Here is a 144,179-nt window from a genome sequence, read left to right as displayed (position 1 = left end):
CCACTCTGTGCAATTATGCATGTTTATTCATTTTGATTAACGCCGATGAAAAGTCATGTCGGCCGGGCTCGTGATATACGAACATTTGTGCCACTGAGCGAGTGACAGTCCATCAGAAACAGATGAAAGACAAACTTTCTACTTTTCTCTGCTTTATACCTACTCAAACAGCAGGTAACTGAAATAGTTTAAATATTTTACGGGTCTCGCAGGACAACATTCAAAGGCGACGGATGAATATCTACGGGCTTCAAGAAAAGTTGATTTAAGCTGGTGTGACACAAGTAATACGTTGATTAGTTGCTTTGGGCCCTGAATCCTCTCGGCTTCTAACAACTGCTCGCCTTCCTTCTTCTCAAGAACCCTCCTTCTGAATCTACCGGCCACTGGAGGAATACAAAAGGAAGATACGGAATAAAGAAAGATGGAGCAATTGAAAATATCACTGCTGTCAGGTTAAAGCTATCAAAAATACTGAAAAAGCCAAAGACTATAATGACCTTAGAGTAAAAAAGAAAGAGTTCTCTCAGTTTTGTTGTTCACACTGCAGTGCTTATTTTGTCTTTTATGTCTATAATTGAGAATATTTAAACCTGTTTCCACAACTTGTTTCAAGCATGTTCCAGATATGAGTTTTTATATCTCCAAACACAAAAAAATAAGACCTTAAGAATACTTACATTTAAAATGAAGCTAATGCCCAAAATGTCATGAGACTGAGCTCCAACATATAGGGTGCATTTTAAAAACTGAACAAAGGTCTGGATTTAAGTGGCCATATTAACAACCGTGCAAACCTCCTCCACCACCAGAAGAAGAGTTATGTAACACGACTGCTCAGCGACAGCAAAGAAAACATAATTCTTGCAATAATTGCAGTGACAAGGTTTCTCCAAAACAGAAACGGTATGTGGAGAGACAAAATAAAGGTGAGAAAAAGCTCATGGGTTCCAGAAAGAAAGCAAACATTTCCAGTGATGTAACCCGGCAGCAGCGTGCAGTGTGGGAGCTGAGACTGGGAGGTGGGTGGGGGGTGGTTGTTGGAGGAGACCACGGCAGCTTTGGAGTATAATAATAAAAAAAAAAAAAAGAAAAGAAACACCAATTTCGCTCCAACAGCTGAGCACCTACAGGTCATTATTTTCTCTGCTGGGCTGTAATATGAAAGTCTCGAGCCTTGGTTGGGAAAACTTCCCCGTGTTGAATCAACAGTAAATAATGACTTGGTCAGAAACAGACTTATTCCTCTACCTTGACCTCTAGCAATAAGGCAACAGCAATCTGTAAACAGAGACCTTTAATCACCACAGACTTCTTCCATGCAGTCAATTATATAAGTATATTTTGGTCAGATGTGTGTCACAGCAGCCACAAAAGAATCCATAAACTGGGGTCATTATTGCCACTGTTTCTTCTTTTTTCCTAATCCAGATGTACAATAAATACTTCCTCTACTCAGATAAACATGAAAGTATCAGTTGAAGGTCTTGCTGATGCTTTCCCATGTTCAAATACAGCCGAATTCAAAGTGATGCTGCTGATGTTAAAACTATTTTGGTTGTTAATTTATTTCATATTCTTAATATGTGTGTGTATTTATATTTGTCTTTCTTTTATATTTGTTTTTGATTATATGATTATAACGCATAACTGTCATTGGTGCATTTTTTCATTGAAAGATTTATGTTTTTAGGGATTGACAGACACATATTATGGGGCAGACATATACACGCTTTTATGTACACATTCACAACTGATAACAAACGCAAAGTGTTGTTCCTTTTCTGAACAAACTAGGAGCTGTGACAAGATGGCAACAAAGAAGACCATGGAATACGCTTGAAACAATAGATAAGCAAGTGGACCATGCGTTTAGAATATTCATTTTATATTAAAGGGAGTCTTCGTACTTCAAAAACCCCCTAACCATCTCCTCTTGCCTTCAGCAGTGAACTGCTGTGATCCCGCGAACGTGTGAACCAAATTTCCTTTGAGATAATAACGGTAATAATAAAGTAGACGTAAATAACAAAATCTTTTAAAAGATTTACTCTACTAAAAATCAACAGGACTCTTTGCTCTACTGATGCAGACACAGCCAACTTGCACAGCTCAAACAGAACAAATGTACAGCACATATTGTGTAGTCATGGACATTCACTGCTTCCAAACTATGTGCTGTTGTTTTTTTTTTGCAGGTTTTTTTTAAAGATTCTTTCCAACTTTCTCACCAGGGTAAACATATGTATATTTAATCTACTTGGTGATTATAGTATTTCTAATGTGACATACATGAATTTATCACAGCAGATGACCCCACCTAGAAAAAACATCCCTCAGCGGAGGGAAAAAGAGAGCAAAAACAGGGAAGAAAAATGATAGGAGAGGAATGATAACAACATGTAAACACTCTGACTCTCGAGGCCGGGCTAATGAACGTGCGAGGACAGGAATAGAGAGTGAAAGAGCCAGGGCCGTCTTCCAAAATATCCACTCCCACATAGGTCAGTGGACTTTTGGCTACATCCTGAGCAGCGTAGGGGAGGGAGAGAGCAGTTTAAATGCTTGGGATCTGAGGAAAGAATTCGGCAGGGCATGGGAATGGCAGTGTCACGGCAGTCGCCAGAGAACACTCTTAAAACGCCGCCACGACAGACAGGCCTGCTTAGAAACACTGTCACTCCTGCACAGTCTCAGATTCTTCTGTTTTTATGACTTTGTTTTCCAAGGACAAGAACCCTGTTTTCTCAAGATGTTCTCTAAACAAATGAAGTGTGAATAACAAGGATTATTTACTGGTGTCAGTTAGGACTCTTTTCAGTCATTCCTCAACTAGGGGAGACAGTTAGGGCAAAGACCAGCTTTGATTCATTTTCTGGAATATTGTTATTACCTTTATTTTATCAGGCATGTACTTAAGACACAAGACAGACACATCAAAAACGGTCCCAAAACCACCCAGTGGGATGAGATGTTCAAGTTTTTAAATCTTTCGTATTTCACACCATTTGTATTTGGAAACATACAGCAGAGTTAGCCAGTCTTTAGACCTGGTCAATGATGAACCACCGACCTGGCATTGCTGCCCTCGGCCCTAAACTCTGGTTGTATACATTTGATTCATTGCACATTTGTTTAGGAATCTGCAACACTAAAGCACAATATCAGGACTCCATTTCTCAATCTTGTGATCCTGGCCTAGAGAGGCCCCGTGTCAAAATGTAGTTTTAATTATTTTCGTTTATTTGGTGCTCCAATATTCATGCTACTGCCAAATCCTCTTGTATCAAATAGCTTTAAAAGTAACTGACGCACAGAAAATTTGGCAAAGTAGAACTGGTAGGTTGGAAAATAATGAAGCTGCCAAGTACAGTGAGGGTCAATAGGGGCCCTCAACAATTTTCTGCCCTTTGGCCCTAGAGCAGGTGTATCCAGCCATAGATCCAGTCTTGTGAACTGTAGTTTAGAGATATTTAATATATTGAGGCAGCTTCATATCATAAGGCAAAATCAGTATGTAGTTCTAAAGGGTCAAAATGTAAAGTCAATACATTTTCAAACTGTTGTACACTGTGTGGTGCCAGCAAAATATTAATTCCTGCAAAAGGGATGTCTTCACAGACTGGTAGCTCTCTACTCTTTGATTTCTACTCTAGTGGCAGTGATTCATTTTATTTGTTTTTTATTTGTCACATACTGTGTCCAGAAATTGTGATCTCCCAGCATCCAAGGTGACTTGGATTTCTTAAGAAATTCAGTTTGTAATGATGTAAAAACAGATACATGCAGTAAATATGTGCATGTTTGTATCAGGAATGTAAGTAAATCTCCATTTCACCATGATTAAATTCCATTTACCACTTTAAAGGTACACCCTGTACATGGAGGAAAGTGTGTGTGTTGTTCTAGCCAGTGTATGCGTGTGTGTGTGAGAAGAAGGGGGAGTGATAATTTATTTATGTTTTGAGACTAAATCTGGGTCACTGGAACCTCGTTGTCGTCGTCCTCCTCCTCCCTGAATCCCTTCGTTCCCTGAGAGAGAGGGAGGTGCTGTTAACTAACCACAGATAACAACAACGCTGCGCTCTTGTAATTTATTTCAATTACAGCCAGGTCTAAAGAGGACTGCGCTCCTTTCTCTATCAGTGAGAGGGGGATACACCCGACTCCCACTGAGAGGAGTGCTGGTCAGATTACAAACTAAACAACACAAAGACTCAGACTACAACATATCTGGACAAACTTCCTGATATTAGTGTGATCACAGTCGGGTTTTATACACACCAATACTCAGCTGGCAGAAGTAGTAAACTGGGAAATAATATTTTCCCTTTCTTTCCTTTTTCATTCCGGGGTTCCTGTAGGTGGTCGTCTTTGCTTGTCAGTAGCGACTCATTTAAACTACTCAGTTCTTCTTCTTTCTAAATGAACCATAAGCGTAAATGACATCACTTCTTGTGTGGCAGGAAAGGACACGGGAGAGCAGCAGAAACCAGTGTCCGTCCTGAGCCCCAAGTCTTGACTTTAACTGACGTTTTCAGTTTAATGATGTAAGAAAATAATTTGATTGTTGTAAGATGGCTTTGTTGATTGAATATGGCAAAGTATTTCTTGGAGACTTTTTAGTTTATTTGTGTATTTATGTAGTTCAGCTTCATATAGCACATACATTTCTAATGTGGACCTTTCAGAGATAGATTACAGGATTCAGATTTGGGCATTTGTCATATTCACAGCAAACATGTTGATCGTTAGGTCCTGTCTTATTATGCATTTAATCTCCTTCACAAACTATAATGGTGAGCAATTCAGGCAGGTCGTGTCAATATATAAGACAGAATCTGTAAGTGTGGACCTTTGGCTGTACAACAACAAATGGGAAACTTTTAATTGACTGGATGCAGCCATCAGAGAGAAATGAAATGAAGTGAAATCCATAAAAGATTGTTGCTTTCATCTGAATTAATCTAATTCAGTCAAACTGTTAATTGTTGCCTATTTGTTGCTCAGGTTTTACACCAGGAAGTTTGAGGAATATAAAGGTATCTAGGTAAATCCAGCAGTAATTTTTCCTAATTTGTTAAATTTTACCTTCCTGTATTGAGAGCTGAGATTTCAGTGTTCTCAGGTATTTTTGCAGCTGTGATTAATAACTGCACGTCTGTTTTTCAGGAAGAGGAGGATGCATTAAAGCCCGTCAGACAGAAAGTACAAGCTCAAAAGCTCATACAGGATGTTGTAGTACACAGATCACACGCTGTGACAGTAAAGATACCGTGACTCTGGTTAATAGTCATTTCAATGGGATATTTCCTGATAAACCCTCTTTTAACCTGCTGTAGCTGTCACTCATATTAGGTGCTGTTGGGAAAAAAAAAACTCAATATCTTGGGAGTTCACAAATAATTTTGCAGTCATTAGTTTGCAATTATAGCACAACTATCTGCCAGCTTTGCAATTATCACTGTGAATATGCAAATTCAGATTGATTTCATGGCCCGATTTAAGAAAAACAATACAGCAAAGAATCCTCATGTGTGTCAAGTTGAAAAGTGAAAGCCGAAAATAGAGAAAAAAGGAGGAAAAATAATGCTTTTCAAAATGAAAAGGAGTCATGATATGAGCTGTGTATGAAAAAATAAGTTAATCAACAAAGTGTTAATTGAATACAAGTTCCATAATTGTTGTATTACAAGCACAAACAGTACTTTCCTTAAATATTGTTAATGCGTTTTTTTTGTTGCACCTATTAGAGATTCTTGTCTCTAAGTTAATTTCATTATGCTAATCAGCCCCTCATCCGTACAGAACCTCGGCTTTGATCCATGTTAGTTGTCGTGATCTTCAAAGACAACGTCACCACTTACTTTAAATGAATTTTACATATTTTTAAAGGAATCTTATGGAAATGAGTAGAAGGGGGGGGGTTGGAGGAGTAATTAATTTTTTATGATGTGTCTTGGTGTTTTCAACATGGGGAGAGTCAACGGCACAAGCTGGATATCATTTCACTGTTTTAGCAGGAGGAAATGTGCAGGCGGGAGAGGTGGGGGGGAGGAAATGGTTTCAGATGCGAAAAGATTAAAGAAGCTGTGAATTCAAGACTTAATTTGGAATGATAAACTTTAGTGTTTAATATGCTCTTTTGTGTTCCCAGCGTGAAAAAAAAAGCAGAAACTTTTTCTCTTTTTCTCCTCCTTTTCACTTCCTCTTTCTCATACCCCCACTGCTCCCAGTCTTCCCATCTTAACTTTCTCTCACGGTGAGCGTTTCCTGTCTGGTCGTTTCGACATCGCCGTGAGGAAGCGGCCTTCTTCAGGAGGAGGGGTGAGGGAGACGGACCCCGAGGCGGGGGGCAAACCACCCGCGAACACGCCTGCATTATTAAAACCGGACAGCACTGTGAATCAAAGGCCTGGAATCTGAAAAAAAAAACAGGCCTTAGGCAGTACGACTGATCAAAAATTTTCAAAAAGAGTGAGGCTCCTGTCGATTTGTTTGTTTATTACCCGTGTAATGTTTCTGTGTAGAGTTTACTCTGATGCCAACATTACGGAAAAGTATCTGCGCAAAGTTTGAAATGCCACAGTCTTGACTGAAAGGTGAAAAACTTGACACTAATACAAGGGAATGTCAGAAATATGTACCAAGAACTTTTTGCCTTTGTTTTTTTAAACAATAGGCCAGTTCCTAATTTCTTTTATATTTAACTATTTTGATTGATCATTCATCTATTAACAAGCACACCAAACATTCACTGATTACAGCCTCTCAAATGTGATGATTGGTTGCTTTTCTCTGTTTAATAACGAATATCTTTGGGTTTTGGTCAGACAAGACCTGCAAAAGACATGAGCTTGGGCTCTGAATTTCTTTTTTATTATTTTCTGACATTTTATAGAATAAACAAGAAATAGATTATTCTACAAAATAAATGACAGAGTAGTCAATCATGGGAATTCTTGTTATAGTCCTGAAAGAATCAACACAACAGCTAAAATTTCAATATGAAGCAGGAAAACACCGTAAGCTCAGTAAACATCCACTGGGTAAATAAGAGAACAAAATAAGGAAAAAGGAAAATCTAAACAAATACGTTCTAATACCTGAGATTATTTAGCCTGTTTTCATATTCCAGATGCTCGAGCACCATCGTAAACATTTTCTCGTGTCTTTCTCCCATAAAACCTTAACAAGGAGGTGAACCTCCTGATTCATTTCCTGAACAATAACAATAAAACAACAATACAATCCTGCAAACTAAACACTGGTTTTCCTCTGCTGTTTGTGTGTCACGGTGTCCTTGTTGGATAATATCACGTAGGTGAACACGACAGATTGTGCTTACCTACTAAATCCGGCATTAGAAACATTTTTTAAAAAGCCTCTTACACGCCAAAAATCAAATCTGTCCCGTCCTGTCTGAGTGCTCAGGCATTCTGCCAGATCTACTCAGGTAATGCAGGCTGGAAGCTGACTGCACAAATCTACCGCCGGCTGTGCCTGGGATACCGCAGCTATAATTTTCCGTCGTCTATCATTTGAAAAACATACTGTGGCATGTGAAGTAATTAATTAGGAAGACAAATACAGGCAGAGAGGGAGGTTTTATGTCGATGGGAGTCATGTTTTGATGGATTGGACGGCAGGTTTCTGGGGTTGAAATGGAGCATTGGGCTTATACATGTTGATACTGACGCAGGGATAAGCTCTCTCTCTAATTCCTCTGGTCACAGCGGTCAAACTCTCACTCTAACTCTCTCTATCTCTTTTTCTCAGTCTCTCTGTCCGTCTTTGTTTCTGCAAAGAGCGCTAATGTGTTTTTGTGATGGGTATTTTTTTTCTTTTTAAATGCTTGAGATTTTGAGGTTTTAAAATGCTGTCAATATTCTACTATTTTAAATGCACGAATTGGGATTCAAGTGTAACAACAAAGACAAGAAAGTTTCAGTGTTTTTTTTTATCTAATAGAGAAACTAAAATCTATGGTATTAAAAAGATGAAAAATACAAGCCTAAATTTTCAATTGTGATCACAATAACACAACTCAAATTTATCTGGTCAAATAATAACTTACACTAGTTGTTCGAGCACTAGAACACACTAGTCTGTATTGCATATTCACACTGAGAAATCGACAAAAATAAGTTTACACAAAGACCCATTTTCAGACTAAATGAACCTGATTGTTGAGCGTAATGTTGGCCAAATTTTTCCCACAATGCAATACACAGACAGCTGGAAATAATTAAAACTAATTGTGGATGGTGGTGAGAGTTCATGGAACATCACAGTGAAAAAGAGACTTAAAATTCTGTTGCTTACTCTTGGTTAAGTGTTTATCTTTAAAATTACAGCTTCGTCATCTATAAGCACACGCAAGTCATTTGCTGTTAGTACACCAACTCCTACTGCTACTGTGTATTTAGTGGCGTCTAGCGGTGAGGTTGCAGATTGCAACTAACTGAATACCGCTCACCCTCCAAGCCTGTAGGAGAAACTGTGTCCAGAAATCTAAAAAAAAACAAAAAAACATAGCAGTTCCACGTGGCGGATTCAGTAGAAGAGGACTCGCCCCTGCTGTAAAAACTGCTTATTATAAGGTAAAGAAAGCACAATGATTCCTATTTTCAGGTTATTATACACTAATGAAAACATACCTATGAATATTATATTATATTTCTGCCACTAGATCCTCCTCAATGTTACACACCGGACCTTTAAAACACTATAGAATGAACACTAGTACACAGTGACTGTGTAGAGAACATAACATCTCTGACATCACTGACTGGAGCATGGCCAGAAGTGCAACATGCTTGCACATTACAACCCATAACTAATGAATGAGGTGCCGTACACTTGATCGTTGTAGACTGATCTTTGTAATGTGAAGTTATCATACAAGAGCCTTGAAAGAAACTAAACTGCATTGCAGGAAAGTGTTATTATCCTTTGCACTTGGCAGATTTTTCTCATCTTTTCAGGAAAATAAGCTTGTATGCCTCCATATGAAACGATGCTTTGTGAGGTTGTCTATTTTTTGCAGTGTGCTGCACCTTGCAGACTCCCAACAGGTGCCTGCTGGACTTGGTGGGTGTTGATCCAACGCCAGCTGGCTGTGTTGACGGATGACCAACCATCAGCCTCTTTCTTTTTTTTTTCTTTTTTTTTCCAAGCTTGCAATGCGAGCTGCCGATCTAGGAGGAGAGAGGCGAGGAGAGACTAAGGAGCGGATAGTGATCTGAGAACCGAGAACTGATTGGGTTTCAAAGAGCTTGGCACCGGCCTTGCTGCAGGAGGCAACCTGCCAAGAAAAGGTTCCTGTGTACTTTCAGAACGGTAAATGGGAAGTTTAATCAGAGCTATATTGAAATGGTGATTTCCTCCGCGGACACGCACGTGCACGCATATAGACACATACTGATCCACATTCACACACATATTCGTCCATGCACATATTATATAACTCTACACACACGTTATATTCATGCAGGTGCACTGTGTCAATGAGGTCTTTTCACACCCAGAGATTTATGCACACGCATGCAGACAGTCATGTATAGACAGATATGCACATGTTCAAACACATACAATGCAGACACACACACACACACACACACACACACACACAGAAACACAGTACAGTGGGGTTAAAGAGAGCTTAAATCTTGGACTTCTGGGAAATTTATTTTCTTCAAAGCCACTAAAAATAGAAATATCAAATAAACAACGTTACATTGTTTAGTTTTTATTTATCATCCCTGTCTAAACAAATGGATTGAACTACACCCATACACTTGAGCAAAGTCACGTCGTAGGGCTGTTTTATAGTGGTCTGTATTATCACAAAAGTGATTTTTCATGGCGTTTTCTTATTTCTGGTACACTTTGGCTCCCTGAGGACCATTTAAGTCTTGAAACTAAGTTTCAAACATAAAAATCCCGACAAAAGGATATATGAGGTTTTCCCACAACAACGACAATCATGCAGATGTGGATGCTTTACATACTACTGTATGCTATAGGTAGAGTTTACATAGATATAGATGAGCTGAGAAGCGCCTATCAAAACTCTCAGGAAGCCCTTTAAAATGTTTTTTAAAAATTGCATTAACTCAAATGTATTTATTTTATTGTGATCAATGTGAAAACATGTTTATCCTTTATATAATTTCTATTCAAGAGATACAAGGTCTGTACATCAACTACAAAGCAAGGACGTTTATAAGTAAACAAGAATGTACTGAATGATGGCAGCTATATAATTATATTATATATATTATTAGAGGTCAAAGGTCAAAGCTGCAAGAGTGGATGTGATAAACACTTCTGTATGCATGACAAGGAGGTTTTAAGGGAAAAAATAACCAGTCTGTGTCACTGCCTATTTTCCCATATGTGCATTTATAAGGGCTGTACATTGCTTTATCTTTTACCAGCCGTGAGGATTAACAAGCCTCAGCTTCGTGCTGCACCTGACTGAACCTGCCACTCGCCCCTCAGCTGGAGGATAATGCCTCTCCGGCCAACGCTCTGTCCGCCCTCGCCCTCAATTTGCTCGGATTTGAACTCTTGAGTTATGGCTTACTAACAGCTGGTACAAGGAGGGCTTCTGCTGCATATTTAATCGCATGAATTAAAGATGACCAGGAGGCTGCTTCCCTGGGCCCTTTTTCCTCGTCACACCGACACAATGAGCGAGCAGGAGTCAAGTGTAGAGGTGATCTGCGTTACAACAGGGTCGAGGCCTTCCACTGTCCCTAACATCAATTTATGTAATCTAGTTTTTTATATTGGGTGGGAATGCGCACAACTACTCACCGGGCTCTACCGTAATGTCAGAGCTTGTGGTTAATAATTCATTGTTCACTGTAGGAATTTGCAGTAGCTGATATTCTATTCTAAGTTACAAATACTTCAGTTCAATTCTACAATAGTGTTTGAGGTTCAAGTCTTTATGTGGGCATTTCATGTACCCTGTATGTGCAAAAAAACCAACAAATATTCCTATAACCAAAAAGGGTTAAAGTTATCAAAAATGTTTAAACAAGACTACAAGCCAATAGCTGGTGCTATGCTAACATGCAGTGTTATCTGTTATGTCACAAGCTACGCTGTTTATTTTTTGATTTTATTTTACTTTTTTACCCTTACCTACAACATTATATTTCATGTATTACAGGCCCATGTGGGCTGGAAACTTTTGTCTGTGAATAACAAACAAAACAGACAGAGGTAAAATGAATTCACGTGAGCTTTGTGATTAGAAGGCATCAGATCTGTCAGCCTTGGGACACTCAGTTGCATTGTGGATGCAGCCTCACTCAACTAAAATTGGAATTCAAACCACAACACACACACACACACACACACACACTTCACTTGTGCCAGCAGTGGCGCCATGCTGCATCCGTCGAGCTTCAAAGCCTACAGGGGAGCGCGACCACAGCCAAGCCTCTGAGTCTCAGGTGCGGTGGGTCTTAGCCAGACGGCAGATGTATAGAGAGCTCCCACAGCACTGATCCCCATTAGATCTCCACAATTACCCCACCCGAAACCCTCCCACCTCCCCCAACTGCAAACTCTGCTTCAAATTAGCATCTGGCTCCTCGGGGCAGCAAGGGCCTCCTGTTAGTTCAGACTGGGGTTAATGTCAGGTAAGCAGGTTGACTGGCGATCGCTGCCGTCCTCGGTGATAATTACATTTTGACCGTTTGACCCTAGTCATTCAACACTGGGGGGTAGGGGTGGAGGAAACCACCACTTCCTTTCACTGCCACGACCACACACACACACACATTCTTTATATTCTCAGATCTCCATTATGATGAGAGGAGCCACTTATGTCCTCTTGTTAAGTACACCAATGACAAGTGGAGAGGAAAAATGTGAGGACGGGTGGAGGAGGGCGAGAGAAAGAAATCCTCTTTGACGAGATATCATCACATTCCCTTCAAACTATCACCGTTTTGTTGTTAATACTGGCAATTAGAGGAGCATGAGGATCAACTTTTTAGTACAAGAACAAACTGCCATTTTCTCCCATTTCCTAACTAAAGTGATCCAGTCTTGTTCTCCCACTGGATATGACTCCACTAATAGACCCTGGTGCATCCGGTGTCAGGTCGGGATCTAAATAATCTCTGTGTAAAGTAATGTCCTCTGTTTACAAGCCATTATCTGTTCAGAGTCCCTCTCTTGTCTCTCTCTTTGTTACTCTCCTCTCTCAGTGGTAGCCTAATTGCGTTATCCAATATGCACTCCCCTCTTTGATCACTTAGTGGCACTTAAGGTGTCTGCTAGAGTTGCTGGAAATTGTTGGAATAAAGCAAAAAAAAAAAAAGGGGGGGACAAAAAAAAAGGAGGGGAGCTGTCGGCGGTGAGAAAAGGCCTCCTTAATTGCGGGGAGCCTTTGTTTTGTTGAGGAGATAGGTGCCACGGGCGGCTCTGACATGGTTTATGTGAACGGTTGACAGTGCTATTCTCTCAAGTTAAAAACACGGGAGACAGATGTCACAGAGAAGCTGCAGCGAGAGGCTCAAGAGCCTTTTCAAGACCATTAGGAGGCAAGGCCAAGAAGGAGGTAATTAATACATAGACACTGATAAAGTTGACAGGTAAAATGTATACATCTTGACTTCAGTGCAAAGAAAAATCTCCAATCTTCAAGTCAGGGGTTGTGCTTAAACATGGCTTTCATGAAATCTGATTTCTAATCTCAACAGAACAAAAGGTCAAAAATGCATCAGAAAAAGTTCATTAAAGCAAGTATTTACAAGTAATTAGCAAGTAAGTATTTACATGCTGGAATAAAAAAAATGTACCAGAGTTGGTTTGTACAGAAAGTGAATCAAGGACAAGCAACCTGATCTCCCACAAAGTATATTCATATATTATTATACTTTCATAGGGAGGAGGTCAGGGTAGCTTAGCTTAGCATAAAGACTGGGAACAGGATTAAACAAAGGAAATAAAATTGACCTACCAGCACTTCTAAAGCTTAACAAGTTGTATCTTGTTTGTTTAGTCTGTACAAAAACAAAGTGTAAAAACTTCCTTAAAAATCTGCGCTTGTTGGCTGACAACCTCACGGTGACAACGGAGGGTGACAAAGAGAGTCACATAGTGTCATTCCAGTTAAATGTGAGATGTTACAGTTAATCCCTCAGTCAAAAATCAAATCCAATATCTTGCTCACTTTTTTAATGACAAACTAAAAGGCAGAAACCATACTTTTCACACAAGATGAGTGAGTTGTGAGGAGGTGCTGGTGAGGCAGATTTATGTAGTTTTATTCTCAAGCGACCATGATAACCAAAAACAAAAGATAATAAATTGCAGTTGAGTTTTTACTTTTGAGATTAAGCAGATTTGCATGGGTTACCCTACTATCTCTGCAGTTTTTACAAATGACTGAACATCCCCAGGTAATATTAGTCCTGTGTAAACAAGGCTTTAGACTTTAATGTCCGGATCTGCTGACACTCCTCTCCCACCTTGGTCTCTGTCTCCCTCATTTTCATTCCAGTTAGTCTATAATTGCATTGTGCATCCACTTTTCTCTCTCTGTTTCTTCCTCTCTCTCTGTCTCTCTGTTGACATTGTGTTGCAAAATAAATGCCAGCAAACACACTGTACATACTCGCAGTACTGGCTGTAAAAGAAACCAACAACTGAAAGGTAAATACCACTTTATCTGGCCTGTCACAGCAACAAGCAGCCAAGCACTTTGTTTACCTCGGTGCTGAGTGAAAGTGGCTCAGGCCCTGCTGCTGTTGTGATATGGCCTCTAATTAGCTTCCAGGCAGCCTTTACCTGCTTCTCCCTCAGTGGAAACCGTCAACACCCTTGTGTTTTTAAATGTCTATATATAAAAAAGAAACCCTTCGCTCCTCTGTTAGTCATTTTCCTCTTGTCTTTACTAACGTCCTGTGTTCTCCACCTCACTTTCTCCTGAATTTCCTTTCTACATTGTTTTGTGGAAGATGCAGCTGTTTTTTGTCGTATCACTCTCTGACATTTTCGTGTAAACACAAAGCCTGTTCTGTCAATGTGATGCTGATTACACAAAAACTCTTGTGTTTGCTCTTCTAAACTTTTTGTGTCTGATGTGTGATGTGTTTAACCGTATGCTTATGAGATCTTTTAACAAACACAAGGAAAACTAGGCTGTAAGAATGAACAGCAATAGCTTGTCTAGGCTAAAGAGACCAAAACTACATTAACAGTTGAGTTCTCATTGCCAACAAACTCAGTGAAAAAAACCACAATATACTGATCCTACTAACAAGTATTGTATGTGTATCCAAAGTCTGATATATCTTATTCCTCTGCGCCATAGTTGTACAAAAACACACCAATGAGCCACACTGTTGCACTGGCTGACATGTTCCCTCATTACAATGATCGCACACTGTAGTTTATTTTGATACCATATACACTACAAGCTGCTGCCATCAATACTCACTAGAGCACGGAATATGTCTTAATCTGCGGCTGCAAATAGTCCCCAATAAATGCTCTTTTTCCCCGTTTGAGTAACATTTGCTGAGAACTAAAGGGTCAGAGAGACATAATATTTGTGATTGTCTTTAGTCTTCAGTAAGAACTAATGAACACAGGATTGAGTGCCACAGACAGGAAAGTTGTGCCTTGCTCAAAGGCAACTTGCTGAAAGAGGATTGATATTTTTCCTGTGGGTGTTGGGAAACAAACCAGCAACCTTTAGGTCTGCCTCTAAGAAAATGTTTGACTAAACCTTTAATCTGCTTCTCCTCCCCTCCCCTCTTTTTCTTTCTCCTCCTCTTCTTTCTCCATTTCCTTCAATGCTGCCGGTGTGGTTAGCCGCCACGCTCCGCTGAGCCGCTCTCGCTCCCCTAGGAGAAAATTTGTGCATGCATACTGTACATGAACTTTGGATAAATAAATAAACACCGAAAGAGCTGCTAGATAATTGAGCACAAGTGAGAAAGAGAGAAACAGAGAGAGGCGGGCAGGCGAAACAATTTCTCCAGGGATGGTGGCAAAGAGACGGCGAGACAGGTATGATTAAAACCACAGTGATTTATAGGAAGGTGCGCCGCGCCCGCCGTCACGCTCGCTGCGTGTATTAACGTTTTTGTTTTGCATAGAACTCATCTGGAGTCACATGACCCCCACATCCCACCCACATATGAACACACACACACACACACACACACACACACACACTGCTGAAACAACCTTTTTACCTTATTTATGCAAAAACCTGCTGGGATTTTAGAGGTTAAAGCGGGAGCATCTCAGGGCGTCAGTTGTTGTTGTTGACCCCTGTGTCGGTGTTTGGATGGCCTTCTACAATATGAGATATATTGTGGGACAGTAACACACTAAAACCTGATTGGCCTCTGACTGCACTACAGGAACGTACACTGATTGAAATCTAAGATGCTGTGTGGGAATGCACTACTCTTCATCTCCAACGGTCAATTTGTTGCACATCAGTACTGCATTAATTACATTAGTTGCTATACAGAGACAGGTTGTGACTTTAAATAAAGAATCTACACAAAATGTATATACTGATATATAGGATTTTCTTGGCCCCATAAAATGCTACTTAAAATGCCTTTAATGCTAATATATAAAGGAATCACAATGCATGAAACAGTTGAAGAATGTAAACTATTGTTATGTCAACTTAAAAATCTTGAAGACAGGTCGATAACTTTAACATTGCTTCCTTTTAAAAACAAAATCTAAATATTTAAAAACACTATAAACTGACATAAAACACTGAATGTATTCAAATAGATATTTCTCTAATGTTCTACTGCACAAGAACCAAATGAGTTACAGCAGTTGTTTCAGCTATGTAACAGTCAGCAGGTACATAAAAAATGTATATCTTACGAGAAATTAAAACTGGTATACTGCCCGTACTTACTTACTACGTACGTACTCTGTAGGATTCTTTCCACAATGTATACACACAAAATAACAATCTGAGCCAGTCAGTGACAAGAACAAGCAGTTTTAGTGAACGTACTTTGACGGGCGCACTTATCCTCAAGGGTTACATTGCAGCCATTGCAGCCCGTTTCATGGCTGCCAGCTGAGGCAATCTACTGGACCGATTCTTAAACTTTTTGTACCTATAGTCTTTAAGAGACCAAAATATGTAAAAATGGGGCCCAGGATTAGGACAAAAAGCAATTATGTTTTAACAGCTCAAAAGATTACTAAAATACATTGTGATTGACATGTAAGAAGTATCTTAAGTCATCTTTAGACAAATGAACACTTAATCTTTTAGATAAAAAAAAAGAAGAAAAATGCCTTTCCATTTATTTGTTCAAACTCATCCTCAATCTAATATGTGTCATCTCCAGAGACCACTGGTACAGGAGCTTCCTTTTCATGGCTCTAGGTTTGGTACTTTCTGTGATATTGATGTCCATCTCTGCAAAAAGCAGCCATGCAAATAATTAAAGTGGAAATACAGTGTATTGTCAACCAGAAATCAATCAGGATGAAAATATTTGTCAATATCCAATAGTGTTCATTCCAAAAGACAGAGTCAGCTTATTGTGCAGGCAAACTGACTGAAGAGCCATCATTACCGATAACAAAGCCTTCATCATATAAAGGAACAACTACAGAGTGAGATGTTTTGATCACTTAATAGCGGTTTCCATCGCAGTTGAAAAGCACAGTAAAGATGACCTCTCACACTCCTCACAACTCTATTGGCAATAAATTAGCACGCCTAGGATGTTGGGGGTGTTGTGTTGTTTGTGTATCACTTCCTGTGGGCACGCATTGTGGGTGTGACTGGGATAAGCCGAAGCCAGTGGCCACAAAGCAATTGGTCGCAGCAACAACAGCAGAAAGCAAAAGGAAAAGTTAAAAAGTTAAGTAATGAGTTTGGCTTCAGGGTAGAAGACAGCTTGTCAACACAAGTGTTGGGACTGGAAATGAGGGGCAGAAGTTACTATAACTTAATGTTACTTTAAACTCTAATTCAATGTATTATCATTTATTAATTCATATAGTGAACTGTATAGAGAAGATGTAGTCATGATTTCAACAAACTTGAACACTGAACCTTTTGTTTTACACGTGTCAAGAATTTTGTGTGATTTAATGCAAAATAATGGAAAATAAGTTTATTCATTTAACTTATCTTAATTTTAAATTCAACATTTACCTTACAATCACTGGATGCAAACTGAGTATCATAATCAAATATATCATACCACATCCTGTTGGATTGATGTGAATGTGCTCTGTTTTCATGGCTTTCTAGCTTTAAATGGACCGCTCTATTCTGTTCCTTTTCTTCACCAGTTATACTGAATTTGTAAATTGGGGAATCGATAACATTACATACTGATATGCATCTCCAAAATGCAGGTACAACACATATTTGCAGAGTAAACTATGCATATCACTCACTCATCATCAGATGTCGGTGAGAAGTGTGCAATCATTCATTTTCTGCGGAATGCAAACCGTTATTTGAGCCGTAATTGAAGACGCTTTGAGGGCCACTAATGACAAAAACTAAAGCAAAACCAGGAGCCTGCATGTGTTATGACAATATCTCCATGCTGGTTAAATGATGATAAGGCTCAGGTGGCTCATATTAACCTGAGAAAATATAAGCTGCATATTTCCTCCTGTTAAAGCGTTGATGCACGCCGGCGATGGTGGCAGCGATGGGTGGGTGGGGGGGTAATTGAATTCCGGGCCGTCATACCTACCTCAGCTATGGGTTTCATTGAGATTAATTACTCGCAGAGACCCCACACATACTGCTCAGAGATAGCAGCCATTTTAGCTCAATGGCGTCCAGGACAGCAACCTCAGCAACCTGAAGAAAGAGCGGGTGGCCAGACAAAAGAGGGAACCACACGGGCACTGATGCTATCGCCAGCGTTGTTGTGTTACGATTAATTAATTTCAAGGTGATTATACATCACTAAGCAGACTGTGGCGTTTCCCTCCAGAAAAAAGAGGGACATAGGCGGGTTGTGGTGGTGGTGGGGTAGATAAGCAAAACAATGCTTGAGGTGATATTCAAATGTTTCCAGGACAGACTAATAATAAAGGGTAGTAATCTAAATATTCATTTAGGAGCATATGTGTGTTTAATACACCTTGTACTGAGGCATAAAGAACAATAGTATATTGCCCTTAGCTGTGTTTGCAGCTGTGACCTACAAATCCCATATCTGAACACACTGCCATGTAGGCATTAGCTTTACAGTGCACAGGGAGGGAGGGGGCATTACAAGGGGCAATAATCAGTGGTTTTAAAACCCTGTAGGACTAAATAACCATAATAGATGCAAAAGGGGGACAATAGACTCTTTATCAAAACCAATGTGTCAACAATTTTCTTGTATAGGTGATTAATGAGTTTAAAAAATGGTGAGTTTGTAGCCTATTATTAAACAAAAAAATAAATGTTTATTATTATTATTATTATTTATTCCAGTACATACAGTAGCATGTAGACGTTTCAACCTTTCTCCTACAAATTTCATTCGTATACTTCTACTATATTTTACCAAACATGTTTTATAAATAATATGACCTGCTAATTGCAATTTCCAGTAAAGCAGGAACTATATGGGATGTGGTCGGGGTGGAGTACAAAAGGCAGGACATGTGTTATTGGGTTTAGGAAACCAAAGCACAAAATTGTGGTTTCTTAACCAAGACAACAATCTCTCTGTGCCTAAAAATAAAATCATGCTTTAGTTGCATTCAGTTTGAACATGTTGCAGCTTGGCCGACTTGGGCATTCTATAATATACCTTGGATACGTTGTTTATATTGAGGTAGTTTTTCTTTTAATATGTATGCCTGTAATAGGCCATGCAGTAAAAGCAAATCAATGAGCAGGACTGATTGACAGGATTTGTTTTATCAGTGTAATAAAGTACTTCATTTTTTCCTTGAACGCTGTCCCAATTGAATTTCTGGAAAATGGTCAATGCTCTGTAGAGACCCGGCCCTACCTAACACAGAAATATTCTACATGTAAAGGTATTTAAAAAGTAATTTATTTATTCAGTAAGAGAATGTATGCAAAATCCCAATTTAAATAATTAAATATAATAATAATTATGAGGTTTAATCTCACTGTCAGTGTCAATTACAACCAAGCAGGGGATGACAAAGAGACTACGAAATGCTCCTCCACAAAAAACAATAAGAATGTTTTGGTCTGATGGTTGCTAGTTTGAATCCCAAGAAGAGTGAAAGTTGAAGGCACCAAGTTATTATTATCCATCTATTCTGTAACACATCTGAAGCTGTACACCTATATGAATATGAAGCAGGATATTGTAGGAACAAAATGTCATCTGCCAGCCTTTCCCCTGGTAGATAAAAGGTGCAAATAAAACGAGGGAAAAAGACAGACTGATTGTCCTGAGTTTTTCCCCAGAGGTCCACAAACAGGTCTGAACTCGGTTCAGGTTTTAGCAGCACTGTCACACCCCCTTTCCACAGCAACGCTTGTAGTGATAAAACAATACACACCTTTCAGCATCAAACCACACTGCAGCCACAAGGACACATCAGCACAGTCCCACAGGAGCCAGTGGGCTTCAATTATCACCACACACACACTTAAACGTTTTCACACAGCACTCACTTCTCATAGCTACTGACACCAATGAGCATGAACAAAAATATTCCACAGATTTTGTCTCTCACATGACGTTTAGATTTGAATTCTAATCAGAGCAAACAGTCACATTTTTCAGTTCTTATCTGGACCACATGGATATTTGGAACAAAACTGGATCGCATGGCACGCATCACACAGTGTGTGACTGGAATATGAGCGCTCATTCACCGGAGAATGTTGTCATGAATGTTGGCATCTTGAGCCCATGTTAGCATGGAGGAAAACAAGAGACAACAAAGGAAAGAAAGCCAAATAGCTGTCTCTGTCTACTGGTATTTAAGGAGATCCCTCAATTAAGTAAAACCTTGAAGAAACATACTGCAGCTGATGATGGAACAACAAGTAAAAAACAGAAACAGAAAAAATGGGATTACATACTCAATCCCAAAGAGAATACGGCCTCAGGTGAATAACATATGTAGTATGCAGGTTAGGGGTTCTGTCAGCTGTATTTTGTAACTATATGTGAGGTATCGAAGGCAAACACGAATGCTAGGCATGATAAGATAGGCTTGTTGCTTTATCACGTGTACTGAGTTCAAGATGACATATTTGGTGTTCAGGATAACCCCTAAAGAAGGGCTCGCATGTCAGAATATATGTTTGCTTTCTCTCGTCTTGTAAGTCTGGCCCTTCCTGCCCGATCATCTTGGCACACCATGCAGCTTGTGAGAGATTGCAAGCTATGATTGGTCAGGTTTCAATATGTAGTCTGACATTGCCCTCGGCAGGAATTAAGGGCACCGTGATCACATAATCTCACATAGTCACCATCTGGAGCAACAACACATCTATAGGTACAGAGACAGATGTGTGCATGTTGTATTCCCTCAACAGTTCAAATTGGTGAACTTTGACGTGAGTTACATGAAAAAGATGTAAACAGCCTTCCAAGAAAAAGAAATCTGAGGTGGTGAGTATGATGGCCTTATTTGGCACTAACCCTAACTATCAATGTGGTACACAGCCTACATCTGGTGCATGTATCCATACTTTTATGGATCTACAGTATACAATCTTTACGTGCCTACGCAGCTCACACAAAAATCCCTTCATGCCTAAGGTGTCTGCACCAGAGAAGCACAAACATGTAAACAGTAGCTCATTAGGCTCATTAGCACAACACAGGAGTCGGTACACAAAAACAACAAACGTGTATTCCTCTCCCAAAGAACACAAAGAGGTCCACCTTGTCAGTCAATAGTCTTTGTGGTGCGTGGGTGTCCAGTTACAGATACCTCCCTGCTCCGGTCCCTCGCTGAAGGGGATCTGTTTCATAGCTAATCGACAATATTGACAAATATCATATGCTACGAGATCCAAATACGCTGGGCTGCAGTTAACTCTTTGTGAGCTCCTCATGCTTTATTTGTGCATGGAATTCTAAGTGAATTTATTAAGCTTCAAATCATTTAATAGTCAATGTGCCTAACCTGTGCGCAGCTGCAATTTGTCCCAGAACCATCTGGGAAGTTGGAAACTGTTTGGAAAAGTGCATGCACTTTCAAAATTGACTTTACCACTTTGTAGGTGATTGGATGAACCATCTGTCAATCACAGATTAACTTCAGACCTTTCAAATTAATGAACAATATAATGTAAACCTTTACCAAAGCCACTCATAAAAAGATATTTTCCATCGAGAAAAGCACGCCCATAGTTCACGCACCACTGTTGTTTGGACAAGCCTGGCAAGATGGATTCTTACGTTATCTCATAATATTGTAATATCACAAATCCAGCTGCCTCACAAGATAACAATGTGCCTACTTTGGGGAAAACAATAACCTGAAATGTTAATCTACCATCTTGTACTTGTACTAATGGACTTATAACAGCATCTGTTCTTTAAAGAATTACTTCAATTTTTACATTTATTCACATTTAATATTCCACCGATCAATGTTGGACCTAAAGGTTATTCAAGAACTTCAAAAATATCAAAAATATTGAAACATTCTTGTTTGTTTATTGACAAACCACCTATTTTTCCCCCACACAAATGTCACAGTTTATTGTGTCAAACTCCTCAGATCTCCAATATTTTGTCTTTCTAAACTGTGTATGATTTGCCTTAAATTATTCATATTATGCAGCAATGACAGTATGTTCAGTCAGTTATACTGCCTATTGTCATGTAATGTAGGGAATATAATTGACTGGGTGGTGAAGCTATATGCGTTAGCACATTGACAGTAGATAGACAGTATCACAAAAACTGTACTAATGGGCATACAAAAAGGGCTCCACTCCAAGGGGTGCATACATATTTATACCCATGTCCCCTTTCATGTGTTTCTACAAATCTTATCTTGCACATCTCCTCTCGGCTGCTCACTAGCTGAGAAGCTCTTTGTATTAACAGAGACCTGCACTGTTCAGGCTCTGTTTGGTTTCAGGGAGCCGATACCGTCTCATATCAGCGCACAATTTGACCGCGAAGAAAAGGGGATTAGACCTGCAAAAGTGTGACCCGTTTTACATCAGACCTGCTAAATCAGACGACTTATATTCATATCTCGCCCTTGCTCCCCACTTCCTCGCACATCCCCAGCTCACTTCCCCTCAGGGTCGGCGCAGATAACCTGAGATGAGGATGAAAAAGAAAAAAGGAAGGAGGACACGAGCAGCCATGCAGGTCTTGTACGGTACAGTTGGTTGCTCGCCGGGGCCCAAAGCAAAGCCAGGTTCTCTGTTTTCCCTCCTAAATCAATAAGAGGGGGTCCTCTGGGGTGCCCTGGCCAGCCATCTGGACTGAAATCCAGGGGCTCAGGTTGTCCCCTGGGCTCCCCCGCCTTCCAACCCCATACGCACAAGGACCTGGCACTAAGTTAATCGTCCTGCCTTCCCCTTCCCTTCCATTCCTCCCCTAGTCTCCCCCCCCTTCATCATCCTCCTGCCTTCTGTCCCTCTTCGTACACCTTCCATCTAATCTGGCCGGCTGCGACTCAAATGTCAGGCCACCTGGGAAAGGCAGCTGTTGGCCTGCAACGGGAGCCGCCGCGGTGGGCCTGGACCGGTCCCAGGATGCACTGCCCTACCGTGTTCCTGACATGCTACCTCCAGGAAATAAAGCAGTTTCCCATCAAACAGTAAGAAAAATAATGGTAGTTGTAGTAGGGTATGGGATTAATGGATATCTCTAAAACTTTGCCAGACAACAGAAGATTGAGTGTAGCGTGGTGGAGCTGTGGTGGGTCTAGTAGTAGACTGAAACACCTGTCAATCAAACAATTCAATCATGGGTCCCAAATTTACCACAAAAACACTTTATAAGACGAGAAAGTACCCACTGAGAAAAACATAGTGACTTGGTATTTCCACATGTAATAGGACTTTTTGTTTTTACATCAGTACAGACAGAGTTTTCTTAAAGTCAGAACATTGTGACCATTAAAAGAACTACTAATTGAGGTATTTATGCAACAGGAAATTACCACTGCTGCTTCATATTATATAATATATATTCAAATTTAAAATTATCGCATAAATTGTGTACTTTGAGGCCACAATGTTTTGTTGTTTTTGTTTAAATTATAAAACAAATAAAAGAAATTGGACAAGTCATTATACAAAAACTATAAATAATGAATTATTAAATGTCATAAAAATATAAAGCATGCACATTTACGACTTTAATAATGTTTATATATATATATATATATATATATATACACACACACAATTACTGTACATAACTATTATCTACTAAAGATTTTATCAGTTCGAGAAGAAATATTTTCTTCCAGACGTCTTGATCATCTTCATTTATAAGGCCTTTTAAATAATATAAGTCACATGACCAACACATAACCTAACTGTCACAGAGGGAGAGGAGGGAGGTTGGGTAATTGGGGGTGTTGCCGTTGGTAACAGAGTTATCCTGGATATGACAAGTTTCACCAATCAATGGCTTTGATATAAAAGACGATTCTTTCTCTTTGTCTCACACACACGCAGAGCATATAGGTGTCCAGCTAACAGTAAAAGCACATACACATTACCCTACACATAATTATTGAGATTCATCAGCTATCATTAGTGTCACCACAATCTTCATCCTCTCCATCATCATCCTCCTGCTCATTCACAATCTGCAGCACAGCAGGTTATAAATCTCAAAGTGAAGTACAAATTACAGCAGGTACATGACTCTATCATTTGCCTGTGGAGGAAGGAAGGAGGGCCAGCAAATGAGAGGAGCGATTTTCATCAATACATCGCCAGATAAAGATCCATCTGGATCCACTGAAAGGAGAAGGAGGGGGAGGGGGGCAGCTTTTGGCATCAATGCGCGGCCATTGATTGTGCGTCCCATTACCAGTATATGATCCAATCTAAAAAGAAAGAAGAGGAGCGACGCTGCAAGCGGGCCTTTCTGCTGCCCTGCCATCAAATAACGAAGACATCCCCCCTTTAATCACTCAGGAATGATTTGGGAAGGAATCCAAACATGAACACAGAGCAACGCTCGGGAGAAAAGCCGAGATTTGTTTGGGGGCATTAAAAAAAAAGAAAAGAGAAAGAGAGAAGAAAGGAAAGAAAACACACTGACAAGGCCTCCCTACAAATACTCGGTCCGCTCCGTGGGGAAATAGGAGCAGAAAGGTAGCAATCAATATTGAAACACAGAAATTAAGCATTTAAATCGGTAATTAGGGAGCAGGCACGTTTTTTCACACCTGTACGCCGCTGAGGCTGCCAACCCCGGCGCATCTGTTTCCCTCCACCTGCCAGGCACCTGGTATCATTTCAATGGCGCTTGATTGCATTCAAACGCCGAAGACTCTTTTAAGCTTCTTAGTGATTTTTTCTCCCCCTTTCTCCCCTCTCCCCCCCCTTGCATTATTTTGTATTTATTTGTATCTGTTCATTCCAATGCAGGTGCCTCGCAGTAATACTCAAGTGTGCCATACATGAGTGATTCTTTTATGCCTCAGTTCCTGCATTTGTCATTTTGGCGAAAGCAAGAGGATTAGGGGTTTGGATGTGTACCTCCCTTTTTTCTCTCTCTCTCTCTCTCTCTCTCGCTCTCTCTGTCTCTTTCTCTCTAACACTTTTAACAACATCCTTCCCGAATAATTTGCATACCAAATTCTTTAACCCTACGGTGGTCAGAGAGGACTGTCAAATCCTCTCCACTTGGCTTGCTCTGTGTGTGCATCAGACCTGTGACCGCTGACTTAGTTCCATAACAGCAGATATATTAAAAAAAAAGTCAAACATGAAAGAGGTTAATACTAAACTCGCTTTTCTCCCTGTTTCTTGTTCTTTTTTCTGTCACTTTATTTTCATATACAGTATAATTATTCACAGGGTCACAAATATTTGTTACTGCCCGCAGGGTTTTGTGGCACTAACCTCTGTATTCTTCACCCTTGGTAGCTTATAATGTTGATGATCCAAGCCTATTCAATTGCTGTGCTGACTCTAAGTCTGTCTTGTGTCATGTTCCTACATTTTTGTAATGGAAAAGAAGAACACATAACCGTCTCATAGAAGAAAGACACATACCACTGTCTAATGCGGATAAAATACAGGCAACCTTGCTAAGCAGCTGGACTCGCAAGATCACAAAATCACATGAGACTCAAGCTATGTGTTTGTGTCCAACCACGGGGGTTCAGACTAAGGTCTGCTAGGTGTGTAGCGACATGTGAGAAGTGACAGTTTTGATTGCAGCTAAAAAGGTTAGCGTAGATACTGCTAGCATCACTTATATCAGAAATGGAGAGCATTTCTTTTACTGAGGAAGAGCAAAGAATGGCACTTGTTTTAAGTTGGGGACAATGCTGTAGCACACAGCTAGAATAATGACTCCAATTAAAGTTAATGGCAAACAAAGGCAATAATCAATGTGACCATATGTTAAGGAGTTATATCATTAATAAATTCAGGAAATCTCTGACTCTCAGAATTACTTAAACATATTCAATTGGGGTTTCTTTTACAAAATGCATCCAATTCTGTCAGGTTAGAGGGATACTGAAGTTCTTATTTGACACCACATTTACATGTAGGGACATTTTAGGGACAAAATATTGCTTCATGAACTTCAGGTAATGATATTACTTCCCCCAAATGGATGAAAAGCGTTACAAATTAGATTTTCATTTGTACAGCAATTCCATTTAGATTTTAAGGCCCGAAATGAACCCTGGCCACCTGAGTCACCCCTGACCCCCCCTTCCCCAACCACAGAAAAATCACAAAGTCAACCAGGGACCTCAGATGAAACTTGGCCGCCGACGGCAGCATGTGCAAGTGTAGCAAATTTCCAGAATTCCCTCACTTTTCTCCCCCACCCCAACGCTGGAAACTAATGGGATCATTCTGATTCGGTTACGGAGATTCAACAGTTAGAGAGCCACCATCTGGGTTTCTGTTAACCTGAGTCAGATGTGAGCCTGTCGCTACTGCAAGGTAGAGCAGCTTGGTTAATGATTCTTAATCTTTTCTTTAATTAAATTGTGCAGCCAACCTGAAAAATCTATCTTAATGCAAATGAGGAACTCCTTTTTTTGGCATTTGCTTACCGTAATGCACTAATAAGGTTAATTTAATAAAAATTTGTTCCAGTTTTTAGAGATAATTGTGTGTTTTCTTGATCTATTTTGTACAGAGCGGGGAAAAATGTTTGTTTGTGGAAATTGCTATGGGAGGGAGAAAGGGCTCACAGGATGAGCCAGGGAAGAGGAACCTGCCATGAATAATAGTATTTGTGTGAACCGAAAATCTATTTTGCTCCACAGTGGTGTGCCACTTCAATCCATGGTGACAGTTCCTGTTAGAGAATTAAAAAAAAGTAAAAGTGTGTTCACTACAACGGTCTATGGTCGGGATGGAAACTCTTTCCTTCTTTACAAAGTCAAAACTTGCTTTCACTGTATCACAAAAGCTTGTAAAATACAATTACTTTGAACTGTTGTTCACATGAATATGTTTGCTGATGGTTAATTTAAGAAACAATGTTAGCAATTTAATGTTAATGTATCATGTGAATAAGGAAATCACTAAACTGATATTCACGAGGTACAAAAGAAAAAGAAATTCCTCCAAAGGGTTTAAGATTTCCGTTTGACATTAAAATCACCTTCAGGAGGAGGTTAACAATCATTGGAAACAATCATTAATATACGCCAGATGCTCAACTGCAAAATACTTGACATCGGTTTAATTAGTTAAGGTTTATTTCTGTGGGAAGACTCATTAGGATCAACATCGGAGAACTAAGATCCCAACGAGACATGTTGATAACCCAAAGCAGTCAAAGGTTATGATTGAGTATAAACACACACAGCAGCAATTAACGCAATGATATATAATAATATTCAGTTCTTAAAGGGGTTTTAAACATGCTTATATCTACTTTCTTCTGTTTTTCTGTTAAAGGACCAGTGTGTTAAGTGTCATTTAGCGTTGAAGTTGCAGATTGCAACTAACTGAACATCGTTCACATCTTTGTTTGACGATTTAAGAATAATCAGTGGCCTACACTTTCTAGAAGTGAACACAGCTAATTCTAAGTTCAATAAGTCTAGTTTGGAATCACTTTACTCATACAATGCTAAACAGAAGCACTCAATTAAAAGACATAAGATTTAATAACAGGAATATTTTAAAGAGAGAGGGTATTTCTTGTGCTTCTGACCAAAGCTAACCAAGAGATGTGCTTCAGTGAAACATCATGTAGCAACTCAGCCACTAGAACAATACAAGAAACATACTCTACATGTGTGATGCAGAAATAACTAGTATCATCCAAGCAATATTCCTAAATCAAGAAACTAATGTAGCAAAAGAAGGTAAATAAGGTAGTAAACTGGAATGACCTGGTGTTGCTTTATGACATACAATATATAAAATGCACGTTTTAATGAAATATTCAGAGACCTCATACTTAAGGTACATAACCTAATCTGAATGTGTTGAATTATTTATATTTACTGCACAACTGATGCCTGGTACTTGCAGCACGAGGAGCCCCTCTGGCTCTGTGGCTCTAAATTAACACTGCTTACTAGTATTACTAATATGTTGGAAATAACCAGCACACCAACCAAAATCTGTGTTTGCTATAGATTGATGTTTGCCTGCATTGCAAGTGCTATTTTGCAGAAAGACAGAGACTGTTCCAACTTTAATTATAATGTCAGTCTCCTGATGCTGACATCGAAGCCTTGTTGAGGTATGGCATGGTTAGAAAATGTGTCTAATGGGAAATTATGAGAGGAAACCTGAAGAAAAAAGGTAAAGGGTTATGTATCCTGTTTTAATAGATTTGGGATCCAGGTTCATTTCTTTGCTTGTTTCTGGGTACATTCCAGGAGTTGTTGAAGATTATAGCCACAAGGAAACAGCATTTATGATGATATTTAATGATGTTTCTTATTGGAAGGAAAAAAAATGTGAATCTGAATACTTCTGGCATTGTTCAGTAGAAACCATTTTCAAAAGGACAATAAAAATGAAGAAAGGGGCTGTAAAAACATGGGGTTGGGACCAAGAAAAATATAGAACATTTATAAGTTTTAACTTTAACACAAATTACATATTCTTTGACATTTCTGAATTGGAGCAACCACAGTACAACCATGCTGTCTTAAGAAAAAGGAAATGGTACATGTTGTGGGATATAATGTTTCTACTTGGACAAGAGGAAATCTATTGCTACAGAAAGAAGTGACTTGAGAGTATCTGGTATTTCAGGTATTTTAATACCAATACACAAGATTATCATATTGTTTTGTTGGCATTTGTTGGTAAATAGGTTAATGATTAACTAGCATGTAATAGCAATCCTAGTTTTTGTGCTTTAGTGGGCAGACGCCTCAGTTATATGGACGGAAACATGGATACATAGTCTGTGAAGTTCAAGTTTGCAGCAGGCTCAGAAAAAAAAGTCATTAATTAGATTACATTAGCTGCAAAGGCTTAGGAGGGATTAATGTCGAGAAACGTGTGCACTCAAAAGCAAAAGATAGTGTACCTGGGTGTGCTTCAAACCTGATTAGCTCTTGCGGCAGTGAGCTACAAGGGGTTTGACGGCTCACGTCTTGTTGTCTACCTGGCAGTTTGCAAGTAATCTCTCTATTGTGCTTGTGGGAGGAAGGTAGATTTAGACATCGGTGTGTATTTCTCAGCTGTCTGCAGAATAACACACACTTGCGGTCTCTTTTTTTCCCCTTTTTTTATTTCTTTCCTCCTGTCTCGTACATCTGCTCTGTGCACACGAGGCCTGCCCCCTCTGCTGCTCCTGGCAGCAGCTTATCCAGGAGGTGTGTGTATGTGTGTACGCCACAGTCAAGGTGTGTGTGTGTGTGTGTGACACATTTCTAAAGCCAGTTGTAATAGGTGAATCACTGCAGCGTATCCCAGCATCCTCCCTGGTGGCGGCCCGCGCTGGCAATGGCGGCAGGAGGCTCGTGTCAAGAGACGGGAGCTGGAGTAGAGCGTGTCAGAGGCTCCTCGTCATCGTCGGCGTTGTCCGGGGCGACAGCTCTCCGGCGTATGGAAGAAGACATCCGTCAACGTCTCCTTGGCGCGTGATTCCTGTGCAGCTGGGAATAAGGATGGCGCTGCGAGGCGAGAGTAAATTCTCAAGTCAAATAAAAAAATCTCCAGTAGAGGTAAAGAGGGGATGGGGGGAGGCTCGGGGCTGAGGGGAATTACAGATAGAAGAGCAACCCCCTCTTCGCTCAGTGAAAAGGTAAAAATATTATCATACCACACGTCATAAAGTGCAATCCAGCCGATAACTTGACGGCCCCGATGTCAGACAGGCTCACTAACAAGTCTGACAATTGAAAGTCGAGGTGAGCCTTCTGGGAGATGGAGGGGGAAAAGAAAAGGGCCTGTTGGCTAAGTGTGCTCCCTCCCACACACACACACACACAGCAGTGCACACACACACACACACACACACACACACACACACACACACACACACACACACACACACACACAGCAACACTCTTCCTCCTACTCCTCCTCCTTTAACAGTGAATAAAATTGACTCACTTGCGTTGTGGCAAGCAAAGGTGCGGAAGCCGGTAGCATCACCTAAACGGAGGCGTGCTGATCACACCTTCCCTTAATGAGCTCCTTAGAAGGTCTAAAATAGCAGATACCCACTCCCCCCATCCTGCCCCACCCTCCTCCAATACTGCTGTACCTATACCCGTGTCCTCACCCCCCTCGGTGGCTTGTCAGGTGAAGCCTCACTCATTTGCGGCTCCGGCTGTCATCCAGGGGGAGTCAAGGCGGAAGGAGGGAGAGGGTGAGGTGGAGTGAAGGTGGTGGTGGTGGTGGTGGAGTCGATGCAGAAAAGTTTAGATTCTTAAGAAGAAGGAAGGTAATTTACTAACGTTGGCAATGTATCAGGCTCACAATTAGGAAAAGGCAAACGCAAACTCAGATGCAAAGTACATCATCAGAAAAAGAACATCTGCAAAGTTATGTGTCTACATGCGTATGTTTCAGACTTGTCAAGCTAACTACAATAAATAGCAACATTTATGTTTATTAATGCCCTTGCAAAAATCAGTCTTACAACTGTGATACACAATTCAATAACAACGTAATGTTGGATACTCCACAGGTATGTATATGACAGGACTGAATTACTTTAAAGTTTATTCCATTCAAATGTTGCAAACAGCTGTCAAGATGGATCTTTTAGCTCCTTTAGAGACTTTGTAACTCATTTAATGTAATATTTGGGCAACTAAAAGTACAAAAAAATCATAACTGAACTGGGTTAAGGTTAGCGAATGATCATGGTTGATAGAAAAACAACTGCTGGTAGGAGATGGGATGCAACCTGAGGTCTGCCGTGTCAAACTCAGATGCTTTTACGCCAAAACATTCACCCCAACATCCTCAGTAAAAGGTTTTGTGCCTTTATAACACTGTGCTACTTCTTGAGACATGCCATTACTCACAGAACAAAAACGTAAGAGGTCCTTGTCAGGAATAAGTAAACACATGTCGTTGCAAGAACCGAGGTTCAACAAACAACCAATGCTTTTGTTTTTCTGGTAAGGACAGTCTTTACTGTTGTGTTTTTATCGATTAATACTCATTTGGTAGTTATGTTTTTGCTAAACTGTCACCATGGGTTCTTGTTGACTGGTTGTGTGGTTATATTTTGGGTCATGTAAAACTACAGTAAAATATAGATACAATTAGACAATAGATGCATTGTTGCATTATCTACACATGCTCAGTATTTCCAATCAGTTCTGCTACTTTTTTGCTCAACAAACTGTAAAGTTAAGTACAGGTTTTGATCAGAATTAATCATAAAGCCTTGCAGTGTGTAAGGTATGAGCAGCCTTATCACAACTGGGCTCATATTTGTAAATTAAAGTCAAATGAGGTGAGTCTGCTATCTTCCAAGCAAGCTATAATGGGTGAGGATAAAATTAAGTAAGACTAGAACCGCAGGCATACAGTATACAAACACATTACCAAAATACATTTGGGTATAACACATAATTCACTGTCTGTCAATAATTAATCCAGGAATACCTGCTCCCAACACATGTAATCTTCTTAGGATTATATTGGGGGAAAAATGCTGTCGTGGCTATGACAGGTGTTCCTGCATTAGCATCTATTAAAAACAGATTATATGGCAGTTGCTCTCATTTTGGCGGCTCACATGCAGGGAAATGTTGTTGTTGGCGGTGTAGCAGTTGCACAACACATATGCGCCCATCGGAGGACTGCACTGCAAACTGCCTCTGTAATCATGGACGGCTATTATCTGGATGTTTTTTAAAACCTTTATTTACCCGGGGAAGGTTTGCTGAGTATGCACATCCTTCTGCAGCAGTGTCCTGCTTTGCTTTCAGACAATTACACATGTTTTGACTTGCAAGCTGCCCAGTGCAATTGGCCTATTTGTGTTGGACATTGAGCCTTGGCAGGTGCTATAACAGTGCAGTAACAAAACTCCATCAGGTACAATGATAGTGTATGTGCATTCTTAGTTATTTCATGGTTAAGTTCAGCCATTTACCTTTATGGCAAGCTGACTCAACTGCTTCTAGTTCAAACAATGATTTACAAAAATTCTTCATGCATTTGGAAAACATCCTCAGAAGGGCCTCTGTAATATTGATTTCAATAAAATATGGGTCCATGAGCATATAAATTAAGATAGAGGGATACTTTTTAACCCAGTGCCCATCTAACTGTATAACTTCTGCAGGAAGGACAGCTAATAATTGTACAATATTATTTTTCAATATCATGTGCAAAACTACTTTTCTATTTTAGCTTACTTGAGTTCACTTATTGGACTAAATGCATCTTGCTTTTATTGTTTTTGTATTAGGCACTGGTGTTAGTATTTACTCCCTATACACTTTATATTATTCATTACTGTATTGTTTAAATTCTTATGTCACTGTAATTCTTGATAAAGTTGTATCTTATCTTATTTTAAAATCGGATGTTTAGCTTTGCAGACTGCTGGAACATTTCACTATATTGTATGTTAGACATCACGCCATGTATATATGTCTGGGTAAATATACACAAGAAGGAAAATATAAAAAAATGATGTGACCCAGTGTGAACTTTACTTGTGAAGTCCTAAAACCTGTAAGCTGTATTTCATTTTCTGCTCATTTTAAGCCTTTTTTCTTTGTGACCTGCTCAGGATACGAGTTTTGGATAAATGCATAAAATATAAGCATGGTTTAAAGTCAAACCATTGAGACTGAATCTAACTGCCTACAAAAGACCAAACCACATGAATCCTGATCAGCCCTCTACCCCCCACCTCTTCCTCCAGCTGCAGTAATGGCTGGCAGGTCACACATGCACACTGGCAAAAAGGAAGTGCTAACGTTCAGTCACAGATGCGAGTCTATATAATGAGGCCCAGTAAGAAGACGCCATAATATCCCTGCTAATAAGGTATAATCGTCTCATTGTAATCAAGTTACGTGCAATTTATGGGGGTTAGGGAATGGGCCTTTTGACTCGTGATGCTTTTTTTCCCCTCCGGATGCTGGTCTGCAGTGCTGAGAGTGAGCATTGTTAAAGGGTTGAAGGAAGACACATATGTTTGAGTGTATGACTGTGTGTGCTGAAGCTCCCTAACAGGATAAATTGTTAGTATGAAAAAAGAGTAATACATGTAAACTGTCTTTTGCACTTTGTCATCTCCTAAGTTCTGTTTCAGAAATTAAAGTCTGAGTATGTTTCATTTCTACAAAGAAAATTAGGGACATTAGGGTGACACATGCATCAGTGCAGTAGGTTTTCTTTAAAACAAATTGACAAATCTGTTCTGGTGTTCTGGCATGAAGCCAGAGCATGTATGTTAACTGTTAGTTACCCTATAAAGGACACACCGTGCAATCAGCAATCAGCAGGAAAACAATTACATCTGAGATGGAGAGGATGTTTCCACGAACAACAAAATCCACAATTTCACATAGTCCTATAAACCCAAAGTAAGATTTAAGGCTAATAATGACAAATAATAGATACAAAACACTTAATACTAAAATAATTAAGCCAAAGAAATGTGTCACTTTGTACCTAGTAACAGCAGAGACACATAACAATAGAAGTTTTGCTCCTGTAACAAGATCACTGTGATGATTTATGATCAGTGCAGTCTGATTGTAGCTAGTGCAAACTCCAATGAAGACAAATTACAGAAAAAAAGACACAAATCTGCCAAGCTTTGCTAAATTGTATATGATAACATTTCTGAATTGTACCAAGACACATGAAATCTATCACACATCTATTGTCTGCTACAAAGTTTCCATGGCCCTTTTAACTGTGCTGTAACCTTATACTGTAAACAGTTTATGTGTGTTTGGGCTGATACAGTTACACTTGGTCATTTTCTCCTTCGCAGATACATCAGGCATCTGCTACAGAAGAAGCATTGCTGTGCCACCTTGGAAGACCTACAGCAAAGTAAACTAGCTCACCTTATTGCACCAAATGTGTCTCATGTATGCAGCTCTCCTCATACCACAGTAATTGCGTTCCTGTGCCAAACACCCACCCATCTGTGATTTGAAACTGTCTGTTTGATGCACCGTGTGCTAGCGTGTGTATGCACATAAATGTGTGTTTGTGGTGCCTGGAACATATTACTGTCGGTAAGCCGAACCTGTCTGCGATTGTACTAATAAAGGCCATGTTCCTTCGGCTCAGCCTCGACGGAAGACAGCACCAATTACATAAAACGACTGGAACGCGAAGGGGTCGTCTTCCACAGCCTCACTGACACCCACTTTGAACTCCCCCTGACTTCAAAAGGTATTCGCTGAGTGATTACGGAGTAACAGACTGGTTAAAAAAAAGAGGAAAAGAGAAAGTATATCTTTCAAATCACCTATATCCATACACTGACATTCTGATGTCTTTGAAACATGCACTGGTGCCTGAAAAGAAGCAGATACAGTATGACAAACAAACAGATGTGGTATGATAGACAAGGTAAGCCTCAGAAAATCATCAATATCTAAAATGGACCCTTGGTACAGGTGGAAATGATGAGCTGCTATATGTTTCCACTGATGGAGGAGCTGTGGATCAGGAGAGTCTTGCACAAAGAGGGAGTTGGCAGTCTGGTGGAGGCTGAGTGGGTGAGCGCCGTGCTGAGACAGCCCATCAATCAGCCCTTCGAACACCTTTCCCCCCCACTTCCTGTAAGTGCTCTGCGATCCACAGCGGCCGCCAGCAGTCCGCAGGAAGCCACCGGGTGAGGATTCAGCAAACCTATTTTTTCCTTTTAATTTGAGCAATTGCTGCAAGTATTGATTGAGCGAAAGCACAATGCAGTTACAGGAGAGGTGGGGAGAGGAGTGCTGAAGGGGGAGGGCCCGGGCGCCGTTAATGTAGCTCCGACAGGGGAATCAAACGCTCCCTCTTGTTTTAAGCACTCCTCCACCCCGGCTGCACAAGGCAACGGTGTCGAGCGGGTCGATAGTGCTGATTAAACGGCACATATCCCAGTCATCAATATTATACACACTCTATTTGTGGGACACCAATGTTCAAGTCACACTGCATAGTGAAGTAGATAGATACAGCAGAAATATAGACAGTGTAGTGCAGCTGTGCAGGGGCCTGAGAGTACCTGTGATCCCATCGCAACAAACCAGAAGAGACACGCTCAGGAAATGTTTTACAGCGGAAATCTCTGAACAATCCTCAGTCTCCTACTTATTGTTGATCATCGCTCAATATCCATCCAATCAAATGGAATAAACTGCAATGACTGGAAATGGGACCACCAAATTCTTCGGTTGATTTGAAAGTTTTAATTGAGCCCATTATTAACCATCCACCTATATCTGTAATGGTTGGATATGTTAATGTAGTGTAAAGTAGGCTTTTATCCCATATTCCTGTATTTGCAGAGAGAGTCTGTTTATCCGTTCCATCATGTACGGAAAGAAATCCAGACTTCACTCAACTTTCAACTAGAGAGGCTTAGGAGAGATTAGCTTCACAAGCAATGTATCACTGCAGAGTAGTTTCCAAGTTATAACTAAGGGCATTGAAGATTTTGGACTATGCCAAGCTCATCAGATACACAGTGCTTTTTGAAGGGGATTAACTGTTAAGATAACTTGTTGAAGACAAATTCTCAGATTGGTCACTGCCCACGTTTCTTTGATCAAATCTGACATTTTGTCCTTTTGATCATGTTACTGACAAATTATTAACATGATCAACACGAAAAACCTGAAAAGGCTCTATTTAGACCCAGTGTTTGGTTTGTCTGTTCTGGGCTACTGTAGAAACATGAGGATTTAACATGTTGGCCTCCAGCAAAGGTGGCCCGCGGCATCTGTAGATATAAACAGCTCATTCTAAGGTAACGAAAACACAACGATTCATATTTTTATGATTCACTAATAAAAACATACCTATGAGTAGCATATTCCATTTATGCCAATAGATCCTCCTAAATGTTACACAATGGTCCTTTAACTGACAATACACATCAAATGCAATAGTATAGAAAGTACTATTCAGTTGGAGTGTTTACAGTTCAGCGGACATATTTAAAATATTGGATTAATTTATGACTGCGTCTATGATGTGTAACAGCAAAAGATGAATCTGCAGTTGCAGAAGGCACTGCTACACTTCAGCAACTACAAACACAAACCCAGCCCCTGCCACACACACACAAACACATACGAGTGTTGGACAGTCGATAGCACTACCGCATGATAATCGATTGCCATTTGTAACAGCAGGGTAGGCAGAGGGGTCCGATCAGTGCAAATTATTGTCACCACATGCTGTCGTGCTGTGCAGTCAGCCGGCCGGCATAGCGGAGCAAGATAAATGACAAAAGAGTCGCAGGAGCAAGATAGCAGTTAGTCATACCTGGTAGTGCAGGGGACTCTACATGGGGGCAAACATCAATACGACAGGGGAGGGCAGAGGGGTGTGAGGAGAGGGGGAGAGGAGGAGGATGACGGGAAGAACCAGGGATGAATTAAAATACACTAAACGACAGATTTCTGGACATTCAAAGCATGTTACGCTTTGCCTGTGTGTGTGTCTTGTAGTTTTTTTCCTCCTTTTCTCTCTATATGTATGAAGGTTATGTGTGCCAAAATTGTATCTGTTACACATTTTACTGATACTTGTACTGTAGATTGTACATTTCAACTAACAATACAACACTTTTTTCACTTTTTAGTCATTTATATTTGATTTTGTTGCCACATTTTAATAAAACAAGTCTGTCTAAACTATCAACTGTTCTTATATTGGAAAACAGACATTAAGAGATTATTCGTCTCTATTTGCATTTTTTATATTGTTGTTAATTTTTAAAAAAACACATCTGTTACACACAATTTCTAGTACTGATGATCTCAGTTCAACCAAGTGTTCTCAATGCCCCTTCCTTTCCTTTGCTCAACGCCTAGACTGTAAATTCTGTATGACACAGATGTATTTGTGTTCCTACACTATACCTCAAGAAAGAAAAAAAAACAGACAAAATCAAAACCCAAGTAAAGTGCAACAATTGCTCTGCAGTGCAGCGATGAAGACACCTCTCAAGAAGTCAGCGGTGTTGGATCAAGCAGTTCCATTGATTTCAAAACGTGGAAATGGAAGGTTCTCATTGATTGGAGATGCTCGGGGTCTTATTAAACAACTGTGACTGTCCCTAAAGCAAACGTTGGGGACAACTTACCTAACATCTGACTAGACTCCATTGATTTTTTTTCCTTCCTAGGTTGTGTTTGCATGTCCCCCGCACTGCTCGCTGATGCCTCGGCAGCATCGGCGCAAAGCGTCGTCGACACAGCAGCTGTAATTTGTGATAGCCGATCAGACGTTCTTCTGGGTCAATACTGTATCTTGTGTGGAAGCTGGCTAATAGGAATAAACATTTCACCTTTGTCTAAACAATCGAGTCATGCGAATTCCCCATAGCACTGCAGGGTCAATGGGTGATGCAGTCGGGTAACAGGGCTCCTGTTTTAAATGGCTCTCATACAGAAAAGACCATTATAAATCAATGGGGAGTCATTTTTACGGGCGATGCGGTGTCAGACGAGGTAACTCAGGTGCATCTTTAATTGTTGCAGTTGGAATACTCCTAAACAAGAGCCACAGTAATCTATGAAGTGTGTGTATCTGTAGCTGCGCTCTATGATGTGTGTGCTACAGTAGAAGGCAATGGAAAAGTGAAGTCATGGCAGAGAAAACTGGTGCCTATGAAAATAAGCTACTGCCAGGTTTAATGTTTAATGTACTTTCAAGACTCTGAACTGAGGTTTTGTTTTTACACATTTTTTGGGGGGTAAATGAAGCATTTTTTGTCGCCTTAATGTCTCTTTAGATCTTGCAAATTTATCTTATTTTCATATTTTGAGAATTTAGAATCATATCTTGCATCTGCTGTAACCCAATTTTAAAATTCTTATAATTAGATTGTGTCACATAAAAGACAAAAGTTCCTTAGGCACAAATATGGCCATTACAGCTCCATGTGACTGGACCATGTGAGATAAAATAAGATAGACTTTATTGATCCCATATTGAAGAAATTCAGCTCCAGATACAACAGATAATAAAATACACATTAAATTGAAAAAATCGAGTTGTTTAAGTTGTCATTTAAACCAAAACTACGATGTTTGGTAAAAACTTAACAAAGCACTTCCTTTAAGCCAGACCACAATCTGACCCTAAACATAAGCGAGCCTAACCAAACCCAGCCACAGGGCTGTCACATGTTTTGGAAGTTTTGGACTGCGTAGAAAAATGATGTCCTGCTGAAAAGAATGTGAGAGAACTCTTGTATGTGACATTTTACAGGAGGACTTGTTGGGCTTGTGCTTCCACCCAACCATCTAATGACAACATCTTTATGCTTTTCACTTTGGTATACAACTTCTTGCTATGGAGCAAAATTTTGCAGGTAAATGTAATCTTAAGGTTGTATTACATAAACTCCAAAACACATGCAGGTGCAAATTAGTTGGATTATGAATTAACTTTGCAGGAAAAAGGATTGCAAGGGTGCTTGCCTCCCTCACTGCTGATAAATTTACACCTATGCCTGAGTGAGGGCATGTGGTTTTAAAAGGGAGGGGAGATCATATAATATCCCCACTTTACTGTACAGAGTTTCCTAGACTGGGATTTAAACAGGCAATGTTAATGGCCTTTAAGGAAACTCTAGATCGAATCATATAATTAGAACCAGGCCTATCTGTGTGCCGGCCTCCCTACTTCTACATTTTCTTTCATTATCCCAAACACGGAGGAACCACAGAACTTTTCTCAAAGTGTGAGTGATGCAGAGAAAGTGGGCTGGAAACGAAAAGAGCCAGCTCTACTGAAGGAGCACATTTCATCCGAGGGCCAGAGAGTCAGCGGAGAGTGAAATGACTGTTTGACTCTATTCCATCCTTCCCTCTTAAGTCACACAAAGCACAGTGACTCCCAGCCAACTGTGAGGTATTGTATAATCGCCATGTAGCTCTTAAGAGGCCAGGGAAGGAAATCGTTGTGGAAGGAAGTGCAGAGAGTTAGTGTACGTTCAGGGGCACAGTGGGAGTCAAATTGAGTAGGGGTGGACTGTAGCTGTCGTTTAACCAGCACTGTACGCTGAGCAGAAAAAACTCAAAGTCTCATGTCTCTATAACACAATGTTAAAAAGTTACTTTGTACAGCGTTTTAAAATAGCAGCAATATAGATGAAAAACAGAGGAAAAGAAGAGGTTTTAGCCTCTGATTTGAAGATTGTTATGAAGGTAGATCCTGTGACTAAACAATGCTTATTTAATTTTGATAAATCAGTTATAAGATGTTAGTACTGATTCATATTTTAACAGGTTCTGCAAGAACAACATTTAGATGATAATGGCTTGTAAATATTACATTGATTACTACATGTTTGAGAGTGCATGTAGGTATCCATGTTGGAACCCTACAAGGCAGGGTGAACAAGTAAAGCTGAAAACAAATGCCTGACAGGAAGTAAATGAGTTTGATATGTTAGGGTAGGTGGATTTAGGCACATTAAGAAAACTGTTATTTCTCAGTTAATGAGTTGTGTACTGTAAGTTTATTCAAATGGTCAAAATGGTCTATAAATTTTACAACATGTGCTCAGGAAACTTCATCATCTATGTTACTGATGATCACCAAACGGCATTTACGAGCCTTCTGTATGGCAGTTTCAAGGATGAGAGCTTGTAACATTTTCGGCATTTTCACCTGCATCAAAGAAGCTGAGAGGAAATTTCCATCTGTACACCCTCACCATGAAGTCAGGACTCATCTATGTTGGAAAAGGTCACACAAACATTTTACAACCTAGACAATTAAAGTTCAACTCTTCCCTCTGCTCTACCACCTGTATAAAACCCGTTGTTAGCCTTGATGCCGATGGCGTCAGATCATTTTGTAGCTGTGATAACTCTATGCATGGATGAAATGCTGATTTTAACTAAGTCGTCTGGTCAAACGTGCCCTCGAGGGTGATCAAAGGTCAGACTGAAGGCTGTTTGATGTCCAACTCGTGGTCTGTTAAGGTCTCGTGGCCACAAGTGATTCGTAAAACAGGGGCCAACTCAAAGGGCAAAGCGAGGGACATGAATACATTTTATGAGTGACAAATACATTTTAATCTCTGTTTTCACAAGAGCAAATGTCGACGGCGATGCATCCCCAATTAGCAGATAAAAATTCATCAGCAAGGGCTGCTGAGCAGGACAGTGGTCAGACACTGTTTAATGCATAGTGAAACTGCATCTTGAAAAGAGCGGATTAAGGAAAACAATAATGGATCCACTGAAAATGATTTGACCAATCATGAAGGTTCCTTTATAAAATGTCATGAAATGATTGTGAGTGTATTCCACTGTACTGCACAATACTTTAAGTCCAAAATAGCTGAATCTGTGTATTGTGTGTATTATTTTACATTTTGACTGTTAGAAAGTCCAAGTCTGATGTGCCTCTGATTTACATATTACATGCACCAGCAAATATGTATTTCAATATTATACTGTTAACAAGTGTGTTGTGTTTACTTTATTGTCAGTATGTTGGCTTCTTGGAACAAGCACAATGCAGTGACTAAGTATATGTATCACTTTATGTTCCAGACTACTGTCTTTTTTTCATAATTTACTGCACCATTGCAATTCACTACACTGAAGGAAAACAACATTCTTTAGAAAGTTCATTCTCCCTTGGTGACTCGGTCTATAAACTTTCACTGGAAACCACATAAGGAGGTTCCTTCGTAATTTGAGTTTGGACAACCACACCGTCTTTTCTTTTTGAAAGAGATCAAGTATTTTTGCCAAGATTGAATCCATGTTTTGAAAATTACAAAAATGTGTTTCAAAATAATGAAAAATGAACTCTGAGCTCTTTTCTCCAACATGCCTTATATACGAGCAGATTTCTAAACTTCACTGCATTTCCTGTCCAGCACCTGTGCCTAGCGTGAGGCAGATGACACCATATTGGATTGATGCACTTGACTTGTTTCGATGCGGCTAAGGTACTGTGAGGACAAACAGTTAAACACACTGATTCATCTCCAGCCGAGCGCGCTGGCACACACAGCTGTGCCGTCCGGCGAGCTTATGGCGTCGTCATCATACTTCAATTATGAAAAGAAACATATTAGAAAATGTAAATTGTGTTAAATTGAAAAAGTGCCTGAGGATGTAAACCAGGAGGCCGGTAGTATTTACACATTCTTTGATAAACCTAATCTGTAAATATGGTTTGGTTTAGCAATTGGTCGGTAGATACAGTAAACCTAGTTGATGTAGCAGCACCTAACTGTTTCACTAAGGCTGAAGTCATTTTCAGGTCTTTTTTCTGCATGGATTTGTTTGTTTTCTGCATTTTTTTCATTCTCTTATGGGTCAAGAATTATTGCTGCTGGATATATTAGAACATTTTGGGCACAAATTCAGGAAGTTCATCATACTCGGCATGGGAGAGTATGAGAGGAGGACAGGAGAGGAAAAAGAGTGAGATACTAACTGCCTTTCTGTCTTGTTCAGAATCAAAATCAGAATCAGAATAAGGTTTATTGCCAAATAAGTTTTTACACATACAAGGAATTTGTCTTGGTGCATTGGTGCATAAAATCTAAAAATCACACAAAGTTCCAGTCCCACTCGGACCAAACCGTGATTCTGAGCATACACCATCACCCTCCACCTTACTAATCACCTCATTGTTTGGGCATCGTGCCTAAGGTGAGCAAGAAGATTGGGACTCCAGATACAGCGCGGCAAGGGTTCATAAATCAAGCGCTCCCACAGATTCTCATGCACGTATCGCTCCGTCTGGCTGCTCGCTACAAGCTGTAATTACACACCGGCTAGCTGTTGTATGGAGCTGAGGAATGAGCTACAACATAATGCACAATAAAGCCTGTCATATAAAAAATGGTGTAAAATAACTGGATCAACACTGCATTTTATGGTCTCCTAGTAAAATGACACTCAAATGTACAAAGAGAAGGATAAAAACACAGTTGTAAATGAATGGATGATAGACAGGGTTTCCCCAAATCCCTGGGTGTTTTTTAATGTGCTCTCTGACAAAACATGTTATCATCTATGCTTTCTTCATGCACCGACCCATCATTACAACTGCTGGTAATTTCTTACAGAATGCAACAGAGAAAAAAATGAAGCTGAATATTGTACCAGAAGACTCAAACAGGGTCTAATCAAGCTGGTTACAGTAGACCAGCATGTGAAAGTAGAACGTTTTTAATTTTAAAAAACATTCATGCTATCATGCTAATTCTGCAACATTCATCAAGATTTCACCACTTTTTCAGACATTTTCTAGTATATTCCAACCAAAATGTTTTAGTTGTGACAGTAGGAAAGATGCGTTTACTGACTGAGTAAATGAGAACACAGTGGATAGCAGACTATAATTAGAATTGCACTGTTGGGCAACTCCAAAGATCTTCAAGGAACACAACTTCTTGAGTGTCCCCACCCCAAAACAGAAATAATATCCATTTTAAACAGTTTACTTGGTAAGTTATGCTGCAATTTGCACAGACAGGAAAGAGAAAAGGAGTACGGTTTTGAGACTGAAACAAGCATTAAGTAAAGAAAATAGGGCCTGTGTTGGTGAGAGATTGTTGCTTAAAGTGCTGAAGGGATGATGACATGCAATCCAGGATCAGAGGATTAATAACACAACACAGTCTATTTGATCTCCCAGCTGTAACCAACTGGTCTTGGAGACTTAGTCCAACTTAGTCCAATCATTGGGATGTAAGATTATAACTGTGATCGTCCCAAAATTCACAAAAACATGGCAGTTCAAAGTGGCCCCCATGGAAGGCAACCTGCAGCGTCTGCAGATATAAAAGGTCCATCCAAAGGTAACAAAAACAGAACGATTCTATTATATTCCATTTCTGCCAGTGGATCCTCCTAAATGTAACAAATTGGACCTTTAACTTTGAGAAACTGAGAATCTCTAAGAGCACAAAAGTCTTAGTTTTAAATGTTATGCAGTTCAATCTTGCAGTTTATTACAACCATTATAATAATGACAGTACAGCTACTCTATTTTATTCATTACTCTTCTCGATAAAACCAGCAATATATATATATAAAAAAAACAGCCCAAAAGAAGCAGGACATGGATCTGGAGCGTCTACAAGCAGAGTGGTTGTAGAGGTTGGACCCAGGCTGTTTAGCCTACGAGCTGCAAACGGCAGGAAGCAGGGTTAAAGTCAGATCTCAACAGGGGCTTGTGGGGAAACAGCACACTTAAACCTGACTGGGCACTTCCTCCTTTAAAAACAACAGAGGCCACACATGGTAATGCTATAACTCCTCCGGTGACACAGCTCTTAATGGACCAGGGGAAAGCCTGAGGAGAGCTGGGTCAGGGGATCAATCGGTATCGTGGGAAGCTTTTAAAGACTCAACTCTTATTTGAGATTTAAAAATAGAGCCAGCCTCGCTTCTCCCATAGCGGGGAGTGCTCTGTAGGATGCATCTGGACTGACGCAATGGGCAGCAGTAGCCCTGTAGCTCCAAAGACATTTCCACTCACTGATGTTCTTGTGCCATTACATGTCATTTAACTGTGATGTTCAATGCACTGCTGGTGGGATTTTGTAAAAGCTCCGTAATTTAGTTTTGTAATTAACTTTATTGGTACATACACTTTACCTCATCTGCTTCTACTTCGCTGTAATTTCCTACATTTCAAGGGGTGTAAACTTTTTATTTGTAAGTGGAGACAACAATTGTGATAGTGGACAGATATTATCCAGTTGCTTATGTGAGGCTGGTACAGTTTCAGGCTGCTGAAAAAGTAGAATAAAATGTGTTTGCAGCTACACTGAAAATTTCTAGGCACAACCTTGCATTATCTAACCCTGACCAGAATAAGAAAAGCTTTAAAGGGTTCATGTTAAAATGATCAGTGGGTATCATCAGTAAAGCTTGATTGATTTTACAACAACTTGTTCTGAGAAGTCTGTGAAAAAAGAAGCACTTAAATTAGAGGCACTTTGCTTCCCCTTTCTCCGTTTGAAAGATCTCTTGACGAGTAGAAACACTGTTGTCAGACTGAACATCCCGTCCCAGAGCCCCTCCTTTCTTCTAAATACACAATGGGAATGTCAGAGTCTATGAAGCAGCGAGCCGGTACCTGAATAAATCAGAGAGTGCATGTGGAATTCATTCTCCTTACCCATGTGTGAACAGCGGCTGAGGGCTTTATGAGCATAATAAGGGAAAGTTGTACTGGCTTAAAACAATGTCAGCTGCTAAATATACACACAACAATAACAATATTTTATATGTTTAAAGACCTAATTTAATCACTGTTTCACCTCACTGTAACAAACAGCAATCCTTGCCTCAGTGTTGTTCATGAAGCAAAATAGATCTTGTTATCCCTTTAAGGGCCTTTCCTTGAATTCAAAAGTCAAACTTATTTCTCTAAATGAAAGCATTGTCTTCTTCTGGCTTCCAATATGTAAAATACAGTAAATGTAATAAATATTGAACCACGTACATGCACAACCTCCTTTACAGTTGCCAAAGTTAGTTTGTTCTTCCCTCTGTATCCACTTAAGCATGATTATGATTGTCAAGAGTATTTGCCATCAGTAGCTATGAGACACATTGTGGCTCTTTCTCTTTCACAAAGGTACACTTGTTCGGCTGCCTGCTCCAGCCCACCGCCCTCCTCTTGTTCTGGGCTTGCCCTATTATGTTTCCGAGCTTGGAAGTGCGCTCCCTTGACAAACCAGGGGTAAATGAAGATATTTGTTTCCACTCAGGTAGCGCTGGCACATGCCCGCCGCTGCCTCAGCTCTCGGAGACAATTAGTCGACACCTGCTCGCAAGCAGATTGCTCTGGCAGATTTCTGCTTCTCCTGTCGCCTTCGACACCGCCATCTGGCCTGTGGAAGGTGTTGCACAGGTCGCCTTGCTGTGTGGCAAACCTGCCAGCCAGGAGTGACTTGGAAAGGGAGAAAATAGACACAGAGAGGAAGTCAGGAGAGCAGGATTTGTCTGTTTTCTTGTTTAAGCCGGATTCTTTGTTTTAGGGAGGAATATGATCAATAGGCGATGATGGATTTTGTTTTTTTAATTAAGAATGAGACAATACATATTTCAAACTGCAAAATAACTGAGGTCCTCTTTATCCTTAACTGGTTTTTATCTGTTCAATATCAAATGGTAAACAAGGGAAATCATTTTGAAGAGATGTAGGCATATTTAACTCAAGCCTTTCAGGGGGCCAGTCTATAAAACCCACAATGAAACCTGCTTTACTGTGTCTGCAAAACTCACAAAGAAGAATTTTACTATCCTCAGTTTCAAGATAAAATTTTAAATATTGCAACAGGTCTCTGTTGCCTTCAAAAACCCATACCAGCATAATATTTATCCCTGTCTACTTTCTTCGTGATCTCAGGTTTTGATTCTCTATTTTTGTAGGGCCGTAGAAATCAGAGTGGTTTGAGGGAAACATGGATTCATGCTAATGAGTGCTGCACGCCAGCATGCTGCCGCCTTTCTTGGCCTCACCTTTCTCCTCTCACTGTCTCTGCACTTCACACCTACAACACTGACCCATCTGTGCAGTTCAAAATTCACGTGTATGCAAAGACAAACTAATTATAGAAATCAAGTTTGGACTTTTTTTAAGGAACAGGGTAAGAGATTTATAATAAAATTTGCAAATGTATCGTTAATGTTTTCTGATACGGGAGTTGTTTCACATTTCTTAGATTGTGGAGATGTACTTTTGGATTTCAGGATTGTGTTGTTTTATGTTGAATTTTCTTATTCTTCTTATTTTGTTTTCTAATATCTTACGTGTGTTTTCATTTTAACATGTTGTCCTTTGGATTTATGTTCTTATTTTCCTGAGTCTGATAATCCATAAATAGAATCAATCAATCGATCAATAACACAGCAGTGCGCAGGGATAACACAATCAGGGATAGAAAAGAATGCAGAGGCAAAGAGTCAAAGCCAATTGTGGTTTATTTTTAATGTTAAAGACGCAGGTTTTAAGCATAGACTGTATAATTAAAAATGGACGTAGTCTCTGTTAAGGCCCTCCTAGGATTCTGAACAGTTGTTGTGAAGCTCAGTGTGGCCAGTCCTGACTCGCCGGCTCCCAGCTAATTCAGCCTGATAACTGAAACCAGCCTCCTATGATTGCACCCACCTGTAACTCAAAGCGGCCATGTCCTTAATTATGCATAACTTTAAGCCTTGATATCATTTAAATCAGTGAGTTATATAAAAATTCACCCTTGTAAAGTTATCTTGAATGGGGAAATTAGCTATAGAGACCAGAACTGTTTTGGTATTAGGCTGTAAAGAAACAAATAAATAAAGCTGGGCATTTTAATATGGGACCGTATGGAGACTGACTCACTTCTGGAGCCAGCCTCAAATGGCTGTTCAAGGAACTGCAGTTTTTATTACTTCGACGTTGGATTCATTTGCCAGATATGGAGGTTGCCGCTTGGTTTTGAGGCAGCCCATTTCAGGTTCAATCAATTAATTTATACATTAATTCATCAGCCAATACATTCAAGCATTCATGCATTTGTTAATTTATCTGTTTTATTTCAAACACTTGTGATTAGATTTCGACGAAATGATGCATTCTGGTTTTTCCACAATCTTATTATTTGTCACAAGGGAGTACTACAATTACACATCAGCACAAACTGACATATTTGTTACTGATTGGCCCAGAGGGAGACTGCATCATGGGCCAGAAGACGTGTGGGGGTTGGGTACCGTTGCCTTTTTTTACTGTTACAATCACTGAGTCACTCTGGATGAGAGCGTCACCTAAATGCCTCACATGTTCGAGTAAATACTCCACGTCTCTCCTGCAACACAAACCCAAACTGACCAGCAGATCACTGGGGATTACGGCCGTGACATATTTACTTCCCCCCATGATCCTAATGTGCTTAATATTCATGTTTCAGACAGAGAAGACAAATTCAGTTGATTTATTTGATCATCTCACTTGTATACACTCCACTTCCCTTTCCAAAAGGATTCAGGTTGCATGGAAGCAGGGAACAGCTTCAGGCGTGGCACACCACCCCCCCAACCCTGAACCACACTCGCACACACACCATATGCAAGCACATGTACATACTGTAATTGCAAACGCAATGCAAGATGTAAAAAACATGGACAGGAAATAAAAACAACACACATACACATGTTTCAGTGTGCTTGTCAGAGGCTAGACATGCAAGCAAACACATTATTATTCATTAAATATACATATATAATTAGCTAAATGTACTTCAAGTCTGAAAAAAAAACTTGAATAAAAGTTACAAGTTTCACTACTGAAGGAATTAAAACTGTAGCCCCCCCCCCCCCCACACACACACAACAAACCACACACACAAACTACACATATTCCAGCAGACAAAAACACAGAAATAAGGTTGTGTTTAAGACAAAAACAAATTGCAATCTGGACTCAAAACATAGAATCATTGTCCACTTTTACACAATTTACCACAGTACCACACAAAATTTTAAAGCCACACACACACACACACACACACACACACATCTCTCAGAAAGCCTCTGTAATAGACACACAGATTCACTTTAAACCCGTAGAAATACTCCTCACACACAATCTGACACACACACACACACACACACACACACAGTGCAGGCCTCCTGATGCTCGTCTTTCATCCACGGCACTGCACAGCTGCTCACCTTATTGCCAGCAGTGTTCACTTCAACCCCCAACCTTGCCTCCAAGGTACACAGTGGATGTGTGTGGGCTTTGTTTGCCAGTGTGTGTGTGTGTGCTTTTTACGTGTGTGTGATGAGTCCCTACTGCATGTTTGTGTTACTTTGTGTATCTAAATGCACATGCGTCTATGGGTGTACATTAGATGTCAGTGCTTGTGTGTGCGTTCATGTGAGGTTTATATGTGTGTGTGTGTGTGTGTGTGTGTGCCAAACTTGCGCAGGGTCAGGCCTCAGAGGCCAGGCTTGCTGGCTGCTTTCCTACGTCGACTGTGTGTGTGTTTTCATGTGTGTGTGAGCTCGGCCTGCGCAACCCGACATATACACATAGAAACAGGTAGCGGGGGCGCCATGTATTATTCATACAAGGGAAGGAGATGGGAGGTGAGTGGAGGGAGGAGGGGGGGTCAGAGGAGTACAGCGGCTCCTGTTGAGTCGTACAAGTGGGTTTGGATGTGGGCAGGGTGGTCAATGTCGACTTTCATTTCCTGGCGGTGCAGCTTGGGGAAAACGGAGATACTGTACTTCAAGGGCACTTGCAGAGTGAGTTTGAAACTGGAAGAATGAAACTGAATCCTCCAATGCACTTCGATACTCAAGTTATAGTGAGCGATGGAACTGAAAAATGTATGTATAATACTGAATATATGCAACTATACAGTATCTACAGCAAGTGTGTTTAAGAGGTTTTTCCATTCTGATATTAAATTGTAAAAAATTCCTTCTTAAATCTTTTTTGTGCTAACATTACACAGGATCTTTAGTCAGATGGAAAAACATGCACCGTTCACTAATTAATTTGACATTTTTTAGATGAAACAAATAACAAATTAAGACAAAGATGTTTGACAGAAAATGAAAATAATGAAAATAATCATTAGCTGCAGCCCTGTATTAGAGTCAAGTCAAGTCAAATGCACAAATCACAAATGGCTTTAAGGAGCTTTACAAACTGCAGCATGCAACAACCTCTGTCCTTAGACCCTCGATTTGGATAAGGAAAAACACCCCCAAAAACACCATTAAAAAGGGAAAAATGGAACCCTCAGGAAGAGCAACAGAGGAGGGATCCCTCTCCCAGAGCCATGAACTCCTGGTGTATCGCACGGTATACAGTTGAGATTCTCAACTTTTCCCAAATACAACAACTTTGTTCAAGCGCATCAACATGAGAATTGTCACTGCACAGAGTGGGTCACTTATACTCGCTTTGTTGATATATTTAATTTATTTTATAATATTTTAATTTCATGACAACATTTTAAGGGATCAAAGAAAACAACAAATATTTCAGTTATAATCCTTAAAGTTGGTTGCAGATATTACAAAATAAAAAGGTTGATGGAAAAAAGCAACAAGATTTTATGTCTGAATTTTGTTGAACACCACACCAGTAACACTTCCATGGTTTGAGATAAAACACACATCTCCACCTTGGTCTCATTTCTCAGATGGTGTAATAACACCAAGGTATCACAATTAATCTGACAATGATATATTGATCATTACAAATGCAAGGCTCCATGTAGCACCTTTACTCTAGCAGTTCCATCTCTGCAAACAAAAAAAAACAAGCAGCAGCATCGCCCACACAGCGTGTAATGGATGTCTGGATCACACAACCACTTTTCTTTTCTTTTCGAACATGCCTGTATGGCCTAAGGGGGCGGAGAAGAAGTTAGGCACCTCTTAGCCTTACACCTGGCACAAGATACACAGAGGCAGCCAAAGTTCAATTCCCTGTGCGTATGTGTGGTTCTGTGTGTGTCAAAGATTGTGTGTGTGTGTGTCTCGACGGGCAAAAATGCAATATGAGGTGCGAAGAGGCGGCAACAGACAGCACAGGAACAGACCTGCATAATGGAGCACAGATCCCCCGTTGGTTCCTTTTTAACACCTCACAGTAGTCTGAGAGGAGAGTGAGACAGTGAGAGATAGACAGAGAGGGCGACAGCCAGACAGAGAGAGAGAAACAACAACTTGTAATTGAGCAGACAGCAGAAGACTGGATGTAACAGCAACTCGAGACTTCTGTGAACACTTTTCTGAAGTTGTTGCGCTGTTGTTTGGCCTGGCTTGGAGAAAGTTGTCTGGCGAAGAATCTGTGAAGAAGAGGCCTTTGATTTTAGGTCTGGAAATACCTTGTCTTTGGCTGTACAAACACATACTTTTCAGGCTTAAGGGGGGTATCGTATCGATTCCAAGTCGGACACAACTATCAGAACTTCACACACCTAGATGGGGGGGATTTCATGTGCTACCTTTAGTACCTTCAGAAGTTTTCGTCTCTCCCTCGCCCTCACCAGATGAGACAGGGGATCGTAACTACAAAGAAGGAATGGTGCTTTAAAAGGCAAGAATATCAAGCTTGCTTTGGGCAAATGGGGGTCTTTGAAGCATACACTCCTCTATTAAAAGGAGAGTGGGGTGGAGGGGGGAGGGAAAAATCAATGTTGACACAAAAAAGCGTGCTATCTATTGCTGGAAATCCACATGGATGTGAGATTGTAACTTAAAGCGTAGAAACAACGTTGTGAACTTCATCTCTGTTGTGAGGAGAAGGGGACCTTAGGTTTTGACTTTGATGTTTTTGTGATCAAGTTTAACCGCACCCGGTCACTGAGTTTTTGCTCAACTGTGACTGAAATTATTTACTACAATCTCTGCATTTACCTTTAACAACTGCAGTGTTAAGAGTTAATTGCATCCCAGACATGATCTTATACAGGGTTATACATTTTAAATATTATTCAAAAAGCTTTAAATTCAGTTGTTAATTGTTACTAATGATTTGATGATACACAGGTAGCTATGCTTTTTAATAGGTATTTAAAACACAGTTCAGGTTCATGACAATTATTCTTGTTTTCTTGCTTTTTCTTGTATAAACTACTTTAAAAAATACATTTAAATCTGTAAATAGTATAAGAAGTCAGTTTCAGAAGAAGTAAAAACACACAATGACCATTCTTCTCACAAACTGATATAAATAGAAAGTGGTAAAGTAAAAGTCATGTTGCTTTGCAAAGATGCTGTAGAACTGATGTGTTGTTTGGAGAAAAAGGCACATCTTCAAGATATCTTTGCTTTGCCATGCTTTGCTGCATTTATATATAGATGCTGAAATTCAACAGAGCTTTTCGATTTTCACCAAATCATCACATCATCAGCTGAGCCTCGAAATGCATCAGGGCCAATAAGATCGCTTCCAAAATGCGAGCCACACCCACATGAGGCTTTCCAGCAAGAAATTACCAAAGGCTGAAAGACATGAAACGATAGAAAATACTCTCTAAAATCTCTTCTACATAGGAATTTAGTCTATTTATCTCTTTAGCATGGGAAGTACTGGAAGTCTGGGGGTGCAACTGCATCTTTAGACACATTTTGGCCTAATTAAAGTATCTCAAATCGTTAGCCATGTGGGGTTGTGCCAAGCCCCGAGTTAGGGGATGATCTCTGATGGTAAATGGACAAGGATTTGTGACTCCAGTCTTCTCACATCAAAGCTTCAACTCAGGGGGAAGATGGAAAAAAAACATTGCCCTGAACCCTTCCAAGTCCGGGAAAACTCTGTCGTGGGTGTACCAACCTCCAAGAGAGCGATCGACACAGAGGAAGAAAGAGATGCAGACAAAGAGAGAAAGAGGAGATAGAGAGAAGGAGTTTGACTTCACAGTATCACGGTGTCCTTTTCGTCGCTGCAAATTAACTAACAGGTGGTAGCTAGGAGGTTTGGAAGTATGGATCTGAGGAGAGGGAAGGTTGGCCAAGAGGTAGAGCCCAGACTGCAGCATCTCCAGCCCTGTGATCTGACTCCAAGCTGGCAGCAACGCTATCAACAACGGAGACTGCAGATGTTGCCGGGTTCCCCTTTTTCCTCCAACATGGCCCTCAGCTTTTTTACCCCCCCTCCCTCCCAGATCTAGTGTGTGTTTGTGTGTGTGCTAAGTAGGAGGTCCTCTGAGCAAATCCTGATCAAGGCCTCTGACTGTGACAAGCAATGTCAGGGCTCATTTCTAAGTAGTTGCTGTTCCTTTCTTGTTTGTGTGTGTGAAAAACAGAGAGAGAGTGTGTGTAGGTGCGTTTGTGTGGGTGTGTGATTGCAAGTGTGTTGTTTTGTGTGTTTGCATGTGCTTGTGTGCTTACTGGCATCTTTCTATACCGATTCTCTCTGTCTCTTTATAGCTTTGTTTCAAAGAAACCATTGTTCCCTACTTATGTATAAGTGTGTGTACCTTGTGTCTGTTTACAAGGTGTGCGAATCACGAATGCATCTAATTTTACTCTACATTGTCTTTCTTCTCTCTCTATAACTATTCCTCCTCCTTCAGTCAATGTTCAGGTGGTTCCTATTTTCATAGTTTTGTCCGTCATCACTGTCACTCTCTAGACTTGCATCATCAAATTAGTCTAGAACCTCTCACTTAATTTTTGATTTCTAAGGAGCATTATCAACGGGCGATGAAATTGGATAGACCTACAACCAATCCGAGCAACGAAGAGTGTGATGAAGAGTAATTGTTAAACTAATCTTACCAGATCTTTTGGGAAGTACGACAAACATATCTTCTAAACAGCTCTATTATTTTTATGGGGTTTTTTAAACCTTTATTTGACAGAGAAGCCATCTTGGTTGTTTATGAAAATAGCCATTATCGTTGTGTTCCTCTGTACTGTCGTCTTATAAACCTGGGACCATATTAGATAAACTCTTGTGATTGGCCCGATCAGATCCAGGACTGGTGGAAATCTCTCTCAATGGGACGCATCTGACAGAACAAATAAAACATGAGCTTGCAGAGCTCATCTGGTTCCCAGGCTAGTAACTCCCTCCTTCCTGGCATAAACCAAGAGTTACTCTCACGCCTCTAACTAGTTCAGAATGCAACAGAGAGGCTTCTTCCTGGTTTTAACAGACGGCATCACATCACCCCAATCATGGATTCACACTATTGTCTCCCTTTTCTTAAAACCCATTTTTACAGACTTGCTTTCTCTGATGTCGTCTCCACTATGTTTTTGTGTCTTTTGTCTTCTTCTTTTACTTTATCTTAACTCTGTCTTGCTTTTGATTGGCTTTCAGTTATTATATTGCCTGCTTTTGCTTTGTCTGTCAAGCACTTTGTAAAGGCTGCTTTTAAAGGTGCTAAATAAACAACAATATTAAACTTTTTATAGAAATAAGAAGCTATTAGTATTTGTTCATGTGTACATTTATATTTTCTCATCAAGTATCCATACAGTATTTATAAACCAGTTGCTGATCCTTCACAGGAGCTGTTGAAATACATTAATAATGCATTAATAGCCCTGTAATTATACTTGTTCATAGATACATTATATATATATATATGTTTTTGGCAGGTTTAAATAAAGTTTGTTACAACCTGATGTCAGGAGCTGCTGTCTGGCTCTTGTTCATGTTTTATATCTGTGAATGTGTGTGTGTATATGTTACACTTGAAAACATTATGTGAACCAATTTTTCTTTCTTCAAATACCCTAAATAGTGTGCATTACTTTCTTCTCTGTATTTGCATGTGTGCATCAGTGTGTGTGTGTTCTTGCAGCTTTGATTCCTCTACCCATTCTCCCCCTCTTCCTCTTCTCTCTTTTCTCTCCTGCGTGTCTGCGAATGCAGAACAATTGGATGCACAGGTGGTCCGTCCACTTCTCCTCTTCCAAGTGTTAGATTTCATTACAAACAGTGTTGGAGGTGGGTCGAATGTGTGTGTGCGCGGTGGTGTTGGTGGGGGAGTCCTCTCGACATCTGTGGGCTTATTTGAACGGGTGGATGAGACACGAGTCCCTGCCGAGTTCCTCCACGGAGCAGCAAGGCTTCGCCAAGAGACCGACAGAGAGTAGGCTATCAGTTTGAAATCATTTTTTAAAATGATTTATTTATTTGTTTGTTTTGTGGGAAAGAAGAAGGGATGATGGATTGTTATGTCAATGATTTGGAGAGTCACCAGAAGTATTTTAGTAGTATTCCCAACATCAACAAATTACTTTACATCACCTTGTTAGCTAAGTTTCCACATTATAATGTCATGCATGACCCTTTAACAATATATAGCAAAACATAAAGTAGATTTTTGTATTCTCTCATGTTTTTTCCCATTAATGTCTCCTCATAAGAAAGAAAATCTATATTGGTGATGTCATGCTGTACGCGTAAGCAGAAATAGTCCCATCTCTACAACCTTCCCATCAAATCCAACTTTAAAATTCATCACTGATACCTCAATGGTTTGCAGACACAAACATCTTTTTTTTTTTTTTTTACCAGGAAATGTACCAAATTGCAAAAGTACGGTCTTCTCAGAGAACTACCACTTTCTGCGAATGAAATTTCATTATGAAACTTTTTTGTTGGCTTTTCATTTGTCCAACAAAACATGGCCTCATATTCTTTATGTAGACTTTACCTGTTTTGCATTTATTCTGTTTTCTAAATTACTGTTTCACTACTCTTTGGCATTGCTGCAAGGGATCATTTGCAGTTTACAGTTACTAAAAAGCTTATTAGAATTCAGCAAACAAACTCGATAGTTAAAAGGTGATTTATGATCCCACACTGTGCATTTAGAGACATCCCCCTTTCCTCTTTCTCTTTGTAGAAAAGGTATGTGCTACAGCCTGCTGCTCCTCTTTGGCTCCTGGCAAAATTGTTCTTGGCAGTCCTGCGAGGCTTCTCCCTGTTATGTGCCATTTGAAAGCATTATGAAATCTGCCATCTTGACTGCGCGAACCAAATAACAACAAGAGTGCATTGTGCGCCACCTGCTCCACACTTTTAGGTGGCTTTAAATACGCAGGCGTAATGGCACCTATCCCCTCAGTCTGATGCAACACGGCTTGGAAGCAAGGATGGGGGTGATGGGGTGGTGATGTATACTAGGGCAAACATTCTTAAAGTGAGGCACTTGTCTTCCTTTTCTCCTCTTGTTAAAGAGCAAACATGTCAATGACAAACTCTAGCTTCTCTGAGGCATCCAGGAGGTGTGTTTCTTTCTCTGTGTGTAGTTATGGCTGCGATGAGGCTTTGTCTGGCTCTCCGGCGGTGAGAGAGACATAGCCAGAATGGCAAAGAGAAAGAAACAGAGAGAATAAAAAAGAGTTAAAGGAGAAAAGGCTAGATATATGGTTTAGAAAGATACAGATATTATGAGAATCGTGTTGGCCTTTTAATAAAAATCAGGTATTACCCAAATCTGAGTTATCCATTTATATGATGGAGGTATCTGATTTTATTTAACAATAACCAGAAGTGCCAACCTGCAAATGCATGTGCCAAATACTGCTTTACGGTGCTAAAGGGGGTGGTGCCAACTTCAATCTGCAAGAAGTGGACTTCAAAAATCTATATCAGTCAAATCCTATTATTGACTGAGGGAGAAGGAAAGTCAAAGGGAGTAGAGGTAGCCAAATAGACAGAGGGAGGGTAGAAAAAGAAAGTCTGCTATCTGTGAATATGAAACCATCTGTCTGTCGCTGAGAGTGTATGTGGCAAATTACTAACCTCACACACAAGATATGGATGGCTGTGGACACTAACAGATGTTGACAATGTAGAATTCACCTGGAAAACGTGACTACTACTTAGTTTTTAGTGTAATTTATGCAGGATTTAAACATACCTAAACTCACGTTACCAATACAGGATCAATTTCACAAATGTTATGGCTTATGATGGAAATATCTTATAAAAAAGGTTAATAAGGAGCCAAACTGATAATGAGCTATCTAAACAATGAAGTCTGAACACTGACAGCTCTCAAATCTTTAAAACAAACAATTTTATAGTTATTATTTTAAACCACAGCACTCTTTATCAGACTGATCACAACTAGACCTGCTTTGATAGTCTACTTTTTATGAACAACGGGCATCTTCAATTCATGTGTTTTGGTTTTGGGAAAACATAATAAAGAAACTAAAATGGCCAAATGAATGTGCCTGATGAATGTAAGATCTGATGAGTATGTCCTCATTCACTCGCTCTCTCAGTACTCATACAGAAAAAGTGTATACAACGGGACATGATGTGGGGTCAAAATATAACCATTACAGCCTAAAAATATATGTTGCACACCTACAAATTGTTTGAAACACATCATAATAATACACGTCACTGTCTATAGTAAGGTCAACCTGAAGGATCACACTGTTAATCAAAAGCAGCAGTTTTCCCCCAAAACTCCACACAAACAAACAGTACGGTGCCTTATTAAACTCGTACGTCAGGTCTTGCGTTGCCGTCTCAGGGCGTAAAAGAGAGCAGAGCTGGTAAATTAATGAGAAAATAACTCTGGCTTTTGTGATTTCCCACCTCATGTTAGGGGAGGGGATATTTTTGTCAGTTGTTAATTACTGTCATATGGCTACAGCACCTTTTTCCCTGAAATGACAGCGAATGGAGGGAGGGTAAGGATGGAGGTGGGGGCACGAAAATTAACTCGACTCTGGGAGTGTGATCTTGTCATGTACCTGATGTACAAGGGAACATGTCTTACCCTGCTTTGGATGAATCTCATTTATTTACGTTTTTTCATGCTTTGCAGTTATTTAATTTCCGTAGTAACTGCATAGCAAGATCACAGCTTCCAGTCACATGAGAAGTGACTGAAGCAAAACAGTAATGCTACAAATGCTTATAGTCTACCTAAACTTGTTCTGCTCTACCTTTGAAATGTACTGGTACCTTCTGATAATGAACCAACTGTGGCCTACACTCCAAATGCACAATTATGAAATCAGTTCAATTCAAATAGTGTCAACAGTCCTGGGATTACAAACGCTGAATACATCTTACCTACTCACTAATACCACTATTACTGGTATTACAAACCATTACTACTTTATTTTGGTTTTTGGACATTATGCAACTCTAAAGCACTGCTGTTTCTTGAACGTTCTACCTAAATATTAGAATGTTTCACGCTGGGAATAAGGATAATTATGTCTTAATGCTTTCCTATCTGTACACATATACAAAAAAACTACAGACACTATTCAATAAATATCAATAGAGAGATGGTGTCCACAGTCGATATGAAAGTACACTAATTGTGATCAGAAGCAAATAAACATGATCTGGTCGTCTTTATTTTGAACAAGCCCTTTGACTCTCCACCGAAAAATGTTAATATTAGTCACTTTAACAAGGCTGTGACTCAGATCAGATCGTTCCATGCAACCTGTAAGATGCAGGCCTGTTCATCGATGGTACTTCAATATAACTGATTCATGTTTTTGACAGCAGGGCTGACACAGAAACTTTTGGATTGGCTCTGCCACAAGGCAATGTTTCAAACATCCACCAGATATTACAAATAGTCAGCAGTCCTCACAGAATTAGCTTCTGAAATAAAAACGCTGTTTGTGCTATTAATATGACCAATTGTACAATTGCTCCTACTGCCACATGAGTTCACTCAAATCCCTGGGTTCAGTCAGTGAGGTTGAAAGTGGGTCCTTGGTAAAAACCCACAGCAATTTTCTTCTACATTCTCCACTTCTCTGTCTTGCCATTTTGTCCATTTAAAACTTATAATGGCTGTTAGGTGTAGGAGTATGTGGCACTCAATAGCCGGTGAATGTCCACTTCACACATATCGGCAGTGTAAAGGACAGAACGTCGCTCTGCGCCTGGCTGGGGATTGTCTCCATTTCCTGGTTGACCGCTTCGATAGCTCCTACTGAGGAGGGAGGGGTCATTACTTCCCCTATCACAGGCCGGTGACCTCAAACCATGGCCTGCAAATGCTAACCTTTTCTCGCCCTTCCAAAATCAAATCAATAACACTTTGGCCAAGAACAGGGAAACACTGTGTTGGCATTAATCACCTGCCCTTCCATGCTTGACTCTGCAGTTTGTTCCTCGATGTCTGGCTCTCTGTTTGGTTTAGAGGTAATGGATGGCTGGCTGTGTGGGAGACTGACTGACTGGTTTCCCTGCTGAATAACTGGCTGCATTTCAACTTGAGTTGAAGCAGACAGTCATCAGTCAGGGCTGAATGGCTATCTAGAATGAGAGGTTAACTATTACGTCAAGTCCGGTAGCCCAAAATCACAAGTTTACAAGTTTGATCCAGACGGTTTTACAATCTGTATCACATATGAGACCCATTATATAGACATATGATCCAGATGAGAAAAAAGATAGGAGAGACCTCAGGAGGATTAATGGAAGAGGGATCCCTGTCCTGGTACAGACAGACATGCAATAGATGCCATATGTAAAATAAATGCAGTGCTGGAAGAGGGGAATTAGATTAAAGAGACACATATGTCTAGAAAACCACAAAATACAAAGTATAGAAGTACCAGAAAAGGACAACAACATTACTTCACTTCACCAAGAACTGCAAAAAACAGTAACGTAACAACAATCTAGCATATTTGTCCACAATGAATGAACCAGACAATAACAGATGTTGTGACAATGGGATGAAATCAGATTCATTTCAAGTATTCACAAAAAGGAGCTTCAATTAAAGATGCATCAGTAACTCAGTCTTACAGGTTTAGCCTGTCTCACATTGTGGTGCATTGTGGGGATTCTGGGTAGTAGTGACGATGGAGCAACATTGGTTAGGGGTGTACGTGTTACAACAATAAAACAACAGCCAGACGGAAATGGTTTCATGCACAAAGAAAAGCAAATATTAGGTCTACTATTCCCTGGGCCATCTCGACTATGGTCAGGAGGAAGGCGGAGAAAGCAACAACAGGTTTTGCATCACTGAGATAAAACTGCTTTTTTGGTCTGCAACATCTTAAAAAAATTTCAAAACAGCAGAAAACGCCTTTAGGTGAGTTGTATGGAGCAGGAATTGGTTTTGAATCTGAGCATTGAAAAATAAACATCCCTGGACAAATACTCATTCTAACGTTCCCTTTAAAACTGATTTTCCTCTAAGATTAGCCTACATGCACACCAATCATTTTAATCATCTGAATAGTCATTTCAGGGTCAAAAGATTTCCCGTTGGAGCTTCTTTTGAAAATCCACATCCTGATTTGATTTGAGTGAATTCAGCCCACCGTTGGCTTGCTTCACACTTGTCAAGTGTTCCCTGTCCTTCCTGTGATTGCATTAGCGGAGCCTGATATCAGCCCTGCAGTCCCATCCACATAAATACTCCTCTCGAGGCTCTTGTGTAAGCACATACAGGTGCAGCCATAGAGGGCCTAGCTTGCGTTGACAGGAAACAGGTGTCTGGCTATTGATAGCGTCCTGATGAGGGTGGGGGAAGGGGGGAAGAAATGCAGGGTATGAAAATCAGGTGGGTTGTTGTGTGGTCCCTGGCTATAGCGACTACTAATTGTTACCAACGATTTTGAGTCTATTTTTGTGGCCCGATGCCAGATGGTTGCGGTTATCAAGGGAAAGAAAGGGAAGGTAGTTGGTGTCGATAACAGGTTGTTGATTCTTGATGGAATACGACCTCAGGGACGCCTTAACACCTGCTTAAAAGATATGTGAATTTATTAACAGTATGTAAATGTGTGTACGATCTGTAGGTGTATGTTTGTATGCTTCCGCACAGTTTCAATTTGCAAATATTGGCCCAAGTGTGACTTCCAGGAAAGTGGTAACACTTAACCTACTCGTGGTCTAAACTGTATGTCAAAATGGTTTCCTGTGTTGAATACTAATTATCACTGCACAAAGCAATCCCTGCACACAAAGTACATTCAGGGTCCAACCGAGTCCAAATAATCTTTCCATGTACCAATGGATTATTTTCAACCACCAGTCAACCTGAGCTGCTTGTATTTCTACTATGAAACACGGGCAGAACATTCTAACACACAGGACTAAATCTGTGAATCGATCCTGGCGCTTTCTTAGTAAGACGTGACAGTGATAAACACTGGGTCACCTTATAACCTTCCTTCACAAAGACACTTACATTATATCCAAATGACTCCAAATATTTGAATTATAAAAACAAAAGCTAATTTAAATATTACTATCAACAGCGAGAGAATAAAACCAAATATGTAAAGTACAAAAATACCTTTTTTGTGAGAAAAGAAAAAAATAAATTAATACTAGTAGTATTACATTGAATACCATGCCTTTGCCCTCAAATAGTTCAACTCTGAAGTGTAGCCTTACAGAATAACATTGCTTCACACTTAACACAGTATAGCGACTCCAGTGGTGGGAAAGTGCCTCTGCACCCAGGAGAGGGGGAAAAGTAAACAGAGTCGACATGAAATCGATGCCTAAAACACCTTAATCTTCCAATTAAATCTCTTCAGTGGCTGCGGTGAGATGGTAACTGTGATAAGTGCAGGTTGGAGTGAGGCAAGAAGGAGGAGGAGGGAGGAAGAGGAGAAGGAGGAGGTGAAACCTACACAGGTACGTCTGTCACGGGTAATTACCTTCTCAGTGCCCTCGGCTCTCCAAGCTGCCAGTCGTCTGTCTGTCAGAGAGATCAGCTTACCTCTTGTCTAGGAGTGTGTGTGTTAGGGTGTGCACTGAGTGAGTGTTTCTGATAGAGATAAAATGAGCGAGTGTGTCTGGCAACAAGGAGATAATTTGTATAAGTGTGTCAAGAAAGTGGGTGTATGAGCAGTGTGTGTGCATACAGGTGTGATGACATGATGAGCGTTTGCACAAATGAGTGTGTGTGTGCAGAAGGGAGCTGTTTGCATGCCTGTGTGTGTGTGCAGTATGTGCTGAGTGTGTGTATATGTCTGTGCTAGTCTACAAAAAAATTCATCTTTAATTGAAAAGTGTGTGTGTGTCTCTTGACTCTACAGAAAGATTGTGTGACAAGAGTGGGTAGGTGAATGAGTGTGTGTGTAGTGTAGTTCAGAGAGAGAGAAAGTGTGTGTGAGAGACTAGGAAAGAACATTTGTGTGTTTGTAAAAACTGTGAGCGTGAAAATGCGCTAAGTAAGACAGCATGTACCTGGAGAGAGAAGTGAGTGGGAGTGAAAGTGTGTGCTTCTTTGCCAGCCCCTTCTCCACACACACATATACACACACCTTTCTCAACCCCACAAAGCGGCCATTGAGAAGTGAAAAGGTAGCAGGCCGATGGGAGGGATTGTTGTGCAAACAGGCGAACACAAAGGAGGCTGGTGTGTGTTAAGAGGCGGCGGGCAGGTAATAGAGCAGACATAATGGGAGCTAAGTACCTGTAATCCTTGGAGATATCACTCCAGACAAGAGCGGGACTCTGGATAATTCCCTCCGGTTGGTGTAATTGGTCCCTTGCCAGGTTGGAGTGTGTGTGTTGTGGGGGGGTTGTAGGGTGTTTGGGCGCAGTATCAGGTGTGAGAGGGCGTCAGCTGCACTGAGTGCCTCCTATTGATCCAGGAGGGAAAGTGTGCATGTGTTTTTTGTGTGTGTTCCTGACCCAAATTCAGTTGGAGGCATCTGGCAGGGAAAAGGCACCTACCTGATTCACCAGCAGTCGGGGTGGCAGGTGCAGGAGGGGTGGATGGAAAGATGATGATGATGAAAATGATGGTGATACTCTGTGGTTAACTCAGACACCACTCTTGTCCTGCCAACACAACAAGGTAAAAAACCATCAGTATATTGTTCAATTACTCATGATATCCTACAGCTGCCTTGGGAACATTATTATATATATGCTCGAATTATATACATATGCTCCTTTTTTTTCAAATCAGCAAATTACTTGGCAAAAACTGTTAAAAAAACAAAGACAATGATCCTTATTCATGTGCAATGCTGTATCACATATCACATTTTCTACTGTTTCTGTTTGGCTGCTCTTTGACACTGGGAGCATGCATGTCATGGGAATGTACACCAGACAACACGCGTCAAACCAAGCTTAAGATTTCACCCAAACTCTTAAGATGTCACAACCCTGCCCTCATTGAATGACAGGTGAGCAGCGCACAGATAACAAAAATGAAGTTGAAAAGATAGCATTGATGTCTCACTTTTTTATTGCTTTAAAAAACATTTGTCCCTGTAAGCTGCTGAAGCATGAGTCAGTGTCAATGAGAGGACATGATTAAATTAAGGCTATGTGAAAAAATGTGTGTGTGCAATGCTTACACATGCATGCATTCCTTGCACATGTGCGTGTGTCCCATTTCTTCTGGATATCTGCTAATTGTGCATTTCATTTCTGCTCAAGTGACTCTTTTAAAGCCAAAACAGATACTGAGAGTTTGAACGCCGAGAGCGACGGCGAGGAGCAAGGACGAGAAGAAGAGACAGAGAGGATGGGGGGGAAGCAGAGATAAGAAACAGGAAAGACAGCTGCTCTTTTCCCTCTCATTTCATCCAGTTATTGGTTAACTCGGTGGAAAGAAAGTAAATGTTCAAGGGATTTCAGGTCGGCCCCTGCCTCCGCCAAGGTAGACGTGCACTCCACTTGAGGTCTAATTCAACTCTTGTGTAGTATTGATCGCGGCGGCTGCCACGAGGGAGCCCGCCAGTCTTTCCTTGGACCAAGGTAGACAACGGTGAGAGAAAAACGTGTTGTAAAATGCCTCCCTCCCTCATCCACTCCCCTGTTGATATCAAACTGCTGCTTTTTTTCTTATTCTTCTTCTACCCACTTTTGAGTGCATTCGTTGTTTTTTCCCCTTCCGATTTTGCTGCAGAGTGATGGAATACCTTTGGAAAACAGCCGCAGGGACCAGCAGCGTTCACCACTCAGACAATGTAAATTGAACAAGAACAGGAAGACAGTTGTGTGTTTGTTAATGCAAGTGTATGTGCGGGCAGGCATGTGTGGTGGTATGGGTCTTCTCCAGGGTTTTTACATGAATTTATGTAAGTACATAGGAGTACAGTGTGTGTGTGTGTGTGACCGTGTGTGTGTGTGTGTGTGTGTGTGTGTGTGTGTGTGTGTGTGTGTGTGTGTGTGTGTGTGTGTGTGTTAGTTAGTTTGTTGTCCATGCAGCAAGGGCTGAGAGCTGATTCAGCTGCACGTGGATAGGGGATCAGAGGGCGGGGAGGTGGATGGACGGTTGCAAAGAGGTGATGGTGAGGGGTGGACCGGGGGCGGGATGCGAATAGGGGGTGGGGGGTCCAGGAAGAAGCAGTACCTGCGATGAGAAAAATATGGATTCCTGTCGGCAAGACAAATTGATCTCCAGTGTGTGGGAGGAGCAGGGAGGCTCCTGAAGGGAAATCTGCTGAGAGGGAGGGCAGGAAAACAAGAAGAAGACTGGACTTCAGGTTTTCTGTGTGTGTGTGTGAAGTGGTAGCCAGTGAACAAACACAATCTCGCAATCTTTCCCAGTCAGCAGCTGTCTACAACAAATGTATGCAGAAGCAAACAACTCTGAGTCGTAATAATTCCCTCATAATCTAATATCACCCGTCATGCTCTTTTTTCACCTTGTTTAGCGACCATATCACAATTACTGGGCTTTCTAAAGAAGCCGCAGACATTTTGTGACAGCTAGGCTATGAATGACGAAGAAAACTCCACATCCCAACTCTGTAACACAGGTTTAACCTTGTAGTGTCTGAGCAGAAGACAAGATGACTATGGTACAATCGATCAGGTTATTTTGTTAGACTTTGACAGAATTCTCCAGTCACAGAAGATACAACTGTTCTTGAAGGCAAAGTAGTACCTGTTGTTATTAGTAAACAGACCTTCTTAACCAAGATAAGAATTGTTTAACCCACAAAATTTTACTTTTACTAAAAGATACTAAAAGTGCCAAAGGCAAAGGGTTATAGAATGATTTGCATTTGATGTAATGCCAATGTGTTGTGCAGGCATAAAAATTTGGATTTTGGGTTTGAACACTGGGTGTGATTCGGCTTTGATGAAGTGCTGTCACAAACAGATGTAGAATATACAGTATATGATGTAAGTAAATATGTTATAGATCAGACAGCACTTTCATATTTTCAAAAGAAAACATCTAAGGCCAAATTGCCTAACGCACACTTAAAACTGAATATTTGATATATTAAATATATTAAAGCTATTTTAAGGTGTTTACATGATCTTTTAATCCACCTGTATATGTGTGTTTAGAGTCTCTGCATTATCTACACTTTCTACTCACCTGCATTACCTGTATCTGTGCAAAATTACTACTATTATTACTAATATGCGTGTGTGTTGGTGTGTGTGTCATTACTTCAGACACCTGTTACTACCATCGGCATATAAATATATACATACACACACACACACACACACACACGCCATATAAACAGGAAGTGGGTTATGTGAGTAGAAATGCCAACTCTCTCCTTTGGGAAACAGTGCCGGTTTCTGTTTTTTTCCACCTGACATACAGTTCACTGCATCGCATTTAACTGATAATTCAGTACATTTTCATACCAGTTGATGTTCTTAGAATCTTTTTCAGCATTTGTTGTGACACATTAGAGGTCCAACTTATATCCAGGGAATGAAAACTGACATTTGCTGCTTTAAAAAACATCTACGAGGTCAAACAAATGCACAAACAAATTTCGCTAACAGAAAATAAACAGAACAGAAAGTAAACAAAAAAAACAACAGCAATACATAACATTACTACATTACTATCGATTTGAAAAAGAGATTTGATAATCATGTACATATGATGACTGCAGCACACAGGAGCTTCATGCATAAAGCATATGACAGCAAAGGTAAATGTCACACAAACACAAAAAAATCCTACCAAGCATTAAACAGGTTATCACTTCATCTCAGAACCCATAAATCAACCACAAAGAATGTAGGAGACACATTTCAGGATCCACCAAAATGCAATAACACCATTGTTATTCCTAAACTATCCGACAACTTCAGATGTTTGCATCTGTTAAGGCGGCTGCTAAGGTTGCCTCCGAGCGCTGGCTGGGCGACACGGTTATCGGCAGGCGCCGCAGATTGGCACCTGTCACGGTGCATTCAAGCCCCTGCGAGTAACACTGACAGACAGGTCGGCGTGCCAGACCTGAGGTAGCACCCGTGGGTCCCCTGGCCTCCCTGGGTGGGTAGGCGGAAGTGAGATAAAAGTAAAAATAAAACAACTGTTGTTGTTGTTCTTTCACATGCCACAGAGGTCTCTCTTAGCACATTGTTTCATCAGTCAGATAATCTATTACCTAATTTTAAACCTAAATTGTATCTTATGTAGAAAAAGTGAAAATCTTCACCAATAATTAGAATCTTTACAACATTTAATTAAAAGAATAATAATCATTTTTCTGATATGATAATAACAATGAAAGGACCATTTTATAGTATGAAATCCTCCTCAATTACACACACACACACACACACACACACACACACCTAATATGATCAAAGAAATGTACTTAAGATATTTTGATATTGAACTGAAGAAGGTAACATTTCTGCATTTCATTCTGTAATTTTATTTTGGGCAGTTTCACAAAAGTTCTCCCAGCAGGACTCCCTCATCTGTCTCTTCACAGTCGAGAAGCTGTTTGATATCCATCCAATCAGGCCAGATTATTCCTTTATTTGAATCTGAGAAGCTGCTGCTCAGGCAATCCGAGTCCAAAGTATAGTTAATGTTCATTGAATATAATTTTATCTAACCTTTAAGTGAACCACATTAGTTAAAAAACTTCATGGAGAACAGAAATCTAAATCTGAGGCAGATATATACCATCGTATAAATAGAAAAATAACTAAAATGAAAACACAGAATGAAATGATTTGTTAAGGAGTGGAGTCTTTTCTTATGGGTAAGAATGTCATCATTAAAGGAATTAGAGGTTCTTCAAACTAAAGTCCTGGCCATTCATTCTATTTTATTTATTTCTGGTTCGGACGTCGGGGTCAAAGCAGTGGAATAAGCACCTCCTTATTGAAGCAGACAAGAGCAATGATCGATGCCAATCGCGTAATCAGGCTTTATTTGAAGGGGGTCGTTGATTCTCAGTCCATCAAGGTTAAGAGTGCTGCACTTGTCACGGCGTGATTTATTATTGCCAGGCAGCAGACGAACAACGTCGCATGCCAAGGGGGGGCATGGAGACGAAGTCCTGCCGTTTGTATTAATAAGTCCAGACGTTACGTGTGAGGCGCATTTTGGAAATTACCCTTGAAAAATTAGCATGTCATGATCAATCGTCATCAAATGATTCAAGGGGCGTGGCCTGAGCTTATTTAAATGGTATTCATCATCACATGCACAGAGGGTAAACTGGTGGATTGCTATTCAGATGTCTTTAGTACTAAAGAGTTATTTCACCCTCTCTTTGTTTTTGACCATTCAAGTGTGTTAGTGTGTGGGTGTGTGTGTGTGTGGGTGTGCATGTGACTGCTCTAAGTAACTCTGATAGGTATTTCCATGCATTTACATAAGAATATAGATCACTGTCCCCTGTTTTTGTTGAGAAATTGATCAATTCTTCTGAAAATAAAACATAAAAATAAGCTAAAAATGTGAGTAATTCTTGACACACGGTCAAAACGGGACACTGAACAGCAAGGTGTGCACTTAATAATGGTGATATTTCTTTTTCTTGTGATTCCAAGAACTGAAGATCATTTTTAGCAGCTTCATCATACTCACTATGAATGAAAGTGACGTCTAAAAGCTCCAAATGTAGAATGTAAATCTTTCAGTTTGGCTGCTGTTGTGAAAGAAACGCCGCTATGAGTGATGCCTATTTACAAACAAAAGTACGCCGGGACACTCCCGCCTGTCCGTGAGAACACAGTGGTATATGGGAGACGAATGGAGCGGAAACTGCATTTTTCATCCCGTTCCCCTCTGTTTGTGCTCCCCTTACACACACTACACAACAGGGAACACATGTAATGCATCACGCCGTGATTTCTGACAGTGAGGTGGAGGTAATAACTTCAGGACGCCCGCTCCCCTTCTTTTCTTCCTCCCTCCTCCCTTCCTCCATCTGCCAAACTCAGCAGCTAGACGCTCTTATGTCAGCCATCGATCTGGTGGCTGGAGACAACTCATTTCATCGCCGTGACACGCCATGATGGAGCGGCGCGCCCTGAACCCCTCGACTTATTCCCGGCCCTGTGCTCCAGCACGCCTCCGTCAGAGAGGCAGTGTGTCCGACGCTTGGCAAGTCTATTGATCTGCCACGGGTGGACAGCCAGAGAGGCGCTGACGCCATTCTCTTCTGGCGGTTTCTTCATTTCTGTGGGCCTCGACATGCAGCCACAGCTCCCTGTCGCCATATTTCAGATCCTGACACACTTCCTGTGTGACTTTATGTGTATTAAGCTTTCTTTGATGTGACATCTAATTTCGATTTAGCTTTCAGTCTTTTGACAAACTTATATTAGTTATATAATTTGATTATTGTCCTTTTCTGTCAAACTAAACTTACAACAGGGAGTTTTTAACTGGTTATTAAACTCACAATTTAATACCGATGCCTCTATATGACCTACGTAAGCACGCATAAACATCCGTGAGAAGATTGACTATTTCTATACAGCTACTCTTAATACGATTCCCCTTGAAATCAGATGAAGAGGTGGTGGAAACAGGGACCACCAGAATCAAAATGAAACTGAAAAATTATTTTTTAGATTTAATGTCGTGCATTTTTGTGCAAGTTGTGCAATTTTAAAGTCTTTTGATCAAGTTTGCACGTTGCACTGTGCAACAGGACACCTTTTTCGTCTTCTCATTATAGCTACATGTTTTACTATGTGTTTAGCTTAAGATTTGATAGACAAAGGGTTTGTACAAAAAGCCTGTATAAGTGCTCCAGAGTCCTCAGTCACTTATCTTACAACTCTAATTAGGAATATAAGGAAAAAGATGAATGAGTTTGTAATGGCGGATAGGCAACTAAACAAGTTCTTACAATTTTTTGTCAATAAAATTACCACTTCTAATAAGGAAATAAGAAGGAACAGTTAACTACATTCGGTGGAGAAGGGCTTTGTTTTTTGAGGACTTGAACCCATTACTCTGGGAATAACACACCGAGCCCAGATAGGATTAATGCCTAGCTTTACCCATGATTCTACCCTGGCAGTGTTAGTGCCCTGCCTCCGTCAGTTTGTTGTGTTTGGTGTTGCAGCCCCGGGGCCGTCCAGGTCATCCTGATTTCTGCACAAGTGTTGAACCTAACACCTGACCCCGAGGCTTTACCAAGGAGATCCAAACCCGACATGACACATGACTACAAACACTAACGCACACTCCCCCACCCCTTTTTTTGCTTAATATTGCTTGTCTTAAAAACCCACAGCTCCATATTCATGGTGTCAGACAGAGAATAAAGTGTAAGGTAAAATAAAAAGACTGATTGTGTGCTCATTATGATGAATGTGTGCAAGTGTGATTGTATAATTGTGTGGGTCTGTGTGTATGTGTGTGCGTGCATGTGTGTGTGAATGCTAGACTCAAGTCAGGGGCAGTAATGCAAATTGTCCTGTCACTTCATTTATTGTGGGATGGGTAGATGTGTTTGTGTGTGTGTGTGTGCGTGCGTGAGTGTGTGTGAGGTGAGAGAAGAGGGGAGAGGGAATCAGACCGATCTCCTCACAACCACACACACACACACACACACACACACACACACACACACACACACACTCACACACACTTTCCTTGGTAGAACCTCGGGGCTAAGCTGAGCCTCAACCTGAACTTGGGAGTTCATTTTGTTTCTCTACGTCTGGAGCAAAAAGAAATAGCCTAGGGATATTTCAAGCATTTTTTTTTTGTCTTCTTCCCTGCCTGCCTGTTCACTTAATGTTTCAGTAAAATCTCTGGAATTACAGGCGGAAAGGTAATTCGCCAGCGAGGAAGCTTTATTTTCCAGCGCTCCCAATTGTTCTGACAGCCAACCTTGTTCGTGAGATCTTTCCTTTTGGCGTACATGTGTTTTTTTTTGTGGTGTGTGCAGTTAGGGGTGGAAGTGTGGAAGGGCGCTAATAAATCAGACGAGGCAAAAGATGAAAATCATGAAAATAAGACCACAAGAAAAGGTTAGGGGAAGCTCAAATATCTCCAGCACTGGAGGCATCACAGAAAGTACATATCTACTGGATTTCCCAAAACGGTTTAGCAATCCACCTCTCAATAATAATAATAATAACAACACACTGTTTACATTTGAGTGTTTTTCCGCACAAAAAAGCAGACAAGCCCGAGGATGAAGAGAGCTGCAAATTTAAATCATTCCTTTTGCAAATAGAGGACCTACCCCTTAAAACCTCTATTACAGGTATAAAAAAACCTTATCGTCGTCTTTGTGGCTTCCAGTGCTCTTGCTACGTGTAAGAGCACGGCCTCTGAGTATTAGCAGAGGCGGTTTAAGAGAAAAAGTTCATTAAATACCTCGGGGATTAGCTGCCAGAGTTGGCCTGGCGTCTCGGCTGGCAACGGTTAAACCTTTTGCACCTGCTTCACCCTGTACTGACATCCCACTGCTGCCCCTCTCTCTCTCTCTCTCTCTCTCTCTCTCTTTCTTTAAAAAGGAGGTTTTGAGAAAGTGCATTAAGAAGAAATCCAAAAGAAGAACCTCAAGCCCCCCCCCGCCCTCCCCACAATCTTCACCTGAATGGTAATGAAATCAGCCAATTTAGCCTGAAACATAAAGTTTGGGGGCTCGGATGGATGGCATCGAAGCATGCACTCAAAAGTGGACTTCAAAGGGGGAGAGAGACGGAGAGCTGCAACCAAGCACGGCGGCGGCAGCGGCGGCGGCGTGAGGGGAGAAAGTTCCAGAGAGGTGGGCAAATCTGTAAGGCGCTGAAGCTGAGAGGCAGAGCTAGTCACCTCATCAGGCGTAGATTTTACAGCCCCCGTTGCCCTAATCCTGACAAGCCGTCCGCCATTAGGGAAGCTGCACCTCCCTCCCCACACCTCCAACCTCCTCCCTCCTCTTCAACTTCTCTCCCTGTGTGCGTTATCCTCACTCTGGAGAGGGAATTTCATCTCGCTGCTGAAGACGTCATGCAGAGGATGAGGAGATGTGAGCGTATTTATTTGATTAACGATGATGATGACGATGAGAGGGCCAACGAGGGCTCTGTGTAGGCTAGATGATTAGGACTCTCTCTAAAAACACACACACACACACACACACACACACACACACACACCCACACACAAACACTGTTTCTGTTTGTTTTCTAAGTGGGATCCAAATCAATATTCCAACTCCAGGAGCCTTCAAAGGCATCCAAAAGTAGCCAAGTGAAAATAGTTGTTTGGGAAACAGCAATCGAAGCACAGGAGCACTGAATTTTGTTTGGTTCAAAACAAAAAAATATGATCATGGAAGCACGGACAAAACACAAACACACAAACAATGCAACGCAACAAACCACATTTGGGTTTAATTAATTGCTTAATGCCAATAGTATTGCTGTAATGTGATGCTAATTACAGGGTAATTATGTAAACGATGGTTAACTATGATGATCAACGCTCAAATTAGCATTCAAATCATTTCAGCGAAGGGCCCACCTCTCATAATTGCATTAAAAGATGTACACAACTTTGAAATGTAAACAGAAGAACCTTTTTTTTGTGCAGATGATGTGCTAATGCCCTCCTCCCCCTACTCCAACACTATACACACATCACCACACACACACACACACACACACACACACACACACACACACACACCCTTTCCTCCACCTCTGTACTTTTTTACAGGCAGAATCCACAGAAACATCTGTTAAGTAGGAGCAAATGTCAGCTAATTATTTCACCAAAGCATGTTTTTAATTGATCAACAGGGGAACAGCTGTAGAGTGGGTTCGCGCGTCACGGCTCTCAGCGAATGCAGACAGAGGCGGGGGGGGGCTAGGGCTAGGAGGAGGAGGAGGAGGATGGGGGGGGGTGGTTATCTGAGACGAGAGAGCACCGTACCCTCCAACCTCATCCTCCAAACTGTTGAGAAAGGGTCTGACCCACTGCTGTAATTACTTATTTCAGCTGAACCAAAGTGCCAACCTGTGAACGATGCAAGGAGCGCTCATGTTAAACCTTGATCAAACAGATATTAACAGGTTCATATTAAATGCACAGACCTTTTTTTCTACATTTGAATATGCTGTGAACAAAGGTCTAATGCTGCTCAGTTCAAATAGAATATTTCTGTTAAAGCAGACGACTGTTTCTTCTTTTCCTAATCTGTGTCCTCTGACGTAAGGCAAGGCACTCACACTGTAATGGTTAGCTGTTCGATTCCCTGTTTAATTTGTCCACATCTGTGCACGACCTGTACTTCAACACACCAAGAGAAATTGTTCCAGATGTATCAGACACTTTGATCAGTGTATGATTGCCTCTGAATGTTCAAGCAGGAGAAGAGTAATGATTAAGGGTGTTTCTATTCATAGCATCTCTCTGAAGGGGGGGGTTGATAAGGCTGTTAATCAATACCAATGACTCAATGATGACTTGGCTGGATCCTGAGATTTATTTCAAAGCTCACTTTCAAGCCTCTATGTTGGCACTCGGTAAGGTTTCATGTTAACTGGTTACCTATAAAGGTTTCTTACTAGATTAAATGTTTGAAAATTTTTACTGAAGGATGACAGACGCAGCTGTTTTAAGAAAATTGGGCTCATGAAAAGTTAAAACCAAATACAAAAGTAGTCAAACTCATGAGTGTAAAGCTTAAAGAAATCCTGTTTTTTTTTGTTTTTTTTGTCATTTGTCTGATAGAACGTGATCACATTTAAAGGTTTCATTCCCTCAACAGGTGAAGCAGGAGCTCCATTCTTATATAAGCAAATAAATAAATAAACAAACACCCTCACAGCACCATGAGGCACTCTGGATAAAGGTGTTGACTGTTTTACATGTGTTTTGTAACTCGCTGAGTTTTCATTCAGTGAAAACACAAACAAAGATTACGCTGACCACTTCCAGGTAAGTCTGTCTCATCGGTGAAAAATGCCTGCCAGGTTAGGAAGATGTGATTTGTTGTGAGATGAGCTGTTTTTCAGAGGGCAAACAGAGTGTTGTTTTTCTGCTCCTATTTCTGTCACATCCAGGTAGGGGATCATGGAGAGGTGGCGGCCCAGAGAGACACACAAATCTGGGTTAACCGCTGTAGATGCTGTCCCTTGAGGGTGTCTGTGAACTGCGGAGCTCGAAAAAAAGGAGTCTGTTACATGCCTACCTACCCTTTATCACCCACGTAACTGTGAGACTACCCTCACAAACAAACAGCAGGAACCTAACAAGCAGCGATTTACATTGTGAGAAACCTCTGACTTAACAGTGCACGCTGTCATAGGTGAGCTCCGGTACTACAAAACACCTCTGGGTTTCACACCACTAAAGGACATGGTGATTATAAGATGATTTCAGTATGTCCTACAGTCTGCATTTGAAAAGCCTGCGTACATGATTCTAGTCTACAGTCTGAGGCAAAAGTCTTTTATCATCTAAATATTGAGGAAAAAGCAGAATATCTTGGTTTTTGGCATTCAGAACAAGCTGTAAACACTGACATAATATCACACTAAAATGTATAACAGTACAATCAATGTATAATCAATCACTGTCCCCTTAGCTATGCTCAGCAACTTGTTGCTGTTTGGTGCTGGGCAGGTAGTGCACAGCGGGTTTATCAGTGCTCAGCTGCCGGCTGTGTCTGGAAACAGGATCGACAAAAAACAATAAAAACCTATTATATTTAATTAAAGTATTTTTCCTCTATTTTTTTTCACCTTCTATATGCTACACCAAACTACTATGAGCATTTCCTAAGTGGGATGTTCGCTTTCTAGTTGTCCTGTGGTCAACTCCGCGTTCCTTCACAGCCATGGTGAAAAAAGTAGAGAAGAAGAAAGATGAAGAGCGAGAGGAGGGAAAGAAAAGAGAGAAATCTTCCAACTGGCAGCAGTATGGACTAGGGGAAGCTCAAGCATGACTAAAAAGTACATTCACTGCTAGTCAGTGAATTTTGCTCCCTATTTGTCACTGCCACCTTGGAGAGCAGTAAGCATTAATAATACATGGGAGCTGGGGGAATCTATTAGAGGCTACCCTTGCGGAGAGGAATCAGACGGAGGCTGGGCGCTGGAGCTGTTAGGAAGGGAGAGTGTGAGTGTTGGGGTGGGAAGACAGAGAGATAGAGAGGAACAGAAAGCCTGGCTGCTCCAACCATGCCCCTCTTATTTATTGAAGAGATTTTTAGGGGGCCGGTGGAGGTGTCAGGTGTGGCTCATGTGATGCATCATCGGAGGGAGAAGGAAGCAGAGGAAGAGAGAGTGCCGTGGTGAGAGGAACCTCAGGACGTGGCTGTAATTGAGTTCATTGATCAAATAGAGAAGGAAGAGGGACGTGGAAATAAAAAAAAAATACTGGACACGCTGTTATCTAACAGTGCGTTCAAGCAACTCAAACCCAAAGAAGTCTGCTCATGTTGTTCGACCTAGGAAGTGCAGGCTGATTTTAACGTCCGGCACCTTATTTTAACCAATCAACTTTAGGTGGTTTGAGATGCCGTGCTCAAGGCCAAAAGCAGCTGTTATTCTTGCATTTTGTACTTTTTTTTTTTACATCACTTTGTAGTGAATTAACACAGATGACAGAACTGAAATAAAATGAATTATTTCTAAGCAAGAAAGTCCGTCACTGCTGAAGCACCCACCATGGGGAAAATGGTTATTCTGAGCTAAAACAGCTCAATTTAACAAGGGTTTTAATAAGTGATATACAATATTAAAGGAGCAAAATGAAAGACGTATTGGAGTTAGGTAATATTGATTGCCATTTCCCCAATATACCAAATAAAAAATCTTATCATTTATAATCACATTTATAATAAATTAGTAGCAAGATTATCTTTTTTTTAACATTTGAATGATTATATTTGGACATTTTTTACAACACGGACAAGGAGACCCTGGTGCCTCCCTGTGTTGCCACACTCTCTTACCCCCCTCCACTATTTTGGCCAGGTCTAAGCACTTTGTGGAGGTGGGAGGGCGCAAAAAGAAAAAAAAAGAAGGAGAAGGGAAAAAAACGTGGACCATTTGTTGCTTCAGATGTGCTGCTAATCCTTTGATCGAACCTCTTATGCTCTTCAAACTTGCGACCGGGGCCAAGCTACTAATGAAATTCTGAGGCCGGCAGATAGGCCTCGAGCCGGAGCGTGACAGAGTCCATCTGGTGTGCTAAAGTCCCCCTCTGCTCTCAAACACACTGCTCAATGCAACTCTATGGGAACACTTTGAAGTGTTTCTGCAATGTTTAAGCTGCTGCACTGGAGCCAGATCTCTCTGCTTCTACCTGAAATTAATGCCACATTATCCATGATTACTTGAATATTAATAAGTCATTACCGAATACATTTTGGAACATTGCAATAAAAATAAGGACATTAGAATAAAACTGTCAGCCGGTCCAACAGTCCCTACACTAATTTTTCATCATGAGCCACCTGTTCAGATTCGGAGGGAAACCTGCTGGACTGCTTTTTCCGCACAAAACAGGAGGAGGGCGCTGTTCTTCCAGAGCAAACGGAGATAAAGATTTTAAAGCTTTTGGTGACAACAGACGGTAACAGTAGTGAAAGACTACCAACATGGCTGTCCTGTTCAGGAAAAGGAAAAACATTTGACTTATGGGAAATGTCCTAAAGTGAATGAACTGTCTTTTGAGAATCAAACATTCACATTCCTTTGTGCTTTATCTGATTGTGTTGTGCTTAGAGCTAAAATTACTAATTAATCAATTAGTCGATTGACAGAAAATCAATTTACAAACAAGAATTCCTCAAATTCTCTGCATTCTCAAATCTGTGATAGCAAACTGAATGCCTTTAGGTTTTGGATTGATCTGGAAGACATCGCCTCGGGCTTCGGGAAATTGTGATGGGCATTTTTTAACTATTTTTTAAGATTTTATAGACCAATCAATGAATCAAATTACAGTAAAAGTAAAGTATTTTTTGCCCAGACAGTACCGAAATAAACTTTTTTTTTTTCTACAAAGCCCTTTTTTTCATTTAAGAAACGAAGCCAAACTTTTTGCATGTTAAATGTTAAATCCTACGCACAAGCAGCCTTTCAAGAACCTTACAGCCTGAAATGACAAAACTATGATTTAAATCAGAAACTAAGTCCAAATCCGAGCAAGCATTTGATGTCAGCTTTCAGTGTACTTCTTGCTTTTGATACTTGGTCCTGTGAGCACAATGTGGTTGGCACCAAAAAAATATTGAGTTTCGATATATCACATCCTACCTGTGATGTGTTGGCAGCTTGTTAAGCAAACCTGAACAACCTGGATGCAGCAGTGTCACTGCCTCAAAGAAAGACTCTTTTCTCACGCCAAAATTAAGAATAACTTCCAGAGATCACAACTTGTATGACCTATGAACCCTGTTCTAAAGAGCACATCACAACAAACCGCTGAATAGGTTTTTTCCCTTCATACCCATCAAGTCCTGGACATAACCAATACATATTTGTTTTCTTTTTCATACATTTCCACACTTGACAGACCTGTGTAGGAACCCTGATCTGACTGGTAGCCTGTGTTTGAAATCATGCCTGGTTGCACTGACCCAATCCATACAACACAAACACACACACACACATACACACACACACACACACACACACACACACATAACTCTCCTCAGTGCCTGAGAGGATGAAATATACACACACACAAAGTCATACATGCAAGGATGCGTGTCGATGCGATTGCTAACACAAATGCAGTAAAAGGGTAAGGAACACACACTCCCACACACACACACACACACACACACACACACACACACACACACACAGACACACACACACACACACACTTAACCATACAGTTTCTTATGCCTGTAGGAAAAAGAAAAGAAACAACAAACCACCTGCTGTGAACTACACACTCGTTCTGTTTGTATTTTCTTCAGTTTGCTGAACTTGCTCTATTGATGTTCTGTTTGTCTGCTTTTTCACTTTTCAAACTTACTTCAAAAGCAACACTCTGTCTGCTCTCTCTCTGTTTGGTTTCCATTAAAAAGCGGTTCTCAACATGAGGATTCAAACAGGAATGAAGGGCCGCAGCATGAGTTTTGCGATGTTAAATTATATATATTCATTATCTATCCATTTATAATGTTTTTAGTCTTGGTGCTTTCATTTCATTATTCTTGTACAGCAATGAATGTCCGCAGCCTCTAGCTAAGTGGTATAGACATTGCTTGAAAAAAGGTTAAAAAAAAACATGAATTGTATAAGTTCAAAGGTCACAAGTTCGAACATGCCTCCTATATCTCAGCTCGGGTTATTTGTTTCTTGCACAGTCCAAAGGTTAAAAAAGGCTTTGTGGTGAAAAGGTCACATATTCATCTTAACTGCTCTTTACAGGGTCACAGGTTTTTTTTTAATATACATAAGTTCAGTTACTACAACTCCTGACTATGATAACACCTACTACTGTACAAATGGTTTATGTTGTTTATTGTTAGCTTGAGTAAAAAGGAGTACTCCCCTGATTTAATATTGCACTCATGTAACATTGTCAGACTTATTAGAAACTTAAGATAAAAACATTTGGATCAAAATTGATGCAGCAACGTATTTGTTTTATTCTATACATTGTCAAAATAGATAATAGAGAGTTCAGTTAATGTATTCTTGAGCCGGTCGTTTCAAGCGGAGATCAAGCAAGGCCTCTAAATAGACTCTGATGTGTATGATCGGTTAAGTTCCCCTTTTAAATAATATTTATTTTACTTTTTCATTGGACTGACCTCATATTTTTTCTTTGTTTTTCTTTTTGCATGCTAGCAACGTGGCTCTAGGGATTGCAATGGACTGCAATTGCTCAATTGGTCCTCAACTGGTCTGGTCTTTTTGCCGAGCGTAACGTGGCATCGCCTCACCTGCCACATGGGTAAGAGCAATGACTAAATACCAATATTCAGTCAGGAAAGATATCGGATTTCATTTTACTCTAATTATAGGAAAAGAAACATAAATGTTTGAGTTGTAAAGTTTTGAACCGAATACTTCCATTTTCCTCTATTGTCCCATACATTTTTAGTGTGAAACAAAGCAGTCTTACTTCAATGCAGAACCAAAACAACCATTTTCCTGTCGACAGTTCTAACAAAAGGAAGCTATCAATGGCTACACATTATGTGGGTACAATCACATCAACTGGACTGAAGATGATGCAGTATGTGCCTGTCTCCCAGAAGTGTGTAGCGATATAGAGCCCTGAGGCTCACACTAAATCTGGTCTCTCACTGTTGGAAATTACAGCAATAGTGTCACAGCTTGGCGGCTTCAGATATCATCTTAGTGACCTGCGAGTGGTTTGTGTGTCTGTGTGTGTCCTAAACAACAGCCCCACTGTTTAGGAAACCATTTAGGAGGGGTGTTACATCATTTGAAAGCCATCAGGCCATAAAGACGCATGGTGCAGCATCTGAACACTGATGTTCTGTTTGTCTGCAAGCCTTGACACCTTCAAAATAAAGCAACAAAAACACATCAATGCTGAAGTGTACAAACTGCACTAGGTTAATTGCTCATTTTGCATTTGTTACTTTAGATTGTCTAAAGCAATGTTTCCTCCCAAAGTACCTAGGACTTTTAGTTCCAGGAACAGCTTTTCAAGCGACTTAAAAGATCCTTTAGCCTGTCTAAAGACCTGCGAAGAGAAAAAGCGCTAGCTGCTTCTATACGTTGTTTGTGTGACATTACAACACCTGGACTTTGTTGTTGGATGCTTTTTTCTGTAACTCTATCATGTTGATGTGTCAATATACAAATAACTAGTTTTGTGACTGCAAATCTTAAAAATACTGCAAGTACTCGACCGATTGGAAATGTTCAGCACTGTAAGTCCCACCTTAAGGTGCCTAATCCCTGGGAAATGCTCCTGCGTGGAAACGCAGCTAAAGATTCCCACATGTTTTTGTTGATGACTTTACAATATATTCTTGTATTAAAACTCTGACTGGTATTGTTTTAGGTGTGCAGGGAAAATGAATGAAACAATAAGGGAGGCAGATACCCCCCACATTCACCTCCTCCCTCCCTGTTTCTCTCTGTGCGGCTGCTGAAGGAGGCGGCAGTGGCCTGAGCCAAGAAGGAGTTCACCTAGGGCTGGGATTTAATGAAGGGGGGTAACTGTGTGCAGTCGGATGGTTATGGGGGTTTAGGGAAGTAACGATAGGGCTGTGTTGTTTGTGTGTGTCTGTGTGGAAGAGGATTGGGGGGGTTTGTCTGGCTCAAACAACCTGGATTGGCCTAATTCTATGTCCCTTCTGTCTAGATGATGAATGAATTTGAGGGGTTCAGAAGTGCCAGAAGTAGTCACAGAGACCGGACGTGAGGACATTTTGGCTTCTTCAAAGGATCCTACTTTTTGTTTTTGGCACAGGTTTTGGGTTAAGATTAGAATTAAGATTACATTTGCTCTGAGGAAAAATAGGGCAATGTAGGTTTAAGATGACACAAATGTTTATGACCTGAGTGTACTGACAGGTCTTCCTGTTATCTACTTAGTAAGTACATGCAGGGAATATATGTTAAATTGTGTGAAATTAAGGATGTATGATTAAAAAATGTTCAGAAACTGAGCGGATTTGTTTGTATTACATGTACAAGAATGTGTAAACATGGCGAGGAGAGTGGGTGTGTGTAAGTGTGTGTGAGAGATAACATAGGGACACTGATGTTGAGTGTCTCTGACAAAGAAAATATGATATTAATCTCTTCATGTAAATATTATTTCTGATAAACATATTAGAGTAAATCACATTCAGAACTACAAACCTCACATATCCGATCTTGCAAGAAAAATCCTATTGTATTGTTTCAGTTAAACTAAACATAACATTTTTTTTGTATTAAATATACAAACAGATGTTTCTATTCTTGTATTTATTCTGCAGCCAGACAGCAGTGTTGCTTGATAGGCTTTAGAGCAGGACAATGAGATCTAGGGGATAAACATGCAATTTTATTCATAGAATACCATCTTTACCTTTCTAAAGTATACTTTAGTAAGAAGCAAACTGATGTGAAGTGACTACTGAAGATGTAGTCTGCTAAAGAGACACTATTTCTGGAAAGATATGTTGCTGTTGTTTTTTTTTTTTTTAAATGTCACAAAAATAAATATATCTATATATATATATGTATATACATTCACCTCTGTCATATTGGGGTGGAGACAAAAGTCCCAAAGGCAAATGTCTCAAAATCGGGACGAATAAAACTAAAACTACTGTTTCTGCATGCCTAGATACCACAAGGGGTAAGAGAGAAAATGTGCTTTTTATTTGTAATTTGGGTGAACCAACCCTTAAGGCAACAGCGACTCTTGGTAAATAAAAGCTTAAAATATAATCCACCTATATTCACACTGGTGGTTGTTTAAGTGATGATTACTGCCTGGATTCACCCACCTTCTGATTCACCACTGCATCACCACTACTGATTTGTATCTTTAGAGAAAAAAAGGTGGGAGAAATCTTTTTTTGACACACAAAATAGCAGATAAATTGAACTGAAGTGGGTTTTTAAAAGGTAATTGTCTGGAAACGTAAAAGTGTGTCTTTTTATCCCCTTAATCCTGTTAGATTTGGATTAAGATAGCAAGCGACGCTCTAATCTGTTCTAAGGTGTGGAACAAGGGATAATGGAGATTGAAGAAGATATGAGCGCAGCACAGTTAAGGAACTGAGTACTATGCTTCTCTATAGTGAAGGTTTCATTGAATGGTGCTAAAACATAAAAACTACAAAGAAAAATAAGAGAAAAAAAAGACACTACCCATAATGTGTGCAAGTAAAAGTAAAAATGCAATGACAAATGGGACAAAAGATCTCAAAAGATCACTAAAAACATTATGAAGACAAGTTAATAAACAACAAAATATGCCTTTGAGACAACCTATAATAAGACAAAAAGAGGAATAAGTTATCTTTATGCTGCTGTCATGCTTTTTTTTCTCTAAACTTCAAGACAGAAAAGGATTCAGACATTTTTCAACACTATAAAACTTCATTTCTCTTCATATATCCATCCTCATGCCAGTTCATGAGGAAGTAATTGCCTTTTATTATGTCAGGGCCACAGACATTTTTGACACTGTTACTATTGCTCATCACCTCGCAGGACGACTCCTCGCATCGCTGTTTACCGCTTTGACAAGTTACATTATTCTTCCGACACAATACTGTCACGTCCCCCGACAGTTCCTCTGCGCTCAAACCAAATCTGGGAGACGCCCCGATGTTTTCCATCTCGCCAACAAAAGATATCACTTTCTTTTGGGAGACTGCCGAGGCACAATGAACTATTGGCTGGACAAAAGTTGACACATGTAACAACACAAACAAACTCACAAACACACTACGATAAAAAGGATTTCTTTTACTTTTGTTTAGTTTAATTCCAGTATGATATGAAAAAGACAAGGATGCTCATCAGAGTAATTCTCATAACACTGATAGTGATAAACGCAGTAGCTGTCATAGCATTAGCAGAAGTAATAGCTGAGGTAGTCAAATGAGTATCTTTCCATGAATAATCAGGTGTATATGATGTAAGCAGGTCACAGTTATCTATGTGCAGTCAATGATTTTGAATATTGTAGCACATACAGTAACAGTTACTGCTCGACAATAAACTGAATGTATTACGCCAATTACAGCAATTAATACTTGACATCTAACGAGAAGTTCAACCAACCAAACTGCTCTATTAGTAGCAGCTGCAGTAGTTAAATGTTACAGCTACTATTACCTTTGAAAATATTATTTTTATTATATTATTAAATATTTCTTGATTACTGTTTATATTTTGTGTATTATGAATGAAGCAATTCCAAAAATACACTGAATGATCATGTATTTAAGCATATTTAAGGAATTACTCTTTCATGGGTAAAAACACTTGTCTTTATTCTGCTGCTGTACAATTGAAAAATCTTCCTTCAAGCCTAACATTTATCACATCAGAGCACACCTTCAAAAGTAGCCTTGAAAAGATGGTTTCTCACCAACTTGTAGCCTGATTTATATTACGAAGAGATATTGTCTCGACTGCTGTTACAGTTATATAGTTATCCTATATTTTAATCATCAAATACATTCAATCAATCAAGGAATCAGTCAACTAGTTCTAGTGGTATTAATAGCAGAAACACCTGGGGGGCAAAGATGCAACAAAGGTTCTGGCGAGACACAAACCAGGGACGCTGCCATTCATGATGAACTCATAGGCCACCAGGACACTGTCAGTAATACAAGCAGTAGCGGTGTAAGTAGTAGAAGCATTCATAGTATGAATTTTAAAGGCTAGGTAAATAAATCTATAAGTAGATAAAACATTATGAAATCACTTGCAGAAAGAGCAGCAGGATAAATACATCAGTATGGATTTTACTCTACCCATCACTCTACTGTATATTATTGTACAATGATACTGTATATGCATATCCGTCACAGTACCAGTGAATTAAACGCAGCTTCCCTAGACAAGAGTTTATCGTCGTGAGTGTAAACACGCCGGCACAGGGAGGAAGGTGTAACGGAGGGGATGTTGTGGATGTAAGATGCAGGTTGCAGATAAAAGCCGTAATCACAACAAATGACCCCTTATTATTACAGATGTTGAGGATAACGTTAAACGTGGGAGAGAGCCTGAGGGGGAAAGGGCCTCCACGGTGGTTTATTTTCCTCAGCAACAGGACAAAGAAAAAACAAAATACCAGCTTATATGTGAGATTGCACCCACGCCATTCCCAGGTTACCCCAGATCGACCACAGTTAAGGTGCTCTTTGAAGTTTTGGAAGTATTGTTTGTCTGCCACCCTAAGACAAATCATTAACTGAAAAAGGGCACTTCTACTTCTTTATATCCACTTATACATAGGAAACTATATTCCATCTTTGCTGCTCAGCGCTCACTGCTGTGCCAGTTTGGATCAAAACGTGGAATGTACTGTAGATCTATAAAAAAGTGGAATGTTAATTATGTACGTGGTTTATACACGTACTTCTCATAATGGTGTGTATGCTTCCTGTGTACTTCAGGGGGTATCAGCTGGAGGGTCAACACTGGAGGTGGGGGTCATGGAAGAGGACACCACTAGTCCAGGTTTTAGATGGCTACGGTTTCAACTGAGCAGAGGCTTTGTAGCGTGGGATATGAAGCCTGACTCTAAAGCCGTAGGAAAATAAACCCAAACAGGGAGGAAATGTTGGCTTATCTGAGCTCAGGAACACAGCAAAGGGAAGAGATTTTTTTTTTTACATGTTCAATCCTCTCCCACCCTCCTACACTCCTATCCAACTCCCAGAGGCAATTTCAGCAGCACGTTATTATGCATTCTTTTTAAGCCATAAAAATATCTAATACGCCTCTCCTGTATTTAAGTGAAGCTTACCTTATTACATTATTGTGTCACATGTTTGCTGCCCTACAAAAGCCAAAGAGTGTGAGCTGTGTGGGCAGTGAAACTGAGCTGATCTCCTGCTCCAACAGGAAGTAGTGGTGGTCCAGGAAAGGATTATTTATCATTTAGTCGTATTTATGAGCATAATTTGTTTCTGCAGTGAAGTCAAAACTGTACTGCTGACCTTTGATCTTACTTCTGTTTGTCTTTTCTCTCCTTGTGGGAGGGAATGAGCAGACCTCAAGCTGTCAAGGCTAGATTTCCAATCAGGCAAAATAGGCAATTGCCCCGGGGGCCCCAGAAGTCTAGGGGCCCTGACAGCTCTGAGGTTACTGTATGTCAACTGGTTTGTGCAAATTTAATTGGAAGTTTGTAAATGTACATCACTAAAGCACAATATAAGCTGATATAATGACAGCCTTAAACCATGTCCTTTTCCATTATCTAGCTGCATTTTCTGTCAAAATTTAATATTGATACTTTCGTTATTTCAAATTTGTGTTATATGTTGCATAATATTACATTTATGTGAAATTACCACACTACAAAGTAAATATTCCAGCATATAAAACTGTAGATGCTGCAGACAAATGAGGTCCAGGAGATGTTTGAGGGGTGTACTGAGGTATATTTTTAAGATGACTTCACACCTCATTGCTGCCCAGTACAACAAACATCGGCACCTTGCTTAACCATCTGAACCATGCTGTTGGGGGCATTACTCATTCACTTTTTCCCCCAAGACTGTTTTCTTAACTGGAAAAATCAGAGAACTTTTTTATTACAATGGGCAGCTCCCAGGTGTGAAAATGGAGCAATGTATTCTTCACACTCAGCAAAACCTTCAATTAAAGTTTTCAAAATATGATTTAAAGGAAGCTGCCCAAATAATGTACTCACAAAATGGTAATTCTCTAAACCACAGGATAGATTTTATTCCAACAAGCGATTCATACCAGATTGCCACCTCAGTGTAAGACCAATTCCCCTCCAAATCTTCAGGAATGGCCTCTGGCCACAGCTGCCAGGCTTTTCTCACAGCTGTGGAGCGTGCCACATCCATCTTTCCCGTGGAAGTCGATTCCTCTGTGGCTTGGTCTTGTCAGCCCGAGTAAACAGGGTTTTGATAAATGGAAGTCAAGGTGTGCAGTCACCTGGAGCCACCGTTCAAAGTCTCTTGCTCATTTCTGCGTGAGAGTGTGTGTCTCTGTGTTTTTACAGCTGCGAGGTGCCTTCGCTGGAGTCCTTTCCCCTACTCCGTTAAATTTCTGCCTGATCCCTTTACCCGCTGGCATGAATTGATTCAAAATACACCTTCAGAAACTCCGTTCACGCAGTCCTGGACTTTATCACAAAGCTGAGTCCGAGGTAAAAACCGGAGACACACATTTGCAAAGATTACAGCCAGAAATCTGCAAAGACTAACAAACGTAATATGTCCTGAACTTCTTTACCTAGGTGGGCCAATCATCTCAAATCTGCCTCCCATTTAGTTTGTGTGTAGATCTTAATGTGTATTTGTGTGTCTTTGTGGACCACTAACTGTAGAAAATTACAAAAGCTTGAGACCGACTTTGTATTTTCTCACAGGAGTTGGGATGAAAAAGCCAGGATGTTACAAACCGAAGATTTAAAAGAAACTGTACTCTTCTGTATACAAAAAGAAACACATGAAAAAGGAAACTCACTGATCTTAATTGGTACCGTTGCTTCTTAGTTCCACTAACAAAAAACATACAAAGTATATTTCAAACGTAAGAAGATACTAATAAGCTAGATCACAAGCAGAAACAAGATAATGTAGCTTTCATGATCAACAATACCTTCCATTCCTCCATCATTTACATTTAAAACCATTTCAGATAACACACACTTTATTACTGCTTGCTGATGCAGTGTGTCCTCAACAGGAAATGTAAGATATGGTTCCTTTCTTCCCTCCATCAGAAGACACAAAGCCTTAAAAATGTGGCAGAGTGAGGCATGTAAAGCTGAAAAAGCTACCTGCAGCAGTGGCTGTTACATGAGCTGGGGACTGTGACATGATTTATGGAGAGCGGGGGACTTCTCTGACTAAACTGCTGTGCAAAATCTGCACAAAATTAAATTTAAATCATCATCAATTTAAGTATCATCTGAAATGTTTGAGTCTGACCTCTGCCACCTACATCCGGGTACTGTTCATAAACTATAACTCAGAATTTAATATAATCATCCCCACAACGGTTGTTAAAATCAAAAACAGACTTTCAAAGTTACTGACAATCAGCACAGCAGTGGGAGGACACAACCCTGCTCTACTCATTATACACCAACGACCGTATTTCCCACTTAAAGATGACTAAGTTTGCTTATGATACAAATGGGGGGATTTTCTTGTATTTTGCTGAGACAACTTACAGGAATGAGAACTCCATTTGGTCAATCAGTCTGGAATTTCATCATCATCCAGAAGAAAACTGCCACAATAGTACTTATCCTGAAGTAGTCTGCATCCTAAATGCTTCACTGGTTGTATAAATAAGCACATGAACTTTAACTTGTCACTTTAAGGGGAAGAGCCATAGGGTTGCACTATTGTCTTCATTATATTGTTACTGTATTGTAATTCAGGCAGAGGGTGTTTCTATGTAAATATACTAACTAACTAACTAACTAACTAACTAACTACTAGGTACTGAAAGCTACACTAACCTGTCAAATGTTATACCTGCTTCCAGAATGTCAACAATTTAATAACACCAAAAAAAACCTTGCATATTCAAAAGCTGCTACAGTCAGCTGCTCTGAAAACAGGACTCTGGTAACTGTATGATTGCAATAGTCTAAGCAAGAGCAGCTCTGTGATTAAAAAAGAGCACTTGATCATCGAGGAGCACAATAGGGGCCTGACCTTCCCGAGTCTACAAGTGGGCCGCGGGCCCCCGGGAGAATCTCGCAGCGACTACGGATCTCATTTCAAGACATCGTGATTAAGTGCAGGCAGAGGCCTCAACAATCTCAGCACATCCTCAAGAATTCAATGATCTGCAAGATATTGAGGAGAATCTGATGATAATAACACACTATTTGCCTCTTTTTACCATTTGCATACATGCATTTCTTATTTTTTTGGGACACCCTTCTTTCGAGTAAGTTTATAAATTTTTTGCTGCCCCTCCACTTCAAAGACATGTCAGAGTTTGAGGTCAGCTACAGAGTAGTGTTGCTCGAGTGATAATTCCAGTTTGGTATTCACTTTGTGATTTTCTTTTGGTTATGATAACATTGTACTCCACAAAGTAAAAAGGATCTGGGGAATAACAACAACAGGTAGGACGGACGAGAAATAAGATGATCAGGTTGTAAACAAGCAAACAGTTTAGCCAGATTACTTAACCACTTTATTTGGGAGTAAACTGAAATAGTAATAATCCCTCTCTGAAACTGACATTTTGGATAATAATTTGACTGCTGTTTCTTTGTTCTCTCTTCTAAATAATTTAGGCTAAGCCGCAAGTTTATTTACAACCTGTCGAATCATCTGGCTGCTTGTGTTTCCTGCCCAATCAGACCTCTGTTTAGCAATGTTGCAGCATTGCCAGATCTTAGCAATTAACTTGGTGATTACAATGCTATTATTATAGGATTGATGTCCAAAACTGGGCCAAAAAAGTCCCAGGTTGTATGAAACTGGAATTTACAGTAATTCAGGGGCAGAGGGGAATTTTCTGCTTCCTATTTTTCTGTGTTCCATGTGAGAGAGATCAGTCGTACCTTTTGCATCTTTGCCTTGAATAACTTTTACCCCCCTCCCATCGACTCCCATCTGTAGTCAAAGTGAGGTCTGCTGTGAGTTATGTCAGATGGAGCGATTACCAGAGAGGGGGCCAGGAGGATAATGACTAACAGATGTAGGTCGCTTGCTCTTTTTCTCACACATCCACTTTATTTCTCTTCTGTTTTGATATTAGTTTTTCTCTTTAAGTTTCTCTCTCTTGCTCTCTTCTGTCTCCCTAAATGTTCTATCTTTTCTCTATCGTTCTGCCGTTCTCCTGACTCTTTCACTCTCTATTCCTCACTAACCCTCTCCATCTCCCTCTGGCCACCCACAGCTGTCCAGTACAAGGTGCTGGCGAACACTCCCTGGAGCGGAGGTGCACTTGTTCTTTCCCGCTGCTAAATAGCATGCATCAATCACGCAGGTGTCTTTCCACCAACGGCGGGAGGCCTCTTAACGCATTGCACATGCAGCCAGAGACAATCTATCAGCAGACAGGCAATGTTAATGTGGGGCTGGAGCCAGGTTTTATGCATCTGCAGTCCACTCTGTCATAGTAATATCAGTGGAAAGATACACGTTTACCACTCAGGGTGTGTTCACACCGTGCATGCTTGAAGAGCTCTGTGCTTTGGTTCTGTTTGTTTGGTCAGGTGAGAACAAGAACATGATGGCACCCAGACGCATGAAAATGTGGATCTTTCTCCTGTTCCAAACAAACTACAGTGGGGTTTGTTAGGAGTGAAAACGATCTGAAACAACAGGAAACAACCCTGAAACACAGGGGATTAAGGGTGTGAGGACACCCGTTGTTTCTTCATGTATTCAAACTTGTATGAACACGATAGAATGTAAATCACACATAGCCTTGTTTGAAACAAGGGTTATTTATGATGGAAACTAATACAAAAAAGATTTGTCTTTGGTAGATTGGTACAAGAGATTGTAGATGGTGAGTGACGCAAGATCACAAACAAAACCACAACTGCTTATGAAAATGTGAAATTCAAGATGCTTAAATGCTAAAAACCCTAACAAGAAAGGCTTTTCTGTTTTTCTGGAGAAACTTTTGTGGTAATGTATTAGCATAGACCAGCTACACAGTAAATATTGGATAATGGGATGATAATATGAGGAAAGAAACCTCAGATCAGAAAGACCACAGTATATTATAGAGCACCGGAGGCCACTGGGGCAAAGATCTATCCCACTCTGTAACTGGAAATGTATTGTTTGAAACAAGATGCTGTTTTGGAAAAGTCTACATTTACTCAGACTTTTTTACAATAGTGTATAGAGACAACCTACTAGATAATGATAGAGTCAACACACTGAATTTGAAACAAACAGCATGAAAAGTCATCAAACTGGCTCGGGCAAATTTACAAAAACACATAAAACTGCTCTCTTCTCAAGCAGGGCAGGGAGCTCACCTTTCCAAACAGTAACCGGTCATTTCCAGAGTTCACCAACCCCTTCTGCTATTTCTCAAGCCAACTAGATTTCGGGCAGCCCATCCAAATGATGGTTAGTGTGCTGCCAAAGCAGCTGGAAAGGCTGGCAAACCTGCCAGCTGCAGCCAAAATGTATAAGCATTTGGGTAATTTCCCAACTAGAGTCAGGTCATCCAACAGCATCAAGTGTGACACTAACCTTAGTCAATCCAGGGGGAAATATTTAGTAAAAATATTATTATTACTTTTATATTCCTTTCATATGACCCACCAATGCTGTGGTATGTTACTGACATGCAAAGGTACTAGCATTTATTATAAAGAGCACAGAAGCCTAGTTTTGGGTTAAAGAGTCAAATTAATTAGGCTTAATTTTTCCCACTAGCATGTTGATAAGGTAGACAAAATAAAAAGTAAAAAGTCACTACTAACATTAGTTTTAAGCAGTTTTTTTTTGTAGTTCCAACATGTCGAAAGTCAGTTAAAATGTCTTGTGTACTTTATTATGGCTTTGTATCTTTACTAGAGATTTTAATGAGTGATGGACACATCTATCAATCACTTCTTTTGTCATGGATGTCAGGACACTGCTACACCAATTTTATATCTGTTGTACTAAAAGCTACTGTACATCCTCTATTTTACTGTAATCACATATTCTATCAGTATGTCCTTCAGCTGCCAATCACTAACAGACAAACTGATTGTTTTGCAGCCAAGGGGCAGTTTAATTAATCATTAGCAGACTGTAGTGGTAGTGGCAGCATCACTGTGGAAAAAGATAGAATTTGCTGAAGCAGGTTTAATATGTACATGAGAAATTGCTTTTAAAATTTCATCACACAGGCCTTTTGAATCTCACAGATGAAAAAGGCATGGGTTTCCCCTCCTTGCGTTGGACCACATCCTCTGTGCCCTAAATACTTTTGCCCCTCATAGTGGAGTCACAAGGAAGCTTCTCATAAAAACTCTTATCTGTGTGGAATCAGGAGCTCGGGCTCTGGTGATTTTTAGGCTGATTTGTGGTACGAGGAAGACCCAAGTGAATCAATATACAGTAAGTGGGCTCTGTAGAGACAGTACAACCCCCAGGCAGTGTCATGCTTTCAAAAAACACATTCTGTCAGTGATTATTATTTTATATAAACTGGACACTTGTGCTCATGTGTTGCAAAAAACAATTAAATGGATTGAGTCTGTAAGTTGCCTCATGGTGTATCATTAGTTTACACTATGAAGGCCACTGTGAAAATTACCTGAAACTAATTTTATCCAAGAACTTGTTATGAGGCCTTTATATAAAAACTAAAGGTTTTCAAAAGGCATTAAACATATTTTTTATCGACATTTATTCAACAACTAAGACTGATAATTGTATTAAACAAAGATATAGGCCTACACTGTGGTTCTGATCTTTTAAGAATGGAAATAAGAAAGACTTTGTTTGAACTTTGAGCCCTGAACAATCATTATTTTATCACTGTCAATGATCATTTTGAAAGTAAAAATTTGTTTTCAATCTTCGACAATCAATATTGGTTTAAGAACAACCACATTAACTTTCAATCCAGTTTAAGTCAAGTCAAATGCTTTTAAGAATATAAAGAAACTTTACACACTGAATGCTCACTATATCATAATATCTCCATGACTGCACACATTTAGCAGTACCCAGGGGCGAAATTGATTTTCTCCGTGGTTTTAGGGGTTGCCATGGGTGCATGTGTGGCGTACGCGTAAACAACACAAAGCTTATTGGACAAACTGTAAATAAAATACAACAAGACCCCCCTCTGCTCTGAACACTAAAACACCAGTCAAACTTATTCTACTGTCAGCAGTGTTGAAACTACAGCTGATGACAAGTGCACTTTCCTGGACACCTTACACCCCAGTGCTCCCACTACAACCCATCCTCCCTGAAGAACGTTGACTGTTGGAGTTTATTAAACATAATGAATAATAGTTATATTTCAAACTCACTTTTGTTAAGCATACAGTCACAGAACACAGCCCTGGAAGTGGCAGGTTATCAAGCAGACCAAGAGATGCAGCACTGCCAAACAGACTAGAGAGATATGCAAGCTACAAGCTGTCACAAAATCCGAGAGAACACAAGTTTACCTGTTTTCTGTTTCTGCAATTCACTTTCATGGTGTTTTTTTTCTCTTATCATGACCTGGAGGATAGTTCTGCTTTATCCTAATCAAAGTTGCAAACATTGACATGAAGGGGAGACAGGCCCCCTGTAGTAGTTGCCTATAAGGCTGAGTGGCCTGATGTCACAGAAGAGCGCGGGCCTATGTGCCCGGGCTGAGCCCCGGACAGCCCCAGCCCAATTTAACCCCTGGCAGTACCTCTTTTTGAAACGTCTACCACATTCAGAAAGGAGAAAATCGAACCTTTGTTGCCTCTAAGTGTGGAAAAGTGCTGAATATGTCCCGTAAATCAGAAAAGGTGTTTCCACCAAAGCTTTGAATAGATACAACCGTTTTGAGGAAGGTGTGATGTCCCACAGTACGCACTGAAGTTGCCCAATATAGGGCTTGTGGTTGGTAGACTTCCCATCGGTTGTGACATAAGAGGATACCTGGGGCCTGGAAGGGAGTTTGGGCTCCTTTCTTATGCAATTACACCACAAACCACAAAAAAAAAATTGACATTGGACCATGTCTTCAGAGCATGTAGGACACTGGTCAGTTCACATCCAATTTTGAGACTGAGGCATCAGATTTGGAACATTCTGTGTTGCATCACTGAAATACTAAAGATTATAATAAATAAATTAGATGCAGTTAATTATATTGCTTTAGATACAGTTTATCCAAGAGGAATAGTTTTGCTAAGGTTGGATTCAGGCTCTGATCCTGGATGTAAAAATATATAAATTAAACAAACATTATAGTAGATGTATAGTTTCCACTTAATCCAATTCTGGAACAATAAAAAAAAAAGAATTAATTTGTCTCAATATTACACTGTATAAATCTCTCAACCATGTAGCCTGCAGTTTGATAAAATGCATCTATCTGCACACTCGGATGTTGAACAGACAAATCAACTTCGGCTCTGTGTTCATTTTCAAGTAATTTCCACTGCTTGATAAAAAAAGAGGAAGGAGGCAAGGTAACGACTTAATTTGCTAATAGGAATAATTATAGCGTGGCCAGAGGCTAGCTCCATTAGCAGAAACAAGAACAATTTGGCTTGTGTTTATCTTGTGCTAATTGTTGCAAGCAAATGGCAAATATTTTATTAACTCCAAGAACATACTTTCCACACAGAAGGAGTGACCTGAATTTGAAATGATCTCCTGAGTATGAGTGTGTGTTCACACAGACATAGAAATGGACGGACTAAATTATAGGAGCATTTACTTTGCCTAAGTAACTTCAAAAGGTGATGGGTGATGTATTCTAAATGTTGTTGGGTCAATCCTCTATTTATTGTCATTAAACATTTTTAAATATATATATTTTTTGTCTTTATTGACAGGACAGCCCAAGATTGACAGAAAAGGAGGAGAGAGGGAGGGAGGGGAGAAGGCTTGCATCAAAGGGCCAGGAGTCAGACTCAAACCCAACCCTGCAACGAGGACTTGGTATATGGGGCACCAGCTCTACCAGGTGAGCTACCAGAGCAGTTAGTATGGTTTTAAATCTGTAGATAAGTCACATGGGGCTTTTTGTTTGTTTGTTTCTTTTTCAGGAATAGCTTTAACAAGTTTCGATTTAGAGCACAGTTTAGTTCTGTCTATCACCCGCAGGCTTCAAATAATCTGGCTGATTAGACATCTGCTCAGGTTGAAGGTAGGGGGGAATGATGCAGGAAATTACATGACTAATCTCCATGTACTGATAACCAAGATAAAGTTGGTTTTCCCAGACAGATGCAACAAAACAAACAGGAAAGTGATGGAGCTGTCAATCAAGCGCAGTTTTTCCACACCCACACAGTCCTGAGGAGAAGTCTAATTGGGCGAATTAAGTGAAAACACCTGTGTGGGTTGAGCCTGGTGCAGGGACTTTAAATTCCCAGTCCCAACTCTGTGCCATAAATGTGTGCACATTGTGAATGTGCCTATATGCTTGAATGCACATGTATCAGGTTTTGCATGTGAGTCTGACTGCATTGTGAGACTGTATATGTTTATGTGCACTGGACCAGAGCCAGTAAGTATATCTGGGCTTCCTCCCTCATTAGGCGTGAATCAAGCTTGGCACCATTCAGTTTGGAAAAAAATGTTTTGGTCTTTTTCCATTTCACTTTACCAACATTTTTTACATTTTGCTCCCTCCCCCCTCTGCTGAATGGAGGATGCAGGGGAATCAGTGTCAGTTTAAACGTGGTGTTCCAATAATGAATTGGCCTAATCAGAATGATACGGACAAAGGCTGGCGCTCAGACGTTGGCAAATGTGGAAAAGGTCAGTCGTGGATGCAGCGAGGGCGGGAACAGGGACAGATCTGAGCGACTTTGACGGTTCACTGAAACATTGCTCAGAGCGCGGTGCCGTCATCAGTTTAACGATTCCTCCCTTTTCTCTCCTGTGCTGTAATGAACGCAGTTTGAGAGGTCGACTAGTGACTAAGCACCACACCCGGTTAGGGGAAGTGTACAAAACTCCTGCATGCATGCCAAGCAAAGAAAGCTGTCGTGTTATCATAGGCATGGATTGTAAGGGCATTCAAGAGGGGGAAGGATTTATAGGACTCCTTCAGTAAACACCTTCAGCAAATCAAGTGAGATAGAGAGATGAAGAGAAGATAAAAGTCTTAAACAATTGTGCACCAAGCATGCAACCTATATAATCTAGGCTATTAAACTTCTACCTTTACCCAGATGAAATGGACCTTTGCTACGGTTCAGCACAATCTTCCCTCTCGCTCCAGATGTTGTGCTTTTGTATATTGAGGCTATTATCTCCCTGGCTTGACATGATCGTCTCGGCGCATGTTGAAGGCGCACATAATAACCACTGGAGCACAAGTCAGTGAATAGACTAACACGGCGTAATGGGCCCGGACACTTGTCAAGTCGCCTTTTGCTCACACAGAGGGCCGCCGTTTGCCAAATGACCCACTGTTCTTTACGTAACAACTACATGGCTACCGTTTGCATTCACACATTGGCTCTGTAAAGTGGCCGCCTGATACACTACAAAGTACTCCAACAGTCATTTTGACACTCAAGGCATGAGTCAAACCTTGACAGCGTGTCAGGAAAGGTGCGACAGAGCCAGGTAGACGCGACAAGTTGCTCCACGAGGTGCCAGCTTTAACAGAGCTGCCACCGGTGTGAGTGAGAGGTCAACACCTCTGGAATAGACTTGTCAAATTAGGAAGTTTGCACTAGTTTACCGCTAACAGGCACTAATTAGTGACATTGTAGGTTAACACACACACATACACAAGGAGAACACACATCAGAGCAGTCAGGGAGCACTTTAGCTCGAGGCTGTAACCTCTGTAACAAACCAGAGATTATTTGGCCAGGTTGTTGCCACTCCTTAAGGGCTGAGCGTCCATTGAATTGCACTAAAAGTGAATTGAGATGTCTACAAATTAAATTAAAGTCTCCCAACATAAAAAGTGCCCTTCGATGTGCAGCCTAGAAGGTCTTTGTTCTTTTAGTGCTGTGATATCCTGTGTGTTATGTGCCTGAATTTGTGTTTATTTCCTTTTTATTTTGCCTTGCTCCTCAAACGAGCGTGTTGTCACAGTTCAGCTGACTCTATTTTCCATATTTTATAAATAGCCAGGAGAAAAGTATTAATTATCCTTGTACAATTTAATGCACCGAGTACTTTAACCTTTCAGGTTTCCGTTAAACACCGACATAACAAGGCATATCCATAGCGGCAAACGTGATTTATGACAGGAATACCTAATTCTTGTTTTTAAATAGGTTGGATGGCAATCTGCATACATTTAAATGCGCCTGCAAACGCTTTCTCCCCCCTCCTCTCTCTTGTCTCGGGGCCCTTGTTTAATATTCAGGGATGATTTTTTTGTCCACATACATTTTGGTCTGTGTCACCTTAGATTAAATTATTACCGTTTTGCAGCCTTTGCGGTGCAGGCCCGGGGCCCTTATTTACTAGAATCAATGAAACAGTAATGAAAATCCATTTTTCATAGTATCAGCCCCCGCTGTCTTTTATTTAGTTAGCTGTGTCTAAGCAAGCAATTCATTTTGTGTAAATGCCACCCTGAGAAAAAGGCATTAGTGCGGAAAGGGTTAACCCCCCAAAAAATTAAGATGCTCTGCTCGGCACAGCTGCTGTGATCCGACACACAGTCCTCCGAATAACTTTATCCCCAAAACAGCCATGTGGGATTTGATTATTTTGAGGTGTGAGGTTTGGCCATGCTATAATGCTATTGCTATTATAAACAGAGATGAATCTTCACACTTGGCATTCAGTAATAGAGTATTGATGACTCAGATGCTGTCAAACAACAGATCTCCAAGAGTGACTCTCATATTTACCAGCTGTAAAATACACACAGTTATATGGACAGTTAAATAAAGCATATCAGGCATACATTGATGTAAACACACACTGCACCCTTGGGTTAACAAGGCGAGCGCAGAGAGGATTTGGTGTTTGTGCGGTTTAGGAGGGCTAATATTTTACTGGCATGTTAAATACATTTGCAGCATTGCTCTGAGCCTGCATATGCAAAGTGCAGTGGGGGCGGAGCTAGGAGGCACAGTTCACCTTCTGGGATAGAGCACATAACACCGAGGTAATATGACACACTCCCAATCTTGCATATTGAAATATCTCCATCTCAGGAGCGCGGTGTCGGCTTTGGCTGCCGTACATATTTAAATTGCTTTGTTTATTGACTTTGGTCGGGGTCGCGCGTGTGCCAGCGGTAATGAAACAACAGAACAGGAGTTAAGAGAATGCAAGAGTGCAAGGACATGTGATTCAGTGGGATCTGTTAAGTATGTATCATTTGCAACAGCAGTCCTGTGTGTCGTTTGGAACAAATGACATGGTGTTATTTTTTCAACGCAACATATAATAACAACTGAATGTGATAGACGAGCTGCATTATTTGATTCGACAAACTAGCCTGAAAAAGTTTTATCTACTAACTAAAAGGTCCACTTCTGCTATAGAACTGTTAAATCTCCAAAGATCATTAACAGGCAGATAACATGATTACATTTAAGTAAAAAACTACCTGTTACAATATACATCTAAACTGCATAATTAATGTTCTTTTGTGCTGTGTGTGACAGTTTTCTCAGCCAGTTAAAGTTCTTTGTATTGTAGGTCTCTTTTGGATAAAATGACATTTTTACCTGGTAAAGTAAAGGTAAAGAAGAAGAAAGGCTTGGCTCTTTGACATCATGAACCAAATGCATTCAAGAAAGAATTCAGTTTGATAGCGTTTTGTAGTACCATTTTGTACCTACTGTTGATGACAATAACTAGCATATACCATACACAAAGCTTAGAATCAAATGCAGTAATACTCAGAGGTTTCTTTTGTGTATCTGCAAACGCAGCCGTAGAATTAAATTCAAATGTACTTCAATTCAATGTCAGTATTTTCCGTCGGTGAAAGTGGTTTTCTGCTCATGTTTTTGTTCGCTGCATTAAAATGAGAACACATATATTAAAATATTTAGTAATACTTTTATGTACTACCTGTAAATGATGCTTAATAGCTTCTTCATACATTTATTGTGTGCAATTTGAGTGCAGCACACGTCTTTGTATCCGGCTCTCTGTACACACCACAAAAGATCAAGGGCCCTGCCATGTCAGACGTGACACTAAAGGTTCATACACGCCCTCCTGCTTTCAGATTAGATGACTTCATAAGGAAATGAGTGTGTGTGTGTGTGTGTGTGTGTGTGAGAGAGAAAGACAGAGAAAGAGAGAGAGAGAGAGAGGGAGAGAGTGGAGGTGAAAGGAGTGAGGCCCCCACCCTTTCTGTCGTGCGATGAAATAAAATTTAATAACTGAATAAAAATGTAAATAAAGATTTGGTTAAAATGAGTTGTCCGTGAGATAATTCTCTCTTCCCCCCCCACCCGTCCCCTCTTGCCGTCCTCCTCCACTCCATCCTTGAGCTAATACTGTGATGTGAGGGGTGTGGGGGGGTTATATCGAGCCCGTCCTGATGTGGCGTGTGACCTTTTGAAAGGCGCTCGGCGAGAGTTGATTAAAGACGTATTAAATTTGTTTAAATAAACCTCCTTGTAATGGCACATCATTTGTAAGAAGCTATTAGGGAAACGCCGGGGAAAAAATTGCGACGCCGTTATTTGCATGAAAATGTGCCCCGACCGCTCAAATTGAAGATCGCTCCTGAATGAATGGCGACGAAAGAGGGGTGACACTTCTATAATTTTCCACTGCACCCCACCTTAGCTGCCCGCCCCCCCTTGATGCTGTGACAAAAAGCTGATCAAACTTCCTGTGTTAAACCGTGGGACAGAGGCGGAGCTCGTGTCACATAAAAACATGTCCGTTTGACAGAGACACCGCCCACTGAGCCCACCTCTCTCTGCTCTACTCTTCCCCACAAGTTACACCTTTGATGGGAGTAATTAGACGATGACAATGCCGGAAGACGTAAGAATGTCACAAAGTCCCAGCAGGTGGGAGGACTGAGTGACAGGTGTTTGGAAATCTGCATATGTTGAGTTTAGTGTCCAAAATGTATATACTATCATTTTAACCCCTAATGTACAGCTTCCCATTTTATTTATTTAATTGATTATACAATGTTCACAATGAATGAAATGTTGTTTTATTTTATACAAATATCCCCAAATTCAGACATGACATTCTGACATATCTGATATATCTGCTTTCAGGGCTTCTAAAATGCGAAGAATAAAGCTTATAACTGTGCAAAGACATTAAATATATACCACAGAGAATTGTTTAAATTCCTGTTTAAAAACCAAGGATGCCTATGCCGACGTTCATCAGTCAGTGACTCTAAAAAGTGTACGTAAAGAAGGATAGAGCCTGTGAGAAGTCAGCCAAGATTAAACCCAAATACTGTTGCACACTGAATGTGTCGTAACTTCTTCCTAAGTACCTAGAAAACAACTCCTTGGCTTGTTTATTTAGAGTTTATTTCTTTTTGAGTCTTTCTCGTTCGGCCCAGGAGGGAGTTCAACTCCAGTCAAAACTTGGGCAAGAAGACACAAAGTGCTGTCAACCCCCTCAGAGAGAAGTTCTAGGCCTCGGCCAAGTTTAAGTTGCAGGGAAGGGATGGAGGGATGTTCAGCAGAGCATGAGGCCGAAGCTAAAGTTGCTGACAGGCGAACAGCTTGGGGAGGAAAGTTGAGATAATTAAAAAGAAATACTTTTTGAGGGAAGAATGGCTCGTTGATCAACTTAAGTAATAAAAACAGACAATGAAATCGCCCATGTGTCCCGTGTAGACTGCTGGCTCTGATGTTCCATGCTATCATTTTCAAAGACATAATGTTGAGGGATAGCTGGCTCCATGCTAACAGTGTAGCATGCACTAGTATTTGTTTAATGCAGTGTTTTGAAAGATGGGAGGCTCCGTGATAATACTAATCAGATGTTGTGGATATGAATCTTGAGTTCCAGCCACTAGACACCATTTTTAGATGATGCAGATGCAGATTTAACAGCTAAAAAGGAGCTAGAGAAGTAACAATTGAGCGAGGTATCGATCAATATCAAACCTGATCATGGTGTATTTTTACCTGATCAATATCAGCTATATTTAGTCTGGTAAAATTCTGATCCTTTGTCCTCTGTCTATACTGGCTATATATACATATATATATATATATATATATATATGTTCAAACATTAAACAAAATGTATGAAAAGGTACAACTGGGATTTTAATATTATTGTTGGAAATGCTATAATTACTGTAATATTTTTGCAAGAACTGTAATATATTACATAGTCTCTCTTCATCATCTTGTTTAAAAAAATAATATCATTAAAGGAAAGTTCATGAACCAGGATACCAGCTCATGCATTATTTTTTGACAAAGTTTCATCATGGAAACTTAGGAAATGACTAATGAATACAAAGGATGTGATCCCTTCCTTCTTTTTTGCTCTGTCCTGTCCTATAAGAACAGCAACTATCCTTTTTACATCTCTCCTCCTTTCCCTCCATCCTCCACCTGCAGCACATTGGGCCGTGTAATTTGAGTCTTCTGGTCAGTGTAAAACAGCTGAAGGGAGCAATCAGGTTTGTGGCTGATTACCTTTTCGGTAGCGGTTTCACAGCACAAATGTGTGTGTTTGTCTGTGTGTGTGCGCCCTTGTTTGTGTATGTGTGTATGTGTGTGATGTAACAGCACCTGACATGTTGGTCGTGGTGTGTCGGCTTGGCGGTTGGTTATTCAATGACAGCAACAGGAAGGCCAGGGAGGTGCAGGCAACCACACACACACACACACACACACACACACACACACACACACACACACACACACACACACACACACACACTCTCAGTATATCTCCATTTATTCCTTTAACCTTAAACCCAAATTCTAATCTTCTCCTTAACCACAGTTTAAAACCAAAAGTAGAAAGTAAGATAACTCACAGTGACTGAACGTTTTCACCACCTTGGTAAATTACCCCCAAGAAAGAAAAAGTTAGTGATGCTTTACTAGTTATGGCAACAAGCAGGCAGATATGATTGACCACCGCAGGTAGCTGCTGTTTGTAACACACATACACAGACAAGCACACACACAGGAAGCACCTTTCTATTAAGAAATCCCTTGGTTTGACATTGATGCAACGGCTGTCATGCAGTCACTGTATCCATGCAGAATGTTGTTTTAACAGTTGCATAATATTACACATAGAGCCGTGTGTAGATCTTAAATATTACACAATGTAACAGAATACCAACTCTGCAAATTATTAGTATGAACCTCAACAGGTACTGGAAAGCAGCGGAGCAAAACAAACAAAATAATAAAATCATTAAATAATGATTCCAAAGCTTTCTGACAAGGAAGATCATTGTCACAAATTAATACCACTTTTATGATTTCTGAGGCACAATTGTGATAACCAGAAGCAAAACGCTTGTGTTAGGTTATAAACAAACTCCAACCACATGAAAATCCCTTAAGCTTGTGTTAACCACAGACCTAGATTCAGGCATCTAACCAAAAACCCATTCAAAAAACCCATTGACTTCGAAGCAAGGGAACCGGACGTACAAACGTGCTAACTCATTTCCAGGTTTTAGAACTCATTCCTGCAGCACTCTGTTGGAAGTGAGTGAACTTGAACTTGAGTGACAATAGCTATCTTTGGCTTAGGTAAAGCTGTGTATCAGTATGTCTCCCTCATGGGACTGGATCTGAAGAGATTAGACTCTACATATCAGACACTATATCGCTTAAACTGTCAACAGCAACTGACCCAGAGTGGAACAGATACAACTTGGCCCCATCAGCTATCAAGTACAGATCATATTTGCAATCAGCTCAGCAGTAATGTGACAGTCTCTGTGACATTTAAGAAGATGACATTCCTGATCCTGGATGTCTAGCTCAGAATGTGTGTCTTCAAGATCTCTGACTTAACTGCTTTTTGGGGGGCAGCAGGTTTAATATACCTTTACTGGACAGTAAAAAGTAAGAAAACAAAAAGTGTCCCCTGATGTCTTGTCCAGTTACAGTAATGAACCACGAGTCCTTGACAGCCCGTTGCACCACTCACAAACACACCCTCAGACACATCTACACACACACTGAAAACATCCAGCTCTTGCTAACTCGACAATACTCAAGGTTTTCACTGGGCAGGAAATGGATTCAGAGAGACGTGGAGCTCAGTAATACAAACAGGTCGCGCCAAGGACTGAATACAATACGACAGGAAGAGAAACCTCTGTGCTGCCCCAGAGAGAGCACTTCCCCTTGACACTGAACACAGACAGTGAATGAGGGGAAACTAGTGCTGCATGACAGGTACAGGAACTCAGAATGAAACGAAGCCATTCTTTACCTGTGAGGCATTTACAGTAGTTGATATTCTCATTGAGAGTGGCTTAAAATCAAATAAACAATTAATTCTGCACTGTGCAGGCATTTAGTGACAAGCAGTCCTACTGTGACTCACATTTTCTGGCTGACATACATGTAAATTACATTAATCCATTAGCATGGGCATTGAGACTGAGGTTATTAGAGCACTGCTAAAAAATACCACAGTATATATTTGAATACATTTTAGAAATTACGTAAAGGTGGTAAAATGTTGATTTTTATATTATAATAATGAAATGAATCATTTTGAAATGCTCCGCAACAACGCAACAGTGAACCTACTTAGTGGTTTACAATAGAGACTGTCAGCTGCTTGGTAAACTACATGAAAACAGGTAAACTGGAAATAATCTGTAAACCTTTCCCTGGAAAGACCTTAAAGCTACAGCTAAGCATTCTCATGTCCATATTTTTTTCCCATATTTAATTTAACATAGCACATGGGCACTTATTTTTCCAAAGTGAGGCCAATTTGTATTTTTGATACTAAAGTAGCTGCTGCTATATTACTACCATGATTCCTCATTGCCCATCTACACATAATACTCAATTTAATGATTATTTATCTACTTTATTTAACACTCCAGACTCCTGTCCTGCCTCTAAGTTGAGTAACTCTGTGGCTCTCTGTGTTTAGACAGAGGTGTGACACAGGATGCCTTGAGGGCCCAGAGCTCTTTATCCTCACAAAATCATCACTGGGATGCTGTGGTGCTGAAGCCATGCACCTGGCGCCAAAGCTGAGGAGTCCTGACGAATACAAAACAGCAAGTCTTTCTACCTCTGGACTCAACTGCGAACGCTGCTGAAGATATCCAGCCAAACACAGGCCACATGGAGGCCTTTTTTAGGTAGTCTGTAGAGGCTAAAACTGTCTGAACTCAATTTATTTTTGTATGAAGAAAGATGAGGAACCACTATTTAGGTTTACACACCTCGAGAGTCCAGTTAGGGGTGGATCTAGAGAAATACTCCTGGGATGGCAAGAGGGTGGCATGGAGACTTTAAGGGGTGGCAAAGATATATGCTGATTTAATCCCAAACAATCACATATATCAATATTTGCTTGGAAAAGCCCCCAACTAAAAATATTGTGGCATATTAGTAAAGCACATCTTTCCATCTTAACTTTACTGATATACAAGACATAATTTGAAAATGTCCATCAGCTATCGCAGTGAGAAAATCAGATATCCAGCAACTGGAACAAAGTGACATCTCTTCTTATGCAGTCACTGAAAGCACAAAGTAAATCCTAGTAATTAAAAGGTAATTTGAAGTAGTAGATATTATAAATCCTTTGTTGACAGAGACACCTTTAGATGATTGATAATACAAAAATAAGAGAAACTAGCAGTTAACTTCCGTTCATGGTTGAGCGCTCTAGAGACGGGATCCTATGCATTACTAGAGATACAGCATGATGAGCTTCAGGTAATGAGATTTCTTTTTTTCCCTCCATAAAAATGCATATATAACGTTCTGGAAACAAACTCCTCAAATGCAGACATCAAAACAAATGGTGAATTAAGGCACGGCACTCACTGCCTTGTTCTGAGAGCATGGCCTTGAGCTACCGATTTTTAAACTGTGCCACCGTTAATTTATGCGAAGATCTGAACTAATTCTTTGGCAACTGTGAAGCGAGAATATTAACGCGATGTATTTCCTTGTCGATGATAATGCTGCGCTCTTAATTTGAGATGTGCGGTGTAGTCGAACATGAAATGGAAATTTGCCCCAAACTATGTATTTGTCACTGAGTGTCGGATGTGGAATGAGGTTACATGCATCCTTTGCTACCCACTCTTAAGATACACGAAGAGGTGTATTTCCCCACTTGCTGTGGTGTGTATATATGGAGAAAACTTCAACCTAAAGCCCTGGTTTAAGATATATTTACATGTTTCTATCCAGTGTGATTTTTATAATGATTTGCATAGGTTTCCTAAAGAGTTTGTCTTGTGCAAAACAAACAAATCTTTCGTAACTAAAAATACAGGCAGGCTTTTGCTACAGCGTTTCCATATTGACCCCTCCGAGGTCTAACGCCATTTTAATGTTGGCATTTCAACAATTATCACATGATCAGTTCAAACTGAGCTTTAAGTATAAAGTCGGTCAAAACAACAGGCTGCTAATAAATCCTGAAGACATAAAAGTACACACTGTATGACACCAACAAAGACTCTTTCACAAAACTTTCACAGTAGGTTGCGTTATATAAAAGTGAGGCTCCAGGGCTCCAAAGAAAAAACCTACAATCTAATGCATGTACAATTTATTTACTCTCACAATCAAAAACTTGTTTGGTGAGTCAAAAAACTGAGAAGGAAAAATGTCCAAACCTGAAATTTTTCGTAAAGTTAAGAGAGGAGTGAAGGTTCATGCAGAAGTACTGTAAGAGATTGGTACTACTTTATGTTCAATTAAACTGTTTCTGTGGTTTAAATTGGGGCAAATATGTTCTTCCAAGTAATACACAGTAAACTTGGTTGTGGAGTACCATTCAAGAGAGACTACACTAGAGAAAAGTGACAGCATTTATACCCTGTGACATTCGCAGAGAGCAACGGTTCCTAACCTAAGGAGGTTGTACATAAATCTGAAGTGTTGCAGGATCATGAACAAGACAGGGAAATAAAGAGATGTATGTAATTAAATTATTTTCATGTCTTGGTCTAATCATTGCTTTTTAGTGTTGAAAACTGGTTAATTTTACCTCTCAAGCTCTAAAAGATATTTACTGAGAAGGTAAGGAATGCATTTCTTGTTATTGGTTTTATTAAGTTTTGCATGTTTTTTTTAGCTTACAAAAAGACAAAAACATTTAATTACATACAGCAAGCATTGCAAAAACACTGCAGGAAATGTAAATGAGACATAAACAGAAGTAAATGGTCTGTAACTCTACATGACAGTGGTATTCTCCTGGAACTGCAGAACCACCCACTCTAAGCAAATGCTCTGAATATTTAGAAAGAAAAAAATATTTCAACCAGGTGACTGTGTGACAGAAGAAAAAATGTCCTTTTAAGAGCCTGCGAGAGGATGTGAATACTTTACATTACGGCCAACCCATAACCCTAATGGATACAAACTGTCATCAGGCTAATCCCCAGGCCACGTCATGGCAGTGCCACCCAGAGAGTCAAACGGCCAAAGGTAACGTCACTTTTCCTGCTTTTACAGGATGAAGGCTGGTGTCCTGGTGGGTATACGCTCGGTTTACATCGCGCTAAATGAGGAGGAAGTGATGCGTTTATGCTGTGTAAACCTCTGTTAAGCGTACAGGATGCTGCAGCTGCGTAAAGTTTACCTGCTAGATGTAAACCATGAACACACAGACGCTTATAGTATGAACAGCAGTACACATACACTACATTCAGCTGCACACACACACAGATATTCACACATATATAAACACACATACAGGCCATGTTTATATTCTTTCCTCAGCCTCTTGTCATCTTTGTATTGTGATGTACTGTACCTGCTAAATCGTAAAAACTCTTCACGCTGACACATTTATAAACTGGTGCCTAATTACGCTGCAGGTCATTCTCAGTGTGTTTGTCCTTTCAAACTCATTTCTCTATGAAATCCATCCATTACTGCCTCACCTCCCGCTCACCTTTTTTACATCTATACACTTCCTGCAGGTCTTACAAAATCCAAACTGCTCCAAGAGGAACGTGCCCGCTGCAAGAGGATTTAACAAATTGGGAGAGGGCCCAGATTATACATGGTTAAATGATTAAATTGCTGAGGTACAGAGCAGAGAAAGGAGTGAGAAAGAAAAAAAGAAGAAGAGGAAAACAGGTCAACGTGCACCCACAGAGTGCTCTGGGGAAGGCAGGAGATAAGAGTTTATCACAAGCGTATAAGTAGATACCGTTAATCCTCCTTCTGTGAGTGTTCTACATGAAATAAATCTGTGACTGACAAACTGGAAAGATACCATTGTTTTAAAGGTGGAGGGATACAGAGGGATGGAGGGGTGGTGGTTGTTGTCAGCAGATAAGCATGTAGATAATCAATTCACACCGGGTTGAGCGGATTCTTTGGAGGATGCAAAGCGAGCCCGGTGAGGCAGGTAGACAAGCAGGCGGCGCTGTGCTTAGCTGGTAAATGTTCAGCCCTTAATAATTAATCCCACAGACTTGCCAAAAGCAAGATTGATTATTCTATTAGAGGTGGGGATCAACAATGACCTGACTGTAGCTCTATTTCACACACCGTTTGAGTGGTGAGAATTACCAGCGCTGTAATGCACACTGCTTTTTTTAATACTCTGAGCCGCGATATTATCCTAAAATATTATGATATCACATGTAATATCAGATAGAGTTGTGGAAGATGGGGAGACTAAAGGGGGCCGAGAGAGAAAGAAAAGACTTGTACTCTGAGCTGTTAATTACAATGAGTCACAGATTACTAAGAAAAAAAGGTAGTTTGAGCAATTGTATTGTCTTAAATATCATATTATCATTTAATTGCTGTTAATTTAAATCTTTAAAACTCACAACTGTTAAAAATGTACTATACACACTTAACTGCTGGTTAAGCAAAAACAATAAATTCCTCAAAAATATTATTATTATTATTATTTGTTGTAAATGAGAGCTGAAATGTTTATTATTCTTCATTGTGAGTTTAAGATTTAAAAACTTTGACCTGCCTTTTTAATTACATTTTAATTTGTAAAGAATTTAAAATGCCCCATAAAATGTAAAGTTTTGCTTTGAAATTTTGGTCAGAGACACTTCTCTCACTGTGACTCATGGAATTTACCATCTCTACCAAACCTTTATACAGTTAAGCCACGTTTCCACCCAAAGTACATGGAACTTCTAGTCCTAGGAATTACTTTTTTAAGGCACTAAACACTTCCTTGAGCTCTTTGTTGTCTGTGTTTCCAGCACAGTCTAAAGACAAAGAGCTGCATCAGCAGAATAATAATGAAAAGTGCCATGTTATAATGATTGTTCTGTACACCTGCGTGAACATGATTGGATGTTTCTGGTCAGCTGATAATCACACAGTTGATGAATGAGTCAGAGATTGTGAAGCATGAATGAAACAGCTGATGCCAATCAGTTAATACAAGCACAACGCCATGCTTCATTGATAAATGCAGTACACAGCCATGTGGGACTAACAAACTGAGATAGAGGTCGTCACTTAACACTCCTAAATGGACATGGTGGGAAACCTACCCGTGCCGAGATACATAAATTCATAAAAAAAAAAGAGAGACTATGATCTCATCGAAAAAAGGAACTTTCACAGAGACCAATAAACAGGACAGCAACATTTCCATCTCTTTTTTCTGTAATGTACCATGTGATTAAAGCTGAGAAGAGATTACGATTAATTTAGGTAATCGACATACAGACACACAGACCTGAGACCCACAGCAAAAGAAGACTGAATATTACTGAATATACGTATAGACGTACATCAGCTCTTGGTCACCACAAAAGTTGACAGGAAACAAAAGACGTGGCTTATTTTCATTCTGTGCTTTCCCAGATCTGTCGGGTCTCTGATCGTGTCGAGTGTGCAGGCTCTCATCATCAAGCACTTCATAACTGTTCTGCAGTCTAGTTGAGTTCATTTTCCCAAATCCTGCCTGCCTCGGAAAGACGACAACACCAACTGAAAGCATTAAGGCTTTTTATTGACGACTCAGTTGTCCATCTAGTGCCAGGATTTTTTTCTTCCTCTCTCTGGTTTATGGAGGGAAGGAAAAGTCTCAGGAATTGCCCTTGGACTCCCTAAACCCTCAGCAACCCCTCCAGCTTCCCTCTTGAGCTCAAATCTACCCACAACACACGTTTGCACATACACACACACACACACACACACACACACACACACACAGCCATACACCCACACACACCCACACACCCACACACACACACAACCAAAGCCACAGATCAACACGGTATCTAACCACTGGGAGGCTAGAGATCCACAGAGGTGTACATTAACATAAATACCAAATCTGTTGGAGAGAAGTGTGTATATGTGTGTGTGTGTGTGTGTGTGTGTGTGTGTGTGTGTGTGTGTGTGTGTGTCAGATGGAGGGGTGTGGGGTGGAAGGGGGTGAAACAATGCATTCATTGTGTGCAGATGGAGGATGACAGAAAGACAGAGAGAGAAAGAGAGAGAGAAGAGTAGAGTGTAGCTCCATCTACAGGCTGAGAGATCACACCCACACACACACGCACACACACACACACACACACACACACACACACACACACACACACAGGGAAACACTCCCCTCTCCTTCACTTCCACACACACTCTGGCTGAAATATACAACTTGTCCCACTTGCTTTTTTTCCTGCATGTGTCCCTCACAGTCACACACACTCTCTCTCTGGCACACAAAAATGCTTCTATGCATTAAAACATGCTCTCACACACAATCACAATCTTTCACAAGAACCCCCCCACACATACAAACACACACACACACACACTCAGACACACATTTATCATGCACATACACACTTAATCCTTTATAACCTCCACCAATTAGTTTTTTTTTTCTCTCATACACACTCAATTTACACATACACACACCAACAAATATGCACACACACCGTTTTTGTCTCTCTCTCATACATTTAACAACACACACTCATTTCCAGCTCTTACATGAATGATAACTCTCTCCAGAAGACCGACAGAGCTCTATTTCTACATCTAATAAATTCTATGAAGCATCATGTTAATGCAGCTTACAGTTTACAGGGAATAAAAAACAACAACATGAACATTAAAGCATCATCCTGCCTCCCTCTTGAGGTCCGTTAAGATCAGGTAATGCAATTAAATTCTAATTAAAACCACATTAAATTGCTTTTAAGCATCATTGTTTGTGTCAAGCACAGACAGGATCTCTCTATTAGCACGCTCACACAAACGCAGACACACAGATACAAAACTGTGACTGGCATAGAAATACATGCATGCACAACGACACATGTATTCACAGTACAAATGCACACCCCACAAGAAAGGAAACTTGTACGCACACACAAAGAAACTAGAGTCTCCGCCCCACGGTTGTATGCCTCTGCCAACCAGTGAAGTTGCAGTTTACATACACGTCTGCCCAGATTCACAAAATATATGTGGTCAGTATTTTTTATGTTATCACTGTATTGATGATACATAGTATGATTCCAGTGAATATACATTACACATGTACTTGATGACTATGTAAAGATGGTATAGTATAGTATAGCTATGCTTAATGTGGTGCTTTTCTTTTCTCCTGGAATTTTTAGATGCGGAGCCTCTCTATGAGCTCACTTACAGGGTTACCATTAGCTATTTGCACGCCGTGGTTTGCAGTCACGTGATTCCAATGACGCTTGGAATGAAATTCAGAATGAGGCAGGAAGTGAAAGGCTGAATGGATGAGATGGAGAGATGAAATCCAGTATTGTGCTCATTGTTTGCTCATTGTGCCGTTCCACTCAGCATGTCTGAATCACCCAAATTATGGCTAAAAACCTATTTTGAGGTCACTATGATCTTTGACCTTTAAGTCAAAAGTGTCACCAATTCAGTGTCCGACCAACTATGAAATATAGGCACAATCTCCCCTTCTGTTCATGAGTCATGGTGTTGAATCATGGCCAAAAAAAGCGTTTTCCCAGGACATAATGAAGTCACAGTGAAGCTGACCTTTGACCTTTTGGGTAAAACATGTCATCACTTCATCATTGTATCTCATTAAACATCTGTGGGAAATTTTGTCATATTCATCAATTCTTAGTTGACCAATATTTGAATTTTGACCGATATTTAAAATAAATAATATAAATTAGATACCAGTGCAGAGTTCCACTCCCCAGGTGTAGAAGTTCCTAAGATCTTAAGATCCTAAAAATCAATAATAAACATTCAAATGGTGAAACTGTGAAAAAACTGTGTGTAAATATTTTGCAAAAACTCTCAGGATATTAACAGCACTTAAAAGCCCCAAAGTCGGGTTCTCCCCCACCTTAAAAACCATTTAGCTGTTCAGGAAGTCTCACATAAAGCCAGTTGGTCCTGATCTGTCATCGCCTCAGCAACAGCGCTCTCATGCACTTCCAGAAATTAGTGGCATTATGCACAATCGGGTAACAAGCCTCCAGTTCCTCTTGCCTTGATTTAGCCCAAGAGGAAATTTACAGTGATAGCTTGACTAAAAGGCTGACAAGCAGGAGGGAAGAGGGGGACCAACAGGCCATGAAGTCTGGTCCACTTCCTGTTCTTTTTATCTGTTTGTTTGCTTTATTCCTTTTTACATCTGTCTGGACTCAACAACACCATGCTTTACATGGCTGAATTCTGACCAAAAAGTGGCCAAACTTGCTCAAAAATGCTCTGCTGCTTGTCCTTACCACAAATTATTTGGATCTGTTTCCAAATTTCTAGCACAACTTTGCAAAAACATATAATTATTAAGAAGCAACACATGGATCAAACTGTATTATCTTACTCAGAACAACGTTTCTATTGATGTTCCTTTGATGAAATTTCTTTTTACCAAAAACTGAGCTGTCCTTTATGAATAAAGGAACAAACGTCTAATGCAAAATTATAAGCATAATAATAACTATGTAATATGGTATTTGGTAAGAAACCTCTTCCCCTCTTCCACAGAGAGGTCAGTGGCAAAAAACAACAACTGTAACCTGAATTAGTAACTGGTAGGAAATCAGCATTTTGCTTAAGGTAGATGCTTTCAAACAGGAGCTTGACCAGCTGGAAATCCTGTAAATCTCCAACACGCAACTGCATGGTACCGATTTTCTTATTTCAGTCAGTTAAATTAAGTGGACAGAGGAGCAAACAGTCAGGTGTGATCACATCAGCTGCATCTTTGGTGCAGATGCGACGGCAGAAACCGAACCTGACATTGCAGAACTGAGAAGTAATTAGAGGCCAGGCCGCCGCGCTCCTTCGGCTGACACCAAATCAATGCAGTTTTTCCGCGTTATCAATTAAAGACGTGTAATTACAAGCGTGGAGAATTGCCTCTCACAAACAGTCAAGCCAGAGACGGCCCTCTACCGCTGGCTTGCTCCAGAACGGCTCCTCGATATGCCGCACCTTGACCCCGATGCCTCAAATGACAACCTGGATCTGCAACGACCCGGTTGTTTATGGATTTTATGGCGTTCGCTCCAAACACCTGAGCGATAAACTCAGTGTAGCGTGCAGCATCAAAATGCCGTACATTTGGTAGCGAGCCAAAGTGCAAAATGTATTACTCAAGAGCCCAGCTCCCAATTGAAGCCAGCTGGCTTTGAACCATTAGCCGGTACAAGCAGAGACAACCTGGTTGCTGAGTGCGCCGACACTCCTGGGTAAATGAAACAGGGCTCTACACTACTCCCTCCTCTCCTCCCAACATCCACCCCTTCCACCCCGCGGCCTCCCATCAGCACCTGGGAAAATGGATTTGAAACGAGGGCATTTCCCCAACCCCCCTCTCCCAAATGAGCAGATGGAGGCTTCCGCAACGATTATCACCACATTACCTGGGAGTCTGTTGACGAACAGGAACAATACAGGCGGCGCTAATAAACCCCAATCAAACATGACACCCCCGCTAATGTTGCTCACTTCTCTATCCCTACAAGGCAGAACTAGTCACACTGATTCGTTTTCATCAAACGGCCCAGCTACAGCTGCATTCTCTACAAACAGGAGAGAGTCAGTGGAAGTGATTTCTTTCATAGGTCTCAGCCTTGGCTCACCTTATGATCATAAAAGCATGGTGGAGTCATTAGCAAGACATATGTTTCCTCATGGATTTTACTCTTGTCAGGGTTGGAACAGCATTTAGACCATCTTGAGACTTCCTATTAAATTCAGATACAAGAGCAGTAGATTTATATGACGGTGTGCACATGTGCATATACATTGTTGTCTATTCATATGTAGGTTATTACTGTATGCAGGCCCGCAAACTCCAGTGGAATGACAAAGTCGACAGTTCTTAGACTAGGACCGAACTTTGCTTTGCGCTTGAAACTGCTGCCACTGTGCCACAGTATATATGAAATATATATATTTTATATATATATATTCATATATACATTAAATCAATATCAATATAGATTATTATATTTAAAAATGCCGGGTTTGCAGCAATGTTCATGTCAGTGTGGATGGTTGGACAGAAAGTGATGCTTGCCAGACCAAGCCAGTCATATTAAGAAATATTTTCAGCGTTTTTTGTTTTAATTCATTTTCAGTTTGATTTCTGGTTAATAAATTACACTATATATATATATATATGGTGTAATTGCAGAGGTTTCTCTGGTATGTAGCAGACAAATATTCTCCCCCCAAAATCACACTTCTTTTCCTCTCTCTTCTTTTGTTTTAGTGTTAGTGCTCAGTTTTCTCCCTCTGGGAGTCAAGCATTCTCTCTCTGTCTCTCTCATTCCTCCTTTTTATACCCAAAAAAAGCCCAACTGTAACAACAGTGGTCTCTAAACAACCAGGGGATTCCAGACGACTGACCTCAGAGCTGTTCGTCCACCGCTGAGATACAAATATTTACCACTATCGTGTTCAGCTCAGCGCTGAGGGCCGCCCCGCCACGAGAAACACTACCCTGATTGGGCCCCGCCTGGCTTGAATGCCCCTGGAAAACAAATAAAACTAGCCCTCATTTTGTCTCTTTTCCTTCTCTTAAACCATCCTAAAGATACACGTCAATGCACTGAGTGACAATTGGTAAAGAAAGCTCACGTCATTCCACACTTGCTTGTACTCCACGGAGGGTAGTTTGAGCAGCAATATAGAGATTTTGGAGAGCTTGATTGCCTTTTAATATCATGAATGTCAAGATCTCGAAAATTGCAATTTATATTTTGAACATATTGCATCTCTGTTGTTTGCTGATGATATCATTCTGCTGGTTTGGCTTCATCAGATTGCACACTGGGGCAGTTTTCTGAAGTGGTTTGACAGAGAGAAAGCAAAGTCTAAGGCCATAGTACTCTGCTGCATCTTGGGGTTTTGTGCATGAGTGAGGGTGAGATGGAGCATCAGATCAACAGACAGATTGGTGCAGCGTCAACAGTGATGTGAGTCTTGTGAAGGACTATTGTGTTGAAGAGGAAGTCAAACCTAAAGACAAAGTGTTCAATTTGTCATCTGATTAACATTCCAACCCTCAAATACAGTGCGGCCATAATTCTCTGGGTGACCACAAGGTAACTGGGCTCATCCGGAAGGAGCTTGACGTTCATTCATGTTGAAAGGAGCCAGTTGAGGTGATTCAGCATCTGATCAGGGTGCCTCCTGGACGCTACCCTGTGGGGGTATTTGGGACCAAGTCCAGCTGGGAAGAGACCCACAACTCACTGGAGGAATAACATATCCCATCTGGCTTGGGAATGCCTCGGAATCCCTCAATAATGTCTAGACCACATGACAGTGGCATGAGGCGTCAGGGCCTTACTTAGCCTGCTGCCACTGCGACTCAAAGCAGCAGAAAAACGGACGGAGGGATGGATGGATTCTGCCGGGACTTTCTTTGCTGTTCAGGTTTACTGGTTAGCGAGACTCCGACCAGTGACATTTAACCAAACCAATTAGATTTTCTCCACCAAGAAATGTTTGTTTCACTCCAGTGTGCAACTGAACCACATACTACCTGATATTAAAAGAACTTGTTTATGTCTTAATTGACAAATGAACTAATGTAGCTCCTTGTGTACATTCTTGTACTTTAAATTTTGCACTGATGATTGAGTTTTTATTGCTCTGTAACGAGGTATTGACTCCCTGTCTGGTCTTATTAGCTTATGTTTCCCAGGTGGTGTATGTGCTGTGATTGTACGTGTTTTATTGCATGCCTTAAACATCTCTGCACACAAAATTTGATTTGATTCTTTCTCTCGGAATAAAACGCCAGAGGTGTTGTTTTTTCTCCTTGTACTTTGATTTTTTTTCTTGTTTCTTAAAAATTACGATGCAGTCTGTGTTGCTTGAATCACAGAAGAAACAACCCAAAAAGATTATATTTCTCAGATCTGGGTGAATTGGATAAATCACTGTGCTCTGTAAAAACACCACTAAGGGTCTGAAAAAGCCTGAGTACACAATATATTCCTTTTCAAAGCACCCGTTGCAGTAGTTTGTGTTTGACACTGATCAAGCATAATCATCAGGCGATCAGGGCTTGTGTGTGTACGTCTGTATGAAGAGCACACACTGACACACACACAAAGAGCATCTCCCTTTCTATCTTCCCAGTGCAAGTAGAGCTAACCACTCCAGGGAGCTGGAGACTCAATTAATGACATACATACAGCACTTGCAAGATGTCAGGAAAAAAAAAAAAACACTACTGCACATACACACATTAAAGGCTGTTCTATACATGTATGTGTGTGTGCAGCTCTTCTACTCGCATGCATGTAGTACAGTATGTAGGCTATGGCCGGCCTCTGGGAAATGTATGTTCTTTTGCATTATCCGCCTTGGAGCCCTAACATATCTAACGCACTACATACTGTAACCTGTTGTAAACTTAACACTGTAACTATACATTTAACTCAATGCAAACTCCACTGCAGCTTATCAAACGGGAACCAATGGTAGCAGTAATGTGAGTAGTGAATAAATACTCAACAAGGATTTGACTTAACTGTGAATTGTTTAAGATATAACACAATAAAAAGGTGTCTATCTATGTGTATCTTTCGATTACCAAAGCACGTTGTGCAGTGTTACTCAAAGTGAATATTTCTTCTTATTTCTGCTGATTCTTTACAGTAAAATACGCACATTTCTCATGGAGGAGCAGATTTGTTTAATCAGATTATTACTTGGATTTGATGTCCCCACCCACTAAAGCTTTTGTTGGGCAGAAGACACAGATTAAAGCTGCTGACTAGACTAACACCCCTCACAGTAGGTAGGAAATCGTTAACAGTATATGACAAATTTGTCATACTTTGTAGTACTGTTCACACACTGTACTCTTACCTTTGTAGTTTCTCCAACAGAAAGCTCTGACAGTAGAAGAGGCAGTAGACTGGGGGCTGCAAGAAGATAATAAAGTTAAGTTAATAAACTCATAATATAACAACCATTAATGATTTTTATAAATGTACCAATAGTTTGTTGTAAAGAAAGTACAATTCTAGATTGCAGTTTAAGCTTTCTTTAGCTTTCTGTGGCAATATATGTTTTCAGATGTCAATTAAAGAGCCCATTCATCAGTCAATCTTTCAGTTCTTCATTCACAACCTATAAAATATCACAGGATTCATCCCTAGTCTATTTTTTTGTTTTGTTTAGTCCCTTTGGCATATCTACAATATCTTTCTATTCATCTTTTTTTACTAATTATAAAGAGACCTGAAATCCAGTTTTATTTTTATAAAATGTCCCTTTTTTGGTGTCTTTTGGAAGTGAACTCTTCATTTCACACCTCTGTGGTCTTCCACACACCAAGGCCTTACCTCCTCACTGTCTCCCCAGCTTAGGCATGGTTTGCTGCAGTTGAGAGGTCGCCACTTGGAGGAAGATGGTGGCTGCTTACAGATCTCGAGGTCAAAGGTCATTCCTGTTCTCCTGCAAAAGGTGAGAGGACCAGAGCATGGGTCAGTGGTGCTGAAATCTCATTTAAGAGATTGACCTCCGAGGGCCGGCTAGAGACGGTCCGACGCTTGGATATGTCGTCACCGTGGATGATGTATAGGTTTGGGCTGAGAGAAGAGCCCTAATGCAACACACACATCTCTGCATGCACACACCTAGGTCGACGGGCGCTGATGCACAGAGCCTTGGAGCATGTCAGTGTGGTAACACATCTTTCATCAGATAAGATGGAACTTTAAATGAGCCTTTTGTGGAAACTGGGACAGCAAATAATAACAGTAGCACAAAGACAACAATGATATAGATAAGAATAAGGACTGGGTCAAAATCATACACAACAGATAATTTCAACATGAAACAGGTTAAGTAGAAATGTATGGGTCACAGTATGAAAAGGTGGGGGCTGCAGAGGAGCTGCAGTATAGCTCTTCATCAGCTGATTCAGCTGGGAGAGGGAGACACATCTATTCACATTATATAAACTGCTACTCTATGTCTGTACTATACAGAAAGATCTAATATTAATGAGTCCAGGCTTACTGCTGTTTAAAAATTAGTGCTGTTTAGACAAACCGGGTGTTGGACTTCACTTCCATTTCCTGCAACTGAACATATGTGACAATCAAATTGAATTTATTCCTCGTCTATTACAAGTGAGTTTTTACCTCTGTTAAAGTCCCATTGTGTTTTTACATAAAAATCTTACTCAGTGCAGCTTCGATCTAAATTATATACATTGCACATCGTGGACAGCCAAGGTTTAACAATCAGAGGACTTCAGTTAAGGCTCACTAGCAGCATTTAACACGATGTAAGATGGCAGACTATGGAGCAAATTGAGATATGTTAGTGATCAATTTCAGGTGGCAGGCTTAATAAGCTCATTGTGTCAGTTTTTATTGTTTTTGTTGTTGTTGTTTTTTATCTGCTCTTGGTCCAGTGCCAAGCATCAGGGTGTGTGTGTGTCAGTGGAGGGAGTGTGTTGCACTGTGAACAATCGTCACTTTGAGGGTTAAGAATTAGTTTTAGGGTTAAAAAGTTAAAATTAGGTTCAAGTTAATGTTAGAATATGTGTCTATGCATTAGGTCACAGTTTTTATTTTAAGATACATCTAATTAATGTAAGCAATGTAGAAGCACTTGGAAGCTGAAGAGGTGAAAACATTTTTAAATGAAGTAATTTTTCTCCGTCTCTCTTACAGATTTTCTGTCACTTTCACATCTTTATTTCTTTCACTATCTCTGCCTTTGTCTAGAGACTCCTGTCTTTCTGTCAGTCTAATGCATCGGGGGTACCACATGGTCTTGTACACGCCATTTGTGTTACTTTCTTGAATTATTGCGAGGAGCACGGGTGTTGCAGTGAACAGAAGGGAACAAAGACAGTGAAATGAACCCCTCATTGATCTCCGTATTGAGAACATCTGCCCTGAACCTGAGGGGGGTTGGGAGACACAGAGGAGTTGTGGGAAGTTGAATGCATACCAAGCAGCAGAGTTCAGGTATATACCCAGTTAATTTGGTGCATTTAATTGAGAGTTAATTTGTAAAAGTAAGGTGAACTCTTTAAACCTCCAGGCAGTCTTTACAGTGAACGTGTTATCCTGTCATAACCTTTAAATAACCTTCTACAACAGATATAGAGGTCATCAAGATGAGATAAAAAATCATTTTCAGAAACAGAGTTTATGCTTTGCTTCCTCCTGACAACATAATGGTCACTGGTTTATAGTAAATATAACATTTATTGAGCACTTACAAGGGGAAAAAAGAGAAAATTGTAGGAAGAGTGATGAAGAAAACACAAAATGAGTTATTACTGAATGAATATGAGCAGAAAAATGCATAACTTCAGATTACTAGTTTATATTCAAGTCATTTTTATCTTATTCCAGAAGCCATGAGGTAGTCTAATGAAGGTTTAAGCAAAAAATACAGCAAGAGTCCAATTTTGGTGTCCATCTCCGAGACTAAAAGACAAAGAACGTCTTAGATCTGCCTTTCAAACAATTATATTCAACAACAGAAATACACTGTAGGAGCAGTGGAGGGATCTGGCTGTGCACCCAGAGGAGCAGGAAATACCGTAGAATCCAACGCAGCCACAACAAAGATTGGGCTTTGCGTACGAAGGGCTTTAATGACTGTATATTTTGGGGCCAAAATTCATGAACCACTTGGCTAGCTAGCTGTACGCTCTAAGCAATAGGGTCACACCCTATTTTGGGAGGCTGTCAAAAGTTATTCTGGGAAATGCAGGGAAAAGTAACTTAAGTACAATTACACAAGGCAGTTTGAGGGAAAGTGGGTTGACTAGAAATGTAAGTTAAACCATATCATCACAGAATAACTCCTGGAATGCATTGAAATCACACAGTGGTGATATCTAGGAGGGTAACAGTATCCGAGGGAGGGGTTGTCTTTCAACTGCCAGCTGCTGGTGTTTTGCGGTGCAGCTGTTATTAAATAAACGTCTCATCTTAAGCTCGGTATCAGGAAGGCGTGGAGATCAAGCGTAGGAGGCCCGTTTGAAACCTGCCTTAATTATGAGGAGGAGGAGAGCTGAAGTTCAGTTATTAGGTATTGCATTGTAATCCTGACGCTGTATCGGTTTCAATGCCCTGATGGACCTGACAGTTTCCCTTACGTCCAGGCGCTGGACGGGAGCACGTGCAGCCTGAACGCAGCCACATGTGGAGCTGATTATGAGGGGCTGAGTGTTTACGGTGGACCCAGATGTTGGGTGTTTAACATGGCACGGGCCGAGCGGCGAGTTTTGACAGCTCGCGGTTCAGCTCGACCTACACTTTGCTTGTTGGGCCGTTGAGACAAAATGTCAAACATGCAGATAAGGGCCAAGTAAATGTGATTACAGCAATTCAGTTTCTCCGATGCCCGGCCAATCTGTCCAACGTCGGTCAACACCTCTCCTGTGTTTGGAGGGAAAGATCCAAGGCTGCGGGGCTTCCTGAAAACCACCCACTGTTAAAGTAAAATAGATGGATGGATGAATAAATACATGACTAATATTCTGAAAAGGAAAGAAAGGAGGGAGGGGCGACGATTCATACAACATTGATTAGCTTGTCATGTATTAGTAGGTGACTGGAAGAAAGGAAGAATGGGTCTGCAGGGCGTGTAGGACAGAAGGAAACCAGTCATGGTGATGAGTGAATGAGAGTGAATTAATGCATGAGAGAATGAGTGAATGAACAGATGGATAAAAAAAAATCTGCTAAAAGGAAAGAAGGTCAAACAGAATCATTTGTTTGGTAAGTCATTGATAAGTCTTGCATAACCAGACATATCTCCACACGTCACCGTCTTAGCACTGTGCAGGCGGAACCCATTATCAGTCTGTCAAAAAACACTCTGGCTTGTTTGTATTTCTTTAAACCCATCACAGGGTGCACTTGCAAAATAGCATCAAAGGGGAACTTGTTTTGGTGGAAGGCGAGCCCTGGCATTAAAAAGGGCTAAATCCCCACAAAAGAAAGGGTAACAGCTGCTAGCTTGTTTATGTTAGTACCGTTAGGGATCAGGTCAGGGTTACGGTAACTTTCCATTTTCAGCGTGAAGATTGCTTGTTGTTGCTGTTTCATGTAGCAACGCGGGCTTTGAAAACGATTACAGAGTGGAAGGGGAGGAGAATGGAAGGCTTATACCGACGGCCTACTTCCTGTGAGTCCATCTACTCATTGATTAGCTTGGCAATGAATTCATGGGGGAGGGAGGGAGTGAAGGAATGAATAGGGAGTGAATGAACAGACACAAGACATTTTCCAAAAACAGAATCCGAAACGAAAACAGGAAGGATGGTAGGTATGCCAATGATTTTTTAAATTATCTTTGCAAAGAATGAATGAATTATTAGATTGTTTTAAAGAAATCTAAAAAAATAAAAAGCAGACAACCCTGAGTATCTGCAGGCTGGAGGGCAATCACACATTTCAGAATATGCTGCTGTCAATTTAATATTCCTGGCCTGTGGGGGAGTGTGAGATCAGGTGACTGGGGTATAAATAGGCCATCCGCCATCAGTTCATCTCAGCCGACTCCTTGACAGGATCAGAGTGACTGAAGACTGACTCTGATGTCACTCGAAATCAGGACAGTTGTCGCTGAGGGACCTCCAAGTCAGCGGTGAGCTGCGGTGTGTCCCCAAGACACGAACAGGGAGGATGAGGTTTACATCTGTTCTCTCTGAAGTGATGGGGGTCGCAGGGATCACACCGGTGGAGAGTTGACTGGGCCGGCGGGGTCCGGAGGTGAACGGAGAAGCGCAGAAACGCGAAGGTTCACGGCACATTGATGGAATGCAAAGCAAATCGGCAGCAGTTTCACTGATGCTGCTCGAGGCAGTGCATACCTGAACAGATGTAACTGTCAAATATACATGAATGTTTCTGGAGGGTAAAAAAAACCAAGTATGCTTCAATCTACTGAAAAATAAACCCCCTGAAGAAAACGCTTGAGGTCTGTTTTAGCAACTAGGTAAACAACTAGCTTCCTTTTAATCCATTTTTAACCCTTTTAAACAAAGTACATTTGAGTGGAAACACGTTGTTGGCCTAAGGGGAAATATTTGTAGGAAGAGGCAGAGATAGACTGTTACAGCTGGAGGATACCTAGTATTACCCTGTGTAGGTGCTTTAAAGCAAACACTGCTCGAGTCACTTGGGAACTGAAACTGCTGATAAAAGATGTTATGTTGTGTAATACCTTTTAAATTTGTCAATTAACACGCAAAGAAACTTCAAACAGTGTTCCCTCCCCAGATTAGTCGTGTCAAGGTGGAAAAGCCACTAAAACAGCATTAACATCATTGAGGGACAGTAAAACTCTCCAGTGAAAGCCACACTATGGAAATTCATTTAACAGCTCCTTAATTCAGGCTTCATCACAAGCTTTAAAGGCTTACCTATAAAGGTTTAAAGTAAACTGAGAGCCTCACCACAACACCCTAGCAATAATGATATAAAATAATACTGTACGTCAATAAATAAAATGTATGTTAAAAAAGTTAGTATAAAACAGATCAAATTAACAACAGATATTCCTGGTTGGGGGCTGAATATATGTCTTGTAAATCATTTGGAAAAAACATGTTAAATGGATATAATGTAAAACCGCTGAGCTTGTACACACGAGCTTACCTACTTGGCTAACGTCTTTCTATTCAAAACGTTAACATATTACCAGCACACTCTTTCTCATTCTCAACAATTTGTGATAAATGTTTTGAATTAAATCTGGAATGAGGCAGCATGAATTTGGATTGAATTTGCATGTGCCTCCTGAAGAGGTTTCTGTGTCCCTCTCTCTCTGTGTGCTGGTTTCCTTTCTCCTGTGTGTGCTTCAGCTTTGCCTGTCCTCTTTCAGGTCTCCATTGTGGAAAGGAGGTTGCAAGGCTCAGGTTTGTTTTGCGACACCTGGAAGTTGCTAGATGTCCTCCTGGATGCATATTATTCACAGCATTTTCAGATTAATGAGGCAGCCCACAACAGTTTCACAAAGAACCGAAAATATTTTTACACTCCTCTCTAACATTGCGTTTTATGCCGCTGCTTCAGCAAAACATTTCTCACTCCCAGTCAGTCAGCCAAAGTATCCACGATCGATTAACTAGTGGACAATTTCCCCTCGCTCTACCCGTCCTGCACGGTCTAGTGACAATCCCACATGCTCTGCAGAGAATCACAGACAGAGAGCACAAGCATGGGCCAGGTAAAGCAAGAGTGAAGAGCAGTTAACACAACAGTTGGTGCAAATGTCATTTGGTAACACATTGCTTTTGATCATTTTGAAAAGCTCCGTCATTAAGAACAAGCCCCCTTCACACGCGGCTGCTGTTATGAAAACTGAATCGTGGCGGAAAAAACGCGAGTTGTGTTTGTTGGGCGACTTTATAAAATACATTACTGAACAAAGTCAACCGAGACACATACGAGAACCTAGAGACAGAAAGAGGCAGAGCTGGGCAGGCCAGTGCGTGTGAGAGACCAGAGAAAGGTGTGTACATGCATGGGAAAATATACTGAATCTCGAGGGCCTAAGAACAGAGGGTGCCATATGCTGTACAGACAGTAAAGCTTCTTGAGGTAAATTTGTGATATTGATTTAAATATACATTAACAATCCCAATACCAAAGTTTGATTGATAATGTAAATGAAATTGACTTGACTACTGTCTTTGTTAGAATAGGACATAATCACTCACAAATCCCTGCACCCAGAGCAATATATACACTATAATATGATATGATTTTCATTTCTTTTATATATTGATGACACGCCAAAATGTTTTAATGATTCTTATTAATGATGCACAACTATACCTTAATGTACATCACACCAAGAACATCTCCTACAGTATGCACTGATTATGGAATCACACATCTCCGTCTCTGTAAAAATAAAGAAAATGTACCAACTCTAAGAAAAAATGGGAGATGCACATAGAGAAGGCTTAAATAACTAATTCAAAAGGATGACAAAAACCACTACGTTTTTAATTATGCCCGACACCAAAGTACTCTGTATCCAGCTGCCTGTCAAGGTAATGTTGGACTAAAATACCATGATCACAGCATCAGCACTGAAAAGGAGAAGGGTTAGACAAGCAGGTGCACCTGCTACCCTCCAAATTACTAAGGCAATGCGCAACAACTTAACTGGTAATTTAGCAGCCGTTTCTACTGCTGTTTCACAGAATCAGCAGGTCTGTTTTACCAGTCCCAAATTGACTAAAGATACTGGGTTCCTAAATATCACAAACAACTTTAATGTTTCTTTTCTAAAGGCAGACTTCAGTGAATGTTAGATTTTCCTTTCTTTTTTCCCCGCAGCTTGGTTTATAAAATTCTTAGTGCTTTCTCCATTATGCCATTCTCCTGGAATCCCTGGGAAATTCAACGCACCCTTTATAATTACTGCACCAACTGCCGGCTGACAAGACTCATTTGCCTTTGCTGGAAGAGGTTGTCTCTTTCCTTAAGTACCTCTGTTGTGCTGATGCCCTCCCCCCTTGTCACTACAAATTCCCATCTTTACCTACGCAGCCGGTGGCGCCTTCAAATATGGATACACGGCCTGCTTAAGGAGAGCGCTGTCAAGATAAACAGGGATAGTGATGCTCAAAGGGGCTAGATTCCTTGCAGATTTCCTGTGTTCAAATTAATGCCGTTTGAGTGAGCATAGTTAAAAAAAAGACGTGGTTTGCCTTGTAATAGTTAGGCCAATTTCCTTTAAAAAATAACACAAAGGTGAGTTTCAAATATCTGACACTGAGGAGAAATATTTTTTTTATAAATCAGCTTTGTTATTTTGATGAGCACACACTGTGGAAAACATCTGAGTCCATGTGTTCAAGGAGCTCCCTGGTGGAAGTTAATACTTGCTGTGTGGGATATGATTTAGGTAAGTCTACATCTGTCACAATCATTACACCATATTTCATCTGTTAAAGGCACAATATTTGATCCAGATGTAGACAAAAGCGTTAAAAAAAATACAAAAAACACAACTGAAAATGACTGGAGAGAATCTCTAGACAACTACGACAAGGATTTATAAATGGTTTTTTTTTATCTCGCCAAAGGTTTGCATATGTATGTAACGTCTATAATCCCAGTAATAAAAACCACAATTTTGCATGTGAATTAATTTTGGATCTCTATTCTCTGGTCTGGCTCACTACGGCCAATTCCTCTGATCCCATGGGTTTAGGGAAGCAGACCCTTGGCTACTGTACCACAAAGTGAAATGTTGTTGGATTTGTGACCTAAAACATCACATGTTGAGTATTAATGCAATAAGGTTCAAGTGCCTTGCAATCTGTTTGTGCTGTGTGCATGTCGGAGTATGTTAAGGCCACCTGGGATGGACACTCAGCTGATAGCTCATACATTAAGTATGAGTATACTGCAAACGGGGACAACATGTCATGGGTATCAGAGGAAAAAGCAAACCTTTTTGTTTTGCTATTCTCTGTTGTTTTGTGTCTGTTCATTTAAAATAAAAGATGATCAACACTGCCGGCAGCCACAAGTAAGAAATTTCAGGGATCAGACTTAATGTCAACTAGACTGGAGGTATAACAAAACACAGTTACATTTTCAGTGTATCTACATGCTGAGTGATATGAAACAATTCCTGGTAATTTAACAGAAAAATAGGGCTGTTAAAATCTGTGGAATGAATAAATATATCCGACTGGCAGCTGGCTGGCTGGGGTGGCTGCTACAGTAAATGAAAGATGTCCGTACTCTAAAGAAAAGCTATGGGGCGTCCTGGTAGCCCACTGGGTACAATGTGAGCCCCATATATGAACCCCACCCACCCCCAACCCCCCCCGACCAGAAAAGTGCAAAATTATTGAAAACATCTAAACATCTGTTGTGTCTTTTCTGTTACTTTATTTAACCTTTAGAATCCAAATTGCTTTTTTTAATTGAATATTAGCTTTTGTTGGCCTGAAAACCTCTAATGTAATTACCTGAGGTTTTTGACTGAGTGACGACTTTATGCATCTGGAAGGTAACGTTGCTTTAACGGGTTGTTATCCCTTCTGTTTTCCCCATGTTCCTCATTTCACATGACAGATGGCTCAAACAGACAGGTAGCTGGTATGAATACAACATCAGAATATGTAATTTCTTTGTGAAGGCCTCCACCCATCCATGTCGTCTCTATTTCCCCAGCATCACGAAAAAGAGGATGTCTTCCCGTCTGAATGTCTCCTCTGTTAACGTCGGCACCGTCTGTCTCAGAAAAGTGAGCACATGGTTCATGCATAAATCAGCAGCACGGTGATCCCAGGTTGTCCCCTGATGCACCGCCTCCGGTGATCTGGCTACCGGAGCCGTGCCATTACGCTGGCGCACTGAGCCAGTCACCGCTAAACAAATATGAAACTGCGCCACTTTGTGTCACAAATTTTTACATTCAACAGAGGTCACGTGAAAGCAAGGGAATCTTTTTCGCCCATCTGTGAGCTAAAACGTTAAAAAGGTGGGCGAGCCTCATGGGATAAGAGCAGAAAGAGAAAGAGAGTGAGGATGTAAGCCATTACAGCTGTGCATATCACACAGTTATCTAAGATGTATGATCCCTGTGGCCATTTCAAATAACTCTTACCTGTGTATCCCAAATGTAAAATCACAAGATGTGACTTCAATCTATAAAATATGATGCTTTTGACAAGAGCCAGGGGACAAAATAGAGTTGTCACATGATGTAGTGGCAGCCAAGGTCATGCATTCATGCATTCACCTTGCAGTCATCCTACTTTATATTGTTACTGCAGTCAGTTCTTAAAATATTAATCAAAATCTTCAATTACTCGACAGGTCATTGTAAGAAACACAACTAAAGATTTTTTTGCATAAAAACTTGTAAATTAATCTTAAAATGCAGCAAGATCTCTGCACACACTGGCAGTACTGAGTGGGTTTTCTACATTGATCATAACTGTACTGGTAAATCAGAAACTGGGTCAACTTTGAACTTGAGTCGGTGATCGCCGTAAGGCAAACAAACACTAATATAAAGAAGAATATATGAATATGTTTTCAGGAGAATAATTTGTTTAGTTTCTTTAGACCTTATTTTGACTTACCCTATATCAGTCTGACACTACATAAATATAAATAAACAATATGAAATCAGATCATAAATTATTTAATATCAGTGTAAAGCTGCTCTGGGAAACACATTTACATACTTACAAAAATGCACCAGTCTCATAAGCTTAGACCACAAAGTGTGCCTAACACTGAGATAATGTATACTTTCCCTGGTTGTCCTGATTACATTCTGCTGTCACAGTGGTCCCTTTAAAGAGATCCCTGCACAGGAGGAGATAGATGGATCCTAAAACCTTAAATCTTCTCTTTTCTAATGGTGATGGGAATAATCTTCATCAAGTTTTTCTTACTGTGTTATGCAATAAGACCGATATGTAATGTAACCTACCGAAGACATCAACATTAAAAAAACAAAAGAAAAACTGTAGTATTTACAAGCTCATTTTATCCTGAATATTTTTGAACAATCAACATGTTTAGCCTGTTTTATTTGTTTGTCTACTTTGTGTCCTGCTGTCACATTATTTATTCATTACACTGCTGTTATATATTGCATTATACATATTTTTCCTGTCTTATTTTCCGTCTATATATTGTTGTTATATACCATAGTATAATGTACATATTTTAACAAAACAATTCTTAATTTATATTTAGATAATTTATATATATATATATATATATATATATATATATATATATATATATATATATATGGTTGTCATATATTGTGGTGTAATGCACATATTTTAACATATTTTCTTTTCATTTCTATTTTCATATAATTCTCTTTGTTTAGCAACTTGAGCATCTGTAACACAACCAGTTTACCCCCGGGGATCAATATCAAGGGAATCAAGTATTTCAGATTCTGATTATGAGATTTTCAGTTACTGTATATCAATGAAAATATGAACAATCAATAACAAAATGCTGTGCAATGAATTCTAACTCCCCCCCCCCAAAACAAGAAAAGTTGTTCAAACAAAACAAAAACACTGAGGTACTGAAGTGAAACAGAAAATATGTTGACTTTAAAAACTCCATCTGTTAACACTTAAGTGCTGCAGTAGCACAGACTTGCTGTAAGTAAGAGATTTGCTGAACAAAATATTACAATCATGCATCAACAGAGCCACTAAAGTTAGGAAATCAGCAAACCAGTCTGCAGCTGGTTGATGCTTGTCTGGCTCCTACAATAGTGCTTAGTGTATCACAGCACACAGGACTCCCCTTGTCCAGGTAATAAGTAATCTAAAACACTATACTAAACAGAGGCTGGCACCTTTGTCTTTATTGTAGCTTAATTCCAGCTTGTGTGTGTGTGTGTGTGTGTGTGTGTGCCACCCAAAGCAGGTCAGCCAGGTTAAGATTGAGGCATCCAGAGCGACTGACAAGGCCTTTGCTCCTGTGTGTTTCCCCACTGGGAAATCCAGGAGTTGATGAATGTAGAATTGGTTCCCAGCGTGTCTAGTGATAATTTAGACCTGAACCTGTTCTCTAATAAGCATTCTGCATCACGCCTCGGTCGGCATAAACCCCCTTTCCCTGCATCTTGCCAACATCAGCTGTTAATTGGTTTATTTTCTCCAGCAGATGAAACTTCTTTTACAGAGAGCAAAGCAATGAGTACAAGGAGAATCGGTGAAGAAGGGGTGGAGGGACGTGGGAGAAGTCACTTTTGATGATATTACATTTTAATTATTTCTGTAAATACAGGAGGCTGAGGCTCCTGGGCGAAACTGTCAGTCGATTTTTCATTTCACGTGTGGTTGTAAGGTGTCTAGGTCCAACCAGCCGTCTAGCTGAGTAGCTGACGTTCCACCAGCGGCCATGGGGGAATAACACTCCCCTCCAACACACACATATGCACACGTCCACACACCCCTCTTCTTTCATCTTGTTAATGGACATTCCTCCACAAACGTCGGCGAGTCTACCTGACTGCAATCCTTTAAAGTTTAATTCACTCTACATTTAGCCCTGGTCATAAATACCATATTAGGTAGCAGCAGCATGTTTTATGTGCTCCCTATGGTCGTGCTTTTGTTTTAATGAAGCCATTTGCAACTTATGAGCGAAAAAAAGGAGAGAAAGTCGCATATTAGATGGGATGGATCAGTCAAACCTATTCCCACATTGTGTTTTATACATGCGCTGGAATAAAATGAGGCCGGTGCCCATCCAGCAGCGAGCAGGGAGCACTGTATTTTGACAACTTTTTTCAGTTGCTGCTGATTTAAGGAGGTCTCTTATCGTGGAGTGACTGGTGGTTTACTGCAAATCATTGACTTAATCACATTATTCACCTGCTACTATAAATTTACAGGAATTTGTCTTGGTGACATTAGTATGCTTACATAATATAAACCAGTGCTGTATATGCAGGTTCCTGGACATGGACACTTGTACTGCATATTCTAAGGCTTTGTTTGGGCTGCACTCCAATCAGATTTGTTTCTCCAAACAGATGTTTAATATAGACTGTTTGCACTGCTATTTGCAACTGATCAGGTCAGATTTGTACACTAACTAGTACATCGCTGTACCTACTGAGATGTTACAGATCCTGCATTAAAACATATATAACGTATGCTAGTATGCCTTACAACAGACATTCCAAAGTGTTGTCTGAATCTACTTATTTGGTTGATGGGGTTTATTCAAGGTCTGTGGTTTGATATGCAGGATTGGCTGAGAGCAGCAAGGCAATAGATAAACAAGACACATATTCAAAGAATATATGTCAAATCAATTTTTACATTAGCTAAACACGACGTTGCACATTTAAAGAGGATTAAAAAGAAAGCGCTGCACATTATCTTTATGTATTTGCCAAAGCTTCCATAGTTTGCACAAACTAGACAAGTTTAGTCGGACAAATACCTTAACAAAGCAACAGCAAAAACACTAATTGCTGTATCTGAATCGACTGGCAATCAACACCTTCACAACTTGAGATTGCAGAATTCTTTTTACCACTACTGATGAAAATAAACATGTAAAAAATTATCATTCTGAATCTTGTAAAAGGTACCAAGAGCAAGCGACTGAGTTTTACTTTGCACTCCTGTAAATACGTATCAAGACAAGTAAATGGTGAGATCACGTCTCAGTAAATTGAGCATCAAAGAGAATTTCTTCTCCTCCATTGTATTTCATTAATTGTTCATTGTCACTGGATTGCAAACTGTACTGTATGCTCGTTCATCTTACTGTCAGTGAGATCTCATTGGTCTCAAAGCATGCTGTGTCACTTTCTGTATGAACTTTATCAGTATGCTTCTGTATCACTGTCACCATAATAAATGCCTAACATTTATTTGTACAGATGTTGTGTGGTGGTAAAACATATGACTTTTTTGTGATCAAGGAGAAAGGGAAAGTGACACAAAACTGTGAAGTGAGCTTAAAAGTTTCTGTCTTCTTTTTCTCTGTCAGAGCCATGTGGAATGAGTCTCACCATGACAAGCATACAATCTTCGCTTTCACATCTCCACATCTTAAGGGAGGTTTCTTATTATGTATGCAAAAGACAGCAATAACAAATGCAAATTTATGGACCAGTTCAGTGTCACCTCACTTTAAATGTAAGGAAGCCATCCAAAATGTTCCCCTCTCCCTTTATTCAGAGTGAGTCGCGCATCAAAGTTATCGGGTGGAGCTTTGAATGCTGGGATGTCACATCTTTTGTTTCCTCTAATATCCCTGGAAAATCTGGTTAAAATTGGAAGATACAGCAACGAGAGGGTTTCTCTGCCGGTTGCACAGATTCCACACTGTTTTCACAGCTGTCTCGCTCGCAGGACGCGGCTGAAGGTGGGGGGAGGTTGGGAGGGGGGGATCTAGCTGCTGCGATCAACTCATGTGTAAAGATGAGAAATGAGAAGCAAAAGGGATAAACCAATACACTGAGCGTTTGACACAAGCAGCAGCTGAGAGAAGAACTGTTTGAAAAGAAAAGTAATAACACTGAGTATTATGTGCCAGAAGTCAAAGATTCTGCAGTGCTGCTACAATCAGATCTGGCAGTTCGGATTTAGAGTTGAAAGCTTTTTTTAAGAGCACTTTTACACCAACCTATGATAGACAGCATAATAAAGAAAATATATTCATTCTCTATCTGTTAAACAAAGCGTCTCTCCTCCTATAGATACAGGATGTGACCAGAGGTTACAAACTCAAGTTCAAACGACTTGAGTCCAGCTCAAATCATTATTAGTGACTCCATTCACATTTGAACGGTTATTGTTGGACTCAGAATCATGCGACTGGATGGCAGCTGCTCACAGGTAATGTCCCTCTCATGCCGTAGTTATTAGGCCTCTGGTCAACAGCCAAACACAGCAGCTGTCCATCCAACACCAACCTATAAACCCCCCCAACTCCTGTTCATAAACAATAATATGCAGGCAAATGGGGTGGCCAATGTCAGACGTGGCCAGATAAACACGTGGAAGGTCATTGTCGCCACCCAGCCACTTCCCCTAAATAGCTGTGTAATGGTCTCGCAGTTTTGAAGCTTGTGAAAATATAAAATAATTCAATTCATCTTCTCTGTGGAACCAGCAGACAAAGCTTCACTATTTACTATCAGCGTGGCAGGCAGAGATTCACTTGATATCATTGGTTGAGTTCAACCTTAGTGGGCGGTGCCAATGATTACTCATTAAATGAACTCTTACTCTATAGATTAGAGAAATACAAATGTCAATTCAATTAATTCTTCATCATATGACTCGAGTGGTGGTTACCTAGACTGTTGCAGGCTAGTATAAAAGTAGCTAGTAAAATTGTCGAAACTGAACAAGAAGAGAACAAGGTGTGTTGACTTTTAGTAAAAATTCTAAATCTGTACAATTTCCATAATGCGAAATTTTTTAACCCTTAATTCCATTTAAATACATACATCTTTCAAACTCCTAGTTTCTAATGCAGGCTTTCTATAAAATGTGTAGTCTATAAGATGATTATGAATAATGTTGTGATGAGGATCTAATTATATTGTCGTTTAAAAATGTCCTGCCATTCAAATTACTGAATCTAAGTAAGCAGTCAATAAATACAGATGTTGTTTGACACATACACAGGATTCTGTAGCCTAAGCTACAATAACCCATATCACATAACCCAGGTTGTATGTCTCAGACTTGACAAAGCTCCTCCAGAACCGCGAAATGACCTCCACTCCAGGGTAGATTGACACAAATGATGCTGGCCCTATATAAACCCTGACACAGGCTATTGTAGTATACTGGTTGATAGTTTTTAAAGAGCTGTAAGCTGTCTGATATTTTATAGCTCTGATTATTTTGCTCTCTCCTGCACCTATGACAGCTTTTTGTGGCCCTTTGTGTCATTAGGTAAGCACTCCATATATGACAAAGTGCCACCCCAGCCACCTTTTTTTTGCCTTGAATAATCCAGGGACATGGGCCTAACATGATCTGACATTTGAAACGGCCGTCGCAGGTTTCTGTTAATAAATGATTCACGCAGCTGACCCAGGAGACTGAGAGTTAATGCCATCTCAGTGGCAGCGATCTAAAACTTTGACTCAGATCCAGCTCTGTCCTCCAGGGGACGGACAAATGGACATGGCCAACGTCTCTCCAGTGCCCTCAGTCTCCATTATCGACCCCAGAAAAAGGAAAAAAACAGACATGAGAGACCATAATGATCCAGTGTCAGAATGCAAAGTGCCGCATAGCTGCTTTTATGTGTGTGTTTTCCCCCATCGCGGAGAGGAGGAAGTTGTGATTCTTTTTACTGCCACACAGCTTTAGGTGCACTAACAGCATCCGAAGGTCCCTCAGAGAGGCCTAATGTGAATTTAATGACCTGACGCTGGGCGAATGACAAGCACGCAAGGTGAAGGTGACAACCTTTTTCTCCATCTATATGATTTTTTTTCCCCAATCACCCTACCCCAGGTCTTGTTTTCTGAAAGCCATGGTGATGTTACATCTATTATACCACTGTGCACTGCTGGCAGTCACTGCTGTGGATTTCAACAATAGTGAAAGCTCCCTTCAAATCTTCATGTATTCTGCATTATGCAAAAACGTCCTCTCCCTTTGTCCAAATGACGTTTGCTTTAAGACAATCTCAAAGAACATTTTAAGATAGTGGAGGAGTGGGTTGTAGCTAGAGACATGTCTTTTACAAGTTTGATCCCCATAAGAACATACTGTACTGCACGTCACCATCCACCCAAGACATGACACTGTACATCAGAGTTTTAATTATGCAAACATTCCTCAGAGGCAGAGCTGCTCTGCAGGCTGAAATTATCTCATTGGTTGACTTAAACCTCAGTGAGCCGAGCCAGAACCAGTTTTCAGGGCAGGAGTTAGTTAACTGCTAATTCCAAACAGCTAAGTATTGATGATGTCTGAGGATCAGCAGGCTCATCCTATCTCGTCCTGTGCTCATGCACAACTAATTTTTAATTTGCAAATAAATGGAAAGGTACATACTGTCCATATACCTTTGTGTGCTTTTGATCTGGCGCTGGTAGTTCAAATAATGCTCAATGATATAATTCCAACCTTGTGGCAGCAGTCTAACTCAATCCTGTTTCAACATGATGCTCCATGCATACAGCCAGGTCCATAAAGAAATGGTTATTCCAGTTTGGTGTGAGATAACTTGACTGGCCTACACAAAGCCCTGACCTCAGTTCCATCTAAAAGCTTTGGGATGAACTGGAACGCCAAATGCAAGCCAGGCTTTATCACCCAAAATAGTCATCCAATAGTGTCCAACCTCACTAATGCTCTTGTGCCTGAATGGGAGCAAATCCCTGCAGTCAGATTCCAAAATCTGGCAAGCCTTCCCAGAAGAGTGGAGGCTGTTGTAGCAGCAGATTAATACCCATGGTTTTCAAATTAGATATTACACAATCAATAATGGGTATAATGTTTGACAGTACAAAACATGCGTTGCTATAAAAGCTGCTCCTAGCAACCTGATCACAGGTAAAAAATGTTATGAGGTATTTTCTGGTTACTTAAAGGACGTGATGGGACACATTTACTTTTACAACATTTGATCAAAACCACAATCTTTTTCCAATTTTAACGTAGTGTTTTAGAAGCCTACCCACCTCAACCTGCTCTTAAAGACTATACGGCTTTACACTGTAAAGTGTGCACCTGGTAACTGAGGATGACTAGATGTACAATCATTTTCCAGTCTAATCTATTATGCTTCTTATGTCATATAATGAGAAACGGGGGTTATTTGGCTCTGCTTATTCAGTTTAAGGAGATTATTGTAATGGATATTCCAATCTGCCACTGCATTTAGTCATTATTCAAATGACTAAATGCAATGTCAATAAAACCAGCATAATATATAAGGTGGAAGAACCCCTCACAAGAATGAAATCCCCTCCCTGAACATGTTTAAAGAGACAAATTTCCCACGAAGCTCACCGTACAAGCATTACAATCATTAAGTGCATATTTGGTCTTTGAATCTAAGGGTCGTCATGATCACATAATGTGCTCCAGAGGCCCCAAGCGCCACAAACACATTTATTTCCAACAAAAACTCTTTTTATACTTCGACAGGAAACCTCGCATTCGCACAACACTTAACCATGACCGGCTCAAATCTGATTAATGCTTAAACCAATTACAGCTTCCCCCAATTAGAGGACATTACCAGGTTAAGAGCTCTAATGTATCTTCCTCACATTTTTTTCATGAAGTATTTGTGTGTGTTTTTCAGCAGATTTATTGACATACTTTGCTATGTGGAGCTCAAGGGCCAGCCACGACACCCCCTTTGCCCCATCCCTCACTAGATCTAAAGGAAACACAAAACATGCATGTGATTCTGGGGCCGACACTGTGATCTAAGTTTCTAATTAAGAAACAGGGAGCAGCGCGTCAAGCACAGACACATCACTCAGCTCCTCCGCCATAATGCTGCCCTGTAATGCCCTGTGTGGTCTCAATTACACTTTCCATGATGTAGAATAACAGCATTACAGCAAAGCAAGACATGCATTCATATACTTGTAATTAAATAAAATCCAAATCAAGATCAGACCCGAGTGATTTTGAGCTACATTCATTTAGACGGATGGGCGACAGCACTGACCTCTTGGCTAATTCTTAAAGAGACAGAGTCCAAAGGTCGTCAGATATTTCAAGCACTGATGGGCAATTTTTAAAATCAGGACCCATTTTAGGACGCAAGTTTCCTCAGTTCAGAGATCACTAAAGCAGCAATCCTTTTGGACTTTTTGTCCAAGTAAAAGTATAAAACTCAAGAACTCAAGCAGCACCAGATAACTGCCTTATAATGGCAGAAATGTCTTGGTACCACACCACCGATAATTAACAGAAAGAATGAGTGGGCTGTATTATATTGTCGGAGCAAGGTTCCAGAAGTAACATTTCTTTTTTTCAGTTTTCACATTTGAGTTGACTGCCCATTAAATTCTTTAAAACACTGAAGTTTACATAAAAAGGACAACAAAAATAAAAATAAAAAGAATTCACTGAGAAACTGTATACATAACAACTTTAGGTGGTAAGTGAACTACAAGTTGCTTTAGATAAACAATGAACTATAATAAACATTCAACAGGAAGTAAATCTAGAAGAAATTGCTGGATAAATGGAAGAATTTATGCAATGCAATTCTTACCAAAGAAATCTGCAGGTGCAACACTGGGTCAAGGTTTACACATATGAGCATCTGCTGCTTTAAATGATTGCAAATTCAATACATATATGTTCACTGACAGAGGAACTGTTCTGTGAAATCAGGTCCTGGGTTGGTCAGACTGAAAACCTGCAGACCTGTAGGACTCAACACCACGAAGGAGAAGTAACATTGCAACTGAAACCCAAAAACAAATTCCACCATCAAAACAACTTTGGAAACGGCTGAGATTGTCCTTGATGTCATTCATCAATCACTGAGAGAGACGCCTGGTTGTGCATTGCCCACCCGGTTGCATTTGTAAATCATTTGTTGACGCTCTCCCAGCAGCCAACAAGCAGAGGTCAGGCAGATGGAGCGCTGCCTCCGCCCCCCTCCCAACCACCAATGCCATCTACCTGCATGGGCCCCCAGCCCCATGGTCCCTGCCCTGGATGGAGGTTGTGGCGGTAGGTGGGGGCGGGTGGTATGGGTAGTGTTGTCATTTGCCCCAGCATGGCGCGCAGATGCTAATGGACTCGCGCAGGAGTCCAGGCTAGATTGGTTATTTCAGTCTTAATTCAGCCATTAACATTTCATTAATGCACTGTCCTACTGCTCGCCTGCACTGCGGCCTGCCGGCTGCTGCCTGCTGATGGATGCTGCAGGCTGCAAAACACCACACTCACTCAAGGTGGATGGGGGCCTCTGTATGTGCGTGTCAGTGAGTATGCATTTAGTTTTTTTGGTACTGGCATCATATCATACATGAAGTGGACATCTAAGCTTCATTCTGCAGGTGTGTAGAAAGTAATAAAACATGTAAGATACCAGATTTATCACATATTGGACTTAGTTTCTTAAAGGATGTGATAATGCTGGAGAGAGTGCTCAATCACACTTGTCTCACATGTGTGAACAGGAGATTTACATTTGCTGTATAAATCATGTTTATTTTCTGTAAGGGAGCTATCCTTTTGTCAACTTACACGTATATGTTATGTTGTGTCTCATTGTTTGTCCAAACTACTGTCAGGTCTTACTGTGAGTATGGATCTAAGAAGTTAAGTGTAACATTTTGATTTAGCCTACTTTAAATAAATTAATCTGGACCCAGGAAACATAGCTATTGTTAGTTTTTACTGCATAAGCTAATTGGGCTAAACATTACAGCAGTCCAAACCAGAAAGTATGGCCCCAACGGTATCAAGCCTATACCCGGTAACTGAGAAGAGTCACCCTTGGTACACCAAATAAATTCTGCAGAATGGTCTCTGACAGGAAATCTTTACCAAATATGAAGTGATGAGGAGGAGTAAGTAAGATTAAACTACGTTTGAGCATTAAAACAAAACATTTGTGGGTATTGAGTTTCAAATTGTCAAATTGGAACGCTCTCATTGTAACGTTGTAATAGTTGAGCCTGGCAGATTTTGTGTTTCCACATTATTAATAAGGATCCCCTGAAAAGAAGAATTGTGACCAAGAAATGTGCTGAGACATTTTACAGTTGAAAAAAAAATCTGTCAGTGCTCTATGCAAGACAAACTTGATAATGGAGACAGTATTTCTAAATGACCATAAACATACTTCTTGTGACCTTTAAGTACTGCGTTTGCAGTGCTTAGGTTCTTCTAGATGAATAATTAGAAGAAACTTGAGCTGTGTTTTAGGGAGGAAACGTTTTATGTCTCTGATTTGATTTGTAGAGCATGGGACAGGAGACAAAGTTCTTTGTTTGTAATGTAAGAAGTTATGTCCATGTCTCACAAATGTTTCACCACAGAAGTTTTTTTTGTCTTATAAGTCGTAGGCTGGGCACTTGTACTTTATCTGCATGACACAATAAATTACTATCTTTCTAACTGTATTTGCAGATATATATCTGAGGTCAGCTAATACTGGTGATTTATTGACGGAGCTGTGGTTATAAGCTAGAAGTGGCTGTAATAGTGGCTTAGTCAGCATAAAACCCACAAAAATAACCAAACATCTGTTGTCACAGTCTTGTGGCTTTAACCCTTGGCCTCTATAACGCTGCTTACTTTCTTGCTGATCGAGGAATTAGAGCTTAGTCTACACTTGCTCTCTTAATGTATGAAATGCATACATACACGGTACAGGAGTATTTGTGTATGCAAATCACTCTCACTCTATTATGCTCAAGGCAGTATCAGTTGCTAAGGTATTCGCCTGATAATGAACACAGCAAGTCTGTGAGTGTGTGTTTGTGAGTGTGTACATGCCTGCGCTCCATCCAACAACTTTAACACAATATTCTAATTAGACATCTATGTTTATTTAATGCGTCCTGAGTAAATTAGTTGTATAAAATTATGACTAATTAAGTGCTGCATTAATAACTGAAGCGCAATGGCAGCCTTTCTGCTGCCGTACAAAGACAGGCACATAGGTAATCATCATATCTATGTCACTCATTAAGCTTTTTGATCATTGTGACATGACATATGATAATATATGCTCTAATTTACATGCTGAGCTGTTGCATATTTTAAATTATATTGGGAAACATGAAATAACTAACATGAGAAAACCTACTTCCACCTACATTATTATAACTAGCAGTTTTCATATAGATTTTAAGAAATAACTTTTGTTCTAATCCATAATAATCCTCCCTAGGGTACAGCAGCAGGCCTATAAGACTTTGAATGACCAGGATATGATAATTTTACAGACTATATGGTAGTTTCTTTTTCTTGATATTTCCAGTATGTTTTTTAATCCATACTCAATATTTTTTGTTAAAGTAGGGATTTTGTGGACACACAATTGCATAGTAAAATGTAGAAAAAGAGTCATTATCCCAGCTCCCAATCCTGCTGTTTTTTTAATAATTTTCAGGGATTATACCGCAGGAACCTTTTTGAAAAGTTCTGTTACACCCGAAAATCAAAATAATGAACTGAAAATCATGTGAAATGTGTCAAACGCAATACTTCAGCAACCAGCATGTAACATTTGTGACTCAATGACAAAAAGACAGACTATTGGCACAGCCCTAAAACACATTTGATATTTCTGGATCAGTGAAGCTGTAGGTAGGCTGTTCATCTGTCATTACTTAACAGTGAGTGCGGGAAAAAAAAAACAAAGTGCTACATGAGATGATGAATATCCGGCTTTATCGGATATGTGTGTGATATATGAGATTGGTTGATAATCGACACTTAGTTCTGCCATATGGTTGGACCCGCCTGCCAAGGTACAAGGACTCAAAATATGGAGGTAAGCTCTCGGGGACGGGAGAATAACAGCTCGCTTCCAAACGAATGGAAGAGAACACGGCTGTGATTTAAAATAATGACCTGAGCGGCTCCTGAATGGTTTTCAAGGACATGTGAGCTGTTTTGTTCCAAAAATGAGAGATTTACCATAAAAAAACAACCTACTCTTGCAAAATGGATGATAGCTCAAAATGATTACAGATTAAGGTATATTTTAAAAAAAACAGTGGATGACAAGTCAGCTCTGTAAACTAAACAAACTGTTTCAGACAGTTTCCTGTGTTTTAGGATAAAGAATGACAAGGAAGAATAAGAAAAAAAGCTACAATACAAATGGACATTGGGTTTTTTTCCTACCATATGGAAAAGATTTGGAAAACTTTTACATGAGCGTAGTCACTTTCCTCTGTGCCCTTCAACAACTCACTTACATCAGATGATGCACAGCACACCTTAAAAACACTGTCTGAAACCTTAAATGTGTCAGACAGGACAGATAATGCCAATCCAAACACTCTTTTAGCGCGGGGGGTCCGACTGTTGCTCTACTGCTGTCAGCCGAGCGGCATAAAGTGCAGTAATAATCTCATCAGTGCCATTTAGAAATCATAGCCTTTCATCATGAAACATAGCCCACGTCCATCAAATGCTTTTTTGGACGTCTGGATTTATTTAGACAGTCCCAAAAGTGACTGGCATGCCAAAACAAACAATGAAATAAATAAATAAATACAGGCACCAGTAGCAATAGCAGTAAGAGATTGGTTTTGTTAAAGGCCTCTGACAGTGCGTCTCTTGGACATTGGGTGGAAGGTAAACAAAACAACTGACATGCCGCTGCCAACCTCAGGCCCCGAGGCAGGCCTGTACTCACTTGGCGGCTGCCGACGGTGAGGGAAATCTCAAGCAGTCTGCTCTTCCATCCTGTGCCTAAAAACACAGTGAAGGAATACTGCTTGGGGGAGGGGGACTTTATTTCTTTTTCATGTGACTCAAGAACTGGGTAATTTCAAAAAAATTGTTTATCCTTTTGCCCCTATTTTATTTCCTGTCTCATGATGTTCTCAAGATGTTGCCGCTGGCACCGATCAGAGCTGCAGCTTTGAATTCAAGGAGGATTCATCTTTGTTGGCTTATTATTCAAATAATTACCACTGTCTAATGAAGACCAATAAACAGTCGATCAGAAAGAGCAAAGTCTTCCAGAGTAAACATATATGCCAGAATCTTGTCATCCTACACTTGGGGGGGCTTCTGATAGGCTCAATGGATTTCAGATGGACAGGAAGTGTAGGCTTTGAAAGCGCTGTAATTCCAGGTGGCCAGGGAGTGTTTTGGCAGGCCGACCTGCGCGAGGCCCGCAGATCGCCAAGAAAGGGGACCTGAAGTAGGTGGAATGTTAATCATGGAGAGAGGAGAACATGTGTGACAAAGGGAAAGGATGGAAAACACATGTCCCATTTCACACTTATTTACCTTTGACTGCCAAACCCCTGCCAGATTAAAGGAAGAAGAGGCGTGGGGGGGGGCAACGGCAAAGGTGGAACCCTTTAAAGTCTACTTCTTTGATGAAGACGCCAACTCTTTGATAGCATTTCAAACATTCCGGGGAGGAAAGAGGAAACCTTGGTGGGATTGAAACTTAGGCCTCAGTGGTGCAGCGGTCCACTGACAAAGGGGTATGTGTAAAGACAAGGGGAGGGGATACTGATAAACTGCTACTCAGGACAGAAAGACATTGTACTGTACACATATTCTACAAATTACGACTCCAAGGGGCTTAAACTAACACACCAAAGGAGAAGAAAAGGCACAAGAATATTGTTGTGTTGTGTACTTGAGCTGAAGGCTGTTGATTACGGATAGTCTTTTCATGTTTTATGTGATCAAAGCAAATCTTTCTTCACGTTAATTTAATATATTGACATTACATTTAAATATATTGTTGCATAAATAGAATATATGTGTACAATTTTGCAAAATGCATAAATTATTGCCACATTTAAGTTATTAAGTAATAAGTTTTAAAATAATTACATAACATTTTCTTTAAAAAAATATATATAGCCTATGTTTTAAGTGGGATGTGCTCATGTTCGTAAATGAGGGTCCCATTTGTGTTATATAATCTGAAAAACAAGCTTAAATCTCAACTATTTTAAATCCTTGTGTAATAATAAGCATCAGTGTTCTCCATCAGGCAGCGTAACTTCATCGTATAAGTTGTTTGAAGCACGTCTTCTGTTGTATATTTAATGGCTGCTGTAAGGCCAGTTCACCCTGAAGGAACAGTAAAGAAAAATGAAACAAAGTATGGTAGGATTTTACTTAACTTAAAATATGCTGATACAAACTACATTTACACCATCCATGTAATAGTACTCCATACCTAATATAAAAATGTATTTTGACTATATGAGTGAGTTTTGTATTTAGGAGTAACTGTATTGTGAATGCCACTGCACTTTATTGACCCTGATATCCAATATCTGGTCTAGAAAATGTTTCTATGCATCACTTTTGTGTGTAAAACCATTGTGTTACCCTAATTTTCGTCGTTTTGATGTGCTGACTTCAAATGTTGGACATGACCTTCAATGGAGGTCCACAAATATAAACCCCTTACAGTTACTGAAATGCTTGTTATCTAACAGCTGACCGAGGAGGTGTTTTTTTAATGACCTGACAAAAAGTTGCAAACATTTAAAATATGTAATATCACAGTGAGAAGGTGTGCTGGTCTGTCTAATTCTGATAGCAAGAAAATGAATGCACCCACTCACAAACGCCATCCAGTAGAGGCTCAGCATAGAGGATGATAGGATGACATGCCATTTTAAACTGGAGGACATAAGCGTGCTTTGAAAGGACTGTTAAAAAGCGAGAGTGTGATTGGAGTTGAAAAGTTTGCAGCTGTAATGGTGGCTGTTTGAGATAAGTGTAACTTATTTCATTTGTCGGTGGTGTCATATGCTTTCTCTGCTTTGAAGTGGCAAATTAATGACAAGTGAGAACAGTAGCCATTCTGCAAAGAGAATGACCCCTTTTCTAATGGCTGTGTGGCACAGTGAGAGAGTCATCTGTTGGCCCCATCTAATTATGTGAATCGAGCAGTTTGAAAAGTGTCTTAAGGCTGTTTAGGAATAAAAGGGACATTTAAATGCAGAGCACTTTGAAAATTACAGATCCTTCAAAATACTTTCCACGGACACATCGCTTCTCGTCCTATTTTTTCTTCGTCTCGTTAATTCTGTGCTTTGAGAGTAGAGCCGACATTCAGGAAGAAGAATTGGGAGATAGCCTCCCACTCCCACCCCCGAACTCTTCCCAGTCTCTATCGTAAACAGGATACTCCTAAACTTTTCCCTCTCCTTTTATGAAAAGCGACATTCACAGTGGAAACAATGCACCTCTTGTTCTGAATGTATAACTTCATTGTGATATTCATTTGCTACTGTCAGCCATATATCTCACACTGTCCACAGGCACTGTTTTTAATGGCCCCATGGAAAATTCCTGTGCATTTATAATTCATTATTAAAGAACAAAATGACTTAACTTAATTCTGTAACTTAATTCTGCATTGGACCTGCCACTATCAAATATATCAAGTATATCTAAATGTGACTGTCATTCCAAGACATGCAGAATTTATATGGACATTTCCATATCGCTAGGCCAGAAAACGCTCAAACGCTGCACCGTCGAAACCGTAGACAGGTAGGATTCCTCCATAAGATCAAAAATGGACATGACTTACTGAGTCTTACATTTAATATAATACATGTTATCATAAAACCTGTGTTGATTCTCTCTGAAACTGTGGTGGCAAACACAAATGACAGTGACCTCAACCTTCAGGGATGATCATAAACCAAGAGATCTTATACTACTTTAACTTAAATATCTACTCATTTATTTTGCAGGGGAAAAATGCACATCTTGATCTTTTTAATTAAATTATTTGTCATGTAAATGAAGTTCCACACGAGAAGTCAATTAACCAGGCTTTTAAGTACTTCTGTGCATATTTTATCATTGTAGAGTTGTAGAGTAATGATGGTTATATATTAGAATGTGTCATACAATTATGCAGACACACAGCCAAATGTATCAAATATATTTAGGAATATATTTATATTCCCCAGTGTACCTTAGTAAGTAACTGATTTCGACATACTTGAAAGCATGGTTTTTAGTGTGTTTAAAACTTCCGTTTCCAAGCTATTTTAGAGGTTAACCTGAACATCTTGTATTCAAAGCCTCGCTCTTTTTCCTCTGCTTTGGTTTTCCTAATTATTATTTGATTGCTCATTAGGCGCTGTGTTCTCCATGCATGCATCTGTTCATGAAGCCTCTTTTTTTTTGTGTGTGTGTGATTTCTCATATGTGAGAGAAACAACCGTCTCCCTTTAATTACATCGCCTCGCCAACATTTGTTAACACTCCTTCGAGGATGCATGTGGACGTCTTCAAATAAAATACAGGGCAGATTACAGGAGAATGTGTCTTAATGTACAGACGTACTGTATGTAGAATATTTCTAAGTAAGAAACACGTTCTTTTCATTAAACTAACCCCGACCCTCTCATTTCTAGCAGCTGTCCCTGTGGATACACACCCTGCTTCCCTTCTCTTACGGGGTATGATGTGTGGATGAAGGCTCTTTCCCGTGCCATAATGACTGTACACCAAGATTTTCAAGGGCCCGCTCATGACAATCCCATTTTCTGTGTAATTTCATGGTTGTCTTCTTGAATGAAGATATTGGCTGCTCTGAAGCACGAGGTCAGAGTCTCCCTGCTCCGTTTTCTGGATTGTTCCGGAGTATGTTTCCCTTCACTTGATGAAAAGTAATTCATCATTTACACCCCTGAATTCTGCCACTTTTTCCCCTCCCCCCCACCCCCTGGCCATGCTACCGTCTCTCTTTTCAGTAACAACTTTCTTCACCTCCCCTCCCTTCCCCTTCGCTTTCAGATTCCCCCGTGGTACCTATGGTGGTGTTGAGAGATAGATAGGTTCAATACGACTGCAGGTCAGCCATCCCTGAGAACAGGTTAGCCCTCCCAGGCCTCTGCGCTGCCCCCTACCCGTGATAGAGTTTGTCACCTCTCTACCTCTGGAAGTCAAATCCTGTCAACTCGGGCATCCTTCAGTATCCCCGAAGTGGCTTTGGCACCCAGTGGGGCATGTGGGCTTAAAATTGATTTTTTTTTTTTTCCCCTGCTGTGTTTTTTCTTCTCGAGATCTGCTAGGTTCCCTTAAGGGAGGCGGTTGACAGCCAGTGGAAGCCCTCAGCCAATCATGAAGCAGCAGCGGTGTAAAAGACACCTAGGGAAACTTTCGTTGCGCCTCCTGGAGCCGGAGGGGGGCAAAGGTTTCTGACATGTTGAGAAGGAGGAGGTGGATGGGTGGGAAGGGGGAGGCTGTTGCTAAGAGACTGGTGGGGCTTTTGCTTCAATCCCACCTCTCCTCCTGCGTGGCCTCCTGACTACTCTGCCAGGGTGAAATTAATTGACACACGGGGCCCCCAAACTCACTTTTAATTGTTTTCATTTCATCATGGGCCTTCCTGCCCAAAGAAAGTACAAACATGTTTCCTCAAAGCCTCTCTCATGTCATTCTACTTTGGCAAATATTATTTCTTCATGCAAAGTGATGTTTGGATTCTTTTAATCATTGTACCCTTTGGAGAGCGATGAAATAACTGGTCTGCACATATGTAGATTCCTTTGCATCTCTCCGGCTGAATATATGTAATCGTATGCATGTGTGCGTCCACGTTTATTAGCAGTTTTAAAGCGACTTGCGAGGCACGATGAGGGATCACATGACTACCCTTTTTGCCATCTGTTAACATCTGCATGGTGACCAGAGTCCAATCAGGGAGTCTTTAATGCTGAGAAGCGAGGAAACCCTTGAGACTTAGGAGAGATAGAACCTGATCATCCCGTCTCATCAAGGCTCTGGCTCTCCTGTGACCCTTCCGCGCTGAATAAAACCTCCTTTCACAGCTCCTCCGAAACTAATTCCTGGGTACTTAAGGAAATACAATGAGGTCAGATTGATATCATCAGTAAATTACACCTACGGCTCAGGCACCGCTGTCTGAATTACACATTCACGAAATGGAAGCTCCTTCGCGGTGGCAGGAGAATATTTTAAGGTCCATATGTTCCAATCACTGTAAAATGGGACCTTTGGACAGGTCACTTCTAAAACCATCGTCAGATACATTCAGGGATCTGGTCCATGTGCAAGACGCAGGAGTATCACTGTTGTTTTCTTTGCTCCGTGGGTAGCGACTACAAGAGCGGTCAGGGGATATTAAGTCGTTTTTACATGGAAAGTGTTAAATAAACATGACCTTTTAGCTACAAACGTGTTAAGAAAATCATTAATGCTTTTAATGTTCTCTGAAGAAACAGATATGTAATGGATTAATTTTCATTTTGATGACAATTATTATTCTGGGTTGTTTTGCTTTTTTAATCTGGAATTTATCTGGTTATTTAGTATTTCTTCACATGGGTAAAAATGGTACTAGAAAATACTAATTTACCAATGCCACAAACATGCATAGTTTACCTTTTTTTATTTTTTTGTCGTATATATATTATAATATAATAACATTTTGTTCATTTTTTCTTCTGAATATAAAAAACATAGTGTAAAATGATAAAAACATCAAATGTCTTTCATTTCCTCTAGTGAACAGTGTCTTCCTGCTGTGGGAAACATAAAAACTTTGCTGTGCTTTGTAAATTGATTTGGCTACTTACATATTCCTAATTACATAGTGACTCACACGTTAAGAAAATGTAATGACGGCTGGAAACTCTTGAAATTTGCTTCACTAAAATGTGTCTGTTCCTGATGAGGTGACAGTTTCAAGATGTGAGGTTTTATACTTTTTTACCTCCTCTGACATGCAGGGCAGTCTGTGTGTTTGCTTTAGGCCTTTCCGTCTTTTGATGGAAATATGGCTCATGCCCTCAGCCGACAAACTGAAACACACACACACACACACACACACACACACACACACACAGACTGACATACAGTTTGCCCGCGTCCTGCACATCCTTGCCTCGGAGCCACTAGAGCACCCAGGTGGCACCGAGGAGGCAAAGCAGAGCATCAGGAGAAGGGGAATAGCCGGAGATCTGTGCGTGTTTGCCATGGCTGAACGAACTGAGTGTGGCTGTGCGTTAACAGAAAGAAAAAAATACATGCACAGATGGATTTTCAGGGTTAAGGGGGGTAGTTTGAAAAAGGGGGCAGAATCACATATCCTTCAGCAATGGTAAAGATAGTTGGCAGAGGGATTTATGACTGTATTCATGCCGCAGCTGCTTCAGTCAGGTGCCACTCAGGTGATACATGGTGACATTTGTAGCTAGTGGAAAAGTTTCATTTTGTTTTTATTTATAGGCCTTTCATTGTTTCTGAATGAATTTTCCTCTCCAGAAATCTACTGATAATTTTCATTATTTTGCTTCCTTTTTTGAGACAAACCGTTATCTCATTTTGAAGAAGTATAACTTTTGCAAAATTCTTTATAATTCCATGAGTAGTGAGTGCACAGGGGACATGAATGATAGGGTAACTCATGACATTATGTGCAAGACAGTCATCTACAAAGCATCAAAAACACAAATCTAAATAAATGCACATACACATACTGTACTACAAAGTGCTTTCAGTTTCACAAGATATTATTGAAAACCAAAGACCAAGGACCAATAACCTTCAATGCCAAAAAGCCACTGTTATGAAGAACAAAGAGTTACAAATTCAGTTGTAAAGGACAGACATTGCCATATTGGTGCCATAACTGACTAGTGACCTGCTTTCCTCGTTATCATACACTGGACTGGAGTTATATAAGAAAATGCAACTTGAAAAGAGATTATTTTTGAGTGATTCTGACACCTGAGCTGCCTCCGGTTAGAAAACATCCTCTACAAAAACTTTTAAATTTGGTTTCAAATGCATTAGGTCTACGTAAGTAGGAGACTGATGCCTTGACCTGTTTATTAATAGTATCCCAGTAGTCAGCTGATACAACGACACGGCAGTTCAGATTTCACCGCTATTCTCCAATTTTTGGATGCCTTCCCACCTTCTCTACCTTGAACAGAGTTTACACGATCATTTGAGTGTTGAGCAACCTTTAAAAACACCCTTTCTGACTTCCATAAACATGACTGCCTTTCCTGCTTTCCAGTTTTTATCCAGCGGATTTGTTCCAGAAGTGTGGGCTCTACCTGTTTTGAGCACCAGGAAGATGCAGGTAAATTATCTTCCCCTGCATGATTTAGGGAGCCCTCCTCTGCTATAGAGACTTTCACAGTGTCTCAGTGTCCATTAGCCCCTGCCACCCGGCCAGCCACTTCTGCATTACTACCTCATTTCATACATTAAATGCTTTACCTTCAGGAGTGTGAAAGCTGTTGAGTTATCAGTCCTTCCTTCCCTCTCCCCTGCTCTCTCACCTCGGCCTCATGTCTTATGTCTCTGTGAATAGGCTCATGGTGCACATTCATGGGTTTTTGGCCCCTTAAATGAGATTGTACGAGAGTCATATTCTGATAAAAATGATCCTTAACCCTGGTCTTTACAGTTAACGTGGCTTGCAGGTGCAGCACCTTCCTCATCCTTTTAGTGCTGAAGTGGTGCCAAAGTGTCGCTGTGCTGCCATCAGTACCAATTCTACAATGATTTACTGCATGTAAGCTGGAGCTAATACTACCAATATTACTCAATCTCAGTGTACAAATAAAATAAGTGAGTTTTGATTTGATGTATTTAAGTAAAGGGGAAAGCATAAATCGATTTTAAAGGGTTGTTCTTTTGCCTCACATGAACAGGAAGACTGCTCTGTTTGATAACCCTGTTTACAATCATCCCCAACCTGCCGTTTCATTTTATTTCTGCCACTAGGGTGTCTCTCACATGAAAACAATAATTCAATTTACCTAACGTAATTCGATAATGTTGTGAAGTAGTGTGGGATCATGGGAGTTGTTGTCTCCATTGTTAAACAACCAACACTGCTGATGAAAATCATTCATCGTTCATGGACGTGCATGTTCATGCTATGTTTAGTCACGTTGGCCAGAAGTTACAGCAACTAGAGGCAAAAAGAAATGCATCATTATTGGAAATGTTACATTATACCTTTAAATATCACCGCTAACTAACTAAGCAGATGGACAGATGGATCTAAACAGAACAGTCTTTCAACAATGAGGACTGCACATTAACTCTTTAAATCATTACTTTTTATATTTATAATACTTTTGAAGTTGTTGTCACTATTTTGCTTAATTATTTGTGCTTTTCAAAGAAAAAGACGTTTCCAGAATACTTCCTTTATTCGAACTGTGTGACACTGACTACAACTCCAACTCTGCTCCTACCGATACATCAACAACTCAACATAAAAATCTTTGTATTAGTCAGTACTAGTGTATAAGTAAACTTGTAAATATCACCTGAGCTGTAGCTCTAAATCTTTAAGCAGCTTATATTACATATTTATTTGCATTAAAATAAAAATTCAGACCTCCAGATTCTACCAACAATATTGTCACTGTGACACCAGCGCTGCTGATTCCATGGCATGTACAACTGTTTTACTTCAGTCTTATCATTCCAGCAGGAAAAGCTCTTCCTCCCTCCTCCCATCTTGGGTGAGGTGAATAGGGTGTTGGGTGTGGGGGTGATACATGGCGTAGGAGGCACATGTGAATGATAAGCTAAACCTCGTGGGACAACATTGAACTTGTTCGCAGCGGTACGCTGCTATCCTGCAGCCACTGATGAGGCTGATAGTTTTAATTGGGGTGGTCCATTTCCCATCCAGTCTCCCCCCTACACCTCCTCCCACCACTCTTTGGATCCACTCCTCCTTGTCA

At 40.3% G+C, this 144,179-nt stretch overlaps 1 long non-coding RNA gene across 2 annotated transcripts; it reads right to left on the bottom strand.

Moving 5' to 3' along the window:
• Positions 1–49,282: 49,282 nt before the first annotated feature.
• On the bottom strand, positions 49,283–112,197 carry LOC127378604 (uncharacterized). Of its 2 annotated transcripts, none has more exons than XR_007888109.1 (3): positions 112,140–112,197; positions 60,929–61,036; positions 49,283–49,410 (listed from the first exon to the last, which is right to left on the bottom strand). It is a non-coding gene; the product is annotated as an uncharacterized LOC127378604 (long non-coding RNA). The 2 variants fall into 2 exon arrangements; XR_007888108.1 differs by lacking the exon at positions 49,283–49,410 and adding an exon at positions 60,672–60,834.
• Between the last annotated feature and the right edge of the window lie 31,982 nt (positions 112,198–144,179).

This window comes from Dicentrarchus labrax, unplaced genomic scaffold (genome assembly GCF_905237075.1).
Source record: "Dicentrarchus labrax unplaced genomic scaffold, dlabrax2021, whole genome shotgun sequence".
In the NCBI taxonomy this organism is placed as follows: Eukaryota; Metazoa; Chordata; class Actinopteri; family Moronidae; genus Dicentrarchus; species Dicentrarchus labrax.
This window is presented reverse-complemented; position numbering and strand designations above follow the sequence as displayed.